The 102,555-nt window shown below is 40.6% G+C and overlaps 2 protein-coding genes and 1 pseudogene across 2 annotated transcripts; 1 reads left to right on the top strand and 2 right to left on the bottom strand.

Moving 5' to 3' along the window:
• Window positions 1-18,676: 18,676 nt before the first annotated feature.
• On the bottom strand, window positions 18,677-79,365 carry LOC102909696 (leukocyte immunoglobulin-like receptor subfamily A member 3). The gene is given in 17 exon segments (XM_076569140.1): window positions 18,677-19,267; window positions 19,342-19,497; window positions 20,717-20,769; window positions 21,010-21,041; window positions 21,126-21,201; window positions 21,515-21,634; window positions 22,833-23,135; window positions 23,360-23,656; window positions 25,921-26,217; window positions 26,364-26,384; window positions 26,387-26,647; window positions 27,110-27,409; window positions 27,556-27,840; window positions 28,149-28,445; window positions 28,576-28,860; window positions 79,016-79,051; window positions 79,214-79,365. Coding segments are annotated over 13 exon segments (2,292 nt in total). The 5' UTR covers window positions 27,821-27,840; window positions 28,149-28,445; window positions 28,576-28,860; window positions 79,016-79,051; window positions 79,214-79,365; the 3' UTR covers window positions 18,677-19,156.
• LOC143272841 (leukocyte immunoglobulin-like receptor subfamily A member 5) lies at window positions 68,753-72,675 on the bottom strand. The gene is made up of 3 exons (XM_076569145.1): window positions 72,410-72,675; window positions 69,358-69,408; window positions 68,753-69,255 (listed from the first exon to the last, which is right to left on the bottom strand). The coding sequence occupies exons 1-3, from the start codon at window positions 72,567-72,569 to the stop codon at window positions 69,116-69,118; spliced, it is 351 nt and encodes a 116-aa protein (XP_076425260.1). The 5' UTR covers window positions 72,570-72,675; the 3' UTR covers window positions 68,753-69,115.
• A 21,176-nt stretch (window positions 79,366-100,541) lies between the features above and the next one.
• Window positions 100,542-102,555, top strand: part of LOC143272840 (CCR4-NOT transcription complex subunit 7 pseudogene) — a 2,561-nt pseudogene continuing 547 nt past the window's right edge.

The following is a 102,555-nucleotide window of genomic DNA, read 5'->3' as shown; positions in this document are numbered from 1 at the left end:
TGGCAGTCTGGGGCTATCTCTTCTGTACCATAGCTAGTTCTCATGGTCCTTCCTTCATTCATCATCTTATTAACCATCACATAGTTAGAAAAACATACAATGAAACCCAAGTAAATATGGATACACAAACATGTGCATGTTTTTTAACATGTGGTAATGTACTCTAACAGTCCAGCTGAAAAGAAATCTCAGAAAAATAGTAACTGGACAATTTTAGTAGGGATGAAATTTTGTAAATATAAAAATATGTAAACATATTTGTATAACTACATTTATGTATTATAGATGTATATGTATCTACTCATGTAAAATATATGTAATTATTGACATACATGTTTGAAGCAAGGAATAATGGCATGTAAAAGAATTATTTTCATGAAAACAGAAGCCATTAAATCAAATACATCAGATGCAAGACACTTGAAATGGTTCTCTAATTCTTCATGCCTAAATTTTAATTGTATTAATAAAGTAACACACATTTACATATATATGTGTGTGTGTTTGTGTGTGTGTGTGTGTGGTATGTGTATGTAATATACAATATATGTTAGATATATACTATATATAGTATATGTAATTTATACTGAAGTATATAGTATATGTAGTTTATACTAAAGTAGAAAGTAAACTGTCTGGGGGAAAAGAAGGAGAACAGTGTGAATGGTCAGAGTAAATGTTCCACTTGTATGAGAACATCCTTATGAAACCAATCACTATTTACAATGAATATGTCAAGGAAAGTTTGCTTTTAAAAACTGTGTTGCCATATTTTGTAATTGTTATGCTTTTTAACACTCAAGAAGAACCTCTGACTGAAAAGACACTGGAAACAAGAGACCTCTAAATGAATACAAAATAATATATGTCCAAACAATGAACTATCCTCTGTATACTAACTTTTAAAATGTCAAGGGCTCAAAGATGATCCTTACAAATTATTTTGAAATCTTAAAAAAAATCACAAATGTTTCCATTATGGAGAAATGATTTAGTAGTTCAGAACACTAGTTGCTTTTCCAGAGGACCTGGGTTCAATTTCCCGCATTCACAAAGCAATTCACAACTGTCTGTAAGTCCAGTTCCAGAATATCTGAGCTTACACCTGGCCTCTGTTAAAACTGCATGTATGCATCAAACAGACACACATGCAGTCAAAACACCCATATACTTACATTTCTTAAATTTTAAATTTAAGCCCCTAATTCAAAACAGAATTTCCACCTATAACTTATTTATAGATATAATCCAGTGTTTTCAAGGCAGCAGTAGATTTACAGGGTCTTAGAGTAAATATCTATGTATCCTTATAGTAATTTCTCAAGAATGTATTTTTTGAAAACTTTTAGAAAAGTAACAATATACAAGATTAAACAGAAAATTCAGAGTGTAAGCAAGGTGACTTTCACAAAAAGACAGACTAGACAGATCCTGGGGTATTGAAATCATCAGCTGCACAGTTCCTCCCTATTCCCAGGTATGCATTGAGTATGGAGTCCAGGTGAACTCAGGATGAACCATGTAGATTGGTATCCACAGTGCTATACTCTTCTCCCTAAAGGAATGTGATTTTTTTGGCAACAGCATCCCCCAAAAAGAGATCTTCATCATGACCTGAACACTCCCTGACATTTTCTGAGAGAACTCAGTGACCACCTAGGTTTGGATGACAGACTACTTCTCAGTCTCACAAAAATAAGAAATAACTGTAGCTCAGCAAGAGCATCTCTTTCTTATTCCCAAATTCTCCCTGGTGTTCCTTCTACCATCAAACTTTTTGTCCATGTTATTGCAGGAACCACATCTGTATAAGAGGCAAGTTCTTCATCTTCCAAAAAACAATTTGGAAAAAAATGGATCAGGATGTAATGGTGTGGATAGCTCTCATGGGAAGTGTTGAACAAATCACTCATAACTCATGTCAGAGCAATATTGGTAGGTCAAGTTCTCTCCAGGGGCCATGGCCAGGCCTTTCTGAGTCAGCACAGAGGGCTTCCTGTACAGGCCTGGAAAGGGTAAAGAGGAAGTTCCACTCCTTCCTCTTTTATGATTTATGTTTTCTTTTCAACCAATGACATCTATAAATGGAAAACTAAAAACCCACTATTATCTGAAAAAAGTAGAAAAACTGCCTCTAGGCTATGCAGGAGGGGGAAATTGCTCTCAGACAATGCAGACCAGATATAATGGATTATCCCTTCCATCTAACACTGACCAAGGAGAACTTTAAACATTTTTTCTGGTTCTCTTTTAGAAGGATTAAAGTTAGCTGCTAAAAAAAGATTTCCATTGTCACTCAGTAAGCCCCAGATATTAGAAAAAATAAGTTATAAGAGTTACACATGTTTAAAGGGATAAATAGGCCACACTTACTGGAGATAGCTTCAAAGATGTTTAACAACTAAAACCCAAGATATTGATAGAGAAGAGCTTTTGCATAAACTGAAATCCACTGTCACCTTCTCAGATGATGAGATTCATTTAGACTTACAGATACTCAGAAAAACATTGGCATCTTGCCCTCTGTCAGAAGATTATCTTCTATCTGAAAGTCCTGCCCCCAATTAAAAGATAGAGTTAGACTATCTCTTACTGACAACCAAGATTCTCAGGGATGTGAACATAAAACGACCCCCGCCCCAGGACTGGCCGAACACCATGATCAACAATATAATTGTTCAAACAACCTGTTCATCTGCCTCCAACTAGATTAAACAATAGCCAACAATGCTGAAAATTAAAGGGAAAATTGAAGTCCATGTTACAAGTATTGGAGAAATAGGCATCCCGGTGCCCTGCCTTTCACAGGGGACCACACCTTTCCTCCTTGGACCTCTAATTGTCATGAGTCTTATTCTTCCAGAGAAGTACACAAACACTTTCTTGGACTAGAAAGATGCATTGTTCAGCCTCCTATTTGCAGGGATGGTTCAACACATCTTTGCTTTTAAATGGACAGACCAAGAGGGACATTACAGTGCACAACTTACTAAACCAGGCTACCACAAGGAGTAAAAAATTCTCCAACCTTGTTTGATGATACACTAAATGCCGACCTCCTGCCCTTCCCTCAGTGGTTTCCCAGGATCATAGCCTTACAATATGTAAATAGCATCCTCTTCATCTCTAGAATTGCAGTAAATTATAAGAGGGTCACCAAGGAACTGCTGTAAGGGCTACAGACTTTGGGCTATAGAATGTTGGCTAAGAAAGCTCATCTTTGTACATCAGAGGCTACCAGCTAAGGGGAGGCACAAAAAAGTCTGTTGCAGAGTGTCATTGATGCCATCATTCAGTTTCCAATTCCAAAGACTAAGAGACAAGTCCAAGAGTTCTTAGGTGCAGCTGGATATTTCTCCCTCAGGATACAAAAGTTTGCGGAAATTGCAAGGTCTCTATACACTAGCACTGAGGGTTAACCCCATTGTGCATGTGGGCCTAAGCCTCATAGCACAAAGTTGGATACTGATCCCATAACATAGACTGAGGCTATTTGAGGCTTTAAAAACAGCTCTGGCTTTGGGTCCAGCCCTAGCACTTCCAGGTGTCTCAAAACTTTTCATCTGTTTGTCCATTAAACAACAGGCATTGCAAAGAGTGATTTACTACAAACATTGGAGCCATGGAAATACCCTGTGGCATACATGTCCAAATGATTGTACACTGTAGTCATAGGATGGCCTAGCTGTCTAAGAGTTGTATCATCTACTGATTGCTAAATTAAAAACAAACAAACAACCCCAAAATTAATCTAGTTCAGGATCTTACACTCATAGTACCTCAAGTTAAGTACTGTCCAGAGTATAGAATTGATTGATCTGACCTAGGCTCTCAGATATGAAAAAAGAAAATATACCAATATATACACAGGCAGTTGCTATGTTTTTATTACTGTATATGTTCTTGCTATGACCTGTAGGGAAAGGGGGCTTCTGACCACTTGGAGAAAGGACATTAAAAACAAAGAGAAAATCTTGGCCCTCTGAGGGGCTATTTGACATCACCTATTATTTGCTGTCCTCCACCATTGAGTACATTAAAAATGATGACTCCCCTGAAGCAGGAGTTAACCAGATTGCTGAGCTGGTTGCCTGGCAAATGGCCATAATACCAGTGGCATCTATAGAAACTATTGTGATATACCTTGACCTGGTGCTACAAGACTCCATGGTACAACCAAGAGGAACAAGAGATGCAAATGTAATTGGACAGCTGGAACACATAGGTTGATAGAAACCAGAGGGAAAGATCACTTTCCCTGAAACAATTGGCATGACTCTGGTAACTGATCTTCAACAGGTTACTCAGCTGGAGTGCACAAAACTTTCTGAGTTTCTCAGTTCAAGGTATGTTCTACTTAGATTAGATAGCTTGGCATAGGATGGGATGTCTCAGCCAGATAATAGGTTTGTGCTCAAGTAAATTCAAAACAGAGTACTTACTTAGGGGTCTGAATGAGAGTCCAACATCTGAGAAATTTCTGGAAAACTGATTTTGCCAAGAACTCACCTATCAGAGGAGGATATGAGTACTTGGTACATTTTATAGATACCTTTCTCCAAGTGAGTAGAAGTTTTCCCCAACCAGAACTGTTCAAACAGTAGTTTAAAAGCTCCTCTAGTAACTGGTCCCCTGATTTGGCCTTCCCCTAACAATAGGATCAACCAATGCCCTGACCTTCATAGCCAAAGTCTCCCAATTACTATCTAAAGCTTTGAACATAAATTAAAACCCTCATTATAGATATAGACCTCATAATTATGGGCAGGTATTAAAAAAAGTAAACATGATGTTAAAAAATGAACTTATCGGCCGGGCGTTGGTGGCGCACGCCTTTAATCCCAGCACTCGGGAGGCAGAGGCAGGCGGATCTCTGTGAGTTCGAGGCCAGCCTGGGCTACCAAGTGAGCTCCAGGAAAGGCTCAAAGCTAAAAAAAAAAAAAAAAAAAAAAATGAACTTATCTCACACTAGAGTCCAGTGAAAGGGGAATAGATTTTTCCTTTACTTTATTTCAGGTCTGTTGTACTACATATGAGGAGGGATTTACCAAACATGATATTATAATTGAAAAAAACTCCCCCACTACTTCCCCAGATCAGAGATCAGCAGTTGACATTACTCTCTAACCATTCCATTCTCAAGTAAATACAAGTTCTCCAGTCCTCAATAAAGACTATTCATAGATCTATCTGAAAGACACAGCTGATCTTTCTGATTCTACTACCAGTAGTGCCTCATTGAGCCAAGTAATAATGCCTGGGTCAAGTGGATATCCAAGGTGGTGCTGAAGCCAGATTGAAAAGACCCTAAACAGTGATTCTTTCCACTCCTATTGCCATGCAGGTAGCTGGCATTATACCCTAGATCCAGCATACCTAGATCAAGGGAGTGGAAGCCACCAAAAATCATGCCAAATGGACTCTCTACAGACTATGGACTCATTAAAATTAAGATTTCATCAGTCCCCAGGCCCTTTCACTTTCCACCCCTTTACCTCCTCCAAAGTCTTGTATTTTCCCTATACATATAAGTGTAGTGTCATGATCCAATTACCATCAGCCTCAGTTCTTAGCCTGGAACCTGAGGAAGACAGATATAGAAAGATGATAACTAGCATGACTACAGACTAACAACCCATATTCCATCATGACCATTGTTCAGTGATGCTCACTTTAAATGTCTGGTTATGCTGAAGAAAGAAAAGACTGGGAATTTACTTTGTGAGATTAAAAACACCGAGTTTGCAGTTCTATGCACGCCCTTTAGCTGGGCCCTCTAGTTGTAAAAGACAAAGGAGTTTCTATTACAAAATTTCAGGTTGTGAAACTGAGGTTTCCTAGAAAACTCCTTAAAATGATTCTGGTCTTTGGGAAACAGAAATACCTGTGGAATCAGACTGTATGCCACAGGAATGGATACTAGGGACAGATTTAATATACAGAGAAATAACTGCTCCCTGAGGTCCCAAGACCTTTGGGTCCTAACAAAGATCTCTTACTAAGGCCTGGACACACTTTTGCCTTCAAAGCACTTAGCACACCAAGGGTCAGTCCCACCTCTTGATATCCAGGAAGCTGAAGGTTGCCCATCACAAATTTCTAATTTTATTAGAAATTTTTGTATTAATTTTACACACTAATGATCCCCTCTTCCCTCCTCCTGCCCCTCCAGGCTCCCCCTCCCAACACCCCCATTCTCTCCTACAAGAATGTAAGGCCTCCCATGGGGAGGTACATTTAGTAGAGGCAGATCCAAGCCCCTCCCCCTGCCTCAAGGCTGTGTGAGTTGGCCCATCATAGGTAGTGGGCTCCAAAAAGCCTGCTCATGCACCAGAGATGGATTCTGATCCTATTACCAGAGGCCCCTTAAGCATATCATTCTATATGACTCTTATCTCTATGCAGAGTGCCTAGTCTAGTCCCATGTAGGCTCCACAGCTGTTGGTCTAAAGTTCATGAGTTCCTACTAGTTTGGTTTGGTCATCTCTGCAGGTCTCCCCATCATGATCTTGTTGTCCTTGCTCATAGAATCTCTCTTCTCTCTCTTTGACTGGACTCCTGGAGCTTGGCCTGGTGCTTGGCTATGTATCTCTGCATCTGTTTCCACCACTTACTGGAGAAAGGCTCTATAATGACAGTTAGGGTATTCACTGATCTGATCTCTGGGGCAAGCCATTTCAGTTCAGGCAACCTTTCCACTATTTCTAGTAGTCTAACCTGAGGTCATCCTTGGGGATTCCTGGGAACTTCCCTAGCACCCAGTTCTCTCTATCCCCATGATGTCCCCATCTATCATGGTATCTCTTTCATTGCTCTCCCACGCCATCCCTGTTCTAGCTCGACCATCCTGTTCCCTTATGTTCTCATCTCCCATACCCTACCTTCCATTGCCCACCCCTCACCCCCAGTTTACTCATGGAGATCTCATTTATTTCCCCTTCCCAGAGTGATCCATGCATCCCTCTGTGGGTCCTCCTTGTTAGCTAGTTCCTATGGAGCTGTGGGTTGCAGTCTGACTGTCCTTTGCTTTATTTCTAGTATCCACTTATGAGTGAGTACATACCATGTTTATCCTTCTGGGTCTAGGTTGCCTCACTCATGATGATATTTCCTAGTTTCATCCATTTGCCTGCAAAATTCATGATGTCATTGTTTTTCTCTGCTTAGTAGTACTCCATTGTGTATGTGTACCACATTTTCTTTATCCATTCTTCAGTTGAGGGGCATCTAGATTTTTTTGAGGTTCTGGCTGTTATGAATAATGCTGCTATGAACTATTTCTACGCTTGACAAAGATCACTTCTTATTTAATCAGTCCCAGACAGAAATCAGCCAAGAATGCTGATTATGCTTAGAGTGGCCCCAACCCTCTTACTATACAGAGTTGAGAACTAACAAGACTGCCAACTCATTGACTAATAAGACTAATTGTGACTGGAGGCAGCCCAAAGTAATGTTAAAGGTCTTACCAGTAACTAAAATTTGTTTCATATTCACAATCTTAAACCAAGCACTTCCCTTTGTCTATTGCCTATTATACCTTGATGATTAACTTATCTGGACAATAGCAATATTACTGGACCCCTGAGATGACTTGTACTAACAGTTTGACTAAGTGTGCCTTTTCTGAGGCTTTCTAAGTGGAGAGACTCCTTTTGTACATCTTAGTACACATTCTGTCCCAAGTGTACCTACATAATAGGAAAAAAGAAAAATATATCTTAATATGGACCCTAGACTACAATGTAAAACAAGAGCTGTGCCTAACCAAACTTCACTCCAGCCTGCAGCATAGATGGCCAGCCCAACATCTCCAAACAAATCAGCCTTAATACTAAGTTGATCAGGACACAGATGTGTTAAAATTTTCTTTTCTAAATTAAAACAACAACTAGATTCTCTTACAGAAATGCCCCTACAAAATCAGAGAAGCATAGACTTATTTCTCATGACAAAAGGGGGATTACCTATGACTTTGGGGAAAAACTGTTTCTGTGTTTCAATCAAGAGTAATTAAGAAATATTTCCATCATTGAGGAAAACGTGAAAGAGAGAAAAATGTAAAGATATGATACAAATAATTGTTACTGGTCACTCTTCTCTTAGTCCCCCCAAATAACGACTCTGATATCAGCATTGCCTGGGACTTTAATACTCATTCTGACTGGATTAATGGTGAGGTTCTACAGCTTAAAACATATTGCCAATTATGTATTAACTATCTTTAAAACCTCTTTAGGGCAGGATGAGTCCATGGTTTAGCATATTCACTAAGACCAGAGTGTAATGTAACAGGCCCCCAAGCCCTTAATAGGAACCCAGACTTTAGCACATTTGACTCCACAATGGAAGTACCATCTAGGCCATAAAACTCAGCATGGAAACATCACTACCTGCTTAAATTAAAACAAAAACCTAATACATCAAATTCATAGTTCTGTGAAAGACTCTAAATGTACTAACCTTGCTTTTTGGCTTCTAGGGTTCCACTTCTTGCTAAGTGTTCTTGTTAACTCAAGTATGACAAACCAAAATATAGTTTTTGTACTTAAAAGCTTAGCCTTAGGAAGGCTGAGGCTGCACTGGAATCACAAACACCCAGTGCATTCTTTGGCAAGCTAATAAAGAGTCTCTATTGGCTTGAATCTGTGTCCCAGTTGTCTTCTTTTGTGGCTACCTTATAGCAATATATATGCATAAAATTCTCAAAGAATAAAAACCCATATATTAAAATCAAGTAAAATTGGGTAGTAGAAAGCTGGGTGGTGTTGATGCATGCCTTTAATCCCAGCACTCAGGAGGTAGAGCCAGATGGATCTCTGTGAGTTCGAGGCCAGCCTGGGCTAGAGTGAGTTCCAGGAAAGGAGCAAAGCTACACAGAGAAAGCCTGTCTCGAAAAAGCAAAATAAAAAAAAAAATGGGTAGTAGAAATATAATAAGAAATATAAAATTTACAAATTAAACTCTCAGCCTTAATCATAGAAGCCTCTCTTCCCAGCAAACAACCACGAAGGCAGAGATTTTTGACCTCACACAGTGCTGAGAGGACGTGACTATTGAGGTCTCAGCTCTTAAACTAGACACACCTTCCCATCAAAGGCTCGAGGAACACTGCTTAAGAAGGGGCTAAAAGATTTAAGAGACAAAAGAGAAAAGGACAATAATCTGAGTAATACACAACCATTTCAATCACAAACTCCCAACAGCTGCTGGTGAGTGTACAAGATCAGTAGGCACAGATAGATGGAGAAGGGTCACAGAGGATCCTATCTCCCACTGACAAAATACACCCTACCTAAATATTCAAAGAAGGAAGGGGTCATTTACTATATTGTGTTCCCACTGGTTACCCCACCAGGCTTAAGGGCATAGTCTCAATTAAACTGTCACACATATGGCCCTGATTAAATAAAATGGGTCACACTTCACAACCAAAACACATGAATATGGGAAAGTGATCGGATTATATGGTTTCTGGCCCCTAGGAAAACATCACAGACTCAAAACAAATACAAAAAATGTATTGATTACTATTAACAGGACAATAATTTCTGAGACAAACTAGTGATGCCCTTGCAAAGAGAGGTGAGGAGGAAAATATTTTTAAAGTCAAAAATTACAGGATAACTGTGAGGTTTTTGCTCCCTCTTACCAGCTGCTTGATGCAGGTATGCGGGAGACAGAGTCAAGACAAGATTCCCAGGAAGCAGACTCTGGAGACCAGGATTGAGGTACAGATTTGGTTTAATGTGTATGTCCACTGGTGTACATGCATACATTACCCAGTCAGCTAAGGTCATATCAAGTTACTGTTCAATAAGTCCCAATAACACACAACCCATGTTATATGAAGGTGTACAGGCAATCTGTCCTGGAAGGATGTCTGCAGGAAAAGGGCAGGAAGCAGGCAACACCATGAGCTTTGGCACTGAATTGAAGGTTCTCCAGTACCTGGGACTCCATTGTGAGTCATCTAGTGTTCCAGAGACTCAAGTCTGCACAAATAGTCACAAGAGGTGCTGCCACTTCTTACGTTCCCTGTCTTTTAGTGACACCATCGAGCAGAGACTGACCGCTCATATGACACTGAATATTTGCACAAGCAAGCCAGGAGCTGTTCTGCTCTGCCAAGATTATGTAGTTAATGAAACCTCAAACAAGTCCTTGACTCTCTGCATTAGCAAGTTACAGAAACTAAAAAGAAGTTAGTCATAATGTAACAAGTAGACAGTCATGGCTTGCATAATTCTGGGTAGGGGAGAGTCACCAACCCAGGGTTACTAGGTAAGTAACTGGATTCATAGACAAACAACTAGTAGGTATCAAGATGGATGCCTACAATAAAATGGAGGAGTTTCTTTAGTTATCATATTTATCTAGGGCTAAAGTGTTATATTTTAATTGTGTTAACTTTTTAAATATCTGTAAGTATCCAGTTTATGATATAAGGGCCTATGATATGATTCAGGAATAACAGAATGAGAGGATCTTAGTTCGTTACATCCCCCATTGGCTCTAAGAAATGAGCGGTGGAATTTAATTTTAAGGCCCTAGTAACTATGATGTCTGACACTGACATTTGTAAAGGATCATTAGGATGAATAAAGCAGTGAGACAGAGAAAGTAAACATTGGCTTTCCCAGGGAAAATTTGGTAACCACAAAATAAGTCACTCAATCAGAACCCTGTCCGCATCTTGAATAACCCTTTTTGTAAGTTCCACAGCCTTTAATGTGGAACAATTTTTATAAACAAGAACTGAGAAGGGGGAAGAAAAAATCTAGACATCTGTTTTAACAGCATTTAGCCATCATTTTTATATGATTTATTTTTAACAAATTCTACATGTAAACAAATATCAGAGAATATAAATTGTAGCAACTACATGTACATGACAAAATACCCAAAGGTGTACAGAGTCAAGAAGATGAATTTCTTTGATGAAATAGCTAAAAACATGAGTAGTACTGAGATGCAAATTTAAGGCAAAATAATGATATACATGCACATTATTGAAGATCTAATTGAAAATGATGACTTATTATATGACAACCAATGCAGTAAAATGATTAGGAAAAATGGTTCTTCTATTTTTATAATTACCCATGGCAGGTTGTGAGGGGTGCAATATCTTTCAATACTAATATCTTAAAATGTTAGATGAGCTTTGGATATTTTATTCACTGATGAAGCATTTAAGTAAAATATGAGGCTTTAATTTATTTATTTTTAGGAGCCAAGGATAAAAGTTTGACATTAGAATACTTAACTTTATTCCCAAATGTCTTCAGGCCAGTCCTTTCTTTCTTATCCAGGCTCATTCTTAGTTCTCAGAAAAAACACAAATTAGTCTTCAGTTACTGTGTATTTGGGTATTACTAAAACATTTACTCCAGGAGAGACACAAAGAATAACTAAATTTGTAAGAAAATTACACCATTAAAGGAAACATTACTGTGATTATGCAAGAAGTCAGTAATATGGGAGACACTCCTCAGTAGAACTGCCTGCAAGTTGTGCATGAAACTCTAGTGAGTCTGGGATTAGTTATCACATGAACTGGGGTAGGAATTTTGCCTTCAAGGAAGGTTGCCTTGAAGTCTTCAACTATCATGTAAATATTCTTTCACACTACCTTTATTAAGAAAACTTATTAACTTATAAGAATCATTAAAAGAAGAAAAGATGGCCAAAAGTTTTAAAGTTTTAAAAGAGTTAAAATGACATAAAACATATAAGAAAAAATAAAATAAAAATATTGAGAAAAGTATGTGTATGAGAAACATGTATATATAAGGGTTAAGAGACACAATTAAAATTGAGCAAATTGTAACTAATTCTAGTAAGTGATTACTAGAGAAAATGGTTCAGATTCATAAGAGATTCAAATTAAAAGTAGTAGTATTTCTTTCTTCCATCATAATTTCATGTAAATATTTTTATTAAATATTTTAATAAACATGAGTAACAGTAGCAAAATATTCTAAGAAATTTTTCCTAAGGGCAGTGTTAGACAATATCTGGATCACATATATATATATATATATATATATATATATATATATATATATATATATATATATATGTGTGTGTGTGTGTGTGCATGTGTGTGTGTGTGTGTGTGTGTATGTGTGTGTGTGAGAGAGAGAGAGAGAGAACTTTTCATTGCTGTATAGGTGGACTTCCTCCTTATTCTTAATTTTTAGCTTGTATACCATAGTTTTTCCATGAAACATCGAGGCCTCATCCAATCAGGGTGAAATTACATACATTCAGCTGAGAGGAGTGACTGCATACTTTGGTGAAATTCCAATGACCTTGTCTATTTCCTTTTTAAAAAATATTAACTCTTAACATATCCATCTCTGGTTATTTTAAGCTGGTATATCTGAAGTTATTGCTGAGAGATTTTATACAGAAAGTTTTGTTTTATTTTATAACCAGTTTTTTTATATCTTCAAATGGGAACAGACAATCTATAAACCTTAATAAGTATTTTTCATAAAGTCATCAAGTTGCAAAAAAAAATGTAAGTATCAGTAACCTACAGATCATTAAAGAGAGAACTATAAAAACCAGACATCTACAGGAACTCAGAAAACGTTCACATCAGGTTATTCTTATTTTTATTTTGCAGATTTTAACCATATTCAATAAGTTTACAATTCCCAAGTTATAGTATGTTTAAAAGTACCTGTTTTAAATCACATAGCGTCCTTTCTTGGGCCCTTTTGTTTTGTCTCTTTGCTCTAGAGCTGGATGGACTTCCTATGTAAGACAGATTTTGGAAGCAATTTTTGAACAAGCATGTTCTAGTGGGCCACAAACTAAGTCTAGAGCCAGTGTTTTTTAAATAAAGTAGAACAGTATAAAATAATACTTCAACGTTATCCCTACCCAAAAGACACCTGGATCCCTGTAAAACAAAATCCAGTCATCAGAGGGAGAGACCAAAGCAAGCAGAGAACAGAGAAGGCTTAGAGACACAAAATTTTGGGTGAGGGCCAGCAGTAGTGTGGTCAGCTGCAGCACCCCAGTCAGCATCAAGCAGCAGAACAGGAAGCTTGTGTGTGCCTGGGTCTCACACATCACCCCTGCCTGGTGACCCAGGAGTGGTGGTAACCAGAGCTCCGTGGTCAGGCACAGCAGCCTGTTGGGAGATACAGGAAGCAGGGGAAAAAAAGACATCCTTCAGAGGCAGAGAGAGGGAGAAGGATCGCAAAGAGAAGGGCCTAGAGAAGTGTCCAGTGTACCAGGATTCAGTGGACCAGTGAGAGGGACAGAGACAGAGCAAACTGACACAGGGAGAGATAACATGGAGGCAGCCAGGAACAATATGCATCTCAGAAGGCTTGAAAATGTTGTACCATGGAGCTCAGGATTGACTTGGCTGTTTTCTGTCTAATTCACATCTTTGCAACTAAACTTGAAAACAAATCCAACAGACAACAGAAAACAGGTGCAGCACCACAGTCAGCATCAAGCAGCAGAACAGGAAGCTTGTGTGTGCCTGGGGGAGTATTTTTAAAGGCAAAAAACAAAAAACAATACAGCAATGCAATGGGGGAAGACCAGATAAGCTCAGACAAGTGGTGGCCACCTTCGTCCATACACCAAAACCAGAGGACAGTAGGCCATCCTCTCTGCCCTGGGTTCTAGGTCTGCTCATCTGATCTTGCCTTTGTCTCTCCAGAAGTCCAGACTTCAAAGAAGAACAAACTACCCACCAATTTGTCTGAGCTTCAGAAGTACAGTGGCCAGCAATTCTTACTTTTGTCTTGCATACTGGGCTCCATGTAGCTTAAGAAGTTCACCTTGGAATTGCTTCCTCTGGGGCCTAACCACTTGTAGCAGCATTTAATTTGTGGCAGCCATGGTCTCAGGCTCCCCAGACTTCCAAGTAAACCAGGACCTACCCAGAATTCATGTCCTGGAGTCTGCTCTATTCCAGGGACCTTGCTGAGTGATGAAATTCCCAAACCCTGGATAAAGATCATAGACTTAATCCAATTATAGTTAAAATTTTTATTGTTTATTGTTATCATGGCAACAATCTCTGAGACAAACTTGAAAATGCCTTGTTAAGTGGGGGGGGGGCGTATTTTTAAAGGCAAAAACCACAGGAAGAACTTGAGTATCTTCTCAAGCATGCCAGGAGCTGCTTTGATCTGCCAAGATTAAGTAGTCAAGGAAATCTCAAAATCGTCCTTGACTATCTGCACAAGTAGATTACAGAAGCCAAAGAGAAGTTAGTCATATCATAACATGTAGATGGCCATGGCTATACATTTCTGGATGGAGGATACGGTCAGGGTTACTATGAACTTCTCCTCAAGGAACTGGAGTCAATGACAAATAGCCAGTGGGTAACAAGACTTGTGTCCAGAAAAAATAAGTTTCTTTAGCCACCACAAGGGGATGGGGTTTGATAAAAGTAGGAAATAAAGAAAAAGGTGTGGAAAGAGCATGGCCAGGATGCATTGAATACAAGTAGAAGCTTGTAAGAGATTGTTGAAGTACTAAATTAATATTTTTATTATTCTTTCATATATTATATCCTGTCCATAGTTTTCCCTTCCTCCTCACCCTCAATATCTCCTGTATCCCTAGTCTCTACCACCCACCTTTCTTCTCCCCCATACACATTCTTCCTCCATTTCCCCTCAGAAAAGGGCAGACATCCCATCAATCAAACATGGCATGATGTGCTACAATAAGACCAAACATATACTATCATATCAAGGCTGGATGAGGCAGTCCAGCAGGAGGAAAAGAGTCCACAAGTAGTAAAAAATGGTCAGCAACCACCCCACTCCCATTCTTGGGAATACCAAAAGGCACAAATCTAATCAACCATAACATATAAGCAGAGGACCTTGGTCAGACCCCTACAGGCTCCCTGATCTCTGAGAGTTCCCATGAATCCCAGTCAATTGATTCTGTGGGTTGTGTGTGTTTACATCATGTTCCTTACCACTCAGGTTCCTGAAAACCCTCTTCCCCTTCCTCCACAGGACTCCCTGAGCTCTGCTCAATGCTTGGCTCTGGGACTCTTCATCTGCATCCATCAGTTCCTGGGTGATGTCTCTATGGTCTCTTTGATGAGGATTCTGCTAGGCCCTGGTTCCAGAACACTCTGCAGACAGGAAAAACTGTGGGTCAAAGATATGGGGCTGAATTGGTGTCCCAATCCCTCCACCTGAGGCCTTGCCTGGTTACAGAATATGGCCACCAGTTCAGACTCCATATTCCCCATTACTAGGAGTCCCTGCTAGGGTTACTGCTGTAGATTACACGGATTTTCCATTGCATGAGTTTTCCACCTTTCAGTGGAGGGACCCTGAAATGCCTTCCAATTTTAATTGTTTCTCCCTGTATTTTGTCCTTCCTCCAAGTTGATCCCTCCTCTTCCCAATCCTCCATTTATAGCTTCCCCCAAATCTATTCTATTTCCCTCTTCCTAGGGAGATCTTTGCATTCCCCTTAAGACCTTCTTATTACTTGGTCTCTCTGGGTCTGTGGATTGTAGCATGATTATTTTTTTCTTTGCAACAAATATCCACTTATAAGTGAGTACATACCATGTTTTTTATTCTGATTCTGGGCTATCTCACTCAGAATAATTTTTTTAATGTTCTGTTCATTTGTCTGGAAATTTCATGATGTCATTGTTTTTAACAGCTGAGTAATACTCCTTTGTGTAAATATACCACATTTTTTATCCATTCTTCACTTGAGGGCCATCTAGATTTTTTGAGGTTCTGGTTATTAATGAATAAAGTTGCTATGAACATAGCTGTATAAGTATCATTGTGATATGATGGGGTATCCATTGATAATATTCCCAAAAGTGGTATATCTGGGTCTTGGGTTAGATTGATTCCCAAGTTTCTGAGAAACTGCCATATAGATTTCCAAAATGGCTGTACAAGCTTGCACTTCCACCAGCAAATGAGGAATATTTTTCTTGCTCCACATCCTTGACAGGATGAGCTGTCACTTGTGGTTTTGATATCTATTTTGAGAGGTATAAGACGGAATCTCAGAGATGTTTTGATTTGCATTTCCCTGATGGTTAAGGATGTTGAACATTTCTTTAAGTGATTCTCAGCAATTTGAGATTCTTCTGTTGAGAATTCTCTGTTTAGAGCTATACTCCATTTTTAATTGGATTTTTTTGGTTTGCTAATGTCTAGTTCCTTGAGTTCTTTTTATATTTTGAACATTAGCTCTCTGTCAAATGTGGAGATGGTGAAAATCTTTTCCTATCCTGTTGGCTTCCTTTTTGTCTGATTGAGAATGTCCTTTGCTCTACAAAAGCCTTTAAGATTCTTGTGGACTAATTTGTGCATCTTAGTGCCTGCAAAATTGGTGATTTGTTCAGGAAGTTGTCTCCTGCACCAATGCGTTCAAGGCTGTTGCCCACTTTCTCTTCTGTCATGCTCAGTGTATCTAGATTCATGTTAAGGTCTTTGATCCATTTGGACCAGATTTTTGTACATGACAATATATATATAGATCTATTTGCCTTCTACATATCAACATCCAGTCTGCGAGCACCATTTTTTGAAGATGTTTTCTTTTTTTGATTGTATATTTCTGGCTTCCTTATCAAGAATCTATAGTCCATAACTGTATGGATATATATCTGGGTTTTCAATTTGATTCCATTGGTCAATGTGCTTGTTTTTATGCCAATACAATGAGGAAGTTTTTTATTTTTATTTATTTTTTATTCCTGAATCTCTGTAGTATAGCTTGAGATCTGGGAGCAGATACCTTGAGTTCTTTCATTTTGTAGGATTATTTTAGCTATCTTGAATGTTTTTGTTGAGTATTGCACTTTAAAGATCTGTAAAGAATTGTGTTGGAATTTTGATGTATATTGTGTTGAATCTGTAGTTTGCTTTTAGTAGGATGGCCATTTTTTTCTATGCTAAGTCTACAGATGCATGAGCATAGGAGATCTATCTTCTGATATCTTCTTCAATTTCCTTCTTCAAAAACTTGAAGTTTTTTTTATCATACATATCTTTCACTTGTTTGACTAAAGTTACTCCAAGATATTTTATATTTATTTGTGGCTACTGTGAAGGGTGTTGTTTACCTGGTTTCTTTCTCAGTGTGTTTATCATTTGTATAAAGGAGGGCTGCTGATTTTTTTTACTTAATTTTGTATCCCACCACATTACTAAAGATGTTTATCAGCTGTAGGAGTTCCCTGGTAAAATTTTTGGGGTCATTTATGTATATAATCATATCATCTGCAAATAGCAAAAAGCTTGACTTCTTTTCCAATTTGTATCCCCTCGATCTCCTTCTGTTATCTTACTGCTCTAGCTAGTACTTCAAAAACTACATTGAATAGGTATGGAAAGAGTGGACAACCATGTCTTGTTCCTGATTATATATCTGATCTTGATTTAACTTTGGTAATTGGTATCTATCAAGAAAATTATCCATTTCTTTCTGATTTCCCAGTTGAGTGACATACAGGTTTTTGGAGTATGGTCTAATGATATTTAGATTTCCTCAGTGTCTGTTGCTATATCTCTCTTCATTTCTGATTTTGTTAAATTAGATATCCTCTCTCTGCCTTTTGGTTACTTTGCATAAGGGTTTGTCTATCTTATTGATTTTTCTCAAATAACCAACTCTCTTTTTTTCATTGATTCTTCATATTATTCTTTGTTTTTATTTTATTGATTTCAGCTCAGAGTTTGATTATTTCCTGCCTTCTACTTCTCTTGGTTGTGTTGGCTTCTTTTGTTCTAGAGCTTTCAGGTGTGCTGTTGAGTTGCTAGGGTGAAATCTCTGAAATTTCTTTATGAAAGCACATATTTTATTGAATTCTAGGAAGTCTTTATTATCTTTATTTCTACCTTCACATAGTAGTCAAAAACTAAATTTATTTCTAAAAATAAACATATAACAGACCTGCCTGTGGATGTATCCATGACTTACAAAGAATCAATATCAGCATGCAGTTTTTCTCTCAAACTGACATTAAACTCACTACGTAGCCCAGGGAGGAATAAAACATGTTTTCTCTGCATTGGTCTTGCAATTGGCTGAGATTACCAGACAGTGTTTTCCACTTGTGACTTCTTTCTGTATCATTTATATCTTTATTCCTAATTTGGGATATGTTACTATTCTCCTTGTATATTCTCAATATGATGATGAGTTTATGGATTTAGAAAAGGTTTTGATATATTTATTTGTGATTCTGTACAGGAAGTTTTAATGAACCAAGGCTTTCTAAGAGGCCTTTACTAGAAGACCAGACTTGTAGGCCAGTCTGACACTTAGACCAGGGTCTCCCAGGAACTGAAGTTTCAGCTTCTCGGGACAGAACTCTGCTTCCCAGGCAATGGTTATCCTTCTAAGGAATCTGTTTGAAATTTCTCAAGTTCTCTTTTCAAACATTGTCTGACTTGCCTTTCTGCTAACCTTGGCCATTTGCCCACTGCAAACAGCATATGAGGTAGTGTGCTTCTTAATAAGTTTGCCTGACATGAGACAATGACTTCTGCAAGACCTTCTGATTCAACTACTTCTTTCGTCAACTTTATTTCTTATCCCTGGTTTTCTCAGTCACTGTTTGGGACCTTATTCGTCTATTTCAGACCAGTTCTGATTTTTTCCAAATTCATAGTACAATATGCTACAGATATTTCATCATTCGATTTACAGCTTTATTGAAGTATGATTTACAATATGATATATATACACAGACACACACATGTATATTCAGAGAAATTTTTTTTCAAACTTTGTATATACATATTCACATGTACATGAAATAACAATTAATGAAAAAGGTCTTGAATTTGAAAGAAAATCAAAAAACAAAGAAAAGCACAAAAACAAAAACAGAGACTTCCTTCACCTACTTTTTTCCTACTTTCTTCCATTTTATCCATTGAGTAATGACAAAGTATTTGCTTTATTTATAAAATGCAGGGATATTACTTATCCTGATTACATAATCAGTTGAGTTCCCAAAGTTACCACATTCTGTGTGATATATCTGCAAAATGGCTGTACACCTGTGACAGATTCTATTTTCTCATCTCCCTGAGTCCTACCTCCCCCACAGAATAGAGAGTCTGTATCTCCTTGGATCTGGACAGGTAAACACCAGAGTAGTGTCTCAAGTGGGACTTTTCGGCCTGAAAGATGCAAGGTTCAGCTGCCTTTGTCTTGGAGTCATGATGTGCAGCTGGGCATAGGTCACATCACAGGGCTCCTTGGATGCAGCAGCCTGGAATGGGAGAAGGTAGAGTAAGGTCTGTGCTCAGCACTGGGGCCTGGAGAACTGGAGAGGTCAGGACCCACCTGATGGTCTCTCACTTTGTCTTCTTTTGCCTGCCTGTTGTTTGAGTCCAGCGGTTCCTTTGGCATGAGGAAAGGAGAGGTGGGCTCTGCCCTTCTGAGTCTGGAGGGTTTCACTTGGGCATACAAATCTTTGGGGTGATTTTCCTCATGTTGGTTCTGCAAAAAAAAGAAAACAAAGCACAGGGAGTATATACTGATGCCCCAGAGGCTCTACTCCCACTTGATTTCTGTGGGGTGGAAAAGTAATACTTTAGACATCTAAGTCAAACCATGTCATTGCTGATGGGGTCTCTGGAGTTTCCTAAGACCTCTGAGTGCCTGGCAGTTTCTTCCTGAACAGTTGACATATTATCCACACAAGGTGACCTCACTCCATGGGCTCCATCTTTTAGAAAGAGAATGTTCCTTCCCACATAACACCTGTACTTGCCATGTCCTGCCTAGATGTGCCAGTCCATCATGTTTCTAGTATCCTCTCCACTCAGATTTCTCTTCAGAAGCCTATTTTCATCCCTTCCTTTAAATTCACATTGATGATGTTCCCCCACACAACCACAAGTAATTTCCTCTAATTCATTTCTCTCAAACACTTTGCAAGGCTCAGTCTCTGTGTTGTCTTCAACATATTCCATCCTATAGCTTGTCCCAGTGTGGGGGGGAATTATGTTCTCTCTGTGTCTGCTTCTCCCACAGGAGGCATGGTCAACAGTGAGATCTAGGAAATTGGAAGAGGAGTCAAGCAGCAGATGGGTGACTTTGCAAATATGAGTGACTGAGTTAGATACCCAGTGCCCACATTTTAAAAATAGCCAAGCAAGAATGCACATGCCTAGTACCCAAGCACTGGGGAAGGAAGACTGGTGTCCAATTCTCAATGGTAGCAATCTAGCCAATCAATGATCTTCAGGGTCATTGAGGGACTCGGTCTCAGAAAATGAGGTGGAATAAAATAGAAGACATCGATTGTTGACCTCTATCATCTACCTGTTCTTATACATGTGTGCACACAAACATTGTCAGGTACAGGGTTCTCATATATTCATATTTCCTGTTTACTTACTTGTTAGTTTTATCGATAATATTAAGCCTTATACATTTAAAGTAATCACTTTATCACTGAACTAGCTTCAGACACTTACATAGTCTTCTGAGACCAGGATGCATGCTAGCAAGCAGAGAGATGCTGTGAGAACAGAATGTATGGCCATATGGCCAAAAGTAAAGAAAGCAAGGGTGAGGTCATAGCATACAAAAGACAAGTGCTTCCAGAATCAAGAAGCCAGCTGTGGGCAATTCTGGGAGCGGAAAAAGGGCAGTGATTGATTACAGGGTAAAGTGGGTCATAAGTTCATAGCATTGTGGAAAAGAGACTCACCATAATGTCCAGCTCCATGCTCTCTTTAATCTGTGTTCCCTTCACCATGGTATCTGTCATAACAGAACATACAGGTCTTCCCCTGACCAAATTCCTAGGACTTCTCACCTCCCCAGTTACCTGCCCTCTCCCAGATAGCAACAGAATAAAGGGAATGTTGGGAAAGGGTCCATAATGAGTGTTTGGCAAGTGTCACAGTGACTGGTGCCTCAGAGAAGTTACCCAGACCCTCCTTCACCCCTGTGATGCTGAAACCTCAGACATTTCCCTCCCAGGGGCCCTCTTTCTCTCACACAAGGTTTCTTCCTGGATAGCAGCAGCTGGGCTAGATATGGAGAGAAAGGAGGTTGTCAGGTGGCAGTGAGGGGAGTCAGGCAGGTGGGGGTGTAGGTTGCTGGCCTTGAGTTACCTCTTCTGGATGCCTCTGTCCCTGGTCACTGCCTCTCCAGCTCCTGCAGAATGTTGCAAGTTGGTCACTGTCTGGACTGCAAGAAAGAGAAGAGTCTCATTCATGAGGGTGGAGCATCCTTACATCGTACCTTTAGGGAAGGAAAGAAGTTTTACAACTCATTTCATATGTGTATGTGTTCACATGTTCCAGGAGATGGAACAACTCATATGATACTTGATACTGCACAAGTTTTAAGATCGTATTGATGATCTGAGTTTCACAGAAGTTTCTAAAGTGATGTCTCCCCATCTGGGCTTTCCACAGGGCTGGCTTGCCTAGTCCTTGCTTGGGTAGCCAACAGGGGATGTACTACCCCCTGAGAACATGACCACCCACACTCTACTCACGTCCCTTGCTGCATTTTTTCTGGTTCCTGAGTCTGAGCAGAAGGAGTAGGGCAAGAAGGAAGAGCAGCAGGAGGAATCCCACAGAAACTCCAATCAAAATCTTCTGGTATCTTGCTAGTCCTGGGATACAGATAACATGAATGAGAACTGGTGTGAGAGGCACATACTGAGTCTTTATATTCACTACCTCTCACCCTCATAGCCATACACTATGAGACCGACTCTCATCGTTCCACACAGTTTACCTGCTGGTCACCCAGCAGGAAAGAGCATTGCTGAGGACTGAACACAAGTAATCCAGCCTCCAGCCTTATTCCCTACTCTGGAACTAAAATGCATGACCTGGAAGGAAGGAGCCTGGGTACTCTGAAATGACTGTGTCATGTATGGCTACACAGTGTCACGATCACAATGTCAGATGGGGCAAGACAATTGCAGAAGTGGTTTCTAGAGAATTTCACTGTATGAGAAGGACACAGATAAGATCAGCACTAAAAGGAACTTAACATCTAGTCCAGAGCATGCTTATAGAAACTGAGAATCACACAGGAGAGGGGCTTGTCCGCGTGAATATGTCAGAAAAGACTGCATCTACCCCATATCTAGACTGAGTTGTTGCAGCAACAGAGTTCTAGTTTAGAGCTCTGTGGTCAGACTCCACGGGGTGAAGGACTGGTTCCTAGGGCATCATGGGATGAGATGGGGAAATTGTGGGAAGTTACTTCCTGTTCTCATTCACATGCTTCTCTCTCCTAGGATAGATGTCAAATATCACTCTCTGTCAGGATCATTTTATTACGTCCTAGCCTGTAAGCCTTTTTTGGTTCTGGGGACCATGTTGAGCACACTGCTTGAATCCCAGCATCCTGGTCATCATGCAAGCTGATACAGAAGTAAAGACTTCCAGGGCCTGAGAGTTTTCACACTCTGGGATAGAACAAACTCCCTAGACAGGAAAATCTAATACTTCTATTGGTATGAGCTTTGGGGATCCAGGAAAGTGTTGGTAATAGGACAATGGGAGAGGGCGATGGGGAGAAGTGTGGCCTAATTATCTCAGGTCTTCTCAGTCTCACATCCACACTGAAGCCTGTACAGAACCTTGCAGCTGCTTACCTGGAACATTCTGAATTTCCCTCAAAAAGGCGGAATGGGAATTAATTGAGGAATCCCAATTTGCCTCTGTATTATTGACTAATACTAAACCCTTTCTGATTAGCCATGCTTAAGATAAGTCTACTACCAACTCAGTCAAGAGCTTCCAAGGTGAAGTATCCAATGTTACCCTCTGATCTCACATATATCAAGGTCATCTCACCTGAGACTATGATCTCCATGGAGACACTGGGTTGTGACAACAGGTAAGGAGATGATCTTTGAGAACCAAAACACATATAGATACCCCCAACGGATGGAGTCACAGCACTCATGGAGAATTCTGCCTGATATTGTGAATCTTGGAGCTTTGATATTTGAAGCATGTGGGAATGGAATGCACCCTCCTTGAACAGAAGGAAGCTGTCCACTGGGATTGACGATTTACACAACAGGGTCACTTTCTCTCCTGAGGACACGGTGGTGCCTGGATGCACTGAGAGGTTGGGTGCGACAGGAGGATGTCCTAGAGAGAAGAAGGGTGAGTGAGGGGCTACAGTCATTGTTCTGAGACCCTTTTGTATTACATAGTCTTCTATATCTTCCCTGAATGCCATTCATCTACTCCCCTCTCCACAGATCTGTTCATCCTGAGAAGACCTTCATTATCTTGACCATCAATCACTTGCCTCCCCAAAGCTGACCATGACCAGAGTCTGGGTTCCTGAGAGAATACACTATGTTCCTCACCTGTGATCAGGATATCCAGAGGGTCACTGGGTGCTGACCACTCAGAAGAGATGTTGTATGAACCATGGCATGTATACCGGCCACCAGTGGTGAAATTCACAGAGTGTAAGGTGAAGTTTGCATGAGACTTTCCAGCCTGGGTAAAATTGGCAGACATCTGTGGGACATCACTTCCGCCCTCCTTGGAAAGAGCAAATCTGTCATAACTCATGTCTGAGTAACACTGGAGGGTCAGCTTCTCTCCAGGGGCCAAGATAGGTTTTTGCTGGGTTATCAGGGAGGGCTTCCTGGATGACCCTGGAAGAAGGATATGTAGAAAGGCATCAGGTCAGCTCTTGCTATACATTCCTCTGCTGGCTAAGTTTAAGTCAGCTGGACACAAGCTAGAGTCACTGGAGAAGAGGGAGCACCAACTGAGAAAAAGGCTCAATAAGATTAGGCTGCACACATGTATGGAATTTTGTTAATTAGGAATTCACAGGGGAGGGCGCATCCCATTGTGTATGGTACCATCCCTGGGCATGTAGTCCTGGGTTCTATATGAAAGCAGGCTGAGCAAGGCAGTAAGCAGCACCCCTCCAGGGCTTCTGCATCAACTCCTGCCTCCAGATTCCTGCCCTGTTAGAGTTGCTCACCTAACTTCCTTTGAGGATAAAGAGTGCAGTAAAAGTGTAAGCCGAATAAAATCTTTCTCCACAACTGGCTGTTTGTCATGGTATGTCATTTCAGTAATACAATCCTAACTAGGACAATAACCTCTCCTTCCCTGCTCTGATAGTGTCAGGATCTCTCATAATCTGAGTTGTAGCAGTCGAGATATTCCTCAGCCATCATGGCTGGAACCATGGGGCAGCAGAGCTAGTGATAAAGGATTCCCAGTCAAAAACCAGATGACTGAATAAGTCTTCTCACCTGAGACATATATCTCCAGGGGGTTACTGGCCTCTGACCAGACATGTGGTTTACTTTTGAAGTATCCATAACATCTAAAAGGCCCACTCTTTCTGGATGTCACAGGGACCTCAGGAAACAGAGCCTGGGACTGTGCAGTGTGTGTGTACTGTGCCTGGAGGGACCTGGAGAAATTCTGATCTTCCCCAGTCACAATGAACCAATCATATCCTTTTGATGAGACACATTGGAGGGTCGTCACATTCCCAGTTGAGGTCACCACAGGGCTGGGCAAGGCTGACAGAGTAGGTTTACCATGGTATAAACATAGGAGAAGATGATGTGGCCTGTTAAATGATACATTGCCTCCAGCAGCTGGGCTATGGGTGAAAACATTTGGGAGATATATTTCCTGAGGGAAAATGTAGAGGACATGATGTACTTGATCTCACAAATAACATGGTAGAAATCAGGAATGTTATTCATGCAGTGTGTCTGAACAATTGATTGAATAAATACCTGTTTTCTATCAAGAGATCTGGAAGTAGATGTTGTTAATAGCCAGGGGACCATCAATCTGTAGCTCGAAACCTCACCTGAATACCCCAGAATGTTTATCCTAGACTCTGTCACCCTAGACTTTATCATTAGCTCTCAGGTAATGAACCTCATTCTTAGGGAAGATGTCACATACACTTTATAGCCTGCTGACATCTACGTTATCTTGGTCAGAGACCATATCATATTACAGGCCCGTTAGCTATAGAGCCCAACTTTATGGTCACTTCTCAGTTGAGTTTTGATGCAGTAAGACCTAGTTGTTCACTGGAGTTTCTATTATACCAGGAATCTTTTTTTCCAAATTTGTACTGTGTTTAAATTTGCTTACAATCAACCACCTTGTGTCATACTTTTTAGAAGTGTGAACCAGCAACAACTATGTCAGTGTGATCTAACTTTTCCTTGTTATTGCATGTGGGTCACATTCTGTCAGAAGAAGAGCTTTCAGGGACCAACACACAGAAAATGTGAGGACTGTGACTCTTAGTGTCCACTAACTTGTCACCACCAGCTCCTAGACTCTGGTGGTGAGTCCTGTGCTGTGTCCACCCAGCAGAGTTATAATAGTAACAACGATATCGTCCTGCATTATACTCTGTCATAGATGGGATGAAAAACCTGGCCTTGTGGTCAGGCACTGGTGAAGTTAATCTGCCCCAGGGTGCTTGGATTCCTTCTTTATATAGGAAATGCATTTGAGTTTCCATGGTTCCCTCAAACCAGATTGTCACAGGATTCCCTGAGGTGATCACAGAGCCTGACTCAGCCCAGATGCTGGGTTTCTGGAGGGTCCCTACAAAGAAGTAGGTGAGAGGGATGTGGGACTTTAAACAGTTGCACAGTGGATATGATACTTGGACTTGACCCTTGATTAACAGGAAGCATGGAGCCCTCTGAAGACCCTTCTCTCTCTCTTTCACCTCACCCTCCCAAGTTCCCTTTTCAGAACACCCCTCAGTCCTTTCTGTACATTGACTCCCACAATCTGTATGCTGGCCCATATGTGGGTTGAGGAACCTGTCCTTCCCTGTACTTATCACACATTAGAATCTCCTGGGGAAACATGTCAGGTTGAGTGTCTTTCAATAGAAGGGATGTGGCTTCCTCACCTGAGACTAGAAGCTCCAGGATGTCACTCCCTTCTGACCACACTTGAGGCTTGCTTGTTTGATAGCCATAGCATCTGAAACTCCATCTTTCACTGAGTGTGATAGGACCCACTTGGAATCTGGCTGAAGACTGCTCAGTATATACATATTGTGAGTCCATGGAGCTGGAGAACTGCTCATCCTTAATTAAAATGAAACCATTAAATCTCTGATTCGAGGTACATGAAAAGGTCACAGATCCTCCTAAGGGTACAACAGGGTATGGCAGTGCAGACAGGGTGGGTTTGGTGTAGACACCTAGGAGAGATATATATGGACTATTAAATGAGTTCACACAGTCTGGATTGTACCTCAGAACTGAGTAATGAGTTGGGATACATTCAGAGCAGACTTTTCTAAAGAGTCACATCTGAGAATTCATATGATCCTGAGTCTCAACTCACCTGTCACCACCAGCTCCAGGCGTCACTGTGCTGTGTCCACCCAGCAGAGTTAAAACAGTAACAACGATATCATCCTGCATTATACTCTGTCAAGAATGGGATGGAAAACTTGGCCTTGTGATCAGGTAATGGTGCACTCAATCTGCGCCAGGGTGCTGGGCTTCCTTCTTTATACAGGAAATATATTTGTGTTTCCTTAGTTCCCTCACACCAGATTGTCACAGGATTCCCTGAGGTGATCACAGAGCCCGGCTCAGCCCAGATGGTGGGTTTCTGGAGGGTCCCTGAAAAGAGTTAAGTGAGAGGGATGTGGGATTTTAAACAGTTGTACAGTGAATGTGAAACTCAGACTTGACCCTTGAATAACTGAAGGACACATGGAACCATCTGAAGATCCATATCTTTGCTGACCCTCCCATGTTCTATTATCACAACACCTCTCATTAGTTTCTGTATCTTGATTCTCAGTTCTGTAACTGTATCTGTGGGCTAATACACATGTCCTTCCCTGTGCTCACCACGGGGACACATAGAGACATCTGAAGACCTGTCTCTCTCCTCACCCTCCCAAGTTACCTTTTCAGAACACCCCTCAGTCCTTTCTGTACTTTGACCCCCACAATCTGCATACTGTATATGTAGGCTCAGGAACCTGTCCTTCACTGTACTTGTCACACATTAGGGTCTCCTGGGGAAAACTGTTTCAAGTTCTATGTCATTCAATATGGAGCCTGGGGCTTCCTCACCTGAGACTAGCAGCTCCAGGATGTCACTCCCTTCTGACCACATTTGAGGCTTGCTTGTGTGATAACCATAGCATCTGAAACTCCATCTTTCACTGAGTGTGATGGGACTGACTTGGAATCTGGCTGAAGACTGACCAGTATATGCATATTGTGATGAGTCCATGGAGCTGTAGAACTGCTTGTCCTTAATTAAAATGAACCTGTCATATTTCTGATTTGAGGTACATGAGAGGGTCACAGATCTTCCAAAGGTTACAACAGGGTTTGGCAGGGCATACAGGGTGGGTTTGTAGTAGACACCTAGGAGAGATACATATGGAATATTAAATGAGTTCACACAGTCTGGATTGTCCCCAGACCTGAGTAATGAGTGGGGATATATTCAGAGCAAACTTTTCTAAAGAGTCACATTTGGGGATTCATATGATTCCTGAGTAATGCCTCACCTGTCACCACCAGCTCCAGGGCGTCACTCTTCTCAGTCCACCCAGCAGAGTTATAACAGTAACAGTGATATCGCCCTGCATTATTCTCTCTCATGGATGAGATGATAAACTTGGCCCTGTGATCAGGCACTGGTGTGGTCAATCTGCTCCTGGGTGCTGGGCTTCCTTCTTTATACAGGAAATATATTTGGGTTTCCATGGTTCCCTCACACCAGATTGTCACAGAATTCCCTGAGGTGATCACAGAGCCTGGCTCAGCCCACATTCTGGGTTTCAGGAGGGTTCCTGAAAACAAGTAGGTAGGAGGAATATGGGATTTTACCAGTTGAATGGAAAATATGAAACTTGCAGTTCACACTTGTATAACAGAGGGGCATGGGGGATCATGTGAACATCCATCTCTCTGCTGACCCTGCCAGGTTCCCTTCTCAGAACACCCCTCAGTGCTTTCTGTATACTGACTCCATTAATCTGCATGTTGTATATGTGGGCTCAGGAACATGTCCTTCCTGTGTTCATCACACATTAGGGTCTCCTTTGGAATTCTGTTTCAGGTTCAGTGTCTTTCAATAGAGAAGATGAGACTTTCTCACCTGAGACTAGGAGCTCCAGGATGTCACTGCCTTCTGACCACACTTGAGGCTTCCTTGAGTAATAGCCAAAGCATCTGGAACTCTATTTTTCACTGAGTGTGATGGGACCCACTTAGAAGTTGGCTGGAGACAACCCATCATACACATATTGTGAGTCCATGGAGCTGGAGAACTGCTCATCCTTAATTAAAATGAATCCATTATATCTCTGATTCGAGGTACATGAGAGGGTCACAGATCCTCCTACGGCAACAACAGGGTTTGGCAGTACAGACAGGGTGGGTTTGTAGTAGACACCTAGAAGAGATACATATAGACTATTAAATGAGTTCACACAGTCTGGATTGTCCCCTAGACATGAGCAATGAGAAGACTTATCTAGAGAGTCACATCCGGAGATTCATATGATTCCTGAGTATCCACTCACCTGTCACCACCAGCTTCAGGGGGTCACTGTGTTCTGATGTGCCATCAGGGCTTTTATAATAACACCGATACTGGCCTGCATCATGAGTTTTAATGGATGAGATAAAGATCTTGTCCTTTTTTTCAGTGTCTTCATGAGCTGTTGGTACCTGGGAATCTGGGTTACCTTCTTTATAGAAATGGTATTCCTGGGCATCTAAAGGGCCTTCACAAAGTAGAGTTACCTCCTTCCCAATGGTTACCACATTACTTGGCACAGCTCTGAGTGTGGGTTTTGAGAGGCCCCCTGAAAACAAAACAAAGAAAAACACAAAAACAAAACAAAGCAATGCAAACAAACATCAGTAGCAACAAAAAATGGGAGCTGGGTCAGAGGACATCCTGCTTAATTTCAAGCTCCCAATCTCAGGAACTTGCAGGCAACACCAGCATCAGCCCACACCAGCTCTTCTCTATCTCTTTTCTTCAGAGTTGACCATTGATTCCCACTGAGTGTGCATACCCTAGACAAGCTGGGAAGACACTCACCTGCCAGCACTGGGTTCCTGTGGCCCAGAATCAGTCCTGCAAGAGAGTTACCTGTGAGTGTATGTCCTTGAAGCCTGAGCAGGACTACCACTTCCAGATGCCTTCTGAGGTACTGAGAGACCCTGATGAATTACTGCTCAACTGAGAGGTAGACTACTTCTTAGAACAGAATTCTCTCTCCACAACTTCATTTCTCACCAAGACAAAGCAGAACTATGAGGGTGGGGATCATAGCATCTCCCAGTTGCCAAAAGTTTGCAGATGGTTTGTCCTCTTGCAAAAAAAAAAGACACAAAGTATATTGCCTGTGCAGTATGGTCCCTTCTTGTCGAGAGTATGTTATACAGACAGTCCTTTCAAAAACAGGAACTGCTCTTTTTAGGCAAGTGGCTTTTGCTTTCCCACTGCTGTGAAGGGTGGGGCTGCAAAACATGTGGTCTCTGTTCCTGTGGGTTTCTTTGGTTTTGGTTTTGGTTTTTGTTTCTGACGGGAGCCTCCTGAAATTGGGAAGGTCTAAATCTCCTCCCCTTTCTCAGTCTGCTTCTTGTGTGCTAAGTTTACAAACCCATATCTGATTATGGTCTCTTCTTTCAGAGTATCTCCCATATACCCATCTATATTTGCTTGCATGATCCTCTTCACCAAAGAACAGGACTTAACTAGAAATAATCCTGGCATCTTCCTGAACCAACACCTTCAGCTGAGGGCCTGAGCTGATCTTTTCCCGTCAGAGTTTCTGCTTGGTTCTCTATCATTTCATCCAGACGATACTCATAATGCTGTAGGTTCCTTATCATGGCCAGCTTCCTACCCAGCTCTAGACATGCTTTGGGTATTCTGTGTGAAATTTTCTTGGGGATACATGAATACTGAATGGCTAATTCCCCAAGAAGGAACATCAGTGACAAAGACATGATTCTTTCCAAATCAAGTGGGTGAAACAATGAGTTTTATAAGTGATCCTTAAAGGGATATGAGCAAACACTTTCAAATATGTTTCTTTTTTTTTGAGACAGGGTCTCATTGTTTACCTCTGGGTGTTCTTGAACTCACTCTGTAGAAAAGATGGACCTTGTACTCATGAAACCTGAAGGAAAAATTCCCACAAGTTATATCCGGTTTAACACTGGAGTGTTAACATCTAGCCTTGATCTGCATTTTGTGTTTGTTACCCCTGTCTCCATAACTTGTGTTTGAAGTTTTAGCTGAGAGTTTTCCTAGGGGATCAAAACCTATGCAAACTAGTAACAAAATCTAATCCCCCTCCAAAAAACCTATGGTAAAAAGGAGAATTGCATTTGGCATTATCTCTCTTGGTGGCTTAGAACAAAGACATTTGTATATGGAATTGACTTGTTAAAGGTGTGATTTGTAAAACAATAAAAGGATCCTTTACTCACCAAGACTAGTTCAGTCCATAGAAGTGAATCCACCCTACTACTAGAAAATGATAAGAATTCATCCTTGATGTACCTCCATACAACTTTTCTCATATCTGCCTGGACCTATACCCACACTCAATATACAAGATATTGATGCCCAGTGTGGAGCTTAAAGTTTCCGTAATGCCTGTGCTACTGCCACCCATTCACCAAATCTGAGTTAGGGGCTGTGGATTAAAAAATAACAGACAAGAGACAGCGAGTCATTTGCCACAGCAGAATGCAGAATGCTGTTTATTGAAAGAGGAAGGAAACCTTAAATACAGGCTTACTGCACAATGAGGAGCACTGGAGGGCAGAAGTTCGCTGCCCAATGTTCTACATTCATGCATCTAAGCTGTTTACACCAAATGAAGGATACACAAACAAAGAACTTCTGGTGATCTTTCAGTAAGAAGGGAATCAGCATAGGGAGAACATCTGATCAAGGTCATAAGCAAGGCAGCAGCCATTCACAGTGGGGGGCTAGGGCCCAAAGGTCCCCCCTTTTAACTAAAAAATGAGCTTCTGACTTAGGTTGTGTGGGAGGTCAGCAGGTCACCTTACCTGTCATGGAGACACCTGCCTAAGCCACACAGGTGCTCTGGCTTAGGTTGATGACTGATGAATACCCCCCCCCCCCCCCGCCCCCCGGCATTACCATTCTCAGAATACTCATTATCATACAGACTCAACCATGTGAGCTGTAGAGTAACTGCTGCCAAAGATCTCAAAGTGGTGCTGAGCTTGCAATCTGGGCAACATAGAAAAGACCAACAGAAGTTTTAACCCACCCATAAGCCAGTAGGCTAAAGGCTAAAGGGCAATTGAGTCATTCCCTTACTTAGCGTTCCTTACTGCAAATTGGAGTCTCATAAGGTGGTATCCCATGGGCAAGTGGAACTTGAGTATTATAAATTTTATGACTTTCAAAGCCAATTCATATGTACAATTGTAGAATTAAATTTGTTATGCCCAATAGAATGAAAGATTAACTAACTGTGGTGGCTACTTTTGTGAGCGGGAGCACGAGCCCTAACCCTAACACTAACCCTAAATTTATTAGGCTTCATGCTACACTCTAATGCTAAAAATAAATAAATAAATAAATAAATAAATAAATAAATAAATAATATAAATAATATAAATAATATAAATAAATAATTAGATAATAAATAAATAAATGTGCTAGCTCTAGTAACCAATTATGAAATAGCAATCCCAGAAACAGTAGCAGCTGCGTGGCTACCACCACTATAACAGCAACAACGGCAACAGCGATGTCGATTCTCTTCTGGAGCATGTGAGCACCATCTGTGTCTAACTGCTATGGTCCACTGGCATGGACACAGCTCCAGGAACACGAACCACCAAGGCCCATTTTTCTTGATCCCAGCATGACTTAAGTGGCAGCTCTGCAAAAGAACAACTAAGAACCATAAAGAAAGAAAAAAAGACAGCAAACAAGGAGCAGAACTAATGGTCTCATAATGGCTACATTCAGGTTCACAAATTTTAAGGTATCTTCAAAAGAGGTTAGATGTATTTAAGGAGACCAATAAATGTTTCACAGAGCCACTCCTGAAAAGTAGGTACTACACGAGCTCGAAGAGGATTGCAAAATATGAAAGGCTTAGCTGGCATGCTATAGTTAAGAAATGAAGGTCAATGACTTTCAGAGTTATCCTTAATCTCCAAGGTGTCTGGGTGACACATTCTCAAATATACTTGAAAAAGCAGTTACCATACATTACCTTCTGAAGAATCCAACCGCATGGCTACAGTTCCTAGGCTTACATTAACACTTGCCAAGGCCATATTGGGCTCTCAATCCCCATTGGCATCGAAAGGGGAGAGTTTTTCATGAAGGCCCAATAGGTTTCTGCCATTTTGGGATTCAGCAGCAGCCACAGGGCACACACAGCACTCAAGAACCCAAAGAGGAACCTAATTGTCCAAAGAAAGACACAAACAGATACCTGGGGCCCACACCAACACTGCATCGGGTCCCCTCCAAGTGCCAGTAGAAAGATCCTCCATCGCTCCAGAGGGTGATTTGTAACAGGAGCCCTCCAGTGCTTATCTGCAGCAGATACTCCAGCAGAGTCCACTGATAAAAATTTTAAAATATATAAAACAAGGGAAAGAATAGAATGTGGAGAGGAGAGATGAGCCCCTAGCTCCCCCCTTTTTACTTTAGCAATATATGTTTTTAAGGTACGATGGCAGCGTTCTACTATTGCCTGTCCTTGAGGATTATAAGGAATACCAGTGTTACTAATGATAGAAAAATCTTGGCAGAATTTTGAAAATCTCATACTGTTGTTGGCGGGACCATTATCAGTCTTTATGCATTTTGGCACTCCCATATAGGCAAAAACAATGAAGATATCCTTAACCTTTTACCCTCAATAGACGAAAGCAAAAATTAGAGAAGAATATGTATCAATACACATGGACATATTGTAATTTTCCAAAGGAAGGCACGTGTGTGACGTCCATCTACCACACATGATTAGGTAAAAGTCCTCAGGGATTAACTCCCAAATGAGGAACAGGTAAAAATTCAACACAAATAGGACATGATTTAACTATCTGGATGGCTTCTTCCCAGGTTATGCCTAGGTGATGACGAAGAGATCCAGCATTAAGATGATAACATTGATGCAACTGAGTAGCCTTTTCAAAGGCAGAACAAATTAATGTGACAGCCATACGAGTAATGGCATCAGCCCTCTGATTACCTTCGCTTAGAGGTCCAGGCAATTGGGTATGAGCTCTAATGTGGCCCACATAAAGGTTATGTGAGCGGGACCATATGAGTCCTTGCACTTGCAATAAATATTCATGAATGGGAGAAATAGATGGTATGTAGGCTGTTGTCTCCAAAGGCATAAAGGCATGTGCCACATATAGACTGTCAGTATAAATATTTACACTCTCATCAAAAAACATCTGTAAAGCAAGGAACAGTGCCTGTACCTCTGCCATCTGGGCAGAAGTGCCCTGGTCATTTATTCTCTTTACTATGTTACTAGAAACCACCACAGCAAAACCATGTGAAGTACCATCAGTAAATACCACATGGGCCTGAGGAATAGGAGTCATCTGTATTATCTTGGGAAATATAACAGAATGCAATTTAAAAAAATTGACATACATCATTGGAGGGGTAGTGAGTATCAAACTGACCCTGCATGGAGCATGTCAATATGGTCCAATCATTATCATTAGCTTGCAACCATGCTATTTGAGACTGGGTGTATGGGGTCACCACAATATCTGGCTCCTTTCCAAAGGTTTGAACACTGATCTTGATTCCCTTAAATATAATCTGAGCAACAGCCTGAGGATAAGGAGTAATGGTTTTCGCTGGAGAAGCTGGGGAATGTACCCATAGTATAGGACCTGTTTGTCAAAACACTCTAGTAGGTGAATGAGAAAAACCAAATATTTATGACCTAAATAATGATAGGGAAAAGATATCTGTACCTTTTCTGGGGCTATTTGTAAATTAGCCAGGCTAAGAACCTCTTGTAATTTAGAAAACACATAAAAAACAAGTATTTTATCTTTAGCAGCCAATAAAATATAAGTCAATCACAATTAAATTCCAGTGTTTAGGAATTACCACAGGGGCAGGCAAACCAGGCTGTGTTGCTCCCATGAGAAGCATGGTTTTATTTACAGCTCTAAGATCCTGCAATAGCCTCCATTTTCCCGACATCTTTTTAATAACAAATATAGGTGAGTTCCAAGGTGAAGTGGAAGAAATGGTATGTCCAGCATCTAGCTGTTCCTTAAGTAATGTGTTTGCAGCCTCCAATTTTTCTTTAGTAAGGCGCCCACTTTTCCACCCATACAGGGTCATCACTTTTCCAAGTGATTTTTATTGGTTGTATAATCAAAGGCTGCTGTGCAGTGACCCCTATGGAAAAGACCCTAATCCTCTAGTATCCCCAGAACATCTAGTGACACAGCTCTTGTCTGCCACAGGGAGTGGATCTCCTTGCAACATTTTCCCTAAACCTCTGCCCAGGCAGTAGCCCTGACTCTTCAGCATCTGTTGTACAGGGTGTGTAGTAAGCACTGCTCCCATACCATTTAACACATCCCTTCCCCACAAGTTCACTGGAATGTCAGGTAGCACAAAGGGTTGAAAAGTTCCTGCATGACCTTCCTCATCCTTTCAACTTAAAAGTAGCGTGCTCTGTAATGGCGTCTGAGCTGTGCTGATAACTTGTAGGTTAGAGGTAGAATTTTTAAGGGGCCAATTGGGATCTCAGGATTCTTGTGAAATTATAGATATATCCAGTACCAGAATCCAATAATCTTCCAATCTCAATCCCATATAATTTTATTTTTAATTTAGGCTGCTTATCATTGATAACTGTTTGTCAAAATACCTTTTTTCCTGTACCTCCAAAGCCTCCATTTCTACATATAGGCGCCATTTTGCATTTAAAATATGAAAGCAGTAATAATTGAGCAATTCTATCACCAGCTTCTATTTCCATGGTCCTTTTTACATATGCCAATTATAAAAAGCATTAAATACAATCTCTATAGGATTTGAAGAGGTAATTTTAAGTAATACTCTTGAGTATTTTTATAAAATCTTAAAAAAGAAAGATCCTTTTTTATAGATTTCAAGTAACACTTTAACACAAATAGCCAATTATTACCAATGTGGACCAACAATTTACTTGTATTTTATCTACTGGAAAAATAATTTTGTAACCTCTTTATCAGTAAGAAATTATTTTTTATGGGTTTATCTTGGCAACATTTATTTAATAAGCTAATAACCCAATCCATTTCAGGTGTTATTTTTCTATAGAATTAAACCAAGAATATCTAGAAAGCAACTTAAATTGCAGAGACAAATTTTTAGTAATGATCAACAGACAAGAACATACCTAACATATAGTTCAAAATTATGAATTTTGTTCCTTTAGTTTATCTACCATGAAAATCCAAACATTTATTAAGACAACCAAAAGAACAGAACATCCCTTATTCACATAGTATTGACAGCATTCCATGTTATGACCAAAACCATTTTTCACCAGAAATTAGGCCCCTTTAAATTTTAGCGCCTGTCCCTCTCCCAGGACTCTGCTTTCCTTGGTGTGTTCCTGTTGGCCTCCTGGCTCTACCACCTCCTGCCTGTGCATACCTGCCCACCTGCTGCTCCGTGCTATCTCGCTGATGCTGCAGCATGCAACTTTGTCCACAGCCATGCTGGACATGCGCCGCCCCCCTCCCCACACACATTCCTGTTTAAACTTTTAGCACTAGTCCAGTCTTGGGCTTCTGCTTGCTTGGCGCGAGCTGAGGCTGTGGCTTAGCTTTGGCTCTGCCCAGTGCTCAGGCTCTAGGGCCTGTGCCTGTCCAGGCTGCACTCCATCTCAGCTCTGCCTCCCACCTGCAAGTGCCTGTCTGCCCACTGGTCTGGGCTATCTCATGCATGCCTTTGTCCTCTACCACCACGCAGGGTGTGCATCCTGCACACACAAACTCACATTTAAACTTCCTACTCCCATGAAGGGACTACTTAATGAGTTATTTCCATCATAATGGAAAAACAGAAAAACATTTCCCACAAAGGGATCCTAAATATTGAATTATTCCCACTCTGAGGGAAAAATAAAAAACATTTAAACCAAAATGAGCAACCAGATAGCAAAACTTAAACTCTGGGCTCCCTTGTTATTCAGCCAGCAGCAGTGAGGCCTACCTGCTGACTCTTAGAAATTCAGATGCTGCTGCTCTGCACTGGCTGTGAGAAAGAGCTCAGAGTTTCAGCTATCCTGAAATCTCTACAATTGGAAAGTCTTTTCTTCCTCCATTACCACTGGGAAGAGGCTGCTCTCTTTCCTTCATCCTTCCTCTACAGGGCCCCAATCTTTAGGCCTAGTTTCAAAAAATTTTCCCTTTTTACTGGGAAAATCCTTTTTTCTTGATTATTTTTTTTCCTTTGGTTTTTTATTTTATTTTATTTTTTATTTTATCATACAGTTCAGTTCTACATATCAGCCACGGATTCCCTTGTCCTCCCCCCTCCTGCCCCTCTCCCCTTCCCCACAGGCTACCCCCCAATTCCACCTCCTCCACTGCAAAGCCTCTTCCAAGGACTGAGATCAACCTGGTAGACTCAGTCCAGGCAGGTCTAGTCCCCTTCCAGATTGAGCCAAGCTACCCTGCATAAGCCCCAGGTTTCAAACAGCTAACTCATGCACTGAGCACAGGACCCAGTCCCACTCCCTGGATGCCTCCCAAGCAGATCAAGCTAATCAACTGGCTCACACATTCAGAGGGTCTGATCCAGTTGAGGGCATTCAGCCATTGGTTCATAGTTTATGTGTTTCCATTCGTTTGGCTATTTGTCTCTGTGCTTTATCCAACCTTGGTTTCAACAATTCTCCCTCATATAAACCCGCCTCTTTCTCACTAATTAGACTCCCGGAGCTCAACCTGGGGCCTGGCCTTGGATCTCTGCATCCAGAATCCTCAGTCCTTGGATGGGGTTTCTGGCACGACTATTAGGGTGTCTGGCCATTCAATCACCAGAGTAGGTCAGTTCCAGCTGTCTCTCAACCATTGCTAGCAGTCTATTGTGGGGGTATCTTTGTGGATTTCTGTGGGCCTCTCTAGCACTTTGTTTCATCCTTTTCTCATGTGGTCTTCATTTACCATGGTCTCTTATTCCTTGTTCTCCATCTCTGTTCTTGATCCAGCTGGGATCTCCCACTCCTACAGGCTCTCTTTCCCTCGACACTCCCACTCATGTCCAGGTTGTTCAAGTAGATCTCAGCCATATCTCCTTCATTGGGTGATCCTTGTGTCTTTCTTGGGGTGTTGTTTTCCAGGTAGCCTCCCTGATGTGAGTAGCAGTCCAGTCATCCTTGTTCCACATCTAGTATCCTCCTATGAGTGAGTACACAACATATTTGTCTTTCTGAGTTTGGGTAACCTCACTCAGGATGATTTTTTCTAGATACATCCATTTGCCTGCAAACCTCATGATGCCATTGTTTTTCTTTCCTGAGTACTATTCCATTGTGTATATATGCCACAATTTATTTATCCATTCTTCAGTTGAAGAGCATCTAGGTTGTTTCCAGGTTTTGGCTATTACAAACAATGCTGATATGAACATAGCTGAGAAAGTGATCTTGTGGTATGATTGAGCATTTCCTGGGTACATGCCCAAGAGTGGTATAGCTGGATCTTGGGGGAGATTGATTCCCTATTTTCTAAGAAAGCTCCATATTGATTTCCAAAGTGGTTGTACAAACTTGTATTCCCACCAGCAGTGGAGGAGAGTTCCCCAAGTACCACATCCTATCCAGCATAAAGTGTCTTCACTGTTTTTTTTTTTCATTAATCACTGTTTATTTATTTTTTTTTCATTTTTTTTATTATTATTATTTTACAACACCATTCAGTTCAACATAATAGCCACAGATTCCCCTGTTCTCCCCCTCTCACCCACCCCTCCCCCCAGCCCACCCCCATTCCCACCTCCTCCAGATCAAGGTCTCCCCCAAGGACCGGGGTTGACCTGGTAGACTCAGTCGAGGCAGGTCCATTCCCCCTCCCAGACCGAGCCAAGTGTCCCTGCATAAGTCCCAGGATTCAAACAGCCAACTCATGCAACGAGCCCAGGACCTGGCACCAATGCACAGCTGCCTCCCAAACAGATCAAGCCAAATGACTGTCTCACCCGTTCAGGGGGCCTGATCCAGTTGGGGGCCCCTCAGCCTTTGGTTCATAGATCCTGTGCTTCCATTCATTTGGTTATTTGTCCCGGTGCTTTATCCAACCTTGGCTTCAACAATTCTCACTCATATAAACCCTCTTCTTTCTCACTAATTAGACTCCCAGTGCTCCACCAGGGGCCCAGCAGTGGATGTCTGCATTCAGATTCCTCAGTCCTTGGATGGGGTTTATGGCACCACTATCTGGGTGTCTGGCCATCCCATCACCAGAGTAGGTCAGTTCCTGCCGTCTCGCGACCATTGCCAGCAGTCTTTTGCAGGGGTATCTTTGTGGATCTCCGTGGGCCTCCCTAGCTCTCTGCTTCCTCCCCTTCTCACCTTCTCATGTGGTCTTCATTTACCATGGTCTCCTATTCCTTGTTCTCCCTCTCTTTTCTTCATCCAGTTAGGATCTCCCACTCTCTTTCCCTCGACTGTCGCCCTTCATTGTTCCCACTCATGACCAGGCTGTTCATGTAGATCTCATCCATTTCTCCGTGTGTTTTTTTTGGGGTCCCGTTTTCCAGGTAGCCTCACTGGTGATGTGAGTAGCAGTCCAGTCATCCTTGTTCCACATCTAGCATCTTCCTATGAGTGAGTACATACCATATTTGTCTTTCTGAGTCTGGGTTACCTCACTCAGGATGATTTTTTCTAGATCCATCCATTTGCCTGCAAACTGTGTGATGTCATTGTTTTTCTCTGCTGAGTAGTATTCCATTGTGTATATGTGCCACAATTTATTTATCCATTCTTCAGTTGAAGGGCATCTAGGTTGTTTCCAGGTTTTGGCTATTACAAACAATGCTGATATGAACATAGCTGAGCAAGTGCTCTTGTTGTATGATTGAGCATTTCTTGGGTATATGGCCAGGAGTGGTATAGCTGGATCTTGGGGGAGATTGATTCCCAATTTTCTAAGAAAGCTCCATATTGATTTCCAAAGTGGTTGTACAAGCTTGCATTCCCACCAGCAGTGGAGGAGAGTTCCCCTAGTTCCACATCCTCTCCAGCATAAAGTGTCTTCAGTGTTTTTGATCTTAGCCACTCTGACAGGCGTAAGGTGGTATCTCAGAGTTGTCTTGATTTGCATTTCCCTGATGATTAGGGAAGTTGAGCAATTCCTTAAATGTCTTTCAGCCATTTGGGATTCCTCTGTTGAGAATTCTCTGTTTAGTTCTAAAGCCCATTTCTCAATTGGACTGTTGGTCCTTTTGATGTCTAATTTCTTGAGTTCCTTATATATTCTGGATATCAGTCCTCTGTCAGATGTGGGGTTGGTGAAGATCTTTTCCCATTCTGTAGGCTGTCGCTTTGCCTTGTTGACCGTATCCTTTGCTCTACAAAAGCTTCTCAGTTTCAAGAGGTCCCATTGATTGATTGTTTGTCTCAGTGTCTGCGCTACTGGTGTTATATTTAGGAAGTGATCTCCTATGCCAAGGCGTTCAAGACTATTTCCTACTTTCTCTTCTAGCAGGTTCAGAGTAGCTGTATTTATGTTGAGGTCTTTGATCCACTTGGACTTAAGTTTTGTACACGGTGACAGATATGGATTTACAGCCTACTGCACGGTGATATCCAGTCATGCCATCACCATTTGTTGAAGATGCTTTCTTTTTTCCATTGTACACTTTTGTCAAAAATTATATGTCCATAGGTGTGTGGGTTAATGTCAGGGTCTTCAATTCGATTCCATTGGTCCACATGTCAGTTTTTATGCCAATACCAAGCTGTTTTTTATTACTGTAGCTCTGTAGTAGAGCTTGAAGTCAGGAAACGTGATGCCTCCAGAGGTTGTTTTATTGTACAGGATTCTTTTGGCTATCCTGGGTTTTTTCTTTTTCCATATGAAGTTGAGTATTATTCTTTCCAGGTCTGTGAAGAAGTGTGTTGGTATTTTGATGGGGATTGCATTGATTCTGTAGATTGCTTTTGGTAAAATTGCCATTTTTACTATCTTAATCCTGCCTATCCATGAGCATGGAAGATCTTTCCATTTTCTGACATCTTCAATTTCTTTTTTCAGGGACTAAAGTTCTTATCATATAGGTCCTTCACTTGCTTGGTTAGTGTTACCCCAAGGTATTTTATGTCATTTGTGGCTATTGTAAAGGGTAATGTATCTCTGATTTCCTTCTCAGCTTCTTTGTCCATTGTGTATAGGAGGGCTAATGATTTTTTTTTTTGAGTTGATCTTGTATCCTGCTATGTTGCTGAAGGTGTTTTTAAACTTTATCAGTTCCTGGGTGGAATCTTTGGGGTCACTCAAGTATACTATCATGTCATCTGCAAATAGGGAAAGCTTGAATTCTTCCTTTCCAATTTGTATCCCCTTAATCTCCTTATGTTGTCTTATTGCTCTGGCTAGAACTTCAAGTACTATATTGAATAAGTATGGGGAGAGTGGACATCCTTGCCTCATTCCTCATTTTAGTGGAATTGCTTTGAGTTTCTCTCCATTTAATTTGATGTTGGCTGTTGGCTTGCTGTAAATTGCCTTTATTATGTTTAGGTATGTTCCCTGTATTCCTGATCGCTCCAAGACTTTTATCATGAAGGGGTGTTGGATTTTGTGAAATGCCTTTTCTGCATCTAGTGAGATAATCATGTGTTTTTTTTTTTCTTTGAGTTTGTTTATATGGTGTATTACATTGACGGACTTTCTTATGTTGAACCACCCTTGCATCCCTGGGATGAAGCCTACATGATCATGGTGGATAATTGTTCTGATGTGTTCTTGGAGTCTGTTTGCCAGTATTTTATTGAATATTTTTGCATCAATGTTCATGAGGGAGATTGGTCTGTAGTTCACATGGCAGGCAGAGTCTCTGTGTGTTCAACTACACAGCCAAGTGTGGTAAAACATGCCTTTAATTCCAGTACCAACCACAGAGACCTGGACATCTGTACAGACAGGCAATGATGAGGAAGTGAGGTGGCTGGGCAAAGAGCCAATGAGAAGGCAGAACATCGAGGCAATAAAGGCACCAGTTAGAGAGGAAGAAGCTTGTTCTCTCTGGGGTAGCTACAGTGTCATGGTGAGTAAGGTTAGCTGGTGGCCACCACTATTTCTCTGATGTCTATGGCTTTCACACCTGTATTTGGCTCTGTGTTTCTTATGTAATAAGACTGTTTAGAAATTCATGTATAGAATGTCTTATAAAAAAGGAGATATATACTGTTAAAAAGTTGATCTTTATGTAATTTAATTTCAAATGTTCTGATGTCATTTCAGAGTGAGGAGTCACTTAAAGCTGTATCTAAAGTAGAACTAGGAAGTAAAAAGGAAAACATTCAGGATGGAAATTATCAGTCAGATGAAGAGAAGATTCCTTCACAGGATGATAGGAAGGAAGGATGTTTCAGAGGACAGTGAAATTGAGGAAGACAAGACAGTGGAGATGACTCTCCTCCTCCTTCATCAGATGAAACAGGTTCAGAAATAAGAAAGGCTGAAAGGATAACTGCATGTTTAAAACTACAAGAGCATCTGAGACAAAGAATAAAAAAGGAAAAAAGAAACTTCCCAGTAGAGAAAAGGTAAAGAAAGGAGATAAAAAGGAAATATTCCCAGTATTATGAAGGAAATAAGAAAGAATTAAAAGAAAAAATTCCCTATAGGAAATGGGGAAAGAAAAGGAATTTTCCTGCTAGACAGAAAGAGGGAAAAAATTATGGAACTATGGTACCAACTTATGATAGATTTGAGGAATGGTTGCCCAAGGTTATAAGAACACTCCCACAGGTGTTCCCAGTAACTATAAAGCAAATGCTTTGAAATATTCACTATCCTCAAGGATTATTGGATTCTGGTCCTGATGTATCTATCACATCAGAAGAATCCTGGGATACCATGTGGCCTTTACAAAAAGGCTCTACTCAATTTAGGCATTGAAACCTTATCTGAAGTAAAACAGAGTGTAGAGTGGCTTAAATGCATAAGACCAGAAGGACAGGAAGGGGTATTAAAGTCTTATGTGACTGATATAGCCATGAATTTATGGGAATGAGACTTACCACAACAATGGGGATCTCAAATTACTATTACTACAATTTCAGAAACAGCTCATAAATTGTTGTTTATTATGGGATATATTCCTGCAAAGAGCATCAGGTAGAAATTTAAGTGAAAGTCACAGGCTATGCAGGTTGTACCAAAGCAGGATAGGACAGGAATTGGCTGTCCAAATTTCAATAGGGGCCAATGCCCATAGCCCAACTGTTCTACCTTTTAAAATGGCTAACTAAGACACCTGTATGGATAGAGCAGTAACCCTTAAACAAAAAAAATTGCAGGCACTTAAACAACTGCTGAAACACCAGTTAGATGCTAAGCACTTAGAGGAAACAACTAGTCCTTGGAATTCTCCTGTGTTTCTTATAAAAATTAAATCTGGAAAATGGAGAGTGTCAATTGACTTAAAAACAGCAATAAATAAGATAATACAACTCATGGGAACATTGTAGCCTGGAATTCCATTACCCACTTTATTACCTAAAGACTGGCCTATTATATGTACTGATCTACAAGACTGCTTCTTTACTATTCCTTTACAAGACCATTAGAGAAAATTTGCTTTTACAGTTCCTAGTTATAATAATGCTCAGCCAGTAAGGAATTTCATCGGAATGTCTTACCTCAGGGTGTGTTAAATTGCCTGAAGTTATATCGATATTTTGTAAATCAACCATTAGAAGTGGTATGTAAACAATTTCCTCAATCTATTATTTATCTTCATATGAATGATATTTTATTGGCTGCTTCTGATACAGATAGATACCTTAGAAGAAATGTACAATGTGGTACAGAAATTTTGACCCTATTGGGGATTACAAATTTCTCCTGAAAAAAAATACAAAGAGAAGGTTGTTTTACTTATTTAGGTTATAAATTAAGTAACCTGAGAATTCAGCTGCAAAAGGTACAGATTAGCAGAGATCATTTACACACTCTTAAATATTTTTCAAAAATTATAGGGTGATATTAGTTGGCTGCATCATACCACTGGATTGTGTAATCAAAAAATAAGTAATTTATTTCAAATTTTGCAGAGTGACTCATATTCAAACAGCCCAAGACAATTAATAGCTTAGGATGAAAGGGAATTAGTTTAAGTAGAACAAAGTATATAAAATGCCTATGTGGATCTGATTAGATCTCACAAATATGGGTATTTTTGTAATTTTACCTTCTATGCAATGCTCTACTGATCTTCCTATGCAAAGGGAAGATAATATTTTAGAATGAATATTTTTAGCACATAAACAGTAAAAGATAGATAGATAGATGATAGATAGATAGATAGATAGATAGATAGATAGATAGATAGATAGATAGATAGATGATATATGGATAGATAGATAGATAGATAGATAGATAGATAGATAGATAGATAGATAGATAGATAGATAGATATCTCTGAATTCTTCATAAAGGGAACAGCAAGATTTCAGTTGTCAGGAATAGACCCAGCTGAGATTTTAGTACCCTATTCTAGTGCTGAAATTGTGCAGTTGTGGACAATTAATGGCAATTATCAGAAAGCTTGTAGTAATTTATCAGGAGAAATTAACAATAATTATCTACAACATAAGCAACTACAAGATATAAAAAGAAAGGCGTGGATTCTTCCTGCATGGTGAAAGAGCATCAATACTCAGCTCTTAAATCCTACACTGATGCAAATAAATTAGGAATGGCTGCTTATAAATCAGGGAACAACAGTAAGATTGTTCAAGGCCCTTATGATTCAGTTCAAAAATCAGAGTTTTATGCCATTATGATGGTTTTTTATACATTAATGAATCTCTTAATTTAATTACTGATTCTCAATATACAGAAAGGGTTGTATTGCATATAAAAACTGCTGTACTTGTCCCTGATTATTCAGAATTAACCTTATTATTTGTACAATTACAACAAGCCATTTAAGAAAGGAATCAGTCAGTTTATACTACCTGCCTCAGATCTCATACTGGGTGCCTGAACCGTTAGCAAAAGGAAATAAGAAGACAGACGAGTTACTGATAGGAAATGTGTTAGAAGGCTCAGAATATCATAAGTAACACCATGTTAATAATAGAAGCTTAAAGAAGAAATTTTACATTACTTGAAATAGGCTGAAATTTTGTCCTGCTTCTTTTTTATAACCAGGTTTCTTTACCTGCAGGAATTAATCCTGAAGGTACACAAAGGATTGAAATTCGGGTAATAGATCTATTTCATTTAGCAGAATGTGGAAAATTGAAATATGTTAATTATACCATTGGCACATAGTCACAGTATAGATGGGCATCTGCATTAAGTTCTAAAAAGGCTAATTCTATAATTACACATTTGTTAGAAACAATGGTTGTAATATGCATACTGCTAAAAACTAAAACTGATAATTCTCCATATTATGTTTCCAGTAAAATAAAACAAATTTTTTTGTGTGTGTTTCAACATAAAACACATAACAGGGATATAATATAATACTATAGGACAAGCAACTATTGAAAGATCTAATCACACTCTAAAGGAGATCCTTACTAAACAGAAGTAGGATGTGAAGACCCCCAAAGATAGACTGCATAATGCCTTATTAACCTTAAATTTTCTAAATGTTAATGAAACAGAGGCAATACTTGCTGAAAGTCATTGGACCATAGGAAAAATAACTTCTGAAATAAATCAACCTGTATACTACAAGGATGTCAACACATCTTCAGAGAAAAGGGGAGAGGTGTGATGATGATGTTTAAGTTATGCTTATGTCTAAAGAAGAGAAAAAATTGTGGATCCCATTGAAATTGATAAAAATCCAGCATGAGTAAGAGACATTGCCCAGATGTTGTGGCTGTAGAAATGTCTTGGTGAAAGACTAGATACAGGAGGCCTTTGGAGTAAGTGAAAGACCTGTATGATAAAAAATTGAAGAAGAAGAAGAAGAAGAAGAAGAAGAAGAAGAAGAAGAAGAAGAAGAAGAAGAAGAAGAAGAAGAGGAAGAACAAATCAGAAAATGGAAAGAGCTCGCATGCTCATGGATAGGTAGAAACAACATACTAAAAATGGCAATCTTACCAAAAGCAATATATAGATTCAATGCAATCCCCATCAAAATCCCAACACAATTCTTCACAGACTTGGAAAGAACAATATTAAGCTTCATATGGAAAAACAAAAGAGCCAGGATAGCTAAAAGAATCCTGTATAATAGAGCAACCTCTGGAGGCATCATGATCTCTGACCTCAAGTTATATTATAGAGCTATAGTAATAAAAACACCAAGGTACTGGCATAAAAACCAACATGTGGACCAATGAAATCGAACTAAAGACCCTGACATTAATCCACACACCAATGAACATACAATTTTTGACAAAGAAGCAAAAACTGTACCATGGGAAAAAACGCATCTTCAACAAATGGTGCTGTAATAACTGCATGTCAACATGCAGAAGATTGCAAATAGATCCATATCTGTTGCCATGCACAAAACTCAAGTCCAAGTGGATCAAAGACCTCAACATAAATCAGGTTATACTGGACTTAATAGAAGAGAAAGTAGGAAATAGTTTGGAACAAATTGACACAGGAAATCACTTCCTGAATATAACACCAGTAACATAGACACTGAGAGCGACCATTAATAAATGGAACCTCCTGAAACTGAGAGTCTTTTGTAGAGCGAAGGACATGACAAGTAAGACAAAGTGACAGCCTACAGAATGGGAAAAGGTCTTCTCCAACCCCACATTTGACAGGGAGCTGATCTCCAAATATATAAAGAACTCAAGAAGATAGACTTCAAAATACTGGATATTCCAATTTAAAAAATGGGCTACAGAGCTTAACAGAGAATTCTCAACAGAAGAATCTCAAATGGCTGAAAGGCATTTAAGGAATTGCTCAACATTCTTAGTCATCAGGGAAATGCAAATGCAAAAAGATTTTTGGTCTTTCAGATGTAATTAAAGTGCTATTTTCTGCTCTCATCATTTACACATAGAAAACATATAAAGCCTAAAATGTAAATGTTATCAAATCAAGAGCTGAAAAAGAGAACTGAAAATTAATGTTTCCAAAATGCAGAAGGTCCAGTGTTCAAGCCAAGAACTGGTTACACTGTGCCTTACTGGATTCTACTATCAAGAAGTTTCACTGCAGGGAGATTGCCTCCTTCCTTGATGGGTGCTGCAGTGTCAGAGCTCCAAGAGAGTGTTAGTAGCTGTGAAGAGCCCATGCTCCATTTGAAGATGGGTACTGGGATAGCTCACATTACTGCGTTGTGCCTACAGTGACTCTAAAATACGTTCATTTACTTTCATCCACAGGTGTATGTCTGTTATGTTGGCATCAGTATCAGTATGAAATCCATCCAAGCCGGGTGGTGGTGGCGCACGCCTTTAATCACAGCACTCGGGAGGCAGAGGCAGGTGGATCTCTATGAGTTCGAGGCCAGCCTGGACTACCAAGTGAGTCCCAGGAAAGGCGCAAAGCTAAACAGAGAAACCCTGTCCCGAAAAAACAAAACAACAACAACAAAAAAAAAACAGAAACAAAAACAAAAACAAAACAAACAAACAAACAAAAAAAAAAAAACAGAAATCCGTCCTTGCCAGAATAGGAGCCAGTAGCCCATGTACATAATCCAAGGTGTTATCTCCATTTTAAGCTCTACTAACTCACAACAAAAAAGCAATCCTTATCTGTTTTCCCTACTATATGAATCAGTTCACATTATATTTCTATAGCATAATAATTAACCCATTGTCATTATAAAAATATCTAGTTACCTTAGCTGATAATTTGGCAAGATATAAGTACAACATCAGGCATCCCCCCAGCTCATCTTCTGATGAGAATGCTGTTTGTTTTGTTGCAAAATTCTAGAGAAGATGAAAGGAATACCCAGGGACAGAGAGAAAAACTGCAATGTGTTTATTGAATTTTGTACTAACATACTCCAGTAAGAATTCATCATGGTTTCATGGAGCTACAGGAGTAATTATGAGGGTGATAGTCAAATATATGGGATGTTCTTGATTTGGATGTGACCTTAAAGATCTCTCCAGCAAACATATCCATACTTGGATGCCAGATTTATGCAAATTAACACAAATTGGCAGGAAAGTTGTATGAAACTATTCCTGTGAAGCTGTGAACAAACATATATATATATATATATATATATATTCATGTGAGATAAGGAACTGATGACAGATAAAAGTGAGTATAACTGTTATAATTTGGAAATAGTGAGCAATGGTCTTGGCAGGTTGGAGCCAAGGGGCCCAATGTCAGGTGAGAGAGACACACACCATGCAGACAGTGTTGCTCCAGAGGATTTATTGGAATGGGATAGAAGAGCTGGAGAAATAAGAGGAAGAAATAAAGAAGGGAGAGAAATAGAGAAGAAGAGACAAAAAAAGAGGAAGGAACGAGATGCAGATGTGGTCTCAAGGGAAGAGAGAGAGGGGAGGGATTTTCTTTTAAAGGAGACTTAGCAAATGCACAACAGGTTGCAGGGGATGACATTGTCAGTACCTTGAGTAGGTGTGGGAGCCCGTTCTGGGGTTCCTCGTGGCTTTACCCAGCAGGTCCGAATAGAGGATGATCAGGACCACGGGCCTGAGTGCAGGTGTCTGAGATGGTCTGCACTTGGCTGTGCTGGGGGAGGAGGTCTTTTGCTCCACCCCTTGGTGTCTCTATAAAAACCCTGGACCAGAGACAGTCCGGGCCCGTTGGAATAGGTTCCAGGCCCTCTCGAGGCTATCCTTTATTTTCTATCTGTTTATCTCCACAAGATTCTCCGCTATAAATCCTTCTATCTAATATTTCCTGCTGATCGCACTCAAGAAAACTCTGGGAAGCTGTGGGGGTGGTGGGTAAACGCTCCACAAGTAGGCCAAAGTAGGGGTCACATACAGTGGGAGGTGTGAGTGAAGAAGCACTCAGTTAGCTGCTATCCTGGAGACCTCAGGAACATGTTTTATTGAGGGGGCAGAGAACGCAGGTTGCTAGGAAAGAAAAATAGATTATTAACACCAGCTATATGAATGGGGCTAGTCATGGGAAGGGTGATGTAGCTGCCAGAAAGAATGAAAGAAAGGTGTGCCTTGTTGTACAGAAGAAGCAAGGGTGGATGACTAAAACACAAGAGCAGATATTCCCTTCATTTGAACATCTTGGAATACCAGATTCAAGATGCTGGGTTCGTGCCTTCTTGAGCATAGAGAGATGGTACCAGCAGTGAAGTCCCAGAAACTTGGGAAATGGCATGCCAAATTGAGGGATGATGTGTTCTTCAGGAGTACCTGAGCTATCACATCTGCTATTTCTTTGGAGGTAGGAAATGCCTCTATTTATCCTGTGAAAATGTTAACAAGTTCAGATAATGAATTTTTATGAGTGGGCATGGAAGTGAAGTCAACCTGCCAGTATTTTCCTGGTTGAGATTTTCAGAGCTGAATCTGGCATAGGGGCTGGTGTATCTTGAAGACCCCTTTGTAGGTTGGCCTTGACATGAGTCTGGCAGGAGGGGAGGACCTGTGCAGGAACCTGTAGATGTCTGTAAAAGAACTGGGATAGATTTATATCCTGGTGTCATAGCAAAATGCCTGACATTTAAGGACTCCTGAAAATTGTTTATAGTCAGTGCTTTATCAGTTTGTCAAAACGGCATATGTCAATGCTAAGACTTTGAACCTCTGAAGTTACAACTGAAACCAGTTTATCCAGTACCCTGAAGTCTGTGAATAAGGCACACCTGTCTCTACTCTGAACAAGAAATTTACTAATGAGCTTCCAAGGTGCTACTTGTAGCCTTGCAGTTGGGGGGAATGCTGTAAAAGTGGCACGTCTATGAATACCCTGGTCATCAAACACCATCAGATCTGAGGAGGATAAGTAAATTAGCTGAAGTGAGACATCTTTACAGCTACCTAGGCAGTCCCCAGTCTCTGTGATCATTAGGGGAACAAGTGCCAAAAGCTGCACTTACTCAGCAGTCTCTCCCAGATCTGACAGATTTTTGTGGAGTAGGAAGTTAGGGAGATCGCCCCCCACCCCATCTTGGCAGAGCAGGACAATCAATATCTTTTTGGTCCTCTTTTTAACAGTTTAGATAGAATCTCTGCAGCAGTTTAAGGTGTAAAGCCGCTTTTCATAGTGTGGCTGGTTTTGCTACATTTGAAGAAAGCCACCAGGTAAAAGTTCTTCTGTGGTCATCCATCTTGGAGAAGATCCAGGATGCTGCCAGGAGCTGGTATGTCTCTCTATCATAAAAAGCTGTTATATTAAATGCCATATTCTCAGATCTCTAAAGACATTTTAGGATCAGGGGAACAAAATTGATTAGGAATATCTAAATGAGACAAGTGTTCTCTAACTTTGAAGGCATATGTAAGTTAATTCTGGACATGCAGTTTACTCAATTAGTAAGAGCTTACCAATGTTAGTGAACGAAAAAATTAAATCTCTGGTTTTTAGCTGTGTTCCTAAGATATATAAGACAAAACTATGCGTTAATATTGCAAACAATTTAGTTTCATATCAGTGGGCTTATTCTTAAGTAACAAAATCTGACTGCCAGCAAGATTCATACTTGTAGGTGAATGCAGAGTTGCAGCTTTAATATTTCTGGAAACCAGCATTGTTTTGTATCTTATCTTATATAAATCTTGTTTTTAGAACAGGAAAGGATTTATCATTTAGAAATCTATCTAATTAAAAATAATTTGGACATCTGATGTCTCCAGGTGGGCTCCTCTCCATGTGCTCACCTTTACTAAAGATAGTGGTGAGGTCATATGACCTATCTGTCTTTGACCTTAGCCAAGATATCAACTGCCCACATGTTCACCCCCATGATGGTGTTTTCCAGAGCAATTTAAATCTGTAGAAATTCATCAATGACTGATGAGGACGCACAGACTGGCCAGTGGATCATCACCCAAAGGTTCAGGGGCGTTGAAGAGGAAGAATCAATGGGATGCAATTTCTAGCATTCCAAAAATTCAGAGAGGACCTATGAGGTTTGAGCCCCTAGAGAGAGAAACGTGGTTGGTCTAGTACAAGAGCTTAGGGGAGCAAAGAGGTAAAAAACCACTGTCAAGATGAATCCTCACTTGTGGGAAATGGACAGAGGTGGATAATGGGGTCTTACCAATCATGCTGGTGTTGATTGAATTGGCCAGCGATTTTGTTGTTGGAAAAGTGAAGCCGTTGAATGTTCCAGGATCCTGGCATGCCTCAGACTACCAGTGGGCAGGAGAGGGAGCCAGGAGGGCCTGCTCAGTTTTTATAGCTCCAAATATAATTTAGAAATGGCAGGTGGTGGTGTTGGCAGGCTGGATTCAAGGGGCCCCACAGTGGGTGAGAAAGAAACACACGATGCAGATAGCACTCATGTGGAGGATTTATTGGAAGAGGGGAGAGAAGAAGAACAAGAAAAGAAGGGAGAAAAGAAGAAGAGATCAGAAAGAAAGGGGAGTTCAGATGTGGTTTTGTGGGTGGAGAACAGGGTGGAGTGGTTTACCCTTAAAAGGGACTTTGTAAATGAACAATTGTGTTACATAGGATGACATCAGGACCCTGAGTAGGCTAAGGTACTGCCTGCTTACTGGCTAGGTACCCAGGGGTCTGGCCAGGTAATGTCTAAATGCTAACAAAAACACTGAAGTCCAACTTGAGACACCAATCATTTTTAAAGGATTATTTACAGAAATGTGAGTTAGAGGTTGTTTACAGGAAGAAAAATGACTCAAAGACAACTACTGACTGACCAAATATAAGCCCAGAACAGTTACAGATCATGATGACCTGTAGATCCCAGAGCAGCTGGCAGGTATCTCAACAGGTTGGGGAATATTTTTTCTAGTCATCACAGCTCTCATGAACAGTGACAGGAACAACTCAGAATAAAATTGTTTGTAGTTAATGTCAGAAGTAATAGTGGAGATGCAAGAGCTAAAGAGGACTATACACTTCCTGAGTTGACTATGATGCCAACAGGATCATTACAGTATAAAATATCCCAGGAGAAGGAGGTTTGGGTAAACTTTCACAAGATCTAGCTGACCCATAGAACGAAACTTGTGCTATTCTTGGTTGGGATTGTCCTTTAGTTCCTCATAGTTTTGTTCCTCTGAATTCCTTGTTGCTAGACAAGGCAGCTCCTCCTACTCACATCTCTGCATCTAAACTTTAAGACTTCTCCTTGGTCAACCCTGTTCTCTTGATCTCAAATATTCATACAATACAGCAGACTCTGCCTCAATGATCCAGGCAGTGATCCTCACTGGAGAAATGGCACTGTCTTCTATGTAACAATAGAAGATAATACTTACAACTCTTCAACCTCAAGCAGGTCTTAATTACCTTGCTCCCTCACTTGGGCTCAAATGATGTTGATGTCCTTTATTGCAGAATTACTGTGGGAACACCCCATTCTGATAACATGGAGGAATTTTATAATCTGGATTTTAGATTCATGGCTAGGCCCCAGGTGGAGCTCCGGGAGTCTAATTAATGAGAAAGAGGAGGGTTTATATGAGCAAGAATTGTTGAAACCAAGGTTGGATAAAGCACAGGGACAAATAGCCAAATGACTCTAAATACATGAACGATGAACCAAAGGCTGAGGGGCCCCCAACTGGATTAGGCCCTCTGAATAGGTAAGACAGTTGCTTGGCTTGATCTGTTTGGGAGGCACCTAGGCAATGGTACCAGGTCCTGTGCTCATTGCATGAGTTGACTGTTTGAAACCTGGGGCTTATGCAGGGACGCTTGGCTCAGACTGGAAGGAGGGGCCTGGACCTGCCTGGACTGAGTCTACCAGGTCGATCTCAGTTCTCCGGGGAGGCTTTGCCCTGAAGTAGGTGGGAATGGGGGTTGAGCTGGGGGAAGTGGAGGTGGACAGGAGGGAGGAGAACAAGGGAATCTGTGGCTGATATGTAGAACTGAATGGTATTGTAAAATAAAGTAAAAGGAAAAAAAGAAATATAAAAATCCTTGAAATACACAAGTATTGATATAGAACTACTATTAATAAAACTGCCTGCTTTGTTTTGAATAAAAAAAGGAGTTTCAGAGACAGGTATTGAGTTTGATTGAATGTTATTGGCCCCCATTGGCTCATAGGGAGTGGCAATATTAGGGGCTGTGGCCTTGTTGGTGTAGGTGCAGCATTGGTGAAGGAAGTTTTTCTCAGTTCACTTCCTGATGCCTTAGGATCCAGATGTAGAACTCTTATATTATAATAAGCAAAAAACTGTTTCATTTTAACAGAGACATATGATGGAGCATTGTCAGTTTTGATTTGTGCAGGTATACCCATGATGGCCATAACTTCTAGCAAATAAGTGATTACAGAATCATCTTTTCCAGAACTCAAAGCAGTTGCCCATTGAAATCCTGAATAAGTATCGATGGTGTGGTGTACATATTTCAATTTTCCAAATTCTGCAAAATGAAACATGTCCATCTGCCAGATTTTATTCCTCTGAGTACCCTTTGGGTTACATCCTGCTGGTAATGGCGTTTGATTGTAGAAGGAACAAGTAGGACATTTCTTTACTATTTCCTTGGCTTGTTGGCAGGTTATGGAAAAATTCTTTTTTAAACCTTTACTATTGACATGGTGTTCTTTAATGAAATTCTGAGGCCTCCAGCACATTTCCTATCAGTAATTTATCAATCTCATGATTGCCTTGTGCTAGAGGGCCTGGCAGGCCAGTATGGGATCGAATGTGAGTTATATATAAAGGATGACTCCTTTTCCTGACTGTATCTTGTAATTGAAAAAATAGTGAAGTTAATTCTGAAGCATCAGGGATAAATTCTGCAGTCTCAATATGTAATACTACTCTTTCAGCATACTGAGAGTCAGTTACTATGTTAAAAGGTTCTGAAAAATCCGTTAATACCAACAGAATAGCATATAATTTTGATTTTTGCACTGAATAATAAGGACTTTGAACCACTTTACTTAAATTTTCTGATTTGTAACCTGCCTTTCCTAGTTTGTTGGCATCTGTATAAAATTTACAAACTCCAGATATGGGTTTTTCCCGTACAATTAGAGGCAAGATCCAATCAGCTCTCTTTATAAGATCAATTCTATCGCTTTTGGAATATTTGCTGTTAATTTCTCCCAAAAAATTACTGCAAGCTCTTTGCCAAGGTTCACTTTCTTCCATAATTTTTCAATGTCCTCCTTAGTTAAAGGTACTACAATTTCTGCTGAGTCTATTACTGCTAATTGACAAAGTCTCAATTTTCCTTTCCAAATCAAGTCAGAGATTTTTTCCACATGTTTTAATTTTTTATTTGGTAAAAATATCCATTCCAATATAACATCTTCCCTCTGCATTAATATTCCAGTAGGAGAACGCCTAGAAGGTAAAATAACCAAAATGCAATACAGCTTTGGATCAATACGATCCACGTGCCCTTCATGTACTTTCTTTTCTACCAAGGCCAATTCTTTCTCAGATTCAGGTGATAATTCTCTTGGACTATTTAAGTCCTTGTCACTTTCTAAGGTTTTGAACAAATTAGTCAGTTCATCATTTTTTACCCCAACAATAGTTCATAGATGAGAAATATCTCCAAATAATCTTTGAAAGTCATTAAGATTCTATAGTCTATCTCTCCTAATTTGCACCTTTTGGGGTCTAATTTTTTGTAGCTCTATTTTATATCCTAAATAATTAATAGAATCTCCTCTTTGTATCTTTTCAGGAGCAATTTGTAATCCCCAGCAAGGCAAAATTTTCTTTACTTCTTCAAAAATTCTTTCTAAAGTATCTGCATTTGAGTCAGCTAGTAAAATATAATCTATATAATGAAAAATTATAGTTTTAGGATGTTTTTTAGATACCATTTCCAATGGTTGTTGTATAAAATATTGGCACAGAGTTGGGCTACTCAACATTGCCTGTGGGAGGACCCTCAATTGAAATCTTTTAACCAGTTGAGAATTATTATAAGTAGGCACCGTGAAAGCAAATCTTTCTTTGTCTTTTTTCTTGTAAGGGTATTGAAAAGAAACAGTCTTTTAAATCAATAACTATGAGAGGCCATCCTTTTGGTAACAGAGTAGGCAAAGGAATCCCACATTGTAGAGAGCCCATTGGCTGAATTACTTTGTTAATTGCTCTAAGGTCTGTTACCATTCTCCATTTACCAGATTTCATTTTAATAACAAATACAGGAGAATTCCAAGGGCTGGTTGATTTTTCAATATGATGAGCATTTAAATGTTCTTCTACCAGCTCTTCTAAAGCCTGGAGTTCCTCTGTTGTTAAAGGCCATTGCTGAACCCATACAGGCTTGTTTGTTAACCATTTTATAGGTAGAGCTTTTGGTGTCTTTGGAAGATCATCAGTTGTTGTGCCCTGTTCTTGTATAATATGGATGGCTGCTGACTACTCATTAGAATAACATCTTCTAATATTTCTCTTAGAAACATGTGCTAGTTTATGATTTGTTTCTAGATTGGAGGGATGTTAATCTGACTATTCCATTGTTGCAACAAGTCTCGACCCCACAGGTTCATAGCTATGTTAGCCACATATGGTTTTAATTTTGCTCTCTGTCCTTCTGGATCTATACATTCGAGCCATCTTGCACTCTGTTTCACCTGAGATAATGTCCCAATTCCTAACAGTTGAACGTTTACCTCCTGAAGAGGCCAAGTTGCATGCCAAAATTCTGGTGCAATTATGGTAAAGTCAGCACCTGTGTCTACCAGACCAGATAACAAAACACCATTTATTTTTATCGTTATTTTTGGTCTTTGTTCATTAATAGAAGTTTGCCAAAAAAATTTTCTTTATGTTTTCTCCTGAATTTTCTATTCTCTCTGTTTCATCACCCTGACCAGCATGATTTATTCCAATAGGCATTTGATTATTTAATTGCTCTGAGCAGGGGTTTCCTCTATGGCTCCAGGAAAGATTTGAACTAGATTTGGATGTGGGCCTGCATGAGGCCCCTCTGGGAGTTTCCCGAAGACTGAGGCAAAGGATTATCCTCTCTGTCCTTTGTTGATCTACATTTGTTGGTCCACTGTTTTCCCTTACCACACCTTCTGCATACTCCAGAAGGAAGGGGCATTCTGTTGCCATTGTTCCTTGTTTCTAGGAATGACCTGTTTACAGTCCCTTTTCAAATGTCCTTGCTTTCCACATCCAAAACATCTAACATTCCTCAAACCTTTTGAAATTGCTTCTCCTACCCACATATCATCATGGTCATGAGCCTCAACATTAACCATGACTCTGATCCAATCTTCCAAAGGTGCAGATCTTGCCTTTAATGGCCTGATTATTCTTTTGCATGCTGCATTCGCTTTCTCAAAGGCCAAAGATTCAATTATTATCTTATGAGCTTCTGAATCTGGGACCATTCTCTTTACTGGTGAAGCCAGTCTTTGTAAAAAATCTGTGAAAGATTCTTTTGGGCCTTGCATAACCTTTGTAAATGACTCAGTTTTTTTTTCCAGGTTCCTCAACTCTGTCCCATGCATTCAAGGCTGCTGTTCGACATAAAATTAGGGTTTGGACATCATATAAACAATGTGTTTGTACTGAAGCATATTGGCCTTCTCCAATAAGCTGGTCCTGGCAGACTTGTATTCCTTTATCCCTCCATTGTTTTTCTATGTTTTTAGCCTCATCCTTGAACCAAGTTAGCCACTGAAGCCTTTGGAAGGGTTCAAGAACAGCTTGTGCCAGCTCCCGCCAGTCCTGTGGTACAATCCTATTATATGTTGAACAAGAGTTTAACATTTGCTTTACATATGGGTAATGCATGCCATAAGATACTATTGCTTCCTTAAACCTTTGTAAATCCAACATTTCAATTGGAGCCCAAATATTTTGTGTAGTCATTTGATTAGGCAACTGCTGTATGGTTATCAGATAAATTAAGGGTGACAGGAGTGGGAAATGAACATATCATGTAAAGAAAGGTACCACCATGTGGCAGAGTATAAATAAGTAATATGAGTTAATTTAAAATGTAAGCACTAGTTATTAATAAACCTGAGCCACTGGCTAAACATTTACAGTTATTATAAAGTCTCCACATTCCTTATTTGAAAGCACTGGTAGAGAAGAAAAACTTCACCAGCAAATGGTACCTACCTGTCTAGTGTATATCCACATAATACCCGAGAAAGAATTATAAGGTTCTAAGCAAAGAAAATGAGAGCCAGACTTAGATTCCTAGTTTCATGTCTTCTATGGTGGCTATGGTACAGGGACATATCTCCTGGCCAGTGACTGTGGGCTTTTATCACCACTGAACCATGAGATAGGCTATGTGGTATTCCTGCAGTCTCTCATGCCGGCCCTGAGTGAAGTTGTGTAGCAGGTTATCCTAAGTCTCTGACACAGACCATAGAACAATGATATTTTTCTCACAGCCACAGCTTATGGACTTGAGCTGGCAGCCTGAGCCACCACTCAGATTAAAATGTATATTTGTATAATAATAAAATCATTAAAAATGGAGTAAAATACTATAAAAGAAATAAACTACATAAAGATGGAAAATACACAGAGATTCTGGATCCTCTATGTTATTGTATTGTTTTAGTTTTTTGACTACTAATGAGGAAAAGATAAACTGCTAAGAGACACTTAATTATAAAAGTACCTAGCTCAAACCTATCCATGTAATTTGTAATACCTTAACCTCAAAATTTACATCAAAAGGTATGTTGTATTAAGGGAGTGGTTATGTTTTTGTTTCCACAGGAAATGAGAGGCTTTGCATTCATTCTGGGTTAAGGAAAATCAGGCTTTATTAAGGAAGACACCTTGCAAAATCTCCAATGAGAGCAGATGGCACAGATGATCCACTGTCTCAGAGCACCTCTGGTACAGTTTCGTGAGTTCTGCATCCAGAGCAGCATCTCTGCATCCAGAGCAGCATCAAGGCAGCTGGGTAAGATGTTCCAAGACCACAGACTAATGCAGTCAAGAATTAACCATTGTCCTGAATTTTCTCAGGGTCTCTAAAGATAAAAGTGCCTACAAGCAACAAGAAGTTGTTCAGAGAACAACTTCCAGTTCACAAAATATTGATGGTGGGTGTTTGTTTTCATTTAAAGTGGTGGGGTTAGTTACAAATTGCTATTAGTAATGGTTAAAAAAGTAAAGTAAAAAGAGAAGATTAGATTCAGAGATCTCTATTTGAAAAGAAAAAAATGGGGATATAACAATGACTGGATAAAAGGACAGATTATTGAATCAACTTTTAAACATCAATAAAAAATTCTAGTCTTAAATATTTTACATCAGTATGGATTTTTATATTGATACAAATTTAAATTTAGTTTTATTATACTCTAAGTACATTTCATTTAAACATATATTACACAATTAAGAAATGCAGATTAATATTCATCTATTATAATCAAAGTTACATTCATGTTAGATATGATTTCAAGGTCACTCAATACTGATCTAATTTTATGAAGATAATGGGCATCAAAGAAACTCCATATATTGTTTGTTTTCTTTATGGCAAAAGCTAGTCATATGGATAAAGGAACTGCCCCTGTCTCAGTTGCTAGCAGTTACTGTCCAAACTGGAAAAGCAGAACATAATAAAGGGGACTGCCAAACTTTGCCATGGCAAGGTAAGACAATCCTTTCAAAATTCTCTGCTTCTCAGAAAAGTCCGTTAGATATAGTAGGCCTATGGGCCAAAGATAGATGCTCCAACATTACAGAAGAACTTCGGGTGATTTTCCAGACATTGAGATGTCCCTGTCATTATGTAACATTTCACATTTATGGGGTCTATGAAGGAATCAGAGACTAGAACTCATAGTTAGTTTTCTTAGTTGTGATAAAAGGTTAAATTAAATGTGAAACTTTAGACTCACCATGGTAAGATAGATAATAGAACATTTCTCTAATTTTGCCAAATACAAATTGACTGGATATTGTAATTGTAATTCTTACTTGCTAACAGTTTTTGTTATATAGAGTTTTACTATGTTAAGATTAAAACCCCCTTTTTGATTAGACAGAAAAAGGGGGAAATAATGTGGAACAATTCTTCTGTAAACTGTGAATATGCATTAATCTCATTGGATAATAAAGAAGCTGACTGACCAATAGCTGAACAGGATAAGTTTGGGTGAAAGATCCAAAATGAGAATTCTGGGAGCAAAAAAGATAGAGTCTGAAGTTGCCAGCCAGACACAGAAGGAAGAAGAGATTCACATGCCATAAAAATAGTGTTACTCCCATGTGGCAGAGCATAAATAAGGAATATGGGTTAACTTAAAATGTAAGAGCCATTTAGTAATAAGCCTGATCTATTAGCAGAGCATTGCCAATTAATATTAATATTCATGTTGGTTATTTGGGACCACCACAGTGAGAGGAAATCTCTGCCAAGAATGCCAAGGATGGCCTTGTGATAGCCATGGCTTCTGAACCTCCATTTCTTGTTGGAGATCGTGGGAACCCTTTGAAATCAATCTGAGAATAGGCCACTGTATACATATTGTGAATCCAGGGTGTTGAGATATTTCTGATCATAATTAGACAGGATCAACCTGTCATAGCCCTGTTGTGAATCAAATTAGAAACAGTGATTTTCAACCTATGGATCCTGTCCCCTTTGGTAGTGAGCAACCAATCCACTGGTTGTTTCCTAAAACCATCTGCATATTAGATATTTACATTATGAATCATATAGTACAAAATCACAGTTATGTAGCAGCATAAAAAAATAATTTTGTAGTTGGGATTCACCACAACATGAGGAACTATTAAAGAGAGGCAGTATTAGATAGGTTGAGAACCACGGCTCTAGAATGTCACCATCATTTCTGAGGTTAATGCAAGGTTGGGCAGAGATGACAGGCTGAGCTTCATATGAAATTCTAGGAAAGATGCACATGGACAATTAAGTGGTCTCATGCAGTCCATGTACTTGCCTAGGGCTGGCCTGTGACCTTTGACACTTTTAAGAGCAGACTTTTCTTGAGAACAGATTCTAAGGCTGAAACCTCTCAGTGTCATCTGATTGATGAACACCAATTCTAGGATTTCACAGCACTTTGACCACCAGAGTTGTAACAAAATTGTTTTATTGTACTGCATGATGATCTTCCATTGTTGTGATAGAGAACTTGATCTTGTTACTACTCTCCTGTGGAGCTTTTCACTTCTAGGTGCTGGTCTTCCTTATTTATGAAAGAATATGTTTGGTTTTCCATGGTTCCCTCATACCACATGATCATAGGATTCCCTAAAAGGATCACAGAGCATAGCTCAACCCATAGGGAGATTTGTGGACAGTCCCTGCCAGAAAGTAGTTCAGAGGAGTGGGGACTTCAGACATTGCACAGTGACAGTTGTACTCCTGGTCTTGGTATGATGATTTCCGTGCCACTGGTCTCTGCAAGTTCAGAAATTGTGTTTGAGTCACTTGGCAACAGTTTACCTTACTTGTAGGAACTCAAAGTTTGTGATTAAATATGTTCACACATTTCACTAATAAGTCTTCCTGTGCTTTCTGCTACATCTGGGTGCAGGATAATGGTAGGCAATTCCCCTGTATAAGGATTTCCACTTAATCCCCAAAAGAGGGTCCAAGATTAGGAGTAAGAATTGCTCCTTGGTGGGCTCCTGAATGTCATGAGTACAAAGGAATGAGAGTTGTGGAAATTCTTCCCTGGGGAAATATCAAACAGTTCCAAAGTTACTGCACAATCCCTTTGTATCTCATGCCCTAATCATTACATGGTTAGAAATACAAAGATGTACAAATATAAGTATATGAAACATATATCATGCATTTTTTAGGAATGGTTTTATATCTACATATTTAAAATTATCAATGCCGGGCGGTGGTGGCGCACGCCTTTAATCCCAGCACTCGGGAGGCAGAGGCAGGCGGATCTCTGTGAGTTCGAGGCCAGCCTGGGCTACCAAGTGTGTCCCAGGAAAGGCGCAAGCTACACAGAGAAACCCTGTCTTGAAAAACGAAAAAAAAAATTATCAAGTGTGTAATATTAATAGGTATGACATCTTCAAATTTATACACTACATGTAAATATATAATATGTTCAATTGTAGAAGCATATCTAAATAGTTATATAATATATGTGATAACAGATAAGTGGATTTGAAGCAAGTTAATATGGTTTCCTAGGAAGTGGATACAAATGAAGATAAGCATATTAATTAACATTAGTCAGATACGGAAAGAAAACCATGATATTTTCTCTCACTTATGGGGTCCAAAGCTTACACATGTACATAAAGATCTTAAATGCCCATATGTTTAATATTATGTCTATTTTTGATTATCAACTGGAATAAATATGGAATTAACTAAAACCCAAGTTGGTAGGTACACATGTCAGTGATTTTTTTTGTTGGTACACATGTGAGTGATTTTTCTTAATTAAATCATTTTAGGTGAGAAGACTCAACTTTAGTTTGAATCTTTTGAGGTGGGAATTTTCATTTTAATCTGGGCCACACCTCCCAGTGACAGCCTATCTAAAATCATGGAAGAAGGAAACTTGCTCTTTTTGCCTGTTTCCCCTTACACTTGCTGACAATGCCATTTCTTTACAGTCATTAGAGCCTACTCCTTTAGGATCCCTGCATATACGAAAGACCAGCTGAGACATTCAGCTACACTGAATGAGGAGGAAGATTCTTGGAATTTCAATTGGTAGATTAAATGGAACTAATTAGAACAACTACTTTCTCCAGGGAGCAACTGCTGAAACACATTTCCCTGTGAGAGGTTTGTGCTTTTTTGTAAATAGAGCATCAGATAATCATTTGTGTATATATGTGTGTACATACATTTACATATACATATATTTTCATCTGTCAGTTCTGTTCCTATGGAAAATCCTGACAAGTACAGCATGAAACCAGACACATGCTTCCTGGAGGAATGATGGGAATAGTGGAAAGAGTAGAGTAAAGAAAGAGTAGATGGTCAATATATGGTATGAAATAGTCTGCAAATGCCTATGAATCCCATCACTATATACACAATATACATGAATAGCAATATTTAAAAAGGAAGCAACACTTATATCTTATTGACATTGATAGCAATTTTATCAGGCAATAAAAATATATTTCTTTGTGGTTGTTTCTGCTACTTTATCCTACTTTTTGGACCCTTTCCTCCTATTGGGTTTCCTAGTCCAGCCTTGATGATGGAGAGGTGTGTGGTTTTGTTGCATTTTGGTGTGCTATGACTGGCTGATGCACATGGAATGACTGTATTTTTCTGCTGAGAGAGGAAGTGGAATGGATGAGGGAGTCACTTGGGAGGAGCGACTGTGAGAGCATGGGGGAGCTGTGATTGGGTTGGAATGAAATTAATTAATCTATTGGTTAGAAAAGAAAAGAAAACTAAAACTAAAACTCCTACACCAACACATACACACACACACACACACACGTGTGTGTGTGTGTGTATTTTACATATATGTACATATATAAATACATACATACATGTATATATATACATGTATATACATATATATTGCCCTAGAAGGGGGTAGGACAAATATATACTATGAAAAATAATACAGAGAAAATAAAAGCATTATCTATCCTTAATTATCAGAAACCACAAAATGAATTATTAAGTAGCTTAAATAGTTCATCAATGTTCCCAAACTAAGCATGTTTACATGAAAATCTTCACAAACATTGAGCCCATCAGTAATCACTGATTTGTAGTTTTGTTGATAATAGACTTTAAGTCTTGTCTCTGGGTCTCTGTTTTCTCTGACTCAGCCACATCAAACCCTTGACTGTTTCAAACACTCTCCCTTCCGAAAATTGCCAGCCATTTATCAGGGTTCCTTCATAATGGCATACATGGAAGAAGTCTGTGTTGTAGAATATTATTTTAAGATGTATTACTTTTGTTTATGTTACATCTGTTTAACTCTGTGATTCTGTGATATTTTGCCTGTCTAAAACACCTGATGGTCTAATAAAGAACTGAACAGCCAATAGCAAAGTAGGAGAAAGGTTAGATGGAACTGGCAGGCAGAGAGAATATATAGAAGGGAAAAGTTGGGGAAAGAGAGATCTAGTAGCCAGAGAAAAAGGAGGATGCAAAAACAGCCATTTAGCTACATAGCCAGCCTTGAAGTAAGAGCAAGATTTAATCAAGTAAGAGAATGGGAATAGCCCAGGGGCAAAAGGTAGACAGGATAATTTAAAGTTATGGGGAATCGCTTCTCAGCCTTTGGCTAAGATCAAGTGTTAAAGTTATGGGAAGCTGGCAAGAAACAAGCCAAGCTTAGTCTAATAATTAATATAATATATATAGTTATAACATAATAACTAATTCTTAATTAGTCTTATAATTAAGAATAAGCCTCCATATATGATTTATTTTGAAGCTGTGTTGTGGTCTTCTCAAAAGAGAAAACACAACTACAGGTCTGTGCTGAGCCTAGGACCATGAGAGGGAGAGGTGGGTTCCTAATATGTGATCAGAATGCCCAGCAGGTGGCTGAGAACAGAAAATTCAGAGGCAGAGAAGTGGCTCCATGTGCCTTAGCATCTGTACCAGTTTCAAACGAAAGCTTCTTAGAGGGCTCAGGGAAAGGTTGGCCAAGAGATCCTAGCCTGGAGTTTTTGCTTCAAGGCTGGGTGATGTGAATTCTTCCAAGCTTATGCAGAATGAATCTCCCATGGCTGACATCAGGGAGACCCTGGGGACAATACAGAGCCATTGTGAATCACTAGTGATGGATTTCAGGAAAGTCCTGTAAGGAAGATGGCCCAAGCATCTTGGAATAATTCTCTAATTCTCACAATCAGGTCTTTATATCTCTCGTAATCTGACTCATAAGACATTAGCTCTGTGCTGTCACATTCTATCTTTGCTCTCTTTGGATCAAGGCTCACAGCAAGACATTTAGTTCTCAAATACTTCAGTCAAGGTTGGGTTTCCTTCTAAAACTAGAAGATGCAGGAGGTCACTAGGCATTGCCCATATCTGTGGATTGTTTTTATTGTAATTATAGCGTCTGAATGTTCCCTTGTGGTTAAGCTCTAATTGAACACGTGATGGACATGGCTTACGCCTGGGGGAGTTCATGTGTTAATCTGTATTTTCCTCAGTTGAACAGAATTAAGATTTGGAGTCCACAGGCCTGGGTGCCTCTGGTGCTCTTCTGTATGTGCTGGAATCAAACCAAGGGGTTTTTACACCAGTGAAAGAAGAGACTTTTTAGCATGTATGAGAGCAAATCTCAAAGATTTGACATTTGTGTCTGTATTATGAAAAGTGTACAGCAGGTGGCAGTATGATGTCTGTCTCTAAAAAAATTAATGTATTCTGCTGAATTTTGAGAAGTGAAAATAAAGTTTCCCAAGGAAAAGAAGCCTGTACTGAGTCACTACTAACTCTGTTCCAGGCAATGACCAAAGGAGAGTTTGAGTGCCTCTCCAGGATCACAGTCCCTAACAATTCATGGAGGAGGGTGATGTTGAGAGTCTAGATGTGTCTGAAGCTCAAGGAGGGCTGATACTGCATTCTCAGGCGCACTCACTGAACAAGTGCCTTCTTGATAGGTAAGAGAGGGTAGGACAGAGAAATGGCATTTGTCCCTTGACATCTCATTCTGCAGAGCTATGAGGAGGGGTAGGAAGGATGGCACTGAAAAAGAAAGAGTCTGGTCAGGGAAGATCCACTTCAGTAATCACAGCTAGTGTGGGAGAATATGCAGAAGTATCTGTGTATCAGGGGTGGGACATGGGTGGTGAATATGTGGCACATTTCTGAATTAAAATGATCTTTTCAGAATGAGACAGATGGCTTAGAGATTGGCTACGCTTGCACAAGACCGCATTTGGATTCCTAGCACCCACATGGTGCCTCCCAGCTGTCTGTAAGTTAGGTGTGGGGTACTTGACACCATCTTCTAGCTTCCTTGCATAATTTCTCCATGGAGTACACAAATGCAGGAAAATGTTCATAAACAAAAATTAAATTGAAGTTGAAATGAACCTTTATAAAATTTGAAGTCTAGGCACATTTCTTCCTCTAATCAACATTCAGAATCTTCACTTTGGAGAAGGAAAAGGAGACTATCTCATTCAGACAAGACAAAGGAGAACATTGGTTTGTTTCTATCCCTTATGGAAAGTGGAGCCTTGCTGGTGAAAGTGAATCATTAAGAATGGCATTTATAGGACAGCCCATATCCAGTTCTCTCTCTGCTTCCTGACCATGGATTATATTTAAGCCGTACCCTGCTTTCCCAGCCATGGTGGACTGTACTATTTCCTTTAGCTGCAAAACAAAATAAACACTTCCTTAATTTGGTTCATATCATTGTGTCACAACAATTAGAGCAGTAATAATACAGCACCTTCGTAATGAATACAAAGACAGTAGACACTCCTAATCCCATCTCCCAGGTTAGAAACAAGGAAATATGGCTCCTCTCCACTCATACTCATTGTATTTGAAACCCTACAATTTTTTTTCAGCAATTTTAGATCTTATAACAAGGTCGTGAATGGGTTTTGAATTTATTCATTTGCCAGATGAGAGGCAGGAATTTGGGTTGATTCTTCAGTGTGTAGAAATCAGTTTCCCACCATCATCAACTAAATAGGTTAGTTTTTTGTTGTTATTTCTCCAAAGTACATTTTGAAAAGCTTAGCCAAAATTAATGTGACTATAAAGGAATGAGCTTATTTCTTGGCCATTTATTCTATTCTTTGGCCTCCATGTCTGTATAATGTTGACTCTAAGTTTATTTTATAGACAGTCTTTATTATGTGGAGATATCTTGGTATAGATATGAGGAAGAATGTGATGTTTTGATTCATGACCATAGTGGTAGTGACCAATTCACAGAAGTGAACATGTGCATGACATTGAACTTTACCATACATTCATTATCTACCCATAGTGGAAGAATATGCTATTTGAACTTTACTAGAAATGTTCTGACTACTAGTAACTTCTTATCAAATTTGCAATAATTAAACCCATTAGGTACAAACTCAGGGTCGTTATTATGCTTTCACATCACATTAAACACAGGGATCAGTTAAACAACCATTGGAACCATGAACCCACAGCAACTGAGGTTAACTGCAATGGGCATGTGCAAGATTGGCCCTGTGAACAGTAGGCATGGATGAGGGGCCTCACTGGGCCTTACCACTTAATACTGAACAATTGGATTGACTGATTGTGGGAGAGGTAGGGTCTTTGTCTTCAGTTGTGGAACCACTACTGAGCTTGCCAGATTCCAAAGGATATCACACAGATGGTCTTGGTTAAACTCTGGAAGTTGACACACAAAAGGAATGGGCAACAGCGAAGTTTAGTAGGGCTATTACAAGGGGTGGAGGTGTAAGTGGTCACTATGCACAATGTATATCATGTAACTGTACATATAAATTTGCAAAAATACAAATTTAATTAATAAAATAATAATTTTTTTAGAAAGGAATTTAGGCTTACTTTGGAATAGTATGACCAATACTGAACCCACACTTGAATATTCCATTTTCTCTCTGTTGTCAGTTTTTTTGTAGGTTGTAGTCTCTACATTGTCTGTAATCAGTTCTATCTATTTTGTCTGTGTCACCAGGACTGCTTGATGTCCTTCTGTGAGTCTCTCACAAAGGGATTTTGCTTTGCCATTAACTAAATAGTGAAATCTTCAAGAGTTTTATAAGAGATTTAAATCACCGAGTACAGCTAAAATTTACTGACTCCATCTGAGCATTGAATGACCCAAATAACAAACAGTACCACAAATGCACTTTCATAATTAATATCTGCATTATAATTTCAGCATTAATGGTGGAATGTTTTCAAGGCCATTATCTACTTATTTCCTGTTTTCAGCAAATGATTATCAAAACACACATATAGCCACATACATTGCTCTCTGGTTCAGGGCTTCAAGAGCGCCTATCTGAAGATCAAAATTATGTATCAGGTTAGAATATAAAAGCTCTTGACATAGGCAATGTATGGCAAGTAAGGTTGGTTGTTCCATAGTTTTCTTAAATGCTGGTTAAACAAACAAGCTATGGTCACAGTAGGGTATCAACCTTAAAACTTAAGTGACTTCATGATGTATTATTAACTCTGGATTTGGGGTCCAGAAAATATTCCAGCCTCTTTGAATTTAAGAGTTTTTTCATTGTAGTCTAACTTTATAAAACTAGTCTTCCACTCTAGAATTGGACACCTTGACAGGTAAGTCACAAAGAAATTGTCACCAAAAAATGTGCTATGATCCTGAGGAGACAGGTTTGGACAGACACATGAAAATTAAAATTACATCAATCAATTTGAGGTCCTTTTTTTTTAATCTGCACCTTTCCCTTAAGGGAAGATCAGAAGATCTGAAGAAGTGGATAAGACAAGATGGAAGCAGAATACAGGAGAGTAGGGGAGGGAGAATATGTAAACAACACATTTTACATATGTATGAAACTGTCAAAAATAATGGCAAAAAAGAGAAAGGCTGTCATGGAAAAACAAAAACTGGTAAATGCCAGTAACAAACTGAAAAAGAGGAACATTTACATGCTTCGAGTTGTCACTTAAATTTATTCAGTTGCTATGAAAACCAGTTTGGAATTTCCTTAAATATTGAAAGTAGGACTAGGATTTGTCCTAAATGTACCACTCCTGGTGCACACCTAATGAATTCTAAGTCTACACACCAGAAATCTAGTTACACGTCCATTTTTATCACTGCAGTATTCACAAAAAAGAAGAAATGAAACAAGCCTAAATGCCAATCAACTGATAAATTGATAAAGAAAACATGGGAACCCATGGAAGAGCTGGAGGGGTTGTAGGAGCCAGAGTGTTTGAGGACACTGTGATAACATGGCCCCTAGAATCAACTAAGCAAGGCTCAGTGTCTCACAGAGCCTGAAACTGCAATCAGAGACTGCATGGGTCTATGTGTGCTAAGTCCTCTGTGTACATGTTGTGGGTGTTTAGCTTGGGGTTTTTGTGAAACTCCCAACATTGGGAGTAGAAATGTTTCTGATTCCTTTGCTAGCTTTTGGGACCCTTTTGATCCTACTGGGTTTCCTCATCCAGAATTGAAATGAGATTTGTGCCTAGTCTTATTTCATCTTGTTATGCTGTTTTCAGTTGATATCTTTGGAAGCCTGTAGGAAGAGAGGCTTGAATCACCTCTATGAAATGAAGCAGGCTCTGCTGACTCCCCATGGGAGGCCTTACCTTGTTGGAGGAGGGAATGGGGTGTTGCTTGGCGGAAAGATTGGATGCACTGGAAGAGGGAAGAGACAGGGATATGTGGTTGGTATATAAAATGAATACAAAATTCCTTAATAAAATATTATATATAATATATATAATATAATATATTATATATTATATAATATATTATAAATATATTATATATTATAATATATAATATATATTATTATATTATAATAAATTATATATATTTTTATTATATTATTTATTTTATTATATTATATTTATTATATTAATTATTTATTATATTATAATAAATTATATATATTATATATAAAATATATAATAAATTATATATATAATTATATAATATATTATATATATATATATATATATATATATATATATGGGAAAGGCTATGTAGAGAGAAATCATAAAATACTGTACATTAGGACTTTGCTTTGTAAGTAATGATTTCAAAGATATGTTGTAGCAGGAATCTTAGAAGGTCTTATTAATAAAATCCAACCTTAGCCAGGTATTGGAGTGAATGTTGAAAGATCAGAGAGACAGAACAAGCCACAGCTAACCTCACCTGACCATCTTCTCAGATGATCTTCTTTCCTCAGCCTGGAAGCCTCTGTGTCCTCATATCCGAATGGATCTCAAGTGAAGTGTGCTGCTCGAAAGCCAGAATGCTTAACCAGGCAAATGCTTCTAGTTTCTGGTACTCTCCGTCTTCTATACCTTTCTGCTTTCTACCACCACTCCCTGGGATTAAAGACACACTTTCTGGGATTAAAGGCATGAGTCAGCACACTTGGCTGTATCTTTGAACACATGGATTACTGCCTCTGGAATGCTAGGATTAAAGGAGTGTGCTACCACTGCCTATCCTAAGTATCTAGTGGCTTTTCTGTTCTCTGACACCAGATATGTTTATTAGGGTACACAATATTTTGAGGAACACACCACCACCACACCATGTGTATAATATCCTGCCAATGAGATCTTCTAACAATGGTATATCATTGGCAATCTTTTCCATATTAAGAGAATCACCGAATGGACATATGGTGAAAACTGAAGGTCCCAAAGCTTGCAAGAAGAGTCTCAGAAAATCATTTGAATAAAGTAACTTTTCTAACCTGGTGGTTTATTTCTGCTGATGTTTATTGTAACTCAGTTTAGTACTTTGCTCTCAGTAGGAAACAACCTGAAATTTGTAATGTTGATGGGAACAAAGTAATCTAAAATAATAGAAAGTGACATGAAAGTAAAACAAAGCAGAATAAGTGTATAGATTAGGAGACAACCCTAGTTGATAGTACAGAATGTTCCCCCAAGTCATTAGGTGAGAAGAAAGGAGGCACTGGTCAGCAAATTCCACAGCAAGATGTAAGGGAATAATTTTCATTGGTGGAGAAAGTACTCTCCATCCCGATAAACAGACATTTATTTCCCTTGCACTCAATTCACATTGACCCCTAGTCAGTTTTCCAACATGAGCAACTGTATTTTCTTACAAATCCACCCTGAATCCCCATACTTAGTGTCTAGTCCATGACACTGCAAAAGATGTGTTGCTGTAGCTCCCATTTATAGTCCATTTCTGTGTTGATCCTGTCTAGAGCTGTGACAAGCATCAAACACCAGTATTCCAAGGACCACAAGGACCAAGGCTGCCATCCCCATTCTGAGCAGATTCTCCACTGTGTGATGATCCTGTGTCTCTGAGTCTGTGGTTGTGGAGAAAGAATGAAGGGAAGAAGAAAATCAACTGAGGAAGATCAGATATCAAAACCCTCAGAAAAGCTGTATGAGTGAGAATTTGTACTCACCTGTGTTTGGTTTGGACATGTTTTGTGATATAGTGATGTTCTCAGCAGATCCTAAATACAGAAGAGAATGTACACAATTAATGATGTACGTAAGAGAGCAGAGAATCTTCTCTGAAGTCAGCATTCATATTTCCAGTAATTTTCATTCCTTATAATTGCATCTTAGGCTACTCACAAAACTTCAGAAGGATCCAGTATCAATCCTTCCCCTAGCGTGCCATGATTCCTTCTGGATTCTTCACAGACATCAAGTTGTTTGAGTTCACACTTCAGACTAAGACACTTGAGTATGATGGTTTTTTTTATCAACACAAGATCTAAGTATTGGTGAAGAAAATCACCTCCCATTTCCAATTCAGAATTTAGGAGGCCTTCCTATGCTTTCTGATCAGTCTAGGGGATAAGAGCATGCAACTAAATTCATGAAGGAGGAATTGTGTGTGAGGTCCATATCGATTCTTTGTATTCACCACCTCTTACTCACATAACCATGCAATGTAAGACTGACTCCTATCACTTTTAGACATTTTACCTACAGGAAGGCACATTGTGGAGGATTAAATGCAAGAAATCCAAACTTTAACTGTGTTCCCTATTCTGAAGATAAAATGCATGAACTGAAAGGAAGGAGCCCGAATGCCTTTCCCTGGCTTTATTGCATACCCATACACAGTGTCACCATCACAGTGTCAGATACGGCACGACAATTTTAGAAGTGGTTTCTCTGTGTGAGGAAGACCCAGATAAGGTCAGAATTAAAAATAACTTAACATCTAGGCCAGGGACTTCCAATTTATAGTCGTGGAAAATGAGAATTCGAAAGGAGAGCGGCTTTTACATGTGTCTGTCCCTCTCAGAAGAGACTCCATCTATCCATCTTTATATTGAGTCCCTGGACCAATCCTCAACAGGGTTCTAGTTTAGACCTCTTTGGTCAGACTCCAGGGGGTGAAGGGAGAGTCTAACCCACTGTGGGTAATACCATCCTTGAGGTGTTCATCCTGGATTTTATATGAAAGCAGGTTGAGGACTCCATGAAGATCAAACCAGTGAGCAGCACCCATCTAATGCTTCTGTAAAAACACCTGCATCCAGAGTCCTGATCTGTTTGAGTTCCAGTCCTGACTTCCTTATTAACAGTGCTGTGAAAGTGTAAGCCAATGAAGCTTTTCCTCCACAACTTGCTTTTTGATGGTGATATTTCATTTCAACACTAGAAACCCTAACTAAGATAATTCATTCTTCTATTCTTTCGTGGTCAGTGACACGGGCTCTCTCCTCTGAGCAATAGATGCCAAGAGCTCCCTTCAGCCATCATGACTGGAACCATCCTCAGGGCAGCAAAGCTAGTGATAAAGAGTTCTCCTATCAAAAACAGTTGAGTAAACAAGAGGTCCTCATCTGAGACAAATATCTCCAGAGGGTTACTGGCCACTGACCACATATGTGGTCTACTTTTGAAAGATCCATAATATCTAAAGAGCCCACTCTTGTTGGATGTCACAGGGATCTCGGGAAACAGAGCCTGGGAATATCCAGTGTGTGTGTACTGAGCATTGGGGGACCTGGAGAAATTCTGTTCTTCCCCAGTTTCAATGAATCAATCATATCTTTTTGATGAGACACATTGGAGGTTCACCCTCCCACCTGAGGTATCAACATGATGACAGAGTAGTTTTACCTTCAGTGACCCTTAGTAAAAAGAGGACACAGTCTGTTAACTGATACATTGGCACCAGCAGTTGGACGGTAGGTCAAATCAATATATTTCCTGAGGAAAAATGTTGAGGACATGATGTGCTTGATCTCACAAGTAACATGGGAGGTATCAGGAAAGTTATCCATGCAGTGTGACTCCTGAACTGATAAATTCCCGTTTTCTATCAAGAGAGCTGGGAATGGATGTTGTTAATAACCAGGGGACCATGTATCTGTAGCTCCAGACATCACCTGAATACCCCAGAATGTTTATCCCAGACTCTGTCTCCCTAGACTTTTTCATTAGCTCTCAGTTAATAAAGTCCATCTTAGGCAAGATGTGCTATACACTTTACAGCCTGCTGACATGTACACTATGTCAGTCATTGACCACACTAGATTAAAGGCCCTTTAGCTATAGAACCCATCTTCATGGTCACATTTGAGTTGAGTTTTGATGCAATAAATCCTAGGTGTTCACTGGATTTTCTATTACAACAGGAATCTTTTTTTCCGAATTTGTACTGTGTTTAAACTTGCTTACAATCAACCACATGGTGTCATACATTTTAGAAGTATAAAGCAGCAAGTATTATGTTAGTGTGATCAAACTTTTCCTTGTTATTTCATATGGGTCCTATTCTCCCAAGCAGCAGAGCTTTCAGGGACTCACATACAGAAAATGTGAAGACTGTGACCCTTAGTTTCCAAAGACCTGTCACCACCTGCTCCAGGGTGTCACTGTGCTGTTTCTACCCAGCAGAGTCATAACAGTAACAGTGATATTGCCCTGCATTATGCTCTCTCATTAATGGAAAGATAAGCTTGGCCTTGTGATCAGGCAATGGTGCAGTTAATCAGCCCAAGGGTACTGGGCTTCCTTCCTTATACAGGAAATTATATATATATATATATATATATATATATATATATATATATATATATATATATATGCGTTTCTAGTGTTCCTGCACACCAGATAGTTACAGGATTCCCTGAGGTGATCACAGAGCCTGGCTCAGCCCAGATTCTGGGTTTCTGGAAGGTCCCTACAAAGAAGTAGGTGAGAGGGATGTGGGAATTTAAACAGTTGCACAGTGGATATGATACTTGGAATTGACCCTTGAATAACACGGCATATGGAGGCATCTAAAGACCCTTCTCTCTATCACCCTCCGAATTTCCCTTCTGAGAACACCCCTCAGTACTTTCTGTATCTTGACTCCCATAGTCTGAATCTGTATATGTGGGCTCAGAAACCATTCTTTCTCTATACTTATCACACATTAGGGTCTCCTGGGGAAACCTGTTTCAGGTTCAGTGTCTTTCAATAGGGAGCCTGGGGCTTCCTCACCTGAGACAAGAAGCTCCAGGATGTCACTCCCTTCTGACCACACTTGAGGCTTGCTTGTGTGATAGCCATAGCATCTGAAACTCCATCTTTCACTGAGTGTGATGGCACTCACTTGGAACCTGGCTGAAGACAGGCCAGTATATACATATTGTGAGTCCATGGAGCTGTAGAACTGCTTGTCCTTAATTAAAGTGAACCTGTTGTATCCCTGATTTGAGGTACATGAGAGGGTCACAGATCCTCCTAAGGCTACAACAGGGTTTGGCAGTGCAGACAGGGTGGGTTTGTTGTAGACACCTAGGAGAGATACATATGGATTATTAAATGAGTTCACACAGTCTAGATTGTACCTCAGAGCTGAGTAATGAGTTGGGATACATTCAGAGCAAACATTTCCAAAGAGTCACATCTGGGGATTTATATGATTCCTGAGTAATTACTCACCTGTCACCACCAGCTCCAGGGCATCACTCTGCTGTGTCCACCCAGCAGAGTTATAACAGTAACAGCGATATTGTCCTGCATTATAAGCCTTCATGGTTGGGATGAAAAACTTGGCCTTGTGAACAGGCACTGGTACAGTCAATCTGTCCAAGGGTGCTGGGCTTCCTTCTTTATACAGAAAATATATTTGAGTTTCCATGGTTCCCTCACACCAGATTGTCACAGGATTCCCTGAGGTGATCACAGAGCCTGGCTCAGCCCAGATGGTGGGTTTCTGGAGGGTCCCTGAAAAGACGTAAGTGAGAGGCATGTGGGACTTTAAACAGTTGTACAGTGAATGTGAAACTCAGACTTGACCCTTGAATAACTGAAGGACACATGAAACCATATGAAGATCCATATCTTTGCCGACCCTCCCATGTTCTATTATCACAACACCTCTCATTAGTTTCTGTATCTTGACTCCCAGAGTCTGCATCTGTATCTGTGGGCTAATACACACGTCCTTCCCTGTGCTCACCACGGGGACACATAGAGACCTCTGAAGACATGTCTCTCTCCTCTCCCTACCAAGTTCCCTTCTCAGAACACCCCTCAGTACTTTCTGTATCTTGACTCCCACAATCTGTAGCTGTATATGTGGGCTCAGGAACCTGTCCATCCCTGTACTTATCACACATTAGGGTCTCCTAGGAAAAACTGTTTCAGGTTCAATGTCTTTCAATAGGGAGCCTGGGGCTTCCTCACCTGAGACTAGAAGCTCCAGGATGTCACTCCCTTCTGACCACACTTGAGGCTTGCTTGTGTGATAGCCATAGCATCTGAAACTCCATCTTTCACTGAGTGTGATGGCACTCACTTGGAACCTGGCTGAAGACAGGCCAGTATATACATATTGTGAGTCCATGGAGCTGCAGATCTGCTTGTCATTAATTAAAGTGAACCTGTTGTATCTCTGATTTGAGGTACATGAGAGGGTCACAGATCCTCCTAAGGCTACAACAGGGTTTGGCAGTGCAGACAGGGTGGGTTTGGTGTAGACACCTAGGAGAGATACATATGGATTATTAAATGAGTTCACACAGTCTGGATTGTACCTCAGAGCTGAGTAATGAGTTGGGATACATTCAGAGCAAACTTTTCCAAAGAGTCACATCTGGGGATTCATATGATTCCTAAGTAATTACTCACCTGTCACCACCAGCTCCAGGGCATCACTCTGCTGTGTCCACCCAGCAGAGTTATAACAGTAACAGCGATATCGTCCTGCATTATAAGCCCTCATGGTTGGGATGAAAAACTTGACCTTGTGAACAGGCTCTGGTACAGTCAATCTGTCCAAGGGTGCTGAGCTTCCTTCTTTATACAGAAAATATATTTGAGTTTCCATGGTTCCCTCACACCAGATTGTCACAGGATTCCCTGAGGTGATCACAGAGCCTGGCTCAGCCCAGATGGTGGGTTTCTGGAGGGTCCCTGAAAAGACGTAAGTGAGAGGCATGTGGGACTTTAAACAGTTGTACAGTGAATGTGAAACTCAGACTTGACCCTTGAATAACTGAAGGACACATGGAAGCATCTGAAGATCCATATCTTTGCCGACCCTCCCATGTTCTATTATCACAACACCTCTCATTAGTTTCTGTATCTTGACTCTCAGTTCTGCAACTGTATCTGTGGGCTAATACACATGTCCTTCCCTGTGCTCACCACAGGGACACATAGAGACCTCTGAAGACCTGTCTCTCTCCTCTCCCTACCAAGTTCCCTTCTCAGAACACCCCTCAGTACTTTCTGTATCTTGACTCCCACAATCTGCAGCAGTATATGTGGGCTCAGCAACCTGTCCATCCCTGTACTTATCACACATTAGGGTCTCCTAGGAAAAACTGTTTCAGGTTCAGTGTCTTTCAATAGGGAGCCTGGGGCTTCCTCACCTGAGACTAGAAGCTCCAGGATGTCACTCCCTTCTGACCACACTTGAGGCTTGCTTGTGTGATAGCCATAGCATCTGAAACTCCATCTTTCACTGAGTGTGATGGCACTCACTTGGAACCTGGCTGAAGACAGGCCAGTATATACATATTGTGAGTCCATGGAGCTGCAGATCTGCTTGTCATTAATTAAAGTGAACCTGTTGTATCTCTGATTTGAGGTACATGAGAGGGTCACAGATCCTCCTAAGGCTACAACAGGGTTTGGCAGTGCAGACAGGGTGGGTTTGGTGTAGACACCTAGGAGAGATACATATGGATTATTAAATGAGTTCACACAGTCTGGATTGTACCTCAGAGCTGTGTAATGAGTTGGGATACATTCAGAGCAAACTTTTCCAAAGAGTCACATCTGGGGATTCATATGATTCCTAAGTAATTACTCACCTGTCACCACCAGCTCGAGGGCATCACTCTGCTGTGTCCACCCAGCAGAGTTATAACAGTAACAGCGATATCGTCCTGCATTATAAGCCCTCATGGTTGGGATGAAAAACTTGACCTTGTGACCAGGCACTGGTACAGTCAATCTGTCCAAGGGTGCTGAGCTTCCTTCTTTATACAGAAAATATATTTGAGTTTCCATGGTTCCCTCACACCAGATTGTCACAGGATTCCCTGAGGTGATCACAGAGCCTGGCTCAGCCCAGATGGTGGGTTTCTGGAGGGTCCCTGAAAAGATGTAAGTGAGAGGCATGTGGGACTTTAAACAGTTGTACAGTGAATGTGAAACTCAGACTTGACCCTTGAATAACTGAAGGACACATGGAAGCATCTGAAGATCCATATCTTTGCCGACCCTCCCATGTTCTATTATCACAACACCTCTCATTAGTTTCTGTATCTTGACTCTCAGTTCTGCAACTGTATCTGTGGGCTAATACACATGTCCTTCCCTGTGCTCACCACAGGGACACATAGAGACCTCTGAAGACCTGTCTCTCTCCTCTCCCTACCAAGTTCCCTTCTCAGAACACCCCTCAGTACTTTCTGTATCTTGACTCCCACAATCTGCAGCTGTATATGTGGGCTCAGCAACCTGTCCATCCCTGTACTTATCACACATTAGGGTCTCCTAGGAAAAACTGTTTCAGGTTCAGTGTCTTTCAATAGGGAGCGTGGGGCTTTCTCACCTGAGACTAGAAGCTCCAGGATGTCACTCCCTTCTGACCACACTTGAGGCTTCCTTGCATGATAACCATAGCATCTGAAACTCCATCTTTCACTGAGTGTGATGGGACCCACTTGGAACCTGGCTGAAGACAGGCCAGTATATACATATTGTGAGTCCATGAAGCTGTAGAACTGCTTGTCCTTAATTAAAATGAACCTGTCATATTTCTGATTTGAGGTACATGAGAGGGTCACAGATCGTCCTAAGGTTACAACAGGGTTTGGCAGGGCAGACAGGTTGGGTTTGGTGTAGACACCTAGGAGAGATACATATGGACTATTAAATGAGTTCACACAGTCTGGATTGTCCCCAGACCTGAGTAATGAGTGGGGATACATTCAGAGCAAACTTTTCTAAAGAGTCACATTTGGGGATTCATATGATTCCTGAGTATCTACTCACCTGTAACCACCAGCTACAGGTCCTCACTCTTCTCAGTCCACCCAGCAGAGTTATAACAGTAACAGTGATATCGCCCTGCATTATTCTCTCTCATGGATGGGATGATAAACTTGGCCCTGTGATCAGGCACTGGTGCAGTTAATCTGTTCCTGGGTGCTGGGCTTCCTTCTTTATACAGGAAATATATTTGAGTTTCCATGGTTCCCTCACACCAGACTGTCACAGAAATCCCTGAGGTGATCACAGAGCCTGGCTCAGCCCACATTCTGGGTTTCTGCAGGGTTCCTAAAAACAAGTAGGTGGGAGGAATATGGGATTTTACCAGTTGAATGGAGAATATGAAACTTGTATTTCACACTTGAATAACAGAAGGGCACGGGGCATCATGTGAACATCCATATCTCTGCAGACCCTGCCAGGTTCCCTTCTCAGAACACCCCTCAGTGCTTTCTGTATACTGTCTCCATTAATCTGCATGTTGTATATGTGGACTCAGGAACATGTCCTTCCCTGTGTTCATCAGGGTCTCCTTTGGAATTCTGTTTCAGGTTCAGTGTCTTTCAATAGAGAAGATGGGACTTTCTCACCTGAGACTAGGAGCTCCAGGATGTCACTGCCTTCTGACCACACTTGAGGCTTGCTTGAGTAATAGCCAAAACATCTGAAACTCCATTTTTCACTGAGTGTGATGGGACCCACTTGGAAGTTGGCTGGAGACAGCCCATCATACAGATATTGTGAGTCCATGGAGCTGGAGAACTGCTCATCCTTAATTAAAATGAACCCATTATATCTCTGATTCGAGGTACATGAGAGGGTCACAGATCCTCCTAAGGTTACAACAGGGTATGGCAGTGCAGACAGGGTGGGCTTGGTGTAGACACCTAGAAGAGTTACATATGGAATTTTAAATGAGTTCACACAGTCTGGATTGTCCTCAGAGCTGAGTAATGAGTGGGGATACATTCAGAGCAGACTTTTCTAAACAGTCACATCTGGGGATTCATATGATTCCTGAGTATCTACTCACCTGTCACCATCAGCTCCAGGGCCTCACTCTTCTCAGTCCACCCAGCAGAGTTATAACAATAACAGTGATATCGCCCTGCATTATTCTCTCTCATGGATGGGATGATAAACTTGGCCTTGTGATCAGGCACTGGTGCAGTTAATCTGTTCCTGGGTGCTGGGCTTCCTTCTTTATACAGGAAATATATTTGAGTTTCCATGGTTCCCTCACACCAGACTGTCACAGAAATCCCTGAGGTGATCACAGAGCCTGGCTCAGCCCACATTCTGGGTTTCTGCAGGGTTCCTGAAAACAAGTAGGTGGGAGGAATATGGGATTTTACCAGTTGAATGGAGAATATGAAACTTGCAGTTCACACTTGTATAACAGAGGGGCATGGGGGATCATGTGAACATCCATCTCTCTGCTGACCCTGCCGGGTTCCCTTCTCAGAACACCCCTCAGTGCTTTCTGTATACTGACTCCATTAATCTGCTTGTTGTATATGTCGACTCAGGAACATGTCCTTCCCTGTGTTCATCACACATTAGGGTCTCCTTTGGAATTCTGTTTCAGGTTCAATGTCTTTCAATAGAGAAGATGGGACTTTCTCACCTGAGACTAGGAGCTCCAGGATTTCACTGCCTTCTGACCACACTTGAGGCTTGCTTGAGTAATAGCCAAAGCATCTGAAACTCCATTTTTCACTGAGTGTGATGGGACCCACTTGGAAGTTGGCTGGAGACAGGCCAGTATATATATATTGTGAGTCCATGGAGCTGGAGAAATGCTCATCCTTAATTAAAATGAATCCATTATATCTCTGATTCGAGGTACATGAGAGGGTCACAGATCCTCCTAAGGTTACAACAGGGTTTGGCAGTACAGACAGGGTGGGTTTGGTGTAGACACCTATGAGAGATACATATAGACTATTAAATGAGTTCACACAGTCTGGATTGTCCCCTAGACATGAGCAATGAGTGGGATACATTCAGAGAAGACTTATCTAGAGAGTCACATCCGGAGATTCATATGATTCCTGAGTATCCACTCACCTGTCACCACCAGCTTCAGGGGGTCACTGTGTTCTGATGTGCCATCAGGGCTTTTATAATAACACCGATACTGGCCTGCATCATGAGTTTTAATGGATGAGATAAAGATCTTGTCCTTTTTTTCAGTGTCTTCATGAGCTGTTGGTACCTGGGAATCTGGGTTACCTTCTTTATAGAAATGGTATTCCTGGGCTTCTAAGGGGCCTTCACAAAGTAGAGTTACCTCCTTCCCAATGGTTACCACATTACTTGACACAGCTCTGAGTGTAGGTTTTGAGAGGCCCCCTGAAAACAAAACAAACAAAAACACAAAAACAAAACAAAGCAATGCAAACAAACAACAAACAACAAAAAATGGGAGCTGGGTCAGAGGACATCCTGCTTAATTCCAAGCTCTCAATCTCAGGAACTTGCAGGCAACACCAGCATCAGCCCACACCAGCTTTTCTCTATCTCTTTTCTTCAGAGTTCACCATTGATTCCCACTGAGTGTACACACCCTAGAAAAGCTGGGAAGACACTCACCTGCCAGCACTGGGTTCCTGGGGCCCAGACTCAGTCCTGCAAGAGAGTTACCTGTGAGTGTATGTCCTTGAAGCCTGAGCAGGACTACCACTTCCAGATGCCTTCTGAGGTACTGAGAGACCCTGATGAATTACTGCTCAACTGAGAGGTAGACTACTTCTTAGAACAGAATTCTCTCTCCACAACTTCATTTCTCACCAAGACAAAACAGAACTATGAGGGTGGGGATCATAGCATCTTCCAGTTGCCAAAAGTTTGCAGATGGTTTGTCCTCTTGCAAAAAGTACAGACACAAAGTATATTGCCTGTGCAGTATGGTGCCTCCTCGTCGAGAGTATGTGATACAGACAGTCCTTTCAAAAACAGGAACTGCTCTTTCTAGGCAAGTGGCTTTTGTTTTCCCACTGCTGTGAAGGTCGGGGCTGCAAAACATGTGGTTTCTGTTCCTGTGGGTTTCTTTGGTTTTGGTTTTGGTATCTGACAGGAAGCCTCCTGAAATCGGGCAGGTCTAAATCACCTCCCCTTTCTCAGTCAGCTTCTTGTGTGCTAGGTTTACAAACCCATATCTGATTGTGGTCTCTTTTTGCAGAGCATCTCCCATATACCCATCTATATTTGCTTGCATGGTCCTCTTCACCAAAGACTTGACTTAACTAGAAATAATCCTGGTATCTTCCTGAACCTGGTATCACCTGCAGGTGAGGGTGCTCAGAGCTAATCTTTTCCTGTCAGCGTTTCTGTTTGTTCCTCTATCATTTCAGCCAGACCACACTCATAATGCTGTAGGTTCCTTATCATGGACAGCTCCTTACCCAGCCTTAGATATGCTTTGGGTATTTTGTATGAATTTTTCTTGGGGATACATGAATACTGAATGCCTACTTCCCCAAGAAGGAACATCAATGACAAAGACATAGACATGATTCTATCCAAATCAAGTGGGTGAAACAATGAGTTTTATAAGTGATCCTTAGAGGGATATGAGCAAACACTTTCAAATATGTTTCTTTTTTTCGAGACAGGGTCTCAGTGTTTACGTCTGGGTGTTCTTGAACTCACTCTGTAGAAAAGATGGACCTTGTACTCATGAAACCTGAGGGAAGAATTCCCACAAGTTATATCTGGTTTAACACTGGAGGGTTAGCATCTAGCCTTGATCTGCCTTTTGTGTTTGTTACCCCTGTCTTCATATCTTGTGTTTGAAGTTTTATCTGAGAGTTTTCCTAGGGCATCAAAGCCAATGCAAACTAGTAACAAAATCCAATCCCCCTCCAAAAAACCTATGGTAAAAAGGAGAATTGCATTTGGCATTATCTCTCTTGGGGGCTTAGAACAAAGACATATGTAAATGGAATTGACTTGTTAAAGGTGTGATTTGTAAAACAATAAAAGGATCCTTTACTCACCAAGGCTGGTTCAGTCCATAGAAGTGAATCCACCCAACACCTAGAAAAGGATAAGAATTCATCCTTGATGTACCTCCATACAACTTTTCTCATATCTGCCTGGACCTATAACCACACTCAATATACAAGACATTAATGCCCAATGTGGAGCTTAATGTTTCGGCAATGCCTTTGCTTCTGCCACCCATTCACCAAATCCGAGTGAGGGGCTGTGATTTAAAAAATAACAGACAAGAGACAGCGAGTCATTTGCCACAGCAGAATGCAGAATGCTGTTTATTGAAAGAGGAAGGAAACCTTAAATACAGGCTTACAATGCAATGGAGGATCCCCGGAGGGCAGAAGTTTCATGCCCAATGTTCTACATTCTTGCATCTAAGCTGTTTACACCAAATGCAGGATACACAAACAATGAACCTCCGGTGATCTTTCAGTAAGAAGGAAACCAGCAGGAAGTCAGCATAGGGAGGACATCTGGTCAAGGTCATAAGCAAGGCAGCAGCCACTCACAGTGGGGGGCTAGGCCCCAAAGGTCCCCCTGTTTTACTAAAAAATGAGCTTCTGACTTAGGTTGTGTGGGAGGTCAGCAGGTCACCTTACCTGTCATGGAGACACCTGCCTAAGACACACAGGTGCTCTGGCTTAGGTTGATGACAGATGACCACCCCCTAGGCATTACCCTTCTCAGAATACTCATTATCATACAGACTCAACCATGTGAGCTGTAGAGTAACTGCTGCCAAAGATCTCAAAGTGGCGCTGGGCTTGCAATCTGGGCAACATAGGAAAGACTAACAGAAGTCCTAACCCACCCATAAACCAGTAGGCTAAAGGCAATTGAGTCATTCCCTTCCTTAACGTTCCTTACTGCAAAATGGAGTCCTCATAAGGTGGTATCCCATGGACATGTGGAACTTGAGTTTTACAAATTTTATAACTTTCAAAGCCAATTAGGATGTACAATTGTAGGATTAAATTTGTTATGCCCAATAGAATGAAAGATTAACTAACTGTGGTGGCTACTTTTGTGAGTGGGAGCACGAGCCCTAACCCTAACACTAACCCTAAATTTATTAGGGTTCATGCTATACCATAACCCTAACCCTAAAAATAAATAAATAAATAATAAAAATAAATAAATGTGCTAGCTCTAGTAGCCAATTATGAAATAGCAATCCCAGAAGCAGTAGCAGCTGCGTGGCCACCACCGCTATAATAGCAACAACGGCAACAGCGATGTCAGAGTCTCTTCTGGAGCGTGTGAGCACCATCTGTGTCTAACTGCTATGGTTCACTGGCATGGACACAGCACCAGGAACACGAAACACCAAGGCCCATTTTTCTTGATCCCAGCATTGTGAGACCAAAATGAGCCATCTTAGAAATGCTTTCACCCTAAAACTAAGGCCTAAGTTTTCTCCTTTTAGGAATAGGCCATTAGTTGCTGAAACCAGTCAGTTCAGATTCCAGAAACCAGGAAGTGTAAAAGTACAGAGTCACAAGATAGTCACGAGGTAATGCCTGCCAGACTATGGAATGTCCTCTCCCTGGTTTCCAGGGTAACTGACCACAGAAATGCCCCCACCTGAGGGCAGCCAATGAGAATGGTGGTGGGCAACCACTCCCTTAGAAGTAATTTCTAGAAGTCCCTAGAAGCGAGCCAATCAGAATTGTACCTGTACTAGCACCCCTAAATGATGTAACCTTGTGACTTTTCCCTTTAAAAACTGAGCTTGCAGACAGGTGGGCACTTCCTCCAGCCTCCACTGCGTTGGATGTATTGGACAAAGTCCCTGCCTAGGCTTGTATTGCATTTGGATATCCACGATTAAACCTTGCTTTTGCATTCCGGCTTGCTCGTCCTTGGTGGTCTCTCTGGGGGTCTCGATCTGGGCACAACATTTGGGGGCTCTCCGGGATCCCCAGAGACCCCCCGCCGGGACCCCTAAGAGCTCCGGAGGTCCATCTGCACTGATCGGTAAGAGCACTCCATTTTCTTGTCTTTGCTTTCCTTTTACTTTCATTTTCTTATCCGAAGCCGGCGGTTGAATCTGACAGGCTCACCTTGGCGGACGCGCCTGTAAGGTGACCCTGGAGGAGTTGGAAGATGTTCCAACCCCTCATCAGGATGCCGGGGTCCTCACAGGTCCCCCCATCATAGGACGCCTGAGAGGGGTCCGTCTGTTAGGATGCCCGTGAGGGGTCCATCTGTTTGGACACCTGTGAGGGATCCATCTGGGGATCAGGAGACTCTGTTGAATTCTCCCTGTCCCATCCGTAGGTCTTTGGCATTATTAAGGCTCCCTCTCCGGACTCTTGTCTGTCTGCCTGGACCATGTGTAGGGCCCTTGTTCTTCCTTTTTGTCTGCCTATCTTGTTCGTCAGTGTTATTTGTTATACCTTCATAAATGTATAAATGTGTGAGAACTGTGGCCACATGTGTGAGTGTTTTATGCCTGAGCTTGTGTGTGCATTGGAATTGTGGGCCGATTGCCAGCCGAAGGGATGGAGACCCCTTCGGTGGTTCAACTGGCACAGACTAACCTAACATTGCCTCCTTGCTCTCTCTGACCAGAGCACAGGCAGCAGGCAGCAGAAAGCTTGCTGTGAGTCCGGCAGGCAGCAGCTGCACAGCTGCTACTTCGGGGACCCAAGGCGCCACTGAGAGGGCTAGGTGGCCCTAGATGCAGCGGGCTCGGGGCCCCACCTTGCTCAAAAAGCTATGGAGTAGAGGCTTGGCTGCATGGGAACTAGGCATGGCTTTGTGCTAGAGTGGGCTGTGAGCACTGTGGGGCCCAGATATGGCCGGCAGGTTCTGGCTGGGTTTCTGTGTGGACATGGGGCAGAGCTGGCAGGAGCCAGCAGGAGCCTCAAGGAGCTCAGTGTGGGGGCTGGTGGAGAACTAACTGCCCCTCCAGGGTCACAGCTGAGGAGTGGCCTACAGGTCTGTGGGCCCAGCCAGGGCATTGAGTCACTTTCAGTCTGCTGTTATTCTTTTGTCTCCATGGTGCATGCCTTCCCCGTTCTCTTCCATGCTGTTGGGTGGGGCTCCCAAGACCTGCCCTGGGGCTAAAACCTAATCAAGGTCTGGCTCCAAGAGTGGAATGTCACCAACAGTTTGTCTGTGGTACAGTGCTGATGCAAATTGAGTTATTCTTGCTATGGTATGTGCATGTATTTCTGTTCTTGTTTAAAATATTGTAACTTTACAATATATTCTAGAGTACTGAGAGAAATCACAAGAAAGACTTTGGTAAGAGTTTCTGTTTTGAAGGAAAAGAAAAGGTGGAATTTGTCTAGAGTAAATGTCTGAGGGAACAAAGTTATGGACTGAGGGTACATGGAAGGTTGTAGAAGGTCAGAGGGAATGTGATGCAAACTGTTTGTTATGGTTTCTTATACCTGCAAATACTGAATTTGAAAGTTAATTCTTATTGGTTTTCATCTTAAAATGGCTAATGATTCTGCAAACTGCTTATGTGTGTATGTATACAGGTATGTGACTTGAAAATGTAAGCAAGCTTTAACTGTATGTATCTATGTGTGTAACTTGGATCCAACTGTATGTATGTGTGCAAGTAATTATTGTTTATAAAAATGAGCTTTAAACATCAACCACGTGGCTCCCTCCATCTTGGCTGGTGACCTCATGGGCAGCCATGTGGCTGGTAGCCATCTTTTACTAAGGTTATAAAGATCTACTCGTGTTAACACCTAATACTTATGTCTTTACCAAGTGTTCAACAGTAAGTTTCTAGAGAATTTAAATAGATGGCAATATATGTTTAATAAATAAGGTATTTGATTAATATTAAAGCTGCACATCAATGCTTTTATACACAGGAATATACCTTGCTCTGGCAGCTAAACTTTGTACCATAAAGGAATCATAGGAAACAGCTGAGGCTTGCAAATGTATGGCAGGACTAGAGTTCCAAAAAGAGTCTAGTTGCAGTGGTGGAAGACATTTGAGAGATCTCAGTCTTTTAAGAATAGTTTTTATAGTTAAAAACCAATGGCTTAAAAAATGTTTCTTCTTACCCAAGGTACGTTCAGGCTTAAGAATGTTGTATAATGATATTTTGTTTTGATTTCTTTACTGAACCTGTATTTGATGCTAGAAGAGCTTCAACTTAAAAAGCATTGTTTTTAGGCTACTTTTGTAGGCTGTTAGAGAACATAAATAGTCAGTCATAAGTAATCAAGTTTTTTAATTGTAGTCAGGGTAAGTAAGTACTGATGTAAGTTTACTCATTTACTCAGTCTCTTGCATATGTTTTCAGGGTTGAGCTTGAAACAAGTAATTAGAAACAAAGTTTGTCTATTCAGATATGCCTGGACAGCCCTCATACTTCAGAGATCTGCAGAATATGGCATTTAAATGTTGATCTAAAAGCTTACTATATCAGACAGGCTTCCAGATCCTAGCAGTGACCCAAGGTCTCCAAAGAAGATTACGTACGAGGCACCACAACGTCTCTGCCTGAAATATGACAACGCTGATCACAGGGCAAGATGCCCCAATGCAACGCCTGCCGCCAGGACCCAGCCCAGACTGTGGACAAGCAGTAGTACACTGGAATTGATTGCATCCTTTTGTGTGATCAAGGTCAGTCTTCCATGTCCCGATTCCACAGGAAAAATACTGTGCCTTATGGACCTGATGGCGGAAGAAGATTGATGCTGTTCTGACTGGTGCCTCCAACATATGGAGACCTGGGTAGGGATTGATCCCTGTAATTTATAGGATTGGAAGCTTCTTGGTCTGCACTCAGATATAGTTTATCCTTCTCAGATCTCTGACAGTACTGATGGCCAGGCTAGCTCTAACTTTGTCAGCATGACAGCATCAACCAGATCCTTCTGCAAGGCTATAGATAGCTTGTTAGCTCACTTTTAGGAAAATGTTCTAAGATATAAAAGTTTAAGTAAAAAGTTTAAGACTATTGCCTGTCCTTGAGGATTATAAGGAATACCAGTCTTATTAATGATAGAAAAATCTTGGCAGAATTTTGAAAATCTCATACTGCTGTAGGTGGGACCATTATCAGTCTTTATGCATTTTGGCACTCCCATAGAGACAAAAACAATGAAGATATCCTTAACCTTTTACCCTGAATAGACAGAAGCAAAAATTAGAGAAGAATATGTATCAATACACATGGACATATTGTAATTTTCCAAAGGAAGGCATGTGTGTGACGTCCATCTGCCACACATGATTAGGTAAAAGTCCTCAGGGATTAACTCCCAAATGAGGAACAGGTAAAAATTCAACACAAATAGGACATGATTTAACTATCTGGATGGCTTGTTCCCAGGTTATGCTTAGGTGATGACAAAGAGATCCAGCATTAAGATGATAGCATTGATGCAACTGAGTAGTCTTTTCAAAGGCAGAACAAATTAATGTGACAGCCATACGAGTAATGGCATCAGCCCTCTGATTACCTTTGCTTAGAAGTCCAGGCAATTGGGTATGAGCTCTAATGTGGCCCACATAAAGGTTATGTGAGCGGGACCATGTGAGTCCTTGCACTTGTAATAAATATTCATGAATGGGAGAAATAGATGGTATGTAGGCTGTTGTCTCCAAAGGCATAATGGCATGTGCCACATATTGACTATCAGTATAAATATTTACACTCTCATCAGAAAACACCTGTAAAGCAAGCAACAGTGCCTGTACCTCTGCCATCTGGACAGAAGTGCCCTGGACTTTTATTCTCTTCACTATGTTACCAGAAACCACCACAGCAAAACCACGTGAAGTACCATCAGTAAATACCACATGGGCCTGAGGAATAGGAGTCATCTGTATTATTTTGGGAAATATAACAGAATGCAATTTAAAAAATTGACACACATCATTGGAGGGGTAGTGAGTATCAAACTGACCCTGAATGGAGCATGTCAATATGGTCCAATAATTATCATTAGCTTGCAACCATGCTATTTGAGACTGGGTGTATGGGGTCACCACAATATCTGACTCCTTTCCAAAGGTTTGAACACTGATCTTGATTCCCTTAAATATAATCTGGACAACAGCCTGAGGATAAGGAGTAATGGTTTTTGCTGGAGAAGCTGGGGAATGTACCCATAGTATAGGACCTGTTTGTCAAAACACTCCAGTAGGTGAATGAGAAAAACCAAATATTCATGACCTAAATAATGATAGGGAAAAGATACCTGTACCTTTTCTGGGGCTATTTGTAAATTAGCCAGGCTAAGAACCTCTTGTAATTTAGAAAACACATCAAAAACAAGCATTTTATCTTTAACAGCCAATAAAATATAAGTCAATCACAATTAAATTCCAATGTTTAGGAATTGCCACAGGGGCAGGCAAACCAGGCTGTGTTGCTCCCATGAGAAGCAAGGTTTTATTTACAGCTCTAAGATCCTGTAATAGCCTCCATTTTCCTGATTTCTTTTTAATAACAAATATAGGTGAGTTCCAAGGTGAAGTGGAAGAAATGGTATGTCCAGCATCTAACTGTTCCTTAACTAATGTGTTTGCAGCCTCCAATTTTTCCTTAGTAAGGGGCCACTGTTCCTCCCATACAGGGTCATCATTTTTCCAAGTGATTTTTATTGGTTGTATTATCGAAGGCTGTTGTACAGTGACCCCTATGGAAAAGACCCTAATCCTCTAGTATCCCCAGGACATCTAGTGACACAGCTTTTGTCTGCCACAGGTAGTGGGTCTCCTTTTAACATTTTCTCTAAACCTCTGCCCAGGCAGTAGCCCTGACTCTTCAGCATCTGTTGTACAGGCTGTTTAGTAAGCACTACTTTCATACCATCTAACACATCCCATCCCCATAAGTTCACTGGAATGTCAGGTAGCACAAAGTGTTGAAAAGTTCCTGCATGACCTTCTTCATCCTTCCAATTTAAAAGTAGCCTGTTCTTTAATGGCGTCTGAGCTGTGCCGATACCTTGTAGGTTAGAGGTAGAATTTTTAAGGGGCCAATTGGGATCTCAGGATTCTTGTGAAATTATAGCTATCTCCAGCACCAGAATACAATAATCTTCCAATCTCAATCCCATATAATTTTATTTTTAATTTAGGCTGCTTATCATTGATAACTGTTTGTCAAAATACCCTTTTTTCCTGTACCTCCAAAGCCTCCAGTTCTATATATAGGTACCATTTTGCATTTAAAATATGAAAGCAGTAATAATTGAGCAATTCTATCACCAGCTTCTATTTCTATAGTCCTTTTTACATATGCCGATTATAAAAGCATTAAATACAATCTCTATAGGATTTGAAGAGGTAACTTTAGGTAATACTCGAGTATTTTTATAAAATCTTAAAAAAGAAAGATCCTTTTTTATAGATTTCAAGTAACACATTAGCACAAATAGCCAATTATTACCAATGTGGACCAACAATTTACCTGTATTTTATCTACTGGAAAAATAATTTTGTAACCTCTTTATCAGTAAGAAATTATTTTTTATGGATTTATCTTAGTAACATTTATTTAATAAGCTAATAACCCAATCCATTTTAGGTGTTATATTTCTATAGAATTAAACCAAGAATTTCTAGAAAGCAACTTAAATTGCAGAGCCAAATTTTTAGTAATGATCAACAGACAAGAACATACCTAATATATAGTTCAAAATTATGAATTTTGTTCCTTTAGTTTATCTACCATGAAAACTCAAACATTTATTAAGACAACCAAAAGAACAGAACATCCCTTATTCACATATTGACAGCATTCCATGTCCTGACTGAAACCATTTTTCACCAGAAATTAGGCCCCTTTAAATTTTAGCGCCTGTCCCTCTCCCAGAACTCTGCTTGCTTGGTGTGTTCCTGTTGGCCTCACAGCCCTACCTCCTGCCTGTGCATACCTGCCCACCTGCTGCTCCATGCTGTCTCGCTGCCTCTGCAGTAGGCAGTTTTGTCCACAAGCATGCTGGACATGCGCCCCCCCCACACACACACACATTCCTGTTTAAACTTTTAGCACTAGTCCCATCTTGGGCTTCTGCTTGCTTGGAGCGAGCTGAGGCTGTGGCTTAGCTTTGGCTCTGCCCAGTGCTCAGGCTCTAGGGCCTGTGCCTGTCCAGGCTGCACTCCATCTCAGCTCTGCCTCCCACCTGCAAGTACCTGTCTGCCCACTGGTCCGGGCTATCTCATGCATGCCTTTGTCCTCTACCACCACTCAGGGTGTGCATGCTGTACACACAAACTCACGTTTAAACTTCCTACTCCCATGAAGGGACTACTTAATAATGAGTTATTCCCATCATAAGGGAAAAACAGAAAAAACATTTCCCACAAAGGAATCCTAAATATTGAATTATTCCCACTCTGAAGGAAAAATAAAAAACATTTAAATCAAAATGAGCAAACCTTAAGCTCTGGGCTCCCTTGTTACTCAGCCAGCAGCAATGAGGCCCACCTGTTGATTCTTTGTAATTCAGATGCTGCTGCTCTGCACTGGCAGGCAGAAAGAGCTCAGAGTTTCAGCTATCCTGAAATCTCTACAATTGGAGTCTTTTCTTCCTCCATTACCACTGGGAAGAGGCTTCTTTCTTTTGTTCATCCTTCCTCTACAGTGCCCCAATCATTAGGCCTAGTTTCAAAAATTTTCCCCTTTTTACTGGGAAAATCTTTTTTTGTTGATTAAATTTTTTTTCTTTTTCTTTTTTTTTTGTTTTTTTTAATTTTATTTTATTTTTTATTTTATAATACAGTTCACTTCTACATATCAGCCATGGATTCCCTTGTCCTCCCCCCTCCTGCCTCTCTCCTCTTCATCACAGACTACCCCCCAATTCCACCTCATCCAGGGCAAAGCCTCCTGCAAGGACTGAGATCAACCTGGTGGACTCAGTTCAGGCAGGTCCAGTCCCCTCCTCCCAGGCCGAGCCAAGCGACCCCACATAAGCCCCAGGTTTCAAACAGCCAACTCATGCAATGATCACAGAACCCAGTCCTACTGCCTGGATGCCTCCCAAACAGATCAAGCCAATCAACTGGCTCACACATTCAGAAGGTCTGATCCAGTTGAGGGCACCTCAGCCATTGGTTCATAGCTTCTGTGTTTCCATTCGTTTGGCTATTTGTCCCTGTGCTTTATCCAACCTTGGTTTCAACAATTCTCCCTCATATAAACCCGCCTCTTTCTCACTAATTAGACTCCCGGAGCTCCACCTGGGGCCTGGCCTTGGATCTCTGCATCCAGAATCCTCAGTCCCTGGATGGGGTTTCTGGCACGACTATTAGGGTGTTTGGCCATCCCATTACCAGAGTAGGTCAGTTCCAGCTGTCTCTCGACCATTGCCAGCAGTCTATTGTGGGGGTATGTTTGTGGATTTCTGTGGGCCTCTCTAGCACTTTGTTTCTTCCTTTTCTCATGTGGTCTTCATTTACCATGGTCTCCTATTCCTTGTTCTCCATCTCTGTTCCTGATCCAGCTGGGATCTCCCGCTCCCACAGTCTCTCATGTCCAGGTTGTTCAAGTAGATCTCAGCCATATCTCTTTCATTTGGTGATCCTCGTGTCTTTCTTGGGATCCTGTTTTCCAGGTAGCCTCCCTGATGTGAGTAGAAGTCCAGTCATCCTTGTTCCACATCTAGTATCCTCCTATAAGTGAGTACATAACATATTTGTCTTTCTGAGTCTGGGTTACCTCACTCAGGATGATTTTTTCTAGATCCATCCATTTTCCTGCAAACCGTATGATGTCATTGTTTTTCTCTGCTGAGTAGTATTCCATTGTGTATATATGCCACAATTTATTTATCCATTCTTCAGTTGAAGAGCATCTAGGTTGTTTCCAGGTTTTGGCTATTACAAACAATGCCGATATGAACATAGCTGAGCAAGTGCTCTTGTGGTATGATTGAGCATTTCCTGGGTACATGCCCAAGAGTGGAATAGCTGGATCTTGGGGAAGATTGATTCTCAATTTTCTAAGAAAGCTCCATATTGATTTCCAAAGTGGTTATACAAGCTTGCATTCCCACTAGCAGTGGAGGAGAGTTCCCCAAGTTCTACATCCTCTCCAGCTTACAGTGTCTTCAGTGTTTTTGATCTTTGCCATTCTGACAAGCATAAGATGGTATCTCAGAGTTGTTTTGATTTGCATTTCCCTGATGATTAGGGATGTTGAGCAATTCTTTAAATGTCTTTCAGCCATTTGAGTTTCCTCTGTTGAGAATACTCTGTTTAGTTCTATAGCCCATTTCTTAATTGGATTGTTGGTCGATTTGATGTCTAATTTCTTGAGTTCTTTATATATTCTGGATATCAGTCCTCTGTCATATGTGGGGTTGGTGAAGACCTTTTCCCATTCTGTAGGCTGTCGCTTTGCCTTGTTGACCACATCCTTTGCTCTACAAAAGCTTCTCAGTTTCAAGAGGTCCCATTGATTGATGGTTTCTCTCAGTGTCTGTGCTACTGGTGTTATATTTAGGAAGTGATCTCCTATGCCAATGCGTTCAAGACTACTTCTTACTTTCTATTCTAGAAATTTCAGAGTAGCTGGATTTATGTTGAGGTCCTTGATCCACTTGGACTTAAGTTTTGTGCACAGTGACAGATATGGATCTATTTGCAGCCTTCTACATGTTGATATCCACTTATGCCAGCGCCATTTGTTGAAGATGCTTTCTTTTTTTCCATTGTACACTTTTGGCTTCTTTGTCAAAAATTATATGTTCATAGGTGTGTGGGTTAATGTCAGGGTCTTCAATTCGATTCCATTGGTCCACATGTCAGTTTTTATGCCAATATCAAGCTGTTTTTATTACTGTAGCTCTGTAATAGAGCTTGAAGTCAGGGATTGTGATGCCTCCAGAGGTTGTTTATTTGTACAGGATTCTTTTGGCTATCCTGGGTTTTTTGTTTTTCCATATGAAGTTGAGTATTGTTCTTTCCAGGTCTGTGAAGAATTGTGTTGATATTTTGATGGGGATTGCATTGAATCTGTAGATTGCTTTTTGTAAGATTTCCATTTTTACTATGTTAATCCTGCCTATCCATGAGCATGGAAGATCTTTCCATTTTCTGACATCTTCTTCAATTTCTTTTTTCAGGCACTTAAAGTTCTTATCATATATTTCCTTCACTTCCTTGGTTAGTGTTACCCCAAGGTATTTTATGTCATTTGTGGCTATTGTAAAGGGTGATGTATCTCTGATTCCCTTCTCAGCTTATTTGTCCATTGTATATAGGAGGGCTACTGAATTTTTTTTTTTTGAGTTGATCTTGTATCCTGCTATGTTGCTGAAGGTGTTTATAAGCTTTATCAGTTCCTGGGTGGAATCTTTGGGGTCACTCAATTATACTATCATGTCATCTGCAAATAGGGAAAGCTTGACTTCTTCCTTTCCAATTTGTATCCCCTTAATCTCCTTATGTTGTCTTCTTGCTCTGGCTAGAACTTCAAGAACTATATTGAATAAGTATGGGGAGAGTGGACAGCCTTGCCTCGTTCCTGATTTTAGTGGAATTGCTTTGAGTTTCTCTCCATTTAATTTGATGTTGGCTGTTGGCTTGCTGTAAATTGCTTTTTTTTATGTTTAGGTATGTTCCCAGTATTCCTGATAGCTCCAAGACTTTTATCTGAAGGGGTGTTGGTTTTTGTCAAATGCCTTTTCTGCATCTAGTGAGATGATCACATGTATTTTTTTCTTTGAGTTTGTTTCTATGGTGTATTATGTTGAACCACCCTTGCATCTCTGGGATGAAGCCTACTTGATCATGGTGGATAATTGTTTTGATTTATTCTTGGAGTCTGTTTGCCAGTATTTTATTGAGAATTTTTGCATCAATGTTCATGAAGGAGATCGGTCTGCAGTACTCTTTCTTTGTTGTATCCTTGTTTGGTTTAGTAATCAGGATAATTGTAGACTCATAGAAGGAGTTTGGTAATGTTCCTTCTGTTTCTATTGTGTGGAACAATTTAGAGAGTATTGGTATTAACTCTTCTTTGAAGATCTGGTAGAATTCTGTGCTGATACCATCAAGTCCTGGGCTTTTTTTGGTTGGGAGAATTTTAATGACTATTTCTATTTCCTTAGGGGTTATTGGGCTATTTAAATTGTTTATCTGGTCTTGATTTAACTTAGGTATGTGGTACCTATCCAGAAAATTATCCATTTCTTTTAGGTTTTCCAGTTTTGTGGAGTAGAGGTTTTTGAAATATGACCTGATAATTCTCTGGATTTCCTCAATGTCTATTGTTATGTCCCCCTTTTCATTTCTGATTTTGTTAATTTGGATTCATTCTGTGTGTGTTTTGGTTAGTTTGGATAAGGGCTTGTCTATCTTGTTAATTTTCTCAAAGAACCGACTCTTTGTTTCATTAATTTTTTGTATTGTTCTCTTAGTTTCTATTTTATTGATTCCCCCTCTCACTTTGATAATTTCCTGGCGTCTATTCTTCCTGGTAGACTTTGCTTTTTCTTGTTGTAGAGTTTTCATGTTTGCTGTTAAGTCACTAGTGTGAGATTTCTCCAACTTCTTTATGTGTGCATTTAGTGCTATGAATTTCCCTCTTAGCACTGCTTTCATAGTGTCCCATACGTTTGGGTATGTGGTGTCTTCATTTTCGTTCATCTCTAGGAAGTCTTTAATTTCTTTCTTTATTTCTTCCTTAACCCGTTAATGATTCAGTTGAGCATTATTCAGTTTCCATGAGATTGTAGGTTTTCTGTAGTTTTTGTTGTTGTTGAAATCTAACGTCAAACCATGATGGTCTGATAGAACACAGGAGGTCATTCCAATTGTTTTGTATCTGTTGAGATTTGCTTTGTGACCAAGTATGTGGTCGATTTTAGAGAAAGTTCTCTGGGGTGCTGAGAAAAAGGTATATTCTCCTTTGTTAGGATGGAATGTTCTGTAGATATCTATTAGGAACATTTGGGTCATGACATCAGTTGAGTCCCTTATTTCTCTATTATGTTTCGATTTGGGAGATCTGTCCAGTGGTGAAAGTAGGGTGTTGAGATCTCCCACTATTAATGTGTGGGGTTTTATATGTGATTTAAGCTTTAGTAATGTTTCTTTTAAATATGTGGGTGCTCTTGTGTTTGGGGCATAAATGTTCAGCATTGAAACTTCATCTTGGTGGATCTTTCCTGTGATGAGTATGTAATGCCCTTCTTGATCTCTTTTGATTGATTTTAGTTTGAAGTCTATTTAGTTGGATATCAGGATGGCTACACCCACTTGTTTCTTAAGACTGTTTGATTGGAAAGTCTTTTCCAGCCTTTTATTCTTTGGTAGTGTCTGTCTTTGAATTTGAGATGTGTTTCTTGTATGCAGTAGAAAGATGGGTCCTGCTTTTGTATCCATTCTGTAAGATTATCTCTTTTTATAGGTGAATTAAGTCCATTGATATTAAGGGATATTAATGACCCATGATTGTTCATCCCTGTTATTTTTTGTGGTATTGTGTTTGTACTTCTCTTCTTTGGGGTTTACTGCTGTGGCTTTATCTATTGCCTGTGTTTTCGAGTGTGTATCTGACTTCCTTTGGTTGGAATTTTCCTTCTAGTGCTTTCGGTAGTGCTGGGTTTGTGGATAAGTATTGTTTAAATCTGGCTTTTTCTTGGAATGTCTTGTTCATTCCATCTATGATGATTGAAAATTTTTCTGGGTTTTTTAGTCTGGGCTGGCATCCATGGTCTCTTAGTGTCTACATTACATCTGTCCAGGTCCTTCTGGCTTTCAAAGTCTCTGTTGAGAAGTCTGGTGTTATTCTGATTGGTTTGCCTTTATAATTCACATGGCCTTTTTCCTTGCTGCTCTTAATATTCTTTCTTTATTCTGTACATTTATTTGTTTAATTGTTATGTGGCAAGGGGACTTTTTGGGGGTTCTAGTCTGTTTAGTGTTCTATAGGCTTCTTGTATCTTCATAGGTATTTCCTTCTTTAAGTTGGGAAAGTTTTCTTCTATGATTTTGTTGAATATATTTTCTGTGCCTTTGAGTTGGTATTCTTCTCCTTCTTCTATCCCTATTATTTGCAGGTTTGGTCTTTTCATGGTGTCCCAAATTTCTTGGACATTTGGTTCATGACACTGTTGGCTTTAGTGTTTTCTTTGACTGATGAATCTGTTTCTTCTATTGTATCTTCAACACCAGAGATCCTCTCTTCCATCTCTTGCATTCTGTTGTTTATACTTTCATCTGAAGTTCCTGTTCATTTACTCCGATTTTCTATTTCCAGCCTTCCCTCTCTTTGTGTATTCTTCATGTTTTTCTATTTCCCTTTTCAAGTCTTCGACTGTATCCTTCATTTGTTTCATTGCTTTTTCATGATTTTCTTTCAGTATTTATTGTTTTCTTCCAGGACTTTATTGTTTTCTTCTAATTTGTTTGCCATTTCCTCTGGTTGTTTATAGCGTAGTGCCCATTTTTTTTGTCTTTTCCTCTACACAAGCCTCTACCTTCTTCATGAAGTTATTCATAAGGCTGTTTTCTTCTGGTTCTTCTAATTTTTGATATTCAGGTCTAGATGTTGGAGGCAGGCTAGGTTCTGGTGATGCTGTATTGCTCTTCATTTTGTTGTATGCACTTCTACCTTGATGTCTGCTCATCTCCTTGTGTTCGTTCTTTGTCTTATCAGTGTACTTGGTTCAGACAGAGTTGGCAGATTCTGGAAGTCCCTCTCTCTTGTCCAGATGGGAGCTCTTTTGTCCAAATGGGAACTCTGGGGCAGAATGGAAGCTCGGAATTCCCTTCTGGACAAGAGCGCCCATCCTGCCCTGGACTTCCCTTCTGGACAAGAGCGCCCATCCTGCCCTGGACTTCCTGTCTAGATATTTTCTCCTTTTCTAACAGGAAAGTTCCTTTCCTTTCCTCTTTTCTGTTGGAAAAATTTTCTTTTTCTTTCTTTTTATTTTTTTTGAATCTTTAGTTGTCTTGCCCTTTCTTAACCCTATTTGCACTCATGATAATTCATTCTTACATTTTCTTTTTTCTTTAAAATACTGGCCAGCCTTCCAAGAATGTCCATCAGCTTTTCCATTCTTTCTCAGGTCTCAGTAAGAACCTCAATTTGTTGCGGTAACACCTGCTCTACCACCACCCATTCACCATGTCCAAGGGAGGGGCGGTGGATTAAAAAATAACAGACAAGAGACAGGGAGTCATTCACCACAGCAGAATGCCAAATGCCAAATGCCATTTATTGAAGGAGGGAGGAAACCTTAAATACAGGCTTACAGCACAATGGAGGATCCCTGGAGGGCAGAAGTTCCCTACCCAATGTTCTACATTCTTGCATCTAAGCTGTTTACGCCAAATGCAGGATATATGAACAAAGAATCTGCAGTGAGCATTCAGTAAGAAGGAAACCAGCAGGGAATCAGCATAGGGAGGACATCTGGTCAAGGTCAAAAGCAAGGAAGCAGCCACTCACAGTGGAGGGCCAGGGCCCATAGCTTAAAGAATGACAAAGGATTCCAGACATCTCTGAGGACTGAAGAAAATCATTCTCACTGTAAGAGGACTCCAGGATTGGCAGGGATTCGTGGGCAACTTCCCTTTTGGGGAACAACAGTATTGCAATTATTAAAATGTCCTTTAAAAGGAAATGGAGTGACAGGGAAGAAAAAAGCAGCTCACAGGGCTTTTGTTATTAATTAAACAGCACTGCCATTAATTTCAGGCAACTCCTCATATTCAGTTATAACTGAAGATATGGAAGCAAGTATTGTAAACTTTGAGGAGAGCTCTTTAGAAAGAAGAACCAATACTATGCTGTAGTAGAGATGGTGTTACACAAAATGAGCCATCTTAGAAATAAGACCAAATTTCTCCCAAAAACTAAGGCCTAAGATTTCTCCTTTTGGGAATAGGCCATTAGTTACTGAAACCAGTCAGTTCAGATTCCAGAAACCTGGAAGTGTAAAAGTACAGAGTCACAAGATAGTCACGAGGTAATGCCTGCCAGACTATGGAATGCCCTCTCCCTGGTTTCCAGGGTAACTGATCACAGAAATGCCTCCACCTGAGGGCAGCCAATGAGAAATGGTAGTGGGCAACCACTCCCTTAGAAGTAATTTCTAGAAGTCCCTAGAAGCAAGCCAATCAGAATTGTACCCGTACTAGCACCCCTAAATGATGTAACCTTGTGACTTTTCCCTTTAAAAACTGAGCTTGCAGACAGGTGGGCACTTCCTCCAGCCTCCACTGCGTTGGATGTATTGGACGAAGTCCCTGCCTAGGCTTGTATTGCTTTTGGATATCCAGAATTAAACCTTGCTTTTGCATTCCGGCATGCTCGTCTTTGGTGGTCTCTCTGGGGGTCACGATCTGGGCACAACATTTGGGGGCTCGTCCGGGATCCCCAGAAACCCCCCGCCGGGACCCCTAAGAGCTCCGGAGGTCCATCTGCACTGATCGGTAAGAGAGCTCATTTTTCTTGTCTTTGCTTTCCTTTTGCTTTCATTTTCTTATCCGAAGCCGGCAGTTGAATCTGACAGGCTCACCTTGGCGGACGCGCCTGTAAGTTGACCCTGGAGGAGTTGGAAGACGTTCCAACCCCTCATCAGGACTTGGGGGTCCTCACAGGTCCCCCCATCATAGGATGCCCAAGAGGGGTCCGTCTGTTAGGATGCCCATGAGGGGTCCATCTGTTTGGACACCTGTGAGGGATCTGTCTGGGGATCAAGAGACTGTTGAATTCTCCCTGTCCCATCTGTAGGTCTTTGGCATTATTAAGGCTCCCTCTCTGGACTCTCGTCTGTCTGCCTGGACCATCTGTAGGGCCCTTGTTCTTCCTTTTTGTCTGCCTATCTTGTTCGTCAGTGTTATTTGTTATACCTTCATAAATGTATAAATGTGTGAGAACTGTGGCCACATGTGTGAGTGTTTTATGCCTGAGCTTGTGTGTGCATTGGGACTTGTGGGCCAATTGCCAGCCGAAGGGATGGAGACCCCTTCGGTGGTTCAACTGGCACAGACTAACCTAACATTGCTTCCTTGCTCTCTCTGACCAGAGCACAGGCAGCAGGCAGCAGAAAGCTTGCGGCTGCACAACTGCTACTTCGGGGACCCAGGTCGCCGCTGAGAGGGCTAGGTGGCCCATGAGCATCATGGGGTCTAGATGCAGCGGTTTCGGGGCCCCAGCTCGCTCAAAAAGCTATGGAGTAGAGGCTTGGCTGCATGGGAACTAGGCATGGCTTTTTGCTAGAGCGGGCTGTGAGCACTGTGGGGCCCAGATATGGCCGGCAGGTTCTGGCTGGGCTCCTGTGTGGACATGGGGCAGAGCTGGCAGGAGCCAGCAGGAGCCTCAAGGAGCTCAGTGTGGGGCCTGGTGGAGAACTAACTGCCACTCCAGGGTCATAGCTAAGGAGTGGCCTACAGGTCTGTGGGCCCAGCCAGGGTGTGGAGTCACTTTCAGTCTGTCATTCTCATGTTCTTGAAAATCTGAGGTTAATAGCAATCTTTTGTCTCCATGGTGCATGCTTTCCCCCGCTTTCCCCGTCCTCCTCTTCCAAGCTGTTGGGTGGGGCTCCCAAGACCTGCCCTGGGGCTAAAACCTGATCAAGGTCTGGCTCCAAGAATGGAATGTCACCAACAGTTTCTTGTCTGCGGTACAGTGCTGATGCAAATTGAGAGTTATTCGTGTTATGGTATACACATGTATTTCTGTTCTTGTTTAAACTATTGTAACTTTACAATATATTCTAGAGTACTGAGGGAAATCACAAGAAGGACCTTCGTAAGAGTTTCTGTTTTAAAAGAAAAGAAAAAGCGGAATTTGTCTGGAGTAAATGTCTGAGGGATCAAAGGAACAGACTGAGGGTATATGGAAGGTTGTAGAAGGTCAGAGGGGATGTGATGTAAACAGTTTGTTATGGTTTCTTATACCTGCAAATACTGAATTTGAAAGTTAATTCTTATTTGTTTTCATCTTAAAAATGGCTAATGATTCTGCAAACTGCTTATGTGTGTATGTATACAGGTATGTGACTTGAAAATATAAGCAAGCTTTAACTGTATGTATGTATGTATGTATGTATGTATGTATGTAACTTGGATCCAACTGTGTGTATGTGTACAAGTAATTATTGTTTAGAAAAACGAGCTTTAAACAACAACCACGTGGCTCCCTCCATCTTGGCTGGTGACCTCATGGGCAGCCATGTGGCTGGCAGCCATCTTTTACTAAGGTTATAAAGATCTACTCGGGTTAACACCTAATACTTATGTCTTTACCAAGTGTTCAACAGCAAGTTTCTAGAGAATTTATATAGATGGCAACATATGTTTAATAAATAAGGTATTTGATTAATATTAAAGCTGCACATCAATGCTTTTATACACAGGAATATACCTTGCTCTGGCAGCCAAACTTTGCAACATAAAAGAATCATAGGAAACAGCTGAGGTTTGCAAATGTATGGCAGGACTAGAGTTCCAAAAAGAGTCTAGTTGCAGTGGTGGAAGACATTTGAGAGATCTCAGTCTTTTAAGAACAGTTTTTATAGTTAAAAACCAATGGCTTAAAAAATGTTTCTCCTTACCCAAGGTACATTCAGGCTTAAGAATGTTGTCTAGCCTCCTTGTATTTGCTAAGTTTGTTATATTTTCAGGGTTGAGCTTGAAACAAGTAATTAGAAACAAAGTTTGTCTATTCAGATATACCTGGACAGCCCTCATACTTCAGAGATCTGCAGAATATGGCATTTAAATGTTGATCTAAAAGCTTACTATATCAGACAGTCTTCCAGATCCTAGCAGTGACCCAAGGTCTCCAAAGAAGATTACGTACGAGGCACCACAACGTCTCTGCCTGAAATATGACAACGCTGACCACAGGGCAAGATGCCCCAGTGAAACGCCTGCCGCCAGGACCCAGCCCAGACTGTGGATGAGCAGTGGGATGCTGGAATTGTTTGCACCCTTTTGCCTGATCAAGGTCAGTCTTCCATGTCCCTATTCCACAGAAAAAAAATACTTTGCCTTATGGATCTGATGGTGGAAGAAGATTTATGCTGTTCTGACTGGTGCCTCCAACGCTATGGAGACCTGGGTAGGGTTTGGTCCCTGTAATTTATAGGATTGGAAGCTTCTTGGTCTGTACTCAGATATAGTTTATCCTTCTCAGATCTCTGACAGTACTGATGGCCAGGCTAGCTCTAACTTTGTCAGCATGGCAGCATCAACCAGATCCTTCTACAAGGCTATAGATAGCTTCTTAGCTCACTTTTAGGAAAATGTTCTAAGATATAAAAGTTTAAGTAAGTCATAAAGGTTCAGATATGAGTCCAAAATGAGATAAGTTTCAGATTACTCTCCTGTTCTATGGTTCAGAGCTAACATTTAGGAGTCCTGATGAGCTGGTAGAGCAATGACTACTTACTGTTCAGTCACAAGCTCAATATTTTGGATTTGTTTTAGATGTCATATTTAAATGTAACTTGTTTGGACTCAAAGGTATGAGTCCACTTCTGCTGTTTTACAGATATCCATTACCTGCTTTGTCTACAATATGGATTTCAGTACAGATTGGTAATACTAATGTATCTAAAACTTTTATGTCATTTTGTAAGTAGGCTTCAAAGGATCAAAAGAGCCATAAAAACCTAGACCCATTTCACAGAGGTTGAAAGGACCCCAGATAAGTATTGCTAAAGATGGTATTTTTCCTTTCTCCTGGTCTTGGGACTACTGCTTTTCCCATTACTAAGGGTATGGACCTAAGGGTTCCAAATAAGTTCATAAATTTTAACTTCTGTTCCTAGTTTAAATTTGTCTCAACAGATTTCTACTTAGCTGGCAGCCACCTCCCGGTTTCAGTCGCTGACTCCACTGCTCCAGACGACTGTGAGCTCCAGACTTGCTAAAAGCTGACGTGGACCAGCCCAGCTAACATGGTTCTTCCATGTCCCTATGGGGTCAGGCAGCTACATGCTTCTGACAAATGCCCCCTTGCCCAGTCTTTGACTAGCTTTTCAGCCTTTTGGGGCCCCCTGACATCGGCGCCCCAATGCCAGCTCGAAGCAGTTCCAGAAGAGAATACATCACCCATATTCCCTGTTCAGAAAAGGCTGAAATGCTGGGTCAAAAGAAAACTCTCGGCCCTCGCCCAGGACGTGCGAGGAGCGACGACAGCGCCGCGCTGGGCAGCGCCGCTCCAAGCTCTCCTTTTCCCCTTGCCAGGGCGAGAGGTGTCTATGGGGCACCCGCTGCCGCCATCGGTACCACCACCGCCACCGCCGTCGCCGCCGGGTGCTATCTCTATGGCGAGGAGGAAGAGGAGGGGCGCGAGCTCAGAGACACAAGTACACAAATAAAGGGTAAAATATTTTTATGAAACAAATCTTCAATCAAGTGTAACATTTTGATGCTCGGCATCTAGACTCCTTGTGCTGTCACTATGCCAGCAGCCACTGTAGATCATAGCCAAAGAATTTGTGAAGTTTGGGCTTGTAACCTGGATGAAGAGATGAAGAAAATTCGTCAAGTTATCCGAAAATATAATTATGTTGCTATGGACACCGAGTTTCCAGGTGTTGTTGCAAGGCCCATTGGAGAATTCAGGAGCAATGCTGACTACCAATACCAACTATTGCGATGTAATGTAGACTTGTTAAAGATAATTCAGCTAGGACTGACATTTATGAATGAGCAAGGAGAATACCCTCCAGGAACTTCAACTTGGCAGTTTAATTTTAAATTTAATTTGACGGAGGACATGTATGCTCAGGACTCTATAGAGCTACTAACAACATCTGGTATCCAGTTTAAAAAACACGAGGAGGAAGGAATTGAGACCCAATACTTTGCAGAACTTCTTATGACTTTAGGAGTGGTTCTTTGTGAAGGGGTCAAATGGTTATCATTTCATAGTGGTTATGACTTTGGCTATTTAATCAAAATCCTGACCAACTCTAACTTGCCTGAAGAAGAACTTGATTTCTTTGAGATCCTTCGGTTATTTTTTCCTGTCATTTATGATGTGCAGTACCTCATGAAGAGCTGCAAAAATCTCAAAGGTGGATTACAGGAAGTTGCTGAACAGTTAGAGCTGGAACGGATAGGACCTCAACACCAAGCAGGATCTGATTCATTGCTTACAGGAATGGCCTTTTTCAAAATGAGAGAAATGTTCTTTGAAGATCATATTGATGATGCCAAATACTGTGGTCATTTATATGGCCTTGGTTCTGGTTCATCCTATGTACAGAATGGCACAGGGAATGCATATGAAGAGGAAGCCAACAAGCAGTCATGACATCCAATAGTCTTTTTATTTTCTTTTATACGAATTACACACATGCTTGTACATAGGTTTTATCTCTGGTTGAAACCCTTAAATGATAGGCAATACCTCCCGTCCTTTTGTAGCCCTTATTTTCTGCTTTCAGTACTAAGTATGGCCTTTCTTAGCTGTGATCTTAATAAATAAAAGTACATTCAGGTTAAATCTGGCCTTAATTTAATACACTTCTTATCAAGATTGTGTGACAAAGCTACATTACTGAATAATTTGATAAACTTTGCCTACTTGAGCTTGGTTTTGTTTCCCTTTTCCTAAATTAACTAGCATTGACTGTAATTTATTTCCGTGTTTCATGCCTCTCCCTCTATTCTGCAGTACTTATAATTATTTAAGATTGTGGACCATCAAGTTTGCACTTTAGAGAGTGATTCCAATCCTCTATTTTTATCAGAAATTGTGGTTTTTCTTGCTCTTAGCTGGAAAAATGACCATCTGCCACTTTTTTACAGTATTTGCTTGTTTTTGACATTCAGAGTACAGCACATGCATTGTGCAAATTGTTGATTCAGCAGGACTAAGAGAAAAAGACAAGGAACTACTGAAGAGCTTAGTAACTACTGTTTCTGTGTGTAGTGTTTAACCTTCCAAGCACATCTCGGGTCTGTTGGTTTCTAATTGGCATGCATAGGCTGCTCTGTGACTGAAGACTTGGAGACCAGCTTTACACCCTTCAGGAAGAAGCCCTGTGATTGGACGTTTACTATCTGCCAGAAAGTTCAAGATGGTGGAGCTCCAGTTGTATTTTATGACAGCAACGCCTTCCTTGGTTGGCTTCCTTTTACTCCATCACTTTTACCCCTACTGTTTTATTTTATAAGCATATTTATGATGTTCTTGATTTGTTGACTACACAAAT

This window comes from Peromyscus maniculatus, chromosome 1 (assembly GCF_049852395.1).
Source record: "Peromyscus maniculatus bairdii isolate BWxNUB_F1_BW_parent chromosome 1, HU_Pman_BW_mat_3.1, whole genome shotgun sequence".
NCBI classification, from domain to species: domain Eukaryota; kingdom Metazoa; phylum Chordata; class Mammalia; order Rodentia; family Cricetidae; genus Peromyscus; species Peromyscus maniculatus.
The sequence above is the reverse complement of the archived record's forward strand: the minus strand, read 5'-3'. Positions and strand labels throughout refer to the sequence as shown.

Coding starts and splice junctions, on each gene's coding strand:
- LOC143272841 (XM_076569145.1), bottom strand. CDS start 72,569: ATGGACTCACAATATGTATATACTGGCCTGTCTTCAGCCAGGTTCCAA. Junction 69,409..72,409: donor CCTGGAGCTTCTTGTCTCAG/GTGAGGAAGCCC, acceptor TTCTGTATTTAG/GATCTGCTGAGAACATCACT. Junction 69,256..69,357: donor CATGTCCAAACCAAACACAG/GTGAGTACAAAT, acceptor CCACAACCACAG/ACTCAGAGACACAGGATCAT.